Source organism: Equus caballus, chromosome 12 (assembly GCF_041296265.1).
Source record: "Equus caballus isolate H_3958 breed thoroughbred chromosome 12, TB-T2T, whole genome shotgun sequence".
Lineage (NCBI taxonomy): Eukaryota > Metazoa > Chordata > Mammalia > Perissodactyla > Equidae > Equus > Equus caballus.
In genome coordinates, this window is record NC_091695.1 from 38,866,126 (window position 1) to 38,980,999 (window position 114,874).

Here is a 114,874-nt window from a genome sequence, read left to right on the forward strand (position 1 = left end):
TGGCCTTGCATCGCCTCCCAGCAGGGGTGGGGAGGGCTCCGGAGTAGACCCTCGGCCCCCTCTGGTTTTGCCTGTGACCTCAGTGTAGCTGGCAGGGACAGCCAGCTGAGCCAGGTAGGGTGTGTGTGATCCCCTGTGGGCGCAGAGACTCTGGAGAAGGTCCTAGAAGGGCAGAAGAAGCCCTGATGAGCCAGGAGGCCGGGACCCACCCCTGGCTCCCTGAATGGCCTTGGGTGAGCCCTTTGCCCTCTCAGCCCTCTGGGCCGCTCACTGTCTCCCCATTTGTACAGTGAAGAGACTGAGCTGCAGGGCTCCAAGGATGCTGTCATCGCTCAACCCCTGTGAGAACCTTGGCCTTGCCCTCTTGGACCCATTAGAGCCCTCTGAGGCTAGAAGACCTTGGGGGAACATACTTTCCATCCCTCTTACCTCTGCCTGTGTTCCACCTCCTACCTGGGCTGGGCCTGGCACCCGACTCCTAGGATGGTGTGGTACAGGCCCCCACCCCTGCCAGCTGGAAGTCCAGGGCCCATCACCAGGGACAACCAGGGTCCCAGGGAGGAGAAGAATGATGGGAAGGACTGATGGACCACGTGGATGCTGCAGCCCTGAGGGCACCAGGTGAATCTCGGCCCAGGTCGATGGGCACCTGGATCTTCTCTGTGACTTCTCCCCCCACTCCTGCCTTATCCTGAACTATTCCCCTTGGGGCGAGCAGCTGGGGACACCCACACCTGCTCCCTAACTGCCCCCCTGCTTTTGCCCAACACGCAGAATAATGTGTTTCTGATCCCCACTCCCTGCCAAAGTTGTGACACCCTGAAGAGCAATGTCCTGAGCGATCCCAAGACCTGAAGCTTCCATTCACAGGTGAGGAGGCCGAGACCAGAGGGGACAGGACTGGCCTGAGATCACTGGGTGACAGTGGCTGGATCGGGCCATGCACGCGAGATCCCTGCTCCTCACCCAGCCCTCTGCCTGCCCATCTCCACCCCCTGCAAGGGAAGGGCTGTTACCCAGACCAGGGCGTTCCCCCGTCCATCATGCCAAATGTCAGACTGCTCTCAGGAGACCCAACAGCTGGCCCGAGCGGGCAGAGACGGTGAAGGGGTTAGTCCCTGTGGAGGAGATAGGAGCTCACTCACCAGCGGTCACTACCGCGATAAAACGGTATCAGCATGGTGGGTGGTGTGGACGTGTGCAGGGCGCCCGGCCCAGAGGAGGGGTCGGCAGAACAGCCTGGGCCATATGTGGACCCGGAGCCCCAGAGGCGGTCAGTGGCCTGGCAAGTTCCCTGGGCATCAAGCGGGACACAAGACTCTTGGCCCACTGGGAGGAGGGAGGAGGAGTTTGGTGAGAAAGGGCAGGTAGAGGTGGCAGCCACCTAGGCTGGGTTTGGACTGCCCTTGGGGGTGACCTCCACGCCGCATGTGACAGCACCTTGAGCTAGACTCCTCAGCTGTTTCAGCTGCACCATCCCCAGAGAGGTGTGCCTCTCTGGACAGGATGCAGCCTCTCAAAGACCCCTGGTCTGACGCCTGAGACGGCCTACAGCCATCTGTGAAGAAACTGAGGCCTGGAGGTGGAAGGTGGGCTCCAGGTCCAGAACGCCTGTGTATTTACGGTTCCAGCCAGACTGGCTCGTGCATCAGCAGAACAGCGGCCACCTCGCATGCCAGGATTGACAGCTCATGTCTCTGCTGTCCTCTGCTATCCTGAGTACGTTACTTTGAGTTTTGAAGGCATCGAGGTCTTTCTTCCAAATCATCCGGGTCAAGAGCAAGTATCCAGAAGAATGAGTGACATGTACCCGGAGCTTGGAAAGGGCCATGGAGCCCGAGGCAGCCATGTGCTCCAGGACACATGACGGGGAGGATGTGTGGGAAAACCCAGTAAAAGATCTGAGACTTGTCCTGTCACAAGGGAGTCTGTCTGTCACATTACAGCAGGGGCTGGTTCCTGGGAATCTTTTTGCACCATCTGCCTCGGGCCAGCCCAGCTGGTTGATAGAAGGAATGAATAAACCAGTCATGGCTTCTCAGAAATTCTGTTTTCCCTCTGAACCCAAGACCGTGCAGACCGCAAAGCAGGACACAGGGTTTCTTAGAGGTTCCCCCAAGGCCCCTCCCTCCTTTTTTCAAGCCCAGTCCGTGCTTCCTAAGTCTTTGTTCTGTGACTGCATAAGAAACCTTCAGAGAAGGGGGAACTCAGCTCAGGGGCGCGTTGGTGACCTGTCCCCAGAGGCACCAGCATGAGGGACAGAGTGCGACAGGGGCAAAGATGACCCGCCAAGGAAGGACTCCAGAAGGAAAGGTCGGGGGGAGGGGGAGGCTGCTTGAAGCCAAGGGGCGTCCCCAAGGGTCGAAGCAAGTTACGAGGCAACCAGTTTGCAGACGGGAGGGCGCACTCCCCACGGCCACCACCAGGGGCAGCACGGAGCACGACCAGCCCCACAATAGTGCGGGTACTCCCGGCGCCCCTGGGTGGCGCTGCAGGCTCAGCGCTCCTGCTGGGTCGGGACGCGCTGCCCCGGAGTCCAGGGTGCTAACATCTCCCGATAAGGGCATCAGAGCCAAATGCGCTGACCGTCCGCCCAGGCAGGGGTTAGAGGGAATGCCATCCCAGAGTCCACATGGCACCAGGAGTCAGCAGGGTTTCCACAGCGGCAACAGGAAGCGGGACTCCCCGCAGAGGGAACAGCTGTGCAGGGACCCTGGATGTGGGACTTGCTCTGGGCATAAGGAGTTTGATTTCAAGGCAGAAAGTACCTTTCAAGGAGGAAACGGGCTGAGAGACAGCCAAGGGTTTGTGCCAGGTGAGAGCAGGTGGTGGCCCCAGGGAGTTGGACTGTGCATAAATTGTTTTTTTCATTTGATTGGCTATTTTATTTTATTTTAATTGAGATTTCACTGGCTTTTAACACTGTGTACATTTCAAGTGTACATTATACTTCAGTTTCTGTATAGACTGCATCGTTTCCACCACCAATAGTTTAGTTTCTATCCATCACCATGCATATGCGCCCCTTTACCCATTTTGTCCTCCCCCCACCCCCTTCTCCTCTAGTAACCACTAATCTGTTCACCTTATCTGTGTGTGTGTTTATCTTCCATTTCGGAGCCCTGTTGCTGGGCCCTATGCAAAGAGCCTTCCACATAGCATCCCTTCCATCTTCCATCACCCTAGGAGGTCACACTACCAGAGAGACTGAATAACTTCCCCAAGGTCACACAGCCTTGAGTCCTGGCAGAGGCAGGACCAGCCCCCCGGGCCTGCCTGACTCCAGAGAAGAGGGGATCGAAGCCCTGTGGAGTGGATCGGGGTGGGGCTGGGGCTCCGGGGAAGGAGGGAACCAGAATTGCAGCAGGCTCTGTGGCCCGTCCACCGCCTGAAGGGAACCCAGTCCAGGACAACAGGAGCCCTGACAAAGGGTGGGGGGCAATCCTGCAGCCGGTGGGGAGACTCCAGCTTCCTCTCCAGAAAGGGCCTCAGAGAAACCCTAGCTCTGTATTTCAAGTTTTTTTTTAAGCTGCTGACACTTCTTCAGCTGAAACCTCCAGCTGAGCCTGGAGCTGCTGAAGTACGTGGCGGCTGGGAGTGGAGGGGGCCAGCCGCCCAGCTCTCCCTTCTTCCCACCTTCCAGAAGCCCCAAGAGGCAACTCCAACCTCTCCCCAGAACTGTCTGAAAACCACAAGCCCACGCTACCCACACCCAATTCCAGATGAGAAGCCCGAGGTCGGGTGAAGGACAGCGACCTGCCCAAGGACACCAGCCAGCCGCAGCGAGCCCCCGGACGCCGCTCGACTCCAGGGACAGAAAGGGGCACATCTCAGGGGTCCAGCTTATTCCCTGAAGTAACCGCAGGCAAGCACCTGGCCCCAGGTGGGCACCGGGGAGATGCGGTGTCACCTCCTGTGGGACACTGAGCACAGTCAGGCTGCAGCCCTACCAGTGAGATGCCAAGTACAGTACTGAGATGGACAGGTGGTCCACTGCCCGTGGGCCTCTGAGGCCCCTCATCACCCAGGCTGCAGGAGGAGGCCAGTGCATGGCTGGGACATACGGGCTGCCCTCTCCTGTGCTCTGGGGGTGGCTGCAGACATGGCCTTCTGCCCTGGGCCCTCACCTGCTGGACCAGCCCCTGTCCCACGGTGCAGAGGAGTAAAGTGATGTGAGCCCAGTGTGACCTGCCCAGGGTTGCGTGAGTGGGTGAAGAACAGGAAGTGGCCAGGCCCTCAAGCAGATCCGAGCCCGGGCCAGCTGCCAGCTCCCCAACCCAGAGCAGAGGGGACCCCAAAAGCCACCATCTTACCCTACTCCCCAACACCCTGAGGGCCCACAGGCCTGAACTCCTCTCCGGGAGTCTGGGGCAGACTCCGGCTCCAAAATTCATGCAAATTCAGTACTCTACTTCATAATATATCTGGGTTTGTTTCATATAAAAATAACCGTTTTCCCTAAATTTTGCTCTAGGAAAACCTGCCATGCTCACTACGTGGCTTTATGTACTATTCTCCCGCCCCCTGGTCCTGTTGGGCCGAGAGCCACGGCCTTAGGGCTGCCAAGCAGACAGGCCAGGGGGCCGAGGGGAAGACAGCAGAAACGAGGACGGGACGGTGGCAGGGCCCCCTCAGGCAGGAGGGTGGGGGTGATGTTGAGCCTGCCTGGGCCTGCGTGGTGGCTGTGGGGCCCTCGGTGCTGCCTTCACTGGTGGAGGTAGGCTTCCAACCAGACGTTGCCTGACTTCTTCAGGGTCCTGGGAGGCGAGGGTGAGGGTGAGTGTTGGGGACTCAATTTCAAGATCCCCCAAGATGATGAGGGTAGGTGGAGACATCCTCATTCCCCTGCGCGTCCCCTTCCCCGGGGCCAGGCAGCTGGGTGGGGCGGGAGGGGTGGACTGGGAGAGGAGGCCACACTCATTAACGGTAGTGGAATCTAGACCTCGGGGGAAGGCGGGGGGCGGGCACAGCTAAGGCTCAGTCCAGGCAGGAGCCAGGGTGGGCCTGTCCCTCCTTCACTCAGCTCTCTCTCTCTCTCTGTTGCCTCCTGCGGGGCCCTGCGACCCAGAGATTTGTAAGGCATGGACCCGGCCCACCAGGAGCCTGATGTCAGGCAGAGGAGCCAGAAATAGCAATAACTTGCTAGGAAAGCCTGTGCCAGGCATTCTAATGGGCTGTGATGAGTGACAAGGGCTCAGAGGATCGGGCAGGGAAGGGTCATGCAGGAGTTCCAATGCCAGTACAGAAGGAAGGGCATTCAAGTAAAGGGAACAGCTTGTACCAAGGCACAGAGGTGGATGAGCTCTGGCTGGGAATCTGACCTCTGCTGCCCACTGCCAAGGTGACCGCCAGGGCCAAGCCCCCTCACCCCTCCACTGTGACAGCTGCGGGCCCCTCTGCTCTGCTCCTTCTGCTTCCAATCTTGCCCCACCAGTGAATTCCCACAGTCAGAGCATTTTTCTAGACTCTAAGTCCTGTGTGTCCCTCCTCTGCTCAGCGGCTCTCCCACATACGAGCACACTCCTGCCTCAGGGCCTTTGCACTGCCATTCCTCTCTGCCCAAACATTTTTCCCCCAGATGTCTCCATAGGCAGCCCTCTCCCCTCCTCCTGGTCTCTGCTCACGTCATCTTCTCAATGCCACCCACTCAGCCACCCTATTAAGAATTACAACCCCAGTCTGGGGCTCCCCAGCTCCTCTCCTGCCCCCACCCTTAGGCACTGTGGTTTTATTTTGTTTTCTTCCAAAGCCCTTCTCCTGTCTCACATTTTATGTAAATTACTTGTTATTTTAACCAGGACATCAGCCCAGTTTTGCCCACTGGTGTATTCACAACATCTAGGCCAGGCCCTGGGCCCAGGAATTGCTCCCTAAACGCTGGCTGCCTGAGTGAATGTGGGGAAGGGAAGGAGAGTACAGTCTGAGGACAGAGAGCTGACAGGAAAGGCCTCGAATGCCAGCTCTTAGAGGGGACCCGTGTGGGCTCAGAGAGCTGCGCTGAGGAGGGGGCTGATGGGCACAGGGTGGGCAGGGCCCCGAGGGCGCTGCCATGAGTGGGGGGCTTACCTAATGATGTCTACTAAGGCGGTGGGAACGGACTTCACCTCGTACCTGAGGCCGTGCTTGGCGCATAGCGCCTTGACCAGTGGGGCCACCTTGTGGTAGTTGTATCTCGGCATCGTGGGGAAGAGGCTGAGGGGAGAGCATGGGCTGGCACGTGGGGTGGGCGGGCGCCAGTGGGAGTCCCGCCCACCCATCACTGCCCAGGTCCCGCTCACCACCTCTTCCAGGCCCCCAGGGCATCCAGGGCTCACGTCTTGGCCTCCCTGGGCGAAGGACTGGACAGAGAAGCTCCTGGCCAGCCCCTGGGCTCAGGCCTCAGTACCCCCCACCCCCCTCGGGCCCCCAGGCCCACACTCACTGGTGCTCGATCTGGAAGTTGAGGTGCCCGGTGCACCAGTCGAGGAAGAGCGAGGACTCCACGTTGCAGGTGGCTAGCAGCTGCGAGGAGCAGGCGGGGCAGAGGTGAGGGAGGCTGGCACTGAGCCCTGACCCCGTGGCATCCCCTGAGCCTGGCAGCCCCATTGGGGTCCCCGTCCTCCCAGAGGGGACCCGCCCCCCACCCCAGCATGTACCCTACCCAACCCCACACCTGCAAGGTGATCCAGTCTCGGTGCTTGTCATGGCCAATCTCCCTGGGGATGTGGTTTACCTGCGTGACCCACACGAACCACTGGCTCTCCAGGACCCTGTGGAGGAGGCTCAGGCACTGCCCCATGGCCAGCTCACCGCTCAGGCCAGACCTGGGCCTCAGCTTTCTCATCTGGACAATGGGATTGCAGTAACCCCTCCCCTGCTGGTGGGTGGAACGGTGTCCACTGCCAGCCTGAGTCCAGGGCAGCCCTGCTCATGAGGGTGGGCATCCATGGGTCACTTGCCAGCCAGGCTGCTTCCCCCAGACCCGCCTCCCCTGGCATCCCACCACTCCCGTACTGGGCTCCTCGACAACCCAGGGAGGGGAGGCGGTACTGCTGTCCCCATTCTGCAGATGAGGAAACGGAGGCCCCAAGGATGGACGGCTGTGGTCAGGGCCCCCTGCTGCCTAGGTGTGACCTCCTCACTCCCTGCCATTCTCAATCTGGCCTCACCTGACAACCACATAGAGGATCACAGCCCCAGAAACGCCATAGAAGGGGATGTAGGACAAAAAGAAGCGGAAGTAGAAGCTGATGGCCCAGAGCAAGTCCTGCAGAGGAGGGTAGAGGAAGGCGGAGGTCTCGAGGCAGCTGGAGGGGGAGCCGGGGTCATCCACCCCTTCTGCTCCATGTGCCTCGGGGTCTGGACAGGTCACTGCCCCTCCCTGGGCCTCGGTTTTCTCAAGGTAATGGGACAGGGTCCTTGCCTGCCTGCTTCACAGGGCTGAGCTTGGAGGTGAAGGGGCTGTGGATGTGGGAACCCCTGCCTGGGAGACACGTGCCCAGCAGACTCGGCAGGGTGGATCTTCCCCCAGGGAGGGCACCCCACTGTGAGAGACCCACACCGTGCCCTGCACACACACTTGCTCTCGCCCTGTGCACGCATGCACACACACACACATGTACCACGCTTTTGCATGCACACATACGCACCTGTTTGCATTTGTGGATGGGGCTGCCCTGTCCCACGCCACCTCCCGCCACCACCGCCATATGCCCAGGGGACTTGAGCAGGGCCCCCACTCACCGCCCAGTGCCGGTGTGTCAGTATGTACACCAGACTTTCCACCTTAAAGTTCACCAGGGTGATGAAAATGGGGCTGACTGCAAGGAGGGGCATGAGAGGGCTCAGGAGAAGGGCTAGGGTGCCGAGCAGGTGGGGCAGGGGGCGCGAGGGGAGCCGGGCTCTGTTCCTCTGTGGACGCCAATGGGACTTGGTGCCGGTCCTATCCAGCTGGGATGACCCTGCATTATCCACATGCTTTCCTGGGCGCTGGGCCTCCCCAGGTCGACCCTCGCTTCTGGTGTCCCTTCTGCAGGTGGGGGCTGGCCCTACTCATCCCCACCCTTAAATCTTCACCCTCTTTGCTCCAACAATGGCCCAAACCCTCTTGGGTTTTGAACTGCCCTGCTGGGAGGGCAGAAGGGAATTCTGACGGGGGTCTAGGAAGCTCCGGGTAGAGCTGGGACAGCCCCTGGCCAGAAGGACCCCAGGCAGAGGGAGCAGCTGGGCAAAGGCCCGGTGGTGGGAGAGAGACGAGGGTGCAGGCTGCGGTGCCCAGAGCAGAGGCTGTGAGAGCTTGGGGGTGCCCTGCGCGGGGAGGATTAACAAGGCTGCCCCTTCCACAGGAGGGGGCTGGAAGCTGTCCGGTGACAGCGGGTGTGGTGTGGCCAGTGCAGGCTCAGGTGTGGCCCCCCAGCCACACCCCCACCCCAGGAGGCCAACTGGACACTCACTCAGGAAGAAGTACAGGTGCTGGTAGTTATAGGGGAGGAATTTGTGCTTCTTCTTGCCGTACTGTGGAGACAGGGGGCGGCTGGGGAGAGAAGCTTCCTGGGCCCTCCTCCCCGAAGGCAGGGTCAGGGGGCCAAGGGGCAAAGGCAAGGGGGCCCATCATCCCTAGCAGGCTGGGAGGTGGGGAGGGGGTCCCCCGGGGCAGGGGCTCAGCCTGAAGCTAGAGAGGGGGGCTTGGTCAGGGGCTGGGGTTGGGCCACGGTGGGGGCCTTAGTGGCTGCCTGTCCCCCCTCAGCTGCCAGCCCAACCTGAGTGTGTCCATGTCCACCCCACACACCTCGGTGGACGACTCCCCTAGGACGAAGATGGGAGCCAGGGTCACATCTGGGTCTTTGTGGAGGACGTTGGTCTTGGCGTGGTGCTGGTCATGGCGGAAGTTCCACCACTGGGTAGAGAAGCCCTGTAGGGAACGAGGGGGGCTCTCAGGGGTGGGACCAGGCTGTGTCCACAACTCCATGCCTGCACACGTGGGTGGGCCCAGTGCAGCACCCCAACTCAGCCCCTGGCTGCCCACCACCCACCGCGACCCTCACCTTCAGATGCCCCATCACAAACTGCTGGGTCAAGTGGTCCCACCGGGACTTCCTAAAGACCGAGGTGTGGCCCAGGTCATGCTGCAGACACCAGCACTGCATCTGGCGAGACAGGCAAGAGTCAGGAGCCTTGGCACCTTGGCTCCAGCCATGGGGGAGGCTGATGGCCACCTGGGGTCCCAGCCCTGCAGCCCCAGTGAGCCCTTCCAGCTTGCGGGGCACACCTACAGCTAATTTCCCTTTTTAGACCCTTGTGGGCCAGCTTCTTCTTTTTACAGACAAGGACAACCGAGTTTTGGGAGGTCTAGGGGCTTGCAAGTCTGCCATGGAGGTTTGGGGTAATAGTCTACTGGCTCCCTGCACAGTGCTCGCTCAGGGTTTCTTAAATAAAGAGGCTCCTCGGCTCATTTAAAATGCAGCTTAACCCCCCCCCCCCCCACCACCCCCCCCACACCCCCGCCACCCAGATCCATGCCTGATGGGGCTTCTGGCTGCTCATCCATTCATTTGTTCCTTCAGCAAACATGTCCAGAGTGTTTGCGTGTGCCGGGCCCCGTGTCTGATGGACAGTTTAGGTGGCTGTGCTGGGGTTACCTGGGAGGACGCCAGGAAGAAGGTGGTGAGGATGCTGGACAGCCAGCCAGGGCCCAAGAGGCAGACAGTGAGCCAGGAGAGCAGCTCCATGGCCAGGATGAAGCCTATCATGAAACCGAAGTAGGCTGGCTTGGTCTCAAACAGCTTCATGTCCTTGGCCGCCTGGCGCAGGGCTCGGAAGTCCTCGATGAGCTCGGTCTGCCATGGTGGAGGGTGGGGTCAGCCGTGGAGGTGAGGCCCCAGTGGTCCCCAGAAGCCCCCCACAGCTCTCTGTGCCTCGGCCGCTTCTCCCAGTGCCAGACACAAGGAGTGTGACCAAGAGAAATGGAGGGCCGAGAGTCCCCAGCTTGGGGTGTGAGCTGGGGGGCTCGCTGTGGTGAAGGCTCCCCCCCACAAAAGGCGTGGGGTACGTCAGAAGCAGAGAAACCTGGAGCAGCAAAACTCCTAGAGCTCAGCTCATCAAAATCCTCATTGTAGATGGGGATGCCACGCCCAGAACAGGGAAGGGGTTTGCCTGGGGACCCACAGCAAGTGGCTGGCCCAGCCGGATCTGGGACCCCGGGCTCCCACAGGCATCCCTATGGCTACAACTACCTGTCCAGGAAGGGATGGTAAACCCAGCCTGGGCCCCGTGTCCCCTTGGGCTAAGGCAGATGGAGCTGCTACTGGCAATGCCCCCATTCCCTCCAGCACCCCCCCCCCCCCCCCACTGGGGGCTTAGCCTCCACTGGGGCCCTGCTCACATTCTTGGATCCATCACTGCTGGGCTCCTCTGGGGCCAGCTCTCCAATCAGCAGGGGCTGCAGGAACTTGCGTACAAAATTGAGGTCCTGGTGGAAGGCGTGGAAGACATCCTGAAGGAGAGCAGACAGTCAGGTGGACAGACAGACAGCCGGAGTAACACCCAGAGGCAGCAGGCAGAGACAAGGTGGAAGGACCGTTGATGGAAGGGCAGAGCAGACAGACAGACAGACGGACGGAGAATCAGCTGGTTGTTCCATGGGCACAGACATAGGACGGCCCGGGTCAGCCTTGCCCATGAGCTGGGCTTGCATCCCAGGTCTCTCTTCCGTGAAGTCTGTGCCTTCCCAGGATACAGCTATCACCCAGCCCCGCCTTGGTCCCTGGAAACCTTGGAGTGGCTCCTGCCCTGCCCCTCAGCCCAGCCATGAGCTCTGTGGAGCAGCTGTTTCAGGGGCCGGAGCTGGAGGGGCCTTGGGAGCCAGGCTGCTGGGGATGGAATGTGAGCCGCCACTTAGGAGCTGAGCCTCAGAGCCACAGACAAGATCGCACCCCCTCTCCATTCTGTATTTTCTCCTCAGTAAACCAGGAGCCACAAATGCCCATCTCCTGGGGCTGCTGAGAGGACGGAGTCAGTGCAGGTGGAGCACTTAGAAGGGGCCTGGCATCCATCAAGAACTCCACGGCCGAGCTCTGCTCTGAGCCCCCACCGGCCTGATGCGTCCCCCTCCTGAGTCCGCTCAGATTGAGTGCCTGTGGGGGGGTGCGCGGTAGAGAGTGGAACGCACCCTGCCAGTCAAGTCCTGGCCAGCCTGAGGAGGAGGAACAGGAGGGGCAGGCAGCCTTCCACCCCAGAGCCACAGTGGGAATGGGGGCAGCAGAATGTTCCACCCCAGCAAGGGAGTGGAGCAGGGCTGCTGGGGGCTCAGGTGGTCTGAGTCTGCTCCTTAAGCAAGTTGCTGAGGAGACAGCGGTGGGTGGTGAGATGGGGTGGTGGGGAGAGGTGCTTCAGTGGACCCCCCAGGAGTCCTTCCCTCCCTCCTTCACCCCGGGGGGGAAGATGAAGCAGGGTCTCACGCCCAGCCCCGGACACTCCCCCCATCCTCTCGCTGGCACTCCTCACGGGAGGCCAATGGGGAAGCATTCTCTGTAGTGTTCCCCTTTTATAGATGAGGAAACTGAGGCACACGGCTCTGAACATGGCACATCTAACTCCTGTCTGCACAGCGGAGCCCAGCGCACAGACAGACGCCCCCAGGAGGCTGCCCCTGTCCCCCAGCACCCCTGGTGTCCCTGCTGACGAGCTGGCACACACGTTAGGGCCTCGTCCACCCAGCACCCTTGGCCTCACAGGTGTCAGAGACCCAGCGGTGGCCCCAAGGCAGCCAGGCCCTCTGGCACTTGGTCCTCTCTCTACCACTGAACTCTGGCTCTTCCCGACTGTTTCATCAGAAACCCATGGCAGCTTGGGACCCTCGGGAAGAAAGAACGAAGGCTGCCAACAAACTCGGACCGCCAGCATCCCCACCTCTGCACACCGTGGTCCTGCCCAGTGCCAGACAGCCCAGGGAGGGAGCCAGGCACTGCAGCTCCCCTGGGAAGGGGCTTGCAGGAAACGCCTACAGAGCCCAGAGAGGTCACACTAAACAGGGAGTGGCCGCTAGGCAGTGGGGCTTTCAAAGCAGCTGGAGCGGTGGGCGGAGGCAGCATGGGCTCCGGAGCCATGTGTCTGGCTCAAGGCCAGCCTGCCTCCGTGCCCCACCCTCACTCGTGCCCCATCCTCACTCGAGAGCCTAGGATCTGTTCCCCGCCCCAGCCCCCACCTGGACACAAACCCCACCCCCAAGCCCAAGGACTCAGGCCCGGCCCTTCGAGGGCTCCCAGAAGCTCCTTCACACCACCCCTATGCAGCTTCAGTCTCCTCATCCCGTGAAATGAGCTAAGAGGAAACTCCTGCAACCTCTGGACCTCACTGCCTGTCCCCTCCCCACTGCTCTGCTCCAGCCACACCGAGAGCCTTGCTGTTCCTTGCACGCACGGAATACCGGAGTCCGGCCCCACTGAGGCTTTGTTCTAGCTGGTCCCTCTGCCAAGGAACTCCTTGCAATGTTTTGTTCACAGCTCTATCTGCAGCGGTTAGAAGAGAGTTTGGTGCATAGAAGATGCTCATTGAATATCGCCTGCGGGGTTTAATGACTCACTAACTGAAGAATGAACCAATGAATGGAATCAACCGCCAAGTCTCGGTGTAGCATGTGGTTAAGAGCATGGGCTGTGGATTCAGATCCCAGACCTACCACTTAATGTCCAGTCTCCCTGCCTCTCTGAGCCTCAGCTTTCTGATCTGTAAAGTGGGAATAACCATGATAGGACCTGCCTCCTAGGAGTAGCTTGAGGATTAAAAGAGAATCTATGAATCAAGTGCCGAATTCAGAGCCCGGCATGGAGTGCGAGCTTGGCACCAGCTCCTGGTAGACTGCTGCCCACCCAAGGCTAGTTCCACTTGTCTCAGGCCGCCTGTGACTCTTAGACAAACCTGGCCCAGGGCCCAGAGCTCTCTCCCCAGAGTACTCGACTTTGTATCCCGGGATGGCCACAGGCTGACTTCATGGCACAGGAACTCTGGGAATTTCCTGGCAGGAAGGTTTCTGTTGCCTGGACGTGAGAACAGCTGATGGGCGGTCAGGGCTGGTGAGGGGTGCCTGTGGGAACACAGCCCTGGCAAGAGGGCTGGCCCTGCCCCACCTGTGCTCCAGGGCCTGGGATGGGGTACCTGCGCTCTGGGCCTGACCACATGGGCCAGTGGGCTGGTCTCATCCCTGGTCTGCCCTGTAGACAAAGACTGAGGTCCCCCAGCCCCAGCCACCTCATCTCCCCTTTGGCCTGAACGGACCAGGTATTTCTGGCAATACCAGTCCAGAGTTTGGGGCCTTGAGGAAGCTGAGAGATGGCATATAGCGACTCCTTCCTGTTACAGACATCGATAGAACCAGACGACGTCACCCAGCAAACGGGTGGCTAGGCCATGGCTGTTCCACCACACTCTACAGTTTGTGGGGCACATTCACACTTATCAGCCAACAACATATACTGACCAGGAACCACTACATGGCAGCTCTGGGGCCACGAAGCTGAGAAGGCATGGTCCTGCCGTCCGCTGGCTCACTGTCTGGCCCAGCTGCCCCTACTCTACAGATGAGGAAACTGAGGCTGAGAGGAGTGACATGCCTGGTTCAAGGTCACTCAGAGCCTCCAGTGGCAGAGCCAGGACCCAGCCCCAGGGGACAAACAGATTGTTTTTTTGGAAATGGGAAACGGACCTTACTGGTGATGAATCAATGAGAAAACTGTCAGATGGAGGTCTCAGGGTCAAGAGCTAACTGTAATGATGGGGTCCCACAGGGGATGGCCCCCGGCACAGGCCCAGGCACCAGGCAGGAAAAAGCGATTAATAAATGCTCTCTGTCATCCTTCCTCTCATCTGCCTCCATCCCGACCTACAGGTCAAAGGTTGAAAAAGCCCAAAGCAGATACCCATGAGATCCTGGAAGGGTGGCCAGGGCTCAGCCAGGCTAAGGGGGGAGGGGCCGTGGCACCTCACCGCCCCATACCCTGGCAGAATGACATACACGTACAACCACACACACAAATGCACGCAGTGTTCACACACAGACAGGTCACATACTCATTGGCCCACGGTCAGCTTCTACTCCGTGGCCACCACCCGGCCCCTCAGCACTGACAGACAAGGCTTCTGTCAGTTTCTAGAATTTCAGGAGGCTTCTGATGCTAACCCCTCAGCTTCCTGGGGTGGAAGCAGGGAAGAGAGACTTTTCTCCCTAAAAGAGTCCTGTGCAGATTAGCTAACCCAGGGGAGAGAGCAGAGGGCAGAGAGCAGGTGGCCCTGGCAACAGGGACACTGCCCTCCTGGGACAGGACACCATCTCTTCTGCTGCCTTAAGTTCTGCCAGATAGGGATGCATCCCCTGCAATCTTGAAGACATTCTGGTACCCAGGGGGGGCAACCTAGAATTCTGGATGGTCAAGGACAGAGCATGGAGATGCTATACCAGCAATTCCTATTCTCCTGATGGGGGACTGTGGGACAGAGGCTGGTGACGAGTGTCATCCCCACAGGCTGCTTGGCCACTGGTCTCCAGCCAGATGGTCCTACTGGATCAGGCCACATCCATCCTTGGCCAAGACTTGCCTAGACGTGAGCTGGGAAGGGGAAGTCGGGGTCCCCAGGGCCCAACCTGTTGCTGGGGGTGACTGTGCTTCCCGAGGGGGCCCACCCAGCATTGGCTAGCAAAGTTCTCCGGTGTGCAGCTGCCAGGCCAGGAGAGGTGAGTCACTGCTCCGCGGGGCCACTTACAGCAGCTCCTGGGAAAGCCACAGACCTCTGGGCCCTGCCCAAGCTTTGCTGCCCAGCTCCCAGCCTCTGATGGCACATCTCCGCATCCCTCAGGCACCTCACCCTACCTCTGGCACCCCGGCATGAGGGACCTGGTCTGGGGACTCAACTGAGAGGAAGAAACTCAGAGCAGCAGGGAGGGGACACACCCGCCTCTGAGAGACCCTCCCTCCCGCACAGACCTGCTCCAGCCCAGCCCGGGTCCAGGGCCTGGGGTGCGGTGCCCCATGCAGGGACGTGGCTTCCTTACTCCACATCAGGCCCTGGCTAGTCCATCCCAACTCTGAGTCCCTGGCCTGAAGATCAAAGGTCAGCAAGAGTAGAAAGGATGCGAAGACCCCGCAGGTGGAGCAGGGCAGTGTGCCCACGACCAGGCCCCAGCGAGCACCAGGCTCTGCTCCGCCCGCCGTGGGCTTCCTTACGGTGGCATCCTCGGCGCCGTGGTGGCCAATGAGGCGGCTGCCCCCCGGGTGCCGCTGCGCCCAGCGGCTGATGTCGTAGACGCGACGCTCGATGACCAGCCACTTGTCGCCGGGCAGGTTGTGCGAACGGATCTGCTCCCAGCGGAGGGTGGGCAGCGGCGCCCCCAGCTGCGCGGGCCCCTCATGCGGCCCTGGCCCCCCATCAGCCTCCCCGACGCCACCCATGGCTGCGTGCAGCAGTTTTCGGGAACCCGAGACTTCTCGGAGGGCCGAGCGAGAAGCCGAGGGGCGCGAAGTCGCCTTCCCGGGAGCTGTCGCTGCCGCCACCGAGCCTCCGCAGCCCCGCCCCGCAGCTGCGGCCGCCGTAAGACCGTGCACCTGCCCGACTCCCGGCGCAGGGAACTTTTCCTTTGCTTATAACCGCGCGGACAGCACCGCCTTGCCCCGGCCCCCGCCGCGCGGCCCCGCGGCCGCTCCAATCCCCGCGCAGTGCCTCGGCCCCAATTGGCTGCGCCGCGCTCCGGAGGCGGTGTCGAGCGACCCGCCCTTTCGGCGGCAAGATCCATTCTTGGCCTCCGGGCTCGCGTGGGAGCCGTATGCGGGATGGTTACACAGCTGGTGACCGCAGTGCCCTCGGGAGCACAGGTCTGCGGCTCGTGCCAGGAACAAGAGTCTGCGAGGAATGGGCTTCCAGGCGCGCTCCTGGCGCCTGAAATTCCGAGCGCACAGAGCTGGCAGGCTATCTTGGGATAGTTGTAAACAGCTTGCAAACAGTGGGCCCCCAGCGTCTGTGCAGCAGGGCCGCCACTGGGGCTGAGGGACTGACCGAGTCCCACCCGACTCCTGGAGGGCCACGCAGGCCAGCTGGGCAGGGTTGAGGATGCCGAGGGGTGGCCACTGGGGCGGAAGGGCAGCAGGGGCGCCCCAGTCAGTAGCAGGGCGCTGTCATTCACCAGGTGCTCAGCTGGGTGGCTTATGTGTTGCAGCCCCCTCTCACATATTTTCCTTAAATAAATTCAAGCCCTTTTGAGAGCATAGCTTGCCCCCCAAATTACTTTGTATTTTTTTGGCCATAAAGATACCTGTCCTTAGAAGTTGTCAGAATCACCGAGGGCTTCGGAAGGCAGGCTGCTGGGCCCACCCCTAGAGTGGGATTCCGCAGCCCTGGCGTGGGGGCCGAGACTTGCATTTCCACCGAGTTGCCAGAGGATGCTGATGCGGGGATGCTGATGTGCAGGTTCCAGGAAGACACTTTGAGCACCCTAAGTATATTTCTCTGAGTTAACATTTTATCTTGCTTTTAACAATTTGTAGGAAATCACTGTAGCTGCTATCTGTGGGACAGGCGGGCCAGGGCCTGAAGAAGGGCTGAGGGGGCCTCTGGGTTCTCATTGGTACTAGGAGCACCTGCATTCCGTTGCCAGGACAACAGATAAGGCCCTGCCATTACCTCTCCCTGGGCTGCCTGAGCCCTCTCGGCTGAGGTGTCCTCACCACTCCCCTCGCCAAGGGTGTGTGTCTGGGTGGAGAGGGCTCCAGGTGTCTGACTGGTAGCTAAGGCCGGAGGTGACTGCAGATATCCCTGCCCCCACCATGTTCACACCTTGGCACAAGGATGGAGGCAGCAGCCTCTTGGAGGAAATGAACCTCCTGCACCCCAATCCAGGTCCCCCACGGGAATTGGCCCTCACTCTGTCTTCAGGAGCCCTCAGTGGTCAGATGCTCACTCCTGGCCCCTTCCCTGGCCCCTGGCCTCATCTCAGCTCATGTATGAGGCAGTGGGCGCTTGGGGTGGGTTAGAACACCCGCTTGCCCCAGCTGCTCCTAGAGAGATGAGGAAGATGAAGGCTTGCACAGAGTCCCCCAGGAGGTAAAGCAAGGACGGGGCTGGGGGCCATGCCACCCCTCCAGCCACTTCATCCCAGCAAGGAGAGAGGGGGTCAAGCCCTCCTGTCACCTGGAGCTGTGTTCTTATAAAGCCTGAACTGTACCTCTTCCCCCGCCGCCCAAACAACAGCTTCTAACGTGATTTCTCTGCAGGTCTTGGGGTCTTACATAGGTCACTTTACCCCTCCACGGTTCAACTCAGTGGATCTCACAACTTTCCTGGAGTCAGGAGGCCTGGGGGGATTTGGGATTACATTGTTCCAAACCCCCGTCAGGGAGGCTTCCCACACCACTTGAAGAGGGACAGACACCACTTTGCATTCCTGAGCTGCCATCGGGCCACAGGTTTAGGCAGAGGGAGAGAGGAACTGGCCAGAAAGGCAAGAGAGGGTCTGGACAGCTGGAGCATTTTTTGGGGAAGGGCGGTGCTCCAGGTTTGAGGGGACCTCTTCAAACCACTTGAATACAGCCCCTGTCCCACCGTCTGCTGGGGTTCTGCCTGCCACAAGCTGCCACACAGGCCTTCCGTTGGACACACTGAAGTCTCCACCCTCCTAGGGAGCGGCCAGCCACTGTCCTGGAGCCAAGGGGTGCTTGTGTAGGCCAGCAGGCCCCGGGCAAGCCGCACAGGTGCAGCAGTGACTCAGCCAGGCAAATTTACGAAAGAGCTCTTTCCTTGCAGAAAGAGCAGTCATAAAGTGCAAGCATTTGTTCTAGGCAGCAAACACAAACAGGACTCAAGTGAGAGCTGTATGAGCTGGCTTTGAGTGAAAGGTGAAACCTTGGTTACTAGGCCCTGGACACTGTGCTTCTGTGAAAGATGGGATCTGGGGACGTGGGGGCCACAGAATGATTCAAGAGCTGTGGCCCTAGCAGCCATGACTCTCCCTGAAGACATCACTGCGATGGCACCGTGGAGCTCCCTAGAACGCCCCTTAGTAAAAAGAGGATGCGTACAGATGGCCAACAAGCACATGAAAAGATGCTCAACATCCTTAACCATCAGAGAAATGCAAATCAAAACTACAATGAGGGGCCAGCCAGGTGGCGCAGTGGTTAAGTTCGCAGGTTCTGCTTCTCAGCGGCCCAGGGTTTGCCGGTTCGGATCCCGGGTGTGGACATGGCACTGCTTGGCAAAAGCCATGCTGTGGTAGTCGTCCTATGTATAAAGTAGACGAAGATGGGCATGGATGTTAGCTCAGGGCCAGCCTTCCTCAGCAAAAAAAAAAAAAAAAGAAAGAAAGAAAAGAGGAGGATTAGCAGTAGTTAGCTCAGGGCTAATCTTCCTCGGGAAAAAAAAAAAACCTACAATGAGATATACCCTCACAGCCATTAGGATGGCTATTAGCAAAAACACCAACATAACAAGTGTTGGCAAGGCTGTGGAGAAATTGGAACGCTTGTGCCCTGTTGGTGGGACCGTAAAATGGGGCAACTGCTGTGGCGGACAGTATGCAGGAGCCTCAAAAAGTTAAAAATGGAAATATCACATGATCCAGCAGCTCACTTCTGGGTATATAGCCAAAGGGATTGAAAGAGCTATCTGCACCCCCATGTTCACAGCAGCATTACTCACAATAGCCAAAAGGTAGGAGCAACCCAAATGTCCATCAACGGATGAATGGATAAAGAAAATGTGGTCCATCCCTACAATGGCATATTATTCAGCCTTAAAAAGGTAGGAAATGCTGTCATATGCTACAACATGGATGAACCTCCAGGACATTATCCTAAGTGAAATAAGCTAGTCACAGAAGGACCAGCATTGTATGATTCCACCTATATCAAGTAGCCAAAGCCATCAGATTCCCATAAAAAGGATGTTAGAATGGCAGTTGCCAGGCGTGGGGGGAGGGAGTTGTGCATGGCTACAGAGTTTCAGATTAGCAAGATGGTTCATTTCACAACAATGTGAATACACTTGACGCTCCTGAATGGTGCATCTAAGAAAGGTTAAGGTGGTAAGTTTTATGTATTTTTTTACCATGATTTTTAAAAAATGAAAAAAAAGAGCAGGTGGACATTGCAAAGGTCGTTTCAACCAATCTTCCCAACTCACGGATGAGAAAACTGAGGCCCAGAGAGAAGCGACTTGCCCAAATACACAGCCCAGGCAGAATCCAGTCGGGCCAGGCTTGGCAGATTGCAAATGTGGCCCAGCAGAGCGCTGGGGAAGGCCAACGTGGGGCTGGGGTTGGGCTCAGTGGCCGTGGTCGGTGCTAGCTTTAAAGAGGTGGCCACATGTGCCACAGGCACTTCGAGAGGTCCAAGTGGGTTCTCTAGAAAATTCACTTAAGAGGAACAACAACTGTGTGGCTGATGTCAGCTAACCCCTCCCCCCGCAACTCCAAGAGCCGAAGCCCTCAGCAGCCCCTCTTCCCGCCAGAGAGCCCTCCTGCCCCCAAGCATGCAGAGCAGGGGGCTGGGCAGCTATAATGAAGTAAGTGAGGGAAACAGACCCAGATGCTCATCCAGCTTAGCAACTGCCTGACCCCGTCTCTGCTGCTCTGGAAGACAAAGAGGAGCCCTATTCAATGCCAGGTGCGTGGTAGGTGTCTTGTAGGAGTCTGCATGTTGGCTAATCCTGTGGGCTCTGGAGCTGGGCCCATTCCTTCCTATCCTGAGGCCACCATTTCCTCTGTGTGATCTCTCCGTAGTAACTCAGGTGATTCATCTGCAAAATGGGGAAAACATTACCTCCTAGGGTTGCTGCAAGGATTGAGTAAATGAGGTCATGGAAAAGGCGTGGAATCAGGCTGAGGTATAGTAAGTACTCTGATACTGTTGGGAGATACCGGGGCAAGAGTGTGTGTGTGTCCCTCTGCCCCTTGCACACACCCCCGGGTTTCTCAGATGTTTGCTCACGATAGCCACACCTGGGCCGGACAATGGCAAGTATTACCATCGCAGGGGCAGGCAGCGCGAGTCTGGTTGTGGAACCCTCTGGGAAGGCTCTGCAGTGTTGCCTGATGTCTCCTTGCCCTGGCCCAAGGGCACAGAAGCTGGGGGCAGGGAGGGACAGCTCCAGGGCCCAGACCTTTATTCTCCTTTGTTCCCCAGCTGACCTGGGACTGACCGAGAGGAGGACAGAAAGAGACTGGGATGTAACAGGGGATCTTGGGGTCACCGTGTGCAATATGGCAGCACACGCCCCTCCCTGACACCCTCCGTCCTCCTCTTGGCTTGACTTCCTCCAGCTGACACCTGTGCATTGTTTCTATAGCCAGTCTCCCTCCTGAGATTCTCAGCGCAAGTGCAGGTTCCCTCAGCACCAGGGACAGTGTCTAAGCATGTAGAAGGGGGCCTGCACTTGTTGAGTGAATGAATGGATGTCTGTGACAGGAAGCCTAACCAGTGAACATTGGAGGGGCCTGGGGAGAGAGGCGGGTGGGGGGGTGGGATTCAAATCACAGATGGAGTGGGCCATGGGGGATCTGGGAGGCAGGAGACCAAGATGGAAGGGCTGCTGGCTGTAGAGGGTAACAGGGTGAGGGCACTGACACAGAGTCCTAGCCAACCCACAGCTGGCTTGACCTACCAGCTGAGTGGCCCTGAGGCTTCAGGCTAATAGGGAAATCCCCTCGAAGTATCACCAGCCCAGTAGACACTGAGCCAGAAGCTGCTATGCCCCTCCCGCCCCCCCGGAAGGACACCCACTGGTCAGGCCTACATCCCTACAGTGAGGAGGGAATTATGCACCACAAGACACCTCCCCAGATTTACCCTGGGTCCTCAGGGACCCACCTGCTTCCTCCGTGACTACCGTCCCTCGCTAAGAACCCATCTAAGACCAGGGCTGGGAAAAAACAGAGCTACACAGACCCTGGCTGTGCTGCCGGTAGACATCACCTGCCACCGTCTTGCACATACCAGGCAGCCCCGACACTTTGACTCTGAGCTCCAGGCTTCTGTTAGACTGAGGCAGGGACACTGGAGGGGCCCGAGGCCCCCCCTGCAAGGCAGTGGCAGAGCCAGCCTCAGCATTGGGAGAGAAAGCCAGGCTCAGCCCTCAACAACCCAGCCCCGTGGAACACTGGGGAGTACTCGGGGGGTGCTCCTTACAGCAACCCCTTCAGGATCTGGGTTTAATCCCAAGCACGAGGGTGGGCAAAGAAAGGATTTGGTTTCATTCCTTCAGATGCCCAAGCTTTGGCCAAGCCCCAGGGCACAGGAGTGAAGGCGCGTGGCTGCCCAGCCTCTCCCAACAAAGCCTTCCTTTATTAAATAGAGATCGCATTACATTCCATTCAAAGGAGGAAATCAGGACGTGGTGAGGGATGTGTCCAGGTTGGACTCCGGTCCTGGGGGGGCTGTGAGGGGTGAGGAGGGGCCCAGGTCCTGCCCGCCCCACCCCAGTCCTGCACTCAGGGCTCGGTGACCTTAGCGACCTCAGCCCCATCGTCTGAATGACCTGAAAACAGGCATGGGCATCCTGAGGCCCTGTCTGTGTCTGGCTTTGTGAGAAAAGTGTCCCAATCCTTCCAGCGGTGAGGGGAGTGGGGGGCAGGGCCTCCTGGAGCACAGAGCTCAGAGCGGGGAGAGGAGGTCAAGAGGGAGGGCAGCAGGAGGGGCGCTGTTCCCAAGCAGATCCAGCGGGGAGTGGAAGACAGCCCTGGAGGCCCGGCCAGCCCCCACTAGCCCGCTTGCCCTGTGGGCACCTGGGACCCAAGGCCCACTGGGGCAGTCCCATGGGAAGCCCACCTGGGAACAGGGTGAAGGACGGCCACAAGGGGGTGCTGGGGGCCGAGGGCTTAGGAACTAAGGTGGTGGATACCCTGCAGATCCAGTCACCCAGGACGGTCCCTTTCTGAGGACGAGGCAGCAACAAGGCACCTGCAGGCAACAGCTCCAGGCACTGGGGCAGGGTGCTGGCTGTCCCAGTTTCCCCTCCCAAGGGCCGAGCCCCTGAGGACGCTCCAAGCTCCTTGGTCTTTGGTGTTTTCTTGAAAGTTTCCTGGTGGCTGTAGTACCACTGGGGCAGAGGAGGGTCACCTCATGAGATCCTGTCTGTCCTGGGATGGACATTTGGTGCTGGCTCAGTGCTGCCTCCATGGCCTGGCCATTTGTCCCTCTGTTCAGCTTCTGGCTCAGTTCTGGCTCCAGGACCCTGTCTTGCTGTCTGTCTGTCTGTCCGTCCGCCCTGGGCAGGTGGTGTATCCGGCTCAGAGCCCCCTCCAGATCGGGGCCATGGCCTAGGCCTCCTGGGGGAAGAAGCCGAGCTTGGCCAATGACATCTCCTTCCGCAGCCTCATGATCTCCCAGAACATCGGCTCCGCTGCAGACAGAGAGAGGGTGGACAGCTCAGTGACAGCTCAGGCTCACCTGGGGCAGATGGCCTGGCCCCCTTTCCTGGCTTTGGGCTCCCAGTCCCCCAGGATGGATGACCTGTCAGTAGCTGGCTCTCTCTGAGGCTCTTCTCTGAGGCCTTGCAAACTGTCGAGTGCTGAACACCTTTGAAAGATGTGCACTGCACTGGAGGTGACAGCTGCCCCCAGAGCGAGACACAGACAGCCATGTGCACACTGCCACTTGTCTGACAGGCTACAAATGCTTTCCAACCCCATCTCGCTGGGGTCTCACAGCGACCCTGAGCAGTGGGCGGGGCCACAGCATCAGCCCATGTACCTGGTCGGGGGAGGCAGCCCCTCAGGGCCCACCCTCTGGCCTTCCAGGGGGAAATGACCCTCAAGCCGGGGAGAAGAGGCTCAGACTCCAAACTGGTTTGGAAGAACACTCATTGGGGAACAAAGGGAGCCAGAAGCTAGGTTGCATAATGGGGGTAAAAGGACCAGTGTGCAGTGGGCCGGTGTAGTGGGAGGCAGTGAGCCTGTCAAGTGACTGTGAGGCCACACCGGGAGGGGAGGAGATTCACAGAGCAGACCCCATCGTGCAGGGCCTCGAATGCCAGGCCAGTAACAGCAACGCTGCCCCTACAGGCCCCCGGGGAGGGAGGGGGGGAGGGCGGGTGGCTGGAGAAGTTTCTGGGTGGGAGAAAGCGGCAGACCCAGGGACGCAGCAGGCGGCAGCCTAGATTCCCTGGGGAGGCGAGCCCCGGAGGCTCTTTCTGCGGCTCATCTCTCCAGCGAACGCAGCCCCAGGAGGCTCACAGCCCCTTGCTACCCTGCCACCTCCCCGCTGGCACAATCCGCTCCCGGATGGGGGCAGCAAAGCGCGCGGAGGGCCCGGCAGCCGCTGGCCCGCCCCCGCCCGGGCGCCCCCCCCCACCCCCCCGCGCGCCACCCACCCCCACCCCCGCCGGCCACCAGGGGGCGCTCACCGTCCTGCCGCACCAGGCCCTGCTGGATGTAGCGGATGTAGGTGAAGAAGTTGCACACCGCCGTGATCTGCGGGCACGAGGGGGAGCGTGCGATCAGAGACCGGAGCGGGAAGCCCCGCGTCCCATCCGGGCCAGATAACGCTCCCTGAGTCCAAAGGGGCTGGGCTCTAAAGTGATAATTAACGACAGCCGTAGGCGACTCCTAATAAAAAAAGTGTCCGCTGACATTGAATAGAGTACCATTTCCAGCGAGGCAGGCGTGCTCAGCATTCTCATTTTACGCGTGGCGAAAACGGAGGCTCCAAGAAGGAAGCCCCCTGACAACTGGGGAGGTCACGGAACTAGTAAGTGGCCTAGCTGGAAGATGAAACCAGGCAGTTGGCCCTGGAATCCACATTCACCCCAAGGGGCCTGCTGCTCTGGACACTGGAGGCACGATGGCCAGGCCTTAGCCGGTTGCTGTCTGTAATGCCAGGAAAGGCGAGGGGATCAGAACCTGCCCACCTGGCTGCCCTAGGTCCCCGTGGCTGAAGGCCACAACCTGGCCTGAGGTCTGCACCATGCCAGGCCCTGTGCTGGGCCCTGGGGTCCCCGAGCTGGCTCACAACTGGGTCCTGCTATGAAGACTCTCATACTATGAAGAGGGCGCTGCTTATGCCCGCCCAGGTCCCTTCCCCAGGCTGGGGTCCCATCTCCCTGTGGCTGGCAGCTGTGCCCACAACAGCCCCCAGTGAATGTCCAGTGCTCTCGGAGGAGGGGTGGGGTGGGTGTCCAGTGTGTGGGGGCCCCCAGGCTGGGGAGTGGAGGAAGCTGCAGGGAGGGGGTGATGCTCCTGCTGGGCCTTCAGACTTCCATACAGGAGCCCTTGCCAGGAGGACAAAGTGGGTGCAGGCGGGGGGTGGTGAGAGAGAATGGCCAGGTCAGAGACTAACCGGGTGTGGCTGGAGGGCTACCTGGGAGGCCTGAGGAGGGGCTGTGGCTGGCAGGACAGAGGCTGGGGCAGGAGAAGCTCGAGCGTCAGGTCGTGGTGTTGCCCAGTGACCAGTGGGCCCCATGGGGGGCTGGTGAGCAGGGAGTGGCAGGGAACAGCGGGGCTCCCTCCCCAGGGCTGAGCTTTGGGGACAGAACTCTCTTCCCTCTATGGACGCCACCTCCCTTGGCCTCTTCAGGGTGGGGACCACATCCTAAAATTTAACATGCTTCTCATCTCATCTCCCATCCTGGCTCCACCCCACACAGCGGACACGCAGGCCTGGAAGATTCAAGGTCCTAGATGTAATTTTGCTACACACGGGAATGTCTGGCATGGAGCTTTCTGTTGAGCCCTGGTTGGGATCGGAAAGAGCAGAGGGGACCTGTGGCCGCTGAACAAGGCTCTGGAGTGAAAAGAGACTGGATTCAGAGTGGGGAGACCCCAGCTCTAGGCTGAGCGGCCCAGGCACACCCTTTCCTTTCTAAGGCTCAGACTCCCTTTGGAGCCCAGCTCGATGCTGGGGGCAGCACAGGACGACACTCTCGGATGCCCTGCGGAAGCTGTCAGGGCCAGACCAGCTGCCCTCGCCATTCAGCCTGCTGCCCGACGACGGGACCGCCGTCCACTTCAGTTCCCGTGAGGAGCCTCCAGTGGGTCAAGGGGAGGAGGAAGGGCCCGTCCACACCAAGCCTTAGGGTTTTCCAAACACGTCCTCTTTTGTTCCTTAAAATCCTCTTCTCAGTCTATGAGGCGACAGAGGAACGGGGCCCACTCCACCCTTAACCCCCAGCTCAGTGAGATCCCCTGATGCAGCCGGGGTCACCCAGCAGGTGAGGGCAGAAGCTGGGATTCTTTTGAGGGTGTCACGCATTCATTGTGTGACAGACGTGCCTCGGAACCTTCTCAAAAGCCTGGGGCCAGAGCCTGAGCTGGGAGTCAGGACCCTAGAACTTTTGTTTTTTTTGAGGAAGATTAGCCCTGAGCTAACTACTGCCAGTCCGCCTCTTTTTGCTGAGGAAGACTGGCCCTGAGCTAACATCCATGCCCATCTTCCTCCACTTTATATGTGGGACGCCTACCACAGCATGGCTTGCCAAGTGGTGCCATGTCTGCACCCGGGATCTGAACCAGCGAACCCCGGGCCGCCGAGAAGTGGAACGTGCGAACTTAACCGCTGCACCACCCGACGAGCCCCAGGACTCTGGAACTTTAACCTGAACTCTGGTGTGGCTTCCTTGATTAGGACAGAGGTGATGGGTGTCACTCTCATGATTATGTTTTGGCAAGCAAGAAAACAGTTACCTAAGTCCTGCAACCACAAGCAACTGAATTCTGCTGACAGCCACGTGAGCTCAGAAGAGGACCCCATCTCTAAAAAAGACGCAGCTGGCTGACACCTTGTCTGCAGCTCAGGAGACCCCGAGCAGAGGACCCAGCTAAGCTGCGCCCAGACTCCTGGCCCAGGGAAACTGTGAGCAAGTAAATGGGTGTTGTTTTAAGCCACTAGGTTAGTGGTAATTTGTTAAGCAGCAAGAGCAAACTAATACACCTGGCTTGGCTGTGTGGCCCGAGTCAGTCTCTGCATCTCTCTGAGCCCGAGCCCTGCTCAGTAGACCGAGGTTGTGCTCTGAGGCCTGGGGCCCAGAGTCCCAGCCCAGGGAGCCCCTAAGGAGCCAAGTGACCTCCCACTGGATGACTCACCCTGGCCCGGGAGGACGGTGAGATGTAGTAGTGGCCCTCAGAGTCCCCGAGCCGGATTCGGTGGCGACAGGCGCGGGCCAGCCCGCTCAGGGCACAGGTGCTAGGAGAAAGCAGAGGGGGCCATGGGGGGCCGGCTGGGGCCCGCCCACCCAGCTCATGCAGGGAAGATGCAATAGCCAGGAGGATGCACAGAGGGAGGGGAGGCCAACAGACACGGGGGCGGGGCCTGGCATCCTCTCCCCCACCGCCCCAGCTTCCCAAGGAGCCTGGGGCCAGGCCACCGAGCAGGCAGCCCCAGAAGTCCCTGGGACAGACCCTGAAACCAAGCTGGAGCCCACCCCTAGACCCTTCACCAGGTGTGCCAAAGCTCTACCTGCTGCAGCCCCTAAAAATGCCCCCCAACTTTACTGGGGGCCTCAGACCCAGTCATCCCTCCCCTCAACTAAGCGAGAGTCCACTCTCTCCTCCACTGGGTCACCAAGTCCCCAGGCTAGGTCATGCCAGCAGGGCCTGGATCCCCTCAGCTCCCTCCCACCAGCCCTCCGCCTTGTCTCTTCCCTTCTTCTTATAGCCAGGGGCTCCTCCAAAATCCCACATCTACCCCACCAGCTTTCCCCACTGCTCTCCTATGCCCAGGAAAGAGGTATGGAGAATCCTGAGTCAAGGCGGGTTCAATAGGTTCCTTGGCTGCAGGACTTATCAGAGCCTTTGCTGCCTCCAGGTTCACTGGGACTCTCATCGGACCTTTTTTCAGCAAACATCTATTGATGATTTGTGAAATGCTAGCCTAGCAGGTTAAAGCTCAAACTTCATTTGAGGCACTCTCTTCTGACCCCAAACACCCTCTGTGGCCTCAGCCCCCTCCCCCTACCCACCCCACTGCTCTGCCCACCAATCCAGTGGCATTTCCATTCATACCCCTGCTTCTCATTCCTTCACTCATTCTGTTCCTTCTGCCTGGAAGGCCCTTCCCTACTTGGCTAACTGCTATTCATCCTTCAAAAACTGGCTCAAATGCCCTCCTCGTGACAAAGCTTCCGCCACGGGGCCTCCCTTGCTGGCCAGACCCAGGGCCGCAGAGGGGAAGTGCTCCCCACTCTCTGCCTCTTGCTCCACACTGACTGTTTTCTTCCACTGCTAGCCCTGCACAATGCCAGCTGAGAAGCAGGAAGGACAAGATGCCAGAGCTGGTGGCTTATTTATTAGCAGAAGGCAGAGCCAGCAACTAACATCACTTACGTGTCAATCGGGGCCCGGAACCCACTGTGGGAGAGACGGGGAGCGGGGAGGGATATGGGTCAGGCCAGCCAGGAGGAGGGAGGCCTCAGCTCCCGGACTCCCTGGAGAGCCTGGGAATTTCCGCCAAAGATGCCTCCCTGCCCTTCATGGGGGCAGCCAGTGTCCTTCTCTTGCCACAGCCACTGCCCACCCTCGAGGACCACCCTAGGACCCTGAGGCTCGGTCTTCCCTGGCCACCCCCTCGGCAGAGCCCAAGGCCAGGTGGGGCTTTCCCAAGTGGGCAGGCAGGGATGAAGGGCGCCAAGCTTACTTGGTGCTGCCACACTCGACCGCGGCCACCTTCATGGCGGGCAGTGTCTGCGAAGCCACGGGCTCGATGGTGAGCGTGTTGTCCTCCACGGCGGCCCGGACCAGCACCGAGAGCTGTGGCAGACCAGGGCGGCAGTGGGGGCGTGGTGAGGGGCTGGCCTCTGGGGGAGGGGCTGGGCCCCTGGCTGGCCACCCTCTGCCTTCCCTCACCTCCTGCATGGTGAAGTCCAGACAGGGACCCACATCCTCCCGGTACACCCTTTCCAGGAAGGGGCAGGTCTTGTCGAGGGTGGGCGATTCCCTCCAGGCCTGGAACTCTGCAAACAGGACTGTGTCCACCTGCGGGGGAGGGCGAGCCAGGTGGGGCGGTCAGGAGGCGCGCTGGGGGCCAGCACTGCGGAGGCGGGCGGAACGGGCGGAGCCGAAGGAGGTGGGGAGCCAGGGAGGGTGCAGGGCAGGCCCCAGCATGCCAGCAGGTCTGTCCCCAGTGGCCGTGCAGGGGAGCTGAGTCGCTCTGCACCAAAGAACTCAGAACTCATTTCTAGGGGTGTTTTCAGTTTGCTGGCACTATAAGATTACAGTCTTGGGTCCAGGGTCTTGTCCTGAAGACCCTCACCACCTTCTTGAGGAGGAAAAGAGTGACCCCACAGGTACCCACAGGTAGCCCCAAGTACATGCAGCACACGCAGGAGGGAACACACACAGGCTGCCCCCTCCGGAGAGGCCCCTCGAAGGCCGTCCTGGGGCGCATGCAGAGTGAGTGAGGCTGGGACGGGGCCAAGGGGGTGGCCCCTCTCTGGGGCCGTTACCTGCCGGGAAAAGGAGAGACAGGTAGCGGAGGTGGGGGCCACGGGCAGCTCCCCGGGCAGGAGCTGCCAGGCTGGCTCGTAGGTGAGGTGAACCACCTTGCTGGGGACCACACAGAGGAGCAGGGAGAGGAGGGGGGGCAGCCCGGGCTGGGCAGGAGGGCCGGGGCGGGGGCAGACAGACAGACAGACAGGTGCAGAGAGACAGACAGGAGGAAGGAGATGTTAGTGTCCAGTCGGAAGCTCAGAACTCAGAAGGCGGTCAAGAGGCCAGGCCTGCGGCTCCTCCCCAGAAGTTCTGGAGACATCGGGCAGGATGGGGCTGGGGGCTGCCTTGGCGTCCAAGACCCCAGGAAGCTGAATCCCACTACAGCCATCGTGGGCGTTCGCTGGGTGCATCCCTAAGCTGAGCTCCTGACATCTGTGACTCAGTTCCTCCCATTGTCCCAGGAGGGAGTGAGGACACAGAGGCACTGACAGGGGAGCTCACTTGCCCAAGGACCTGCAGCCAAGGACATCACGGCCCATTGTCCAGCCCAGACCAAGTACCCCTGTACCCAGCTGATGGGAGAGGGAGGCAGCCCCCCCAAAGGCCCTGTTCATCTTGGTACCACAACCAAAGGGCACTGAGGACTCTCAGTCTAGGGTGTCACAAGGTGGTCCTGGCCTCAGGCCTGAGGGTGCACAGGGCCCAGGTGGTCTCTCCCCAGAGGCCCAGTAGTGTGGCCTCTTCAGGTGGAAGACTGCCCAAGGGCAGGCCCTCAGGCCCAAGGCCAGCCTCAGGTGCAGAGGATAGCCCTTACTGCTTGGAGGGGCGTGGAGGGGGTTATCAGGCCTCCCAGATTGTACACAGCAGAGGCTGAAGGCCAAACCAACCTCATGTCACAGGGAACCTACCCACTGCTCACAGCCAGAGGACACAGAGGCCCAGAGAGGGCAGGACAGTCTCCAGGTCACACAGCCAGGGGCTAAGCCAGATCCCCACTGGGCCCCACTGCCTGGCTGACAGTGGGCACCGTCTCCTGCTCCTGTGTCCACCGCCCGCCGGCCGCCCCTCACCTCTTTGCCCTCTTTGTCTGGAGGGAGGGTGTGTCCCGCAGTGGGGCACACGGTGGGGCAGAGGGTGCTGCTGGTGCTCTTGTGACGCAAGTGGCCCTTGCGGGGCCCGGCCTTGGTGGGGCTCAGGAGCTGTGGGTGGAGCTCCCGGTTGGGAGAGGCTGGTGTGGACGTGATGACTAGTGTCTTCAAGGCTGTCACCTCTGCCTGCAGCATGTCGATCTGGCGGGATGAGATGGGCGTCAACCTTAGCCCGGGGTTGACACCACCCTAGCCTGGGACAGTGCGCCCCCCAGCAGCCACTAGCACCTAACCCCACCTGTTACCCTTGGAAGAGCCTCTGTGGGGACTGAGACGCCCATTTTACAGAGAAGGAAACTGAGGCTCAGAGCGGTGACATGGCCTGCCTGAGGTCACGCTGTAAGCCAGGACTCTGTTAGATGCTTGTGTCTGGGAGCTGGCTTGGGCCTCCCACTGAGGGGCCCCCAGGAGCTGGGCAAACGAGCCCCAAGAGGGGAACCCATTTGCCCAGGCTGCCATGGCCTGACTGAGGTCTCTGCTTTGTAAGGGGGACATGGGAGGAGGGAAAAGAAGTGACAATTACCACAGGATCCTCCCAGCCCCTGAAAGGCCCAGAAAGGTCTCTGTGGTGCCGTGGACACACTGCCGGAGCCCCAGGGAGCCGGGCTCACACCCCAGTGGGCCGCGTTTCAGCTGTGTCATCTCGGACACCTCTGCGCCACCTTCTAGGCCTCAGTTCACCCATCCCTGCCGGCCCCACCAGGCCCTGCGAGGGTCTGACTGGGTAGCGAAGGCCGGTCCTCGAGGGTCTGGGCGGCGGGACCCTCACCTTGCCCCGTGCCTCCTTCAGCTGCTTTTCTGATGCCGCCTGCTTCATGTTGGCTTCTCGCACCATCTTGTGGGCCTCCTGGGAAGACAGCAGGGTCCGCATGCGGGGTGAGGAGCTGATGGATGGCCAGCAGACCCACTCCCCAGCCTGCCCCACATGCCCTGGTACCTCGAACAGGCTGGCCGTCAGCTCCTCCAGCTCCTGTTCCAGCTGCTCCCGCACCTTGGACAGCCGCTCGCATTCCTTGTCCTTCAGCTTCAGCTCCTGGGGGGCACAAGGTGGATGGCTGTCAACCCCACGGGGGCCCCCAGGCCTGGCCAGTCCTGGTGGGACCAGACCCATGGACCAGGCTCCATTCCTCAGGTCCTCTTCCGGGGGCCTCTGGACCCCGAGCTTGCTTCCTCTGCTGCCCCATGCTGTATGATGCGTTTTCTATTTAGCTCACAGCACGAGGCTGAAACCCCGACTATCAGTCCACAGGGGTTGGAACAGATTTTCAGAGATGTCAAGACTTCTAAAGTCATTTACAAGTCACAGGAACCAGTCTTTGTACTTGCCGCGTGCCCAGCACGGGCCTGACATGCAGTTGGCCTCGAGAGGTGCATGCTATCTCCGGGCCATGGGCGAGAAGCCACAGCTCTCCCAGGTGGGCCCCTGGTCCCCGAAGCCCCCTCCCCGCCCTCAGATCCCCACCTTCTGGGCTTTGTGCAGCTCCTCCTTCAGGAACTCCGAGCCCTTCTCGCGGATCTCCATGGAAGAGCTCCGCAGGCGCAACACGTCCAGCTGGGCGGCTGCAGGGTCCTCCTCCCCCTGGGCCTCCTCCCCTACAGAGGCCTCGGCCAGGCCTCCTGGGGGCTCCCTGAGGCTTTTGCAGGGGCCCACACTCTTCCAGGAGACCGGGGCAGCTTCCAGGGGCGGCGGGTGGCCCTCATCCAGGTGAGGCTGGCTGCGAGGCAAACAGCAGATATGGGGGGTGGTCCTGGACCTGAGCCCAGGGACCGACCCCAGGGAATGCACCTGCCACTCTGGGCCTCAGTCTCCTCATCTGTAAAATAGGGACACTAGCAGTAAGGCTATCACTGGGTTGTCACAAGGGCAGGATGACCAAGCATGAGGTCTCTTGGAGGCAAGGACAGGACTCATTCATCTTTGTCCGCCACCCCTTCCAGCCCAGGGCCTAGGCCTGTGCTTGGCACACAGTAGGTGGTCAGCACACAGTGGGAGTCAGTGTCTGTCCAACAGATGTCTGTAAATGCATCAGTGTTGAGAATCTAAGTTTCTACTTCTATAACGTGGGGACAATCCCAGTGGCTGCCCCCTCAAGGGTCACTGAATGGATCAGAGTTGCGCATAAAACCTTGGCACACAGGAGGCCCTTAAGTGGAAACTGCTTTGGTCGCTATTGTTAATGCAAATTTACACCCTTTAGAGCAGACCAGAGAGGAAGGACCCAGGCAGGGCTGAGGCAGGAAGATTCCGCAAAGAGCTCAGGCAAGGCAGTGCCACTTCCTGCCCCCTGGACCTTGTGGGGAGCAGTCCAGCTCTCTGCTGATCTGCCTTGTGAGCTCAGGCAAACACTCCCTCTCTGGGCCTCAGGACCCTTCTCTCCCTGAAGTTGAAGACCCTAGAGGCAGTTGGGGGGGGGGGCGGGCACCAGCCTCTGCCCTCACCCCCCGCCCCCATCTACACCCACCCCTTCGCAGCAGACCCTGAGGAGGGAGGGAGAAGGCTCGGCCAGCGGTGGTTTGTGCCAAGACAGCACCTCTGGACTCGCTCACTCAGCAAAATCCGGTGGCTCCTGAGCCAGCAGCTTCTGAGCTGCAGTGGCTGGCCTGAGGGTGGGGGGCTGGGCTGGGCCACTGATAACAGTGGGGAAGTGGAGGGGAGGGGGCTCAGAGGGGCCCACATGGGAGGGAGGAAAGACAAGGCCCAGGAGGGTCGTGGGATTCAGGATTCCCGCAGGAAAAGGGCGAGGCAAGGCTGGGAACCAGCCCCTTCTCCCTGTCCTCTGGACCCTGGGATGCTCTCCAAGTAGTCCCTGAGCCTCAGTTTCCCCCAGGCAACACAAAGGGACTGGACACCCAGGGACCCTAGCAATGAGCCCATTCCGAAACCTTCACACGGCCCCGTCCAGCCACTCAGCCCAGCCCGCCCTCTGCTTTGGAACTGGCCCAGAAAGTGGCCTTGAGACTCCTCAGGCTGGGTCCCGCCTGGCAGGGATATGGGGCTTTGAGGAATAAAGTGGCAACACACATCCTTCACTCTATCAACTGTGTTCATGCCACACGGGGATCTTTCCCAACACCCTTGTTTGGGGACCGGGGGCGGGTCTTGTTGGCAAGGGGAGTCCCTGACACTTGAGGGACTGTGGCCGTCGTCTGGCAGCCCTGAGCTGGGGTCTGCACCCAGGGAACTCGCACAGTGCCAGACACTGTACAGGCTGCTCTGCCCGTGTTATTTATTTATTTTTTTTGAGGAAGATTAGCCTTGAGCTAACATCTGCTGCCAATCCTCCTCTTTTTCCTGAGGAAGATCGGCCCTGAGCTAACATCCACAACAGTGGGATGCCTGCCACAGCACGGCTTGATAAGCAGTGTACCGGTTTGCACCTGGGATCTGAACTGGTGAACCCCGGGCCCCCAAGTGGAATGTGCGAACTTAACTGCTGCGCCATCAGGCCAGCCCCTGCCCGTGTTCTCATTTAAAACTCTGAACAGCACTCATGGTGTTGTCCCCATTCTACAAATGGGGGACAGAGTCTTAGAGGGTTGACGGAACTTGCCCAGGGTCTCACAGCTGGTGGGAGGCAGTGGTGGGATGGGCGGTCTTCAGCCCAAGCCCAAAACTCCCCAGTGGGTGAAGGTGTGAGTGGTGGCGCTGGTGCATCTGCCTGGGGATCCAGGGCTGTGAGGCCTGGGGTGCTGCAGGAAGCTCCTCCTTGGCTGTAACAAGGAAATCTGATCCAATACTGGCCCAAACTGGCTGCCCAGCCTCTGCTCAGGCCCAGAAACCGCCTCCCAGGAGGGAGAGCCAGGCCCGGGGAGCTGCGGCTGACAGCGGGGGCCAGAGTCGGGCAAGCCCGGGGTCCACGCCAGGCTCTGGCCTGGGGTCCACGCGAGCCCCTGGGACTGTCGGGGAGATTCTCTGAACCTGCTTCCCCACCCGTGCGATGGGGGTAACGACCTGCAGGAGGTGCGCTGAGACTCAAATGAAGAGGTCACCACAGACAGCACCCAGCAAAGAGCGTGCAGTCTGCGGCCACGCCTGGCAGACACCCCTGCCGCGCCTGCCCAGGCTCTGGGTCCCACAGCTGAAACCACAGGCCCCAGGGAGATGTCCCCGCTGGCAGTTTGGAGACCTGGGGCCCAGCCCCACTTCCTCGGGCGAGAGAGGATGGCCATGGTCACTCAGTCTTGGCGGGGGCAGCAGACCCCACCTTGGGGGCTGCTCACTTCAATAGAATGAGCAAGAACTGGAGGCCAAGGGTGGGAGAGGACCCACAGGGACAGCATAGGGCACAGGGCAGGGGCCCAGGGTTCACACACTCAGCCTGGGTGCGTTTCCCTCTGCCAGGACCACCCCGCCGTCGCCCACGCCCCCTGCGTAGGAGAAAAAGGCCATCAGCCCCTCCAGCAAGGGCCGAGCTTCATCCACCGGTGTGGTCTGGGCCTCTGGCCATAGGGAAAGACTCTCACTCTCCAGCTGGTCCAAGGGCACGGGCTGGGGGTGTGGCTGGACAGTCCCCCATCATTTTCCCAACAGGCTCTCACTTCAGCCCACTACTGGGTTGTGGGGATGGGTCTGTATTTTGCAACCAGAGAAAAGAGTGGCTCTTGGAGGCCTGGGACAGAGTCTTGGTGATGTTCCCCACTCCTCCCGGTTGGAAAAGCCCACTGGGAAAATCCTAAGGGCAGAAAGCATGGGAAAAGCAGGACCCCCACCTCCCGTAGTCCCTAACTGCCCAACACCTAGGCCAGGGGTGTAGGAGCAGGAGAAAAGAAGGGCCCGCCCTGTAATGGGGGGACGTCCAGCCTGCAGACACTCGCCTCCAGCGAGTCAGAAATTTCAGAGGAAGGCAGGATCCCAGACCCCGGGGTCCAGTCCAAGCCATAATCCCCTATTATCCGCACACTTCAGAACCCCCAGGCCAGAGGCCCGAGAACCTGGGGATGAACGCCTGGGGCGATGGGGGACTCACTCCTTGGATGAACACAGCTTACCACTTAAGTGCTTCTGTGCTAGGCACTCCCCCCGTCCCAAGTCCAGGTCCATGGCCTCTGCTCAAACCTTCCCAGTCCCTATTCCCTGCAGAAACAGAGTCCAGCATCCAGGATACACTGCAGGGGCCACTGGGAAGGGGTCTGCTCAGGGGCAGGAGATGGGAGGAGTCAAGGTCAGGGGGAGACGGGGCAGCCAGCACCCCCCATCCTGAAGCCGGCTCCTCCGCCTAGAGCTCGGCAGGCGGTTCACACAGGAAAGGCCCCGCTGGGTCACTTCCCCAGGAAACACACGAGGGTGGGGGGAACGAGGCAATCCCCACCCCCCTAGGCCGGCCCTCGGAGGCTAGCAGGGCTTTTGTCCCCATCCACAAAAAAGGGCAAAATGAGAATGAGCACTGTTGGATCCTATGAAACCCAGTCACCCAGCAACCCCCACTGAGCCAGTGTCCAGAGGTCACTTCTGGGGCCAGAAGGGCCCAACGAGGGTCCTGTGTGCTCCTTCCCAGCCCTGGCCTGACCAGCCTGCCAGGAGGTCTTTCTGCCCCTCCGTCTCTCCCCCTTGGTCACCTCTTTAGTTAAAGACCCCCATGCTAATGGGCATAACGGGTTCATGAAAAAGCAGAGCCAGAGCCAGCGAGGGAAGCTCTGAAGGGGGAAGGGGAGGGCCAGGAGGGCACCCTGGGACCCCTCACCCTCTCCCTGGGCCAATAGGCTCAGCTCCAAGGAGGCTGCAGCTGGTCTGGTCTGCAGGAATCCCAACCCAAGGTCCAGTTCTGAGACAGCGCCAAGCACAGGGTCCGATTCAGGACGACGCTCCCCCATGCATGGGCAGTCCATCAGCCCTGAGGGCACTGAGGCTGACAGCCAAGTGACTTATGTCCAGCAGCCAAGGAGGTCCCAGGAAAGGTTTCACATCTTGGCTCCCTGACCGGTCTGCAAGCCCAGCCAGGCTCAGCCTACAGAAAGGGGCCACGTCTTCAGCTCCAAACACACAAGTATGTCGGATGCCTGAGCTCCCACCCCCAGCCATGTCAGCCCACCACTCCACGTGTCCACAGATGTCATCCTGCGTGAACCCCTGGATGCCACTGCAGGGAGATGTTCTCCCCAGCCCCGTTTGAACGATGAGGCACCTGAGGTTCAGAGAGGGATGGCGACCTGGCCGGAACACACAGTGACAGGGTGGGAAGTGAACCCAGAGGCCAGGCACCAGAGCGCCCAGTGACCCGTCACCCAGAAAAGTCCTGACGGGAGGAAAGAGGATGAATGGTGGTTTCGGAGAAGTGAGGCAGGATGCAGACGGGGTTTGAGGAAGTTTGCGACAGCGTCCGCTCCAGTGGCGGTGGTGGCAGAGGGGTTCCACCCAAGACTGCTGTCTAAGCGAGGCAGGCCTGGGGATGGGAGGGGACATGCAGAGGGGACACACAGAGCTAAGTGACCTGACTAGAGGATCGCTGGAGATCAGGGGCTGAATAGGGGGACAGAAATAAAAATTACAGTAAATTAACTAAAATAATTAAAAACCAAGGAAAAGGTGAGTGAAGACAATTGTACCGGGGATGGACATGAGAACTGGGAGGGGGTCTTTCAGGAAGGGGAAGGGGGGTGGCTGAGGCGTTTGGGAAGTGGCACGTCCTGTAGGCGGCTGAGGGGAGGCACCGGGCCAGAGGGAACAGCCACAGCGTGAGCCTGGATGAGGGGATGAACGACAGAGGACGGAGAGCCAGAGAGCCAGCCCGGACATCTGAGGAGGAGCCATCCCAGGCGTTGCAGGGAGGGCTCCAGAAGAGGAGGTGTCATATACGTCATCCATGGGAACAGAAGAATGCCAGGGAGGCAGGCGGTGCGGGACCCTGGGGGTGGGAGAGGGAGGGCCTGGACCACTCCAGGAAGGGGGAGGCAGGTGTGGGGGGGGGGGGCAGCGGAGCAGTGCCTTGTGGGAGGACTTGGAGCAAGAGCAGGCGAAGGTCAGGAACAGCCTCGGGACGGTAAGCAGGGATGTCAGAACACCTGAAGCAGGTGGGTCGGCCAAGCCTCTCCCCACCACAGCCCCAGGCCTGCCAGCCCGGCCCAGCCCAGCCCTGAGGACGGAATCCAGCCTAAGTCTCCACTGGGAGCGTGAGGGAGCTCACTCTGTGCTCCTGTGGAGCAGGACACACAGCAGGTGCCTCATAGCCGCCTCTTTAGTCCTAGCAGAATCTTGACCCCACGACCTCAAACACCCAACACATAGATAGTGAGCACCTATCACATGCCAGGGACCCCGCCAGCCCTGATCCATCGGATCCGCAGGGTCGCACAGATTCTGGCGTCTGGCACCACTGAGCCCCCTTCTCATCACATTCTAATTCATTTTGATCCCCCTCCCGGACCTGTTTTGGGCACAAGCATTTGTTGGGCACAAATCCTGTGCAGACACGGGGACGGTCTAGGACAAACAAGACTCTAAGGAGAGTCTGAGCCCTGCGCACAGGTGTGCTGATTAAGGAACAGCAGGAAAGACATCCCCACCTGCTGAGGGGGAAGGGTAGGTAGGTAGATCAAGGAGGGCTTACAGGAGGAGGGGACAGTGAGGGTTGCCCAACTCCTTCCCAAGGAGGAGGCCCACCTGCCTAGAGCCCCCAGGCCATACTTCAGACGACATCTCAGAGCCTGTAGTCCTCTGTGACTTAGGCCTTGCAGATCCAAGCCCCGTAGGGGAGCCGAAGCCCAGAGCAGTTAAGTGACTTGCTCAAGATCACACAGCCCACCTGCAGCCCTGGAGCTCCCCAGCATCCTGCCTGTCACAAAGACATTCTCCCATCCCTGGGAGGTTGGAGTGGCCTCACCTCAGTCCATCAGAGCCTGGCCCTCCCTAGAGATAAGCAGGATTAGCACCATCTGTCAGAGGGGTAAACTGAGGCTGAGGGGCTGCACGCACATCATGTGGCCACCCAGCGGCAGGAGACTAGTCCAGAACCCAAACTCTGGCCTCTACCAACCAAGTCTCAAGCGCCCAGCTCTGTGTTAGCTGCAGAAGTACCCAAGATGTCGTCCTTGCCCCATCACCTCGGAGCTGGCTTGACACCCATGACTACGGACATGGGAAACTGCGAGGGATGGGGAGGGGAGCAGCCGGTTTGGAGGAAGCTGCCTCTGGGTTGAGAGTTCAGGGCCCACTCAAGGAGTCCCAAGGAAGAGGGTCCACCCAAGCTCATGCAGGGTTCTGCCCCTGCCATCCACCCGGGGGGAGCAGCCCTGGGTCGAGGGCCAAGGGGTGAACTGGCACCAGGACCTGGCCATGAACAGCGCCGTCGCCCAAGAGAGAGATCTCAGTTCATCTTAGAGCTGAGGTCACCAGGCCCCAGAGACATCAGTGCTTTGGCCAGGGTCAGCGAGTCCTAATCCCAGATTCCTCCTGGTCTAGGAAGAAGGGTCCCGAGTATCCACCCGCCCAGGGTTATCATGAGCTACTGGGGCCACAAGCACAAGCAGCTCAGTCAGTGACCTGGGCAAGTGTGACCCCCAGCAGGGTCCCTCCCCGCTGCTGCTGGGATCTGGGTGAGCTCCTCGGACACCAGGCCCCCAGTGGGTGCGGGCAGCTTGGCCCCTGGTCCTTCAATCCCTGCTGCCGATGTTCAAGTGAGGGGTCCCTACAGAGGCAGTGCTCAAGGGAACCCCAAAACTCTGCCTCTGACTGCCCTGGCGCCCAACTCCTCATTCTGCCCTCAGGCTGTCCATCCTCAGTTAGGAGGCTCTGCCCCTGGCTAGGCCCTGGGGGATCCAAAGGTACATAAAAGAAGTGAGCCAGACTGAGCATCACGTGGGGGTCAGCCTGGTTCATCCAGAAGGGTTCTGGGAATATGGCAGGGAGGCTGGACTGGGGATCTTCTCCAGGACCTTGAGTCTTGTTGACTCTGTCCTTAAAGAGAGCATCCACCTACTGGTGGATGTCTGTCTGGCCCTGGCCTGGATGTCTCCAGGGAAGGGGCCTGGATCACTCGCCACCCCATAATCTGCTCATTTTACCTAGAGGCCCAGAGAAGTGAGGCCGTACTCTCAAGATCACACAGCAACTTGGTGGCTGTGTTTTGCCTGGGTGCATCCATCACCAAGGGGGCACAAGCTTCCTCCAGACCAGGCTGCTACTCAAACACAGCTACCCCCCCACCCCCACCCCACCCCCGCCGCCCCCAGCAGGCCTGCCCTAACCCCTCCAGGGACCACCAACACACCTCAACCGCTTTCTCCCTAAACTCAGTCGCCTTCCCCAGGGGCTCCATTCCAAAGCATATACACGTTGCTTCAGCTCTCTCTCTAAGTGTCGGGTCTCTCCACACCTCACCCCTCCCAGGAGTCCATTCTCTCAGCAGCCCCTGCTGGGGACGAGTTTCCCCATTCCTCCCCTAGCATCTCAGCTCAAGCCTTGCTAGGTGCCCTGGCGTCAAGCGGATTCAGCCCGTATCAGAAAACTCTGCAGCCCTTCCCTCCCTCCCCAGCTGGGGCTGGGAGGGGGCCTTGTCCTGGGACCACCCATCTGGCCCAGTTCTGCACAGGAATGCAACCCATCCCCACTCTGGCCGCATCTCCCCAGGTCTTTCCAGGCCATGGCGACGAGGAAGTGTCTGCTCAGCTCCATGAGAAGAACACGACCTTTCTACACAGACAGGGCACACCAGGTCAGCCAGGGACCGGGACCTCCCCTGAAAGCCAATAAACAGATGTGGGTCCTGGGGCCAGAGTCCTGCCTGCACGGGGGTCCCATCCCACACTCCGAGCCCGGTGGGCTCCAGGAGCCCCAGAGAGGTCCATCAGTTTGCTAGCTTCCTTGGCAGAGACTCAGCCCCTCTTTCTCAATTGCACTGCTTTCCAAGGTTCGCCCAGCCTGGGGGGCCCTCCTCTAGGTGCGGACCCCAGACTTACTCGGGCTAGTCCACCACCGCCGCCCCCCGCCCCATCTCACTTGCACTCCAGATGAGCTAGGGGGAGTTGGCGCTGTCCCTTCGGGACGCTCTGCCGCCCACCCCTGGAGACACCCCCTGACCCCTCCCCGCGGAGTGTCCTTCCATCTCCGGTGGCGAGGGGGCTCGCCTGTCCTCGTGCTAGCGCGCGCTCCGCAGCCGCGGGCCGGGCTGGGGACGGAGATCGCCTCCCGGGGCGGGGCGCGCGCCCTGCAGGGACCCGCCAGCCTCCAGCCCCGGGGGTAGCGGCGGCCCGGGCAGGCGCCGAGCCGCGAGCGCGCGCACCTACCCGCTCCACATCCCGGCGCCGGGGGCGCCCGGGCGTCGCTCCGCCGCGCCGCCGCCGCGATGTCCCCGCGTGGCCCCCGTGCCCGCCGCCGACTCCGCCCCGGGCCAGCCGGCCTGCCCGCAGCCTGTCTGTCCTGCCCGCAGCCCGTCTGTGCGGCTCCCGCTGGCGCCCCGGCCCGCAGCCCCGCGGCGACCCTGCCCTGAGCGGGTCACGTGCCCGAGGGGGTGGCCCGAGGACACGTGCCCGGCCCCGCCCCCCCGGCGGCCGGCGCTGCGAGCTCGCGCGCGCTCCCGGGGACTCGGGCCGCTCGGGCCGGGACGGTGCGACGGCCGGAGCGGGGAGGAGCAGCCTCCGCAGCATCCCGCGGCCGGCGTCACCCGCCGCCCCACCAGCGCAGCGCCCGCCCCGGGCCGCCCCGCTCAGGAACCTGCAGCCGCTCCCGGGCTTTCGGCTCCCTGATTCTTAACGGGTTGTCCCTTAAGGCCCGAAGACACCCTCCCACCCCCTCTCCCAGCTCCCCGGCCATCACTCCTTCTCTGGGCGGCCTACTCTGTGCCTTTCCCTGCACAGCATCCTGCCTGCTGGGAAGGGGGACAGACCCCAAAACAAGTGTTCTTTGTCCTACTCTCTGAGTGCTTATCTCGAGGGAGGACCCACATCTCCAGCCCCAGCCTCTCCCCACAGGGGCCTCCCTCTTGCTCTGACCCCCTCCCCCCACCCCCATCCCTCCCTTGCCCACCGTCTGCTCTCTGGGGAAATGCACCCCCCTACACACACCTGTCTGTCCCACAGCCTCTACAAAACCTTTCCCTGAATCCCAGACCAGTGGCCATCCGGTCCCTCAGTCCCTCTGTCCCCTATCCTGAGCCCTGACTATCGGCCTCAACTTCAGCCTGGATCTGGATCCAGTGAGAACATAACCCCTCTTCTCTCCTGCCAGGGACCATGGCTCCCACCCTGCGTGTCTCAAGGAAGCCCGGGAGGCTGGGAGGAGGTACCTCCCTTCCAGATGCTACCAGAACTCCTGGCACTACTCTTCCAGGCCCACACAGCAGGGTCCCCACGCTTGAGTTTGTCAGGTCTTCATTTGGGGACACGTATTTCATTCTTTCATTCATTCCTTCAACCACCCCTCCTGAGTACACACTATGGGCCATTCAAGGGCTGGGGACTCAAAGGGAAACTGCACAGACCCAGGCTCTGTCCTCCTGGGGCTCCAGCATGGTGGGGAGTTGGGGATGGGGGACATATTCCTAAGGACCTCCACTTCCATGACTACTGCTTGCCCTGGGCTCACCTTGCTAAGTCAATGGTGTCTTTGTTAAAAATAGAAAATAGTACTCCTTTCCTAGGTGGGCACAGCCTACGCCAAGGCACAGGACTTGGTGAGTGGAGGGCAGGCTGGATTTTATCCCTTGCTCACTTGCTTTCTTGGCTGGCACCTTGTGCAGTGAACAACTTGGGCAGCCCTCCATGACATCCCTTCTGACTTTCCAGAGTCATTCCACGCAGATCTCCCATGCCCTTCACTCTGCAGGGCAGTTGTTTCCACGACTGTGGTTTCCCAAGGGCAGGGACCAGCTCCTTCTTGCTGCTGTTTCTCCACCCACCCCAGCCCAGCCCAGGGTCTGGCCCAAAGCAGATGTCATCGTGTGTTTGTTGACGTGAATCGTTCACCAAACAAATGTTGAGCAACTGCTGTCTTCTTGGCCCTTGCCCTATTCACTATTTAGGAGACGGGGGAGATGACGCCGAAGGTGCTCGGGACAGGGCCCTTACCCTCCAAGACTTCACAAGCCTGGGCCGGAGATAAGGACTGGCCCATGTTGTGGTAACCCAGACTGGTGGGAGATAAGGGGTGGAGGGGGTGGCAGCCCAGGGCTGTGGCCCCAGAAGAAGAGTCCTCGGTATGGGAGGGCTGGTGGCTGTGGAGGCCTGTGAGCGAGGCCTCGAAGGACAAATGCGGGTTCCCACTTGGGAGCACTGACACCCCAGTAACTCACCAAAACTATCCTGTCTCTGTGCATCCGGTTCCCTTGGACTCCCAGACCTCACCAGCTCCTCCCCCAGCCTGGAGAGCGCTGTTCCTCCGCTGAAAAGGATGGGCTCAGAGAAGTTAAGGAAGCTGCCCGATGTCACACAGCGAGGGGTGGTGGGGCTGAGATCCCTTCCACCAGTTTTATGAAAAGAGAGCCCAGAAACCAGAGGGCTCCCTGGAAGCTGCAGCCACGTACATTCAGACAATAAGGGGCACCTACTAGGTGCCTGGCTGGCAGGCGAGGAGGGAGACATCAAACGTGTGTACTCTGCCCCCAAGCCACTGCCGTCCCCAAAGCTACCTGGTACTCCCCTTGCCAGCCCCATCCCCGCCTGGCAGCCTTGCCCACAGACCCTTGGCAGGAGGTAGATGAGGAACAGGAGTCTGCCAGTTGGCATCACCCAGACCCCCATTCTGGACTTAGGTCTGTTCTGAGCTCACTGTGTGACCCAGGATGAGTGTCTTGCCCTCTCTGAGCCTGACTGACTCTACATCCGTACAACCACCAAGTTGGACAATCAGGGCCACCCCTGTGGCACTGACCTTGTAGGAGGTTCCAGAAATTCCTCAGCATTCCATGTCAGGCCCCTGTCAGGAGTCTGGCTTCTCACCTACTCCCCCAACGCCCCGGCAGGGTGGCAAGATTGCCCCCTCCCCTCCACGTCCCGGGGCACCAGCTCACCTCTCTGTGTCCCAGGGCTCCTCTCTCAAGTTCCCCTCAAGTGTAAGGCCCAGACCTGTTGGGGCATCACAGACAGTCCCCGAGCTCATCGCCAGGAACACAGGGCATGTCGCTCGGGCAGGGCACCAGCTGGGCTTCTCAGGGGCGTCCATGCCTGGAGGGCCAGACCGAGGGTCCCTCCGGAGACTGCCAGGCGGGCAGGTGGCAGGAACCTTCTCCCCACCTGGCCGAGCCTCACACTAACCTTTGCTATCTCTGTGGAGCAGCGGCTGGCCGGGGAGGGAGGCGCCTCCCAGAAAGGCCTCTATCTCCTTAAACCCCATAATTATTAACTCCTGTGGCTCATCGGGCAGCAGCAGACGCTGGGGCCCTCCTTCCTGGGCTCCGGGCCACGGAAGGTGAGACTCCTCGAGGGGAGGTGGGGGCCTTCCACTCAGCCCGCAGACGGGGCCGCCTGTCCCCTCCCCGCCCAGCTTGGCGAGTCAGAAAGAGCCTGTGCGGCCCTGGTCTTCCACTAGCTGGCTGTGGGGCCTGGATAAGGACCCTCATCTCTCCCCCAGTCCCTGGCCTCAAAATCCCTTCAAAACTTTTTTTTTTTGGTGAGGAAGATTGGCCCTGAGTTAATATTTGTGCCAATCTTGCCCTATTTTGTATGTAGGGTGCAGCCACAGCATGGCTTGATGAGTGATATGTAGGTCCATGCCTGGGATCTGAACCTGTGAACCCCAGGCCACCGAAGCAGTGTGTGTGAACTTAACCACTACACCACTGGGCTGGCCCACCACCCTTAAAACTTTTTAACCACCAACAAAAAGGGACCACTTAGTGTGGCAGTTAGAAAAACAGGCCTGGAGTCAGACAGGCTAGATTCAACCCCACTTCCAGACCATAAACCTTTGGCCATGTTAGCCCCTTTGTGCCTCAGTTTCCCCAAGTATAGAATGGACTCTCACCCTCTAAGGCACACCAGGCCAGCTGCTATTGCTCAGACATGCCCTATATCCTCCTTTCCACACACCATCCCTTCTCTCTGCAGCCTCCACCCCATCCCAACCCAGCCAATAAATTTCTCTTTACTCATATGCCTCCTCCAGGAAGCCTTCCTCTGTGAATTGCTTTCTTCCTCTGCAGGCATTGGGCTGCAGCCTTCAGACACATGGTCTGCCTTGTGTCATGATGAATGCCCTGTGGCACCGTTGGACTCTGCTACAAGGACTGAGGGACAGAGGCTGGCCCACGCTTATCACTGAATCATTGATGCCCCCTCCCTGGCACATGGTAGCCTCAATCCATCCATGGGATGGTTTGAATATTCCACTCTGTCTCATTTGCCCTGACTTCTTTTTTTTCTTTTTTTGAGGAAGATTAGCCCTGAGCTAACTACTGCCAATCCTCCTTTTTTTTTTTTTTTTTTTTTTGCTGAGGAAGACTGGCCCTGAGCTAACATCCGTGCCCACCTTCCTCTACTTTATACGTGGGACACCTACCACAGCATGGCTTTTGCCAAGCAGAGCCATGTCTGCACCCAGGATCCAAACCGGCGAACCCTGGGCTGCTGAGAAGCAGAACGTGCGAACTTAACTGCTGTGCCACCAGGCCGGCCCCACATTTGCCCTGACTTCTAATCCTAGTTCTGCCATTCCCTGGCTGTGTGACCTTAGGCAAGTCACTTAACCTCTCTGGGACTCGGTTCCCCCATCTATAAAATGGGAACAATTCTCCCCTGTGAAGTTATGAACACCAAGGAGGAAACATTCGTGAAGTGTCTGCCGCAGCGGAGGATGAAAGACAGTTTCCTGTTCCCTTCTCCCTTGCCTTCCCTCTTCTTTCCTGTCGGCCTCTGAGTTCCCGCTGGGGAGAAGCTGCCAGTTCCTGACTAGCAGTCACGCCCCGGATAACAATATCTCCCGGCTCGGGCTTGGGCTGCAGGCTCTCTCAGCCTAATGCAAACCAGATGCTGGCCTCCCCTTCCTGGCAGCGAATTTTCCATGGCCTGCTCCCAACCCCTTCCTGTTTTTGCTCCTCACTGGTCCCCCTGCTAAATTCTCCTGTGCCGCCACCTTCCTCTGCAGGGCAACCTCTGGGCCCACCTGGAAACAATTAATGGAAAACAGGATGTGTGAAAGGAGGGTCTCCCCATCACCCCCACGTGGCGGGAGGGCAAGGCGCTCAGCCTGGCTGGTGACAAAGTGTGTGGAAATGGTCCCTCCCTGCCAAGCCTCCACCAGGCCCCTGGCGGGGGGGGGGGGGGGGGGGGGGGGCAGTCAGAGTCACTCTGAGGGCTGTATAGAAAGATTGGCTACTTTCTGGACATTTAGGCACAGGTGGGACTGCAGGGGAGCTGCGAGGACCTTGTGCTTGGCGGTCACTTAGAAAAATCAGAGCCAGAAGAGGTCCAGCACCGTCCTGTTGTGGATGAGGAAACCGAGGCCGGGACACTCATCCAGGGTCACTGGTGAGTCAGAGCCAAGGGGCAGCTGGGTCTAGGACTGCTTGCCAGTAAGACCTGCTGCCCCAAGTCACCCCCCCAGGGCTTGCTATCTCAGAGTCATCCTGCCCACCCTTCCCCCATCACCACCACACTGAGCCCGGTCACAGGGGAGGCTCACAAGGCGGCCGGGGCGCTGCCCAGCCGCCTCCCGACTGGCAGGCGTGCGCACCTGGCCCAGCAGACCTGGATCTTCCCCACCAGGGCTGGGGACTCCCAGAGGGAGGCTCAGGGCAAGCCCTCTGGGGGGTGTGTGTGTTGGGGAGCTCTTCCCTTATCCTCTCAGCCAAGCGAATCTCCTTGGGGCAGCCAGGGCTGGTGGGGGTGGAGAGGCCATGAGGACTCCACCATTTCCATGGAAACAACAGCCCCAGGGCTCCCAGAAAGCGGCTGGGCTGCCCCTCCCTCCGCCAGCTGTGCACAGTGTTTGGACAACTGGATGAGATGTTTTGCAGCCAGAGTCCTCCCTAGATGCCGAAGCTCAGATTTCCAGAGGGAGGGAGGACAGGATGCTGGAGAGGAGTGGAAGAGGCTCCAGAGGTCAGACGTGGGCCTGGAGGCCCCCCACCCAGCCCTGACCAAGACTACTGTCCACCCAGCCCCAGCGCGGTGGGAGCCGAGTCAGGCCTAGGCCACAGGGAAGGACTGGGTGGAGGGCGGAGGCTGCAGAATGGTGTCAGAGATTTGGTGGGGCGAACTGGTGAAGTCAGGCCCTGGGGACAGTCTGGGCTTGGGGAAGGGCCAGCATGTTGAGAGCGCTGAGATTCTAAGATAGAGATCAGCTCATCTACCCCCACTCCCATTTTACAGATAGGACAATTGGGGTCCAGAGGGGGCAGGCGCTCGCCCCAGGTGGGTGTAGAGCTGGACAGGTGATTGCAGCATGCCAGGCGTAGAGCTGGGCTGGAACCCAGGCTCCTGAGCCTAAGCTTGCTCCTCTCACTGTCCAAGCTGCCCCCACCCTCCCTCCCAGCCCCCGAGACACACACGTACCCCAGCCAGTGAATCGAATCCTCGTCCTTGCTCTTCCCCCAAAGACACAAGCAAAATAACCTACTCAAGCGTAGTACTCTGGGGTCACAAAGAAAATACACAGACACTGAGTTCCCCACTAGCCTCCAAGGCAGTCGCATTAACCCCCTTGTGGACAAGGGGTGGAGGGCCACGGAGCCAGGAGTCCTGCGCCATCGCCTACTCTGGGGCTGGGGCTCCCCCGGATTCCCCACCGCCGTGGCCCAGGCCTCCCGGAGCCCCTGAGTGAGACTGAGAAGACACACAAGTTCCAACCCAACCATTCGCAAGGTAGTTTGAGCCTCAGCTGATTCGTGTTAAAATGGGCAGGATTAACCTTGCTGTACTTGACTCATCATACTGTGGGTGCTGATGGCGAGGGGCAGAGGGTGCCAGTGGACCCCTTTTGGGCCTTAAATATTTCCCAGCAATGAAACCATTGGAAGCTCACGTGAAGGAAGGAAGGAGGGAATTCCCTTGGGCCCAGGTGGGTATGGGAGTCCCACCACGGTGCCTGGGGGGATTTCTCCAAGTAGAACCTGTTTGCCTGCTACTCCCAGCTCCTGAGCAGGAAAGTGCAGCCAACCTAATGGAATTCAAGAGCCAGCCCCACCTCCAAGGACAGATATGACTGGAGGGACAACTTGTGACTCCCTTCCAAAATGGCAGAATCGGGGTGGGGCGGAGAATTTGCTAGCATCTTTACATTCGACATCAGACTTAGCTCGCCCTCCAAATCACCCGATGGCTTCCTTCATTGCCTTCTGCCCCCATTTTAAAGATGAAAGAACTGACACTCGGAAACGTTCAAGGATTTGCGACAGCGAGCAAGTGAGGGAAGTGGGATTTTAATACAGGTTTATAGGACTCCAAAACCTTGGTCTTATCCCTCCACCATTCGTCCTCTCAGGAGAAGGGTAAGGTGAGGGTTTTTGGAGAAAGGAGGCTTGAAGGATAAGCAGGATTTAAATACACAGAAATGCAGGACAGGCATTCTTTGCAAAGGGACCATCAGGAACAGAGGCTGGGGGGTGGGGCACACCGAGAGAAGCACACCCTTCACTCTGGCTGGAACGGTAAAAGGACTAGATGGGCAGGCTCGGGAGGAATCATGAGAGCCTTGGAGGGCAAGTTAAAGAGTTTGGACTTTATTCTCGAGACTCCAAGGAGACAGTTAAACATTTTTGAGCAGAGAGTGACACGATCAGAGCCCTGCTCAGGGAAGATTCGACGGGCAGCAGTGTAGCATAGAAAATAAAAGTGAATACTTACCAAATATCTAGAGAGTGAAAGACTTTCTAAACTTAGAAGCGTTTGAAGGGACCTCAAAAGAAAAAAAAATCAATAGATCTGTTTACATTAAAATTTAAAACTTCTCTGTGTTCCTCCCTTCACCAAAAAATAACCCAAATTAAAAGGCAAATAGCCTGGGGAAAATATTCCCAGCAAATGGCAAAGTGTTAACATCTTTAGTATGTAAAGAATTCACAAAAATCAATAAGAACATGTTCATTCATTCAACAGATCTTTTTTTTTTTGCTGAGGAAGATTCACCCTGACCTAACATCTGTGCCCATCTTCCTCTATTTTGTACATGGGTCGCTGCCACAGCATGGCCACCGGTGAGTGGTGTAGGTCTGCGCCTGGGAACCGAACCTGGGCCACCCAAGCGAGGTGTGCCAAACTTAACCACTAGGCCATGGGGCCGGCCCCACATTCAAAAAATCTTTAATGAGCACCTGTGCCAGGTGTTGAGGAGATACTAGTGGACAAGACAAAGTTTCTGCCCGAATGAAGTATACAGTTTGGGGTAGGGAGGATTCAGACATTTAATTACAATCCCATGTGACAGGTACAAGAATGGGAAGTATATCGATGAACTCCCAACCTAGACTTGGAGTCTAGGAAATGTTCCCAAGGGAAGAATTTGGGAGTGGGAAAGGGACGAAGGAAAGAGATGAGTCTGGCAAGGGAGTCAGGGCCAGATCACGTGGGGCCGTGTATGCTAGGTAAGGAGTTCAAACTTTATGCTTAAGGACAAAAGGGAGACATTGAAGGTTTTAAGCAGGAGCGTGATGTGATCAGATCTGCAGGTCAAAGAGATGTCTCCTGTGGATGTGTGTGGAAGGGATTGGAGAATTTCCACGTCTAGTGGAACTTGGAGCAGCGAGGAACATTCCTGCCACTAAACTGTGCACTTAAAAATGGTTAAAATGATTTTAAAAGCACGCAAACCTGACACACCTAAGTATAAGGACATGGAAAGGCTGAGACTGAAAAAGTTATACCAAGAAAATATATCAAGAAAATACAGAACAAAAGAATGGTGATATACCAGGGGCCAGCCCGGTGGTGCAGAAGTTAAATTTGCACATTCTGCTTTGGTGGCCCGGGGTTCGCCAGTTGGGATCCCCGGTGTGGACCTACACACTGCTTGTCAAGCCATGCTGTGGCAGGCGTCCCACATATACAGTAGAGGAAGATGGGCATGGATGTTAGCTCAGGGCCAGTCTTCCTCAGCAAAAAGAGGAGGATTGGTGGCAGATGTTAGCTCAGGGCTAATCTTCCTCAAAAAAAAAAAAAAAGGATGCTGATATACCTCTATTAATAAGTGACCTTTAAGACAAAAAGCATTATTGAGGGTATAGATGGCCACTATGCAGTTATAGTAAAATGATGGCAATGTTAAGTAAAAGAAAAATCAAACTCACCAGAAAGATATAACAATTCTAAATTAATATGTGCCTAATAACATAGCCTAAAACTAATTAAAGCAAAAATCATTAGCGTTTCAGGGGGAAATTAGACAAGTCTGTCACATTGTATGAGATATCAACAAATCTCTCTCAACTCTGAGTAGATCAGGAAGCAAAATATTGGGAACTGGCAGCAACGGAGACCCCTGGCGTTAGTAGTAAAGGCTAAAATATGGAGCTTTAGATCAAAGCTAATCAAGAAATAATTAGATGCCCACATTGCCTCCCCTACTTCATGCCATTGAACAGCTTTCTCTTTCTTTCTTTTTTCTTTTTTTGAGGAAGATTGGCCCTGAGCTAACATCTGCTGCCAATCCTCCTCTTTTTGCTGAGGAAGACTGGCCCTGAGCTAACATCTGTGCCTGTCTTCCTCCACTTTATACGTGGGATGCCTACCACAGCGTGGCCACTGGGCCAGCCCAACTTTCTCTTTCTGGATCTAGCATAAGACTGGAAATTTATTCTCTGGAGGTGGTAAAACAGAGAGTCTTTGGGCCAGTAGTGGACTGGGGATTGAGCAATTGCATACAACTCTCTTCCCTTGCTTGGCAGCCAGAATAGTGGCAGCCAGATCTTTACCCTCCAGACAGCAGGTTGGAAGAGCCTTCCCCAGGGACCTGGTGAGTCCAAGAAAAGAGAACTAAAGACCCTAAGATTACTGTTACCCACGAAATGCCAGTCAGAACATCATACTGTGAAGCTCAAGGTTGACACGCTTAGAGCTTCCCATCAAATTTTGAGCTCCCATTCTTTGTTTTTTGTTTTTTTTTTGGCAAGGAAGATTGGCCCTAAGCTAACATCTGTTGCCAATCTTCCACTTTTTGCTTGAGGAAGATTGTCGCTGAGCTAACATCTGTGCCAGTCCTCCTCTATTTTGTATGTGGGACACCGCCACAGCATGGCTTGATGAGTGGTATGTAGCTCTGCCCGTGGGATCCAAACCAGTGAACCCTGGGCTGCCAAAGCAGTGTGTGCAAACCTAACCACTACACTGCTGGGCCGGCCCCTTGAGCTCCCATTCTTGATAATGAGCAGACAACCAAGGATGACTAGGCAACTAAGGAGAACCTCTGACATGAAAGAAATCAAATCTAGCAAACAGAAAAAAAGCAACTTAGAAGAAACAAAAACTCTATAGGGAGAAGGAAAAAAACCCCTATCATTAATATCCCTCAGAAAGAGAAAAAGAAGGTATTGCATTCATGAAAGAAGAACATGATTTCATAAAAGTAAACATTCATAGAACCAAAAGAACTCTTGGAAATTAATATTTTTTAAAAAAATGATGGCAGAAATGAAAAACTCTGAAGAAGGGTTAGAAGACAAAGTGGAGGGAATATCCCACAAAATAAATAAAAATAAAGAAATAAAAAACAGAGAAAGCATTAGAAAGTTTAAGGACAAACTTAGGATGCTCAATAACTGAATAACAAGGATTCCAGAGAAACAGAAGAAAATAGAGAGACTGAAGCATCAGATAAAGAATTCAAGCTCATTTTGCAAAACTGAAGGATATGATTTTTCAAATAGAAAAGGCCCAGCTTGTGTCTAGTTGAGTCAATGAAAATACTGAGATACATCGGTGTATGTTTCCAGGAAACTGAAGACAAAGAGAAGATCTTACAAGTTTCCAAAAACACAAAAATAGTCACAACAAAGAATCTGGAATCAGAATGAATTTGGATGCCAGAAACAAGAAGACAATGGAGAAATGCCTTTAATATTCAGAAGGAAAGTAATTTCCAACCTAGAATTCCATGCCAACTAAACTATCATCCGAGTATATATGCAAGGTCTCAAAAATTTAACTCTCACAGGGGTTGGCCCTGTGGCCGAGTGGTTAAGTTCGCGCGCTCCGCTGCAGGCGGCCCAGTGTTTCGTTGGTTCGAATCCTGGGCGCGGACATGGCACTGCTCGTCAGACCACGCTGAGGCAGCGTCCCACATGCCACAACTAGAAGAACCCACAACGAAGAATATACAACTATGTACCGGGGGGCTTGGGGGAGAAAAAGGAAATAATAAAAATCTTAAAAAAAAAATTTAACTCTCACATACACTTTTTTCAGGAACTGCTAAAGGATGCACTCCAAGAAAATGAGGGGGGAAACCAAGAAAGAAAACCTATAGGTCAAGAGACTGAAAAGCTAACACAGGACAAAAGGGAAGGGAATGTTTAGGATGATAGTGAGAGTAGATTCTGGGATCCTGTGTAGGCAAAGATGGCACTCAGTCCAAATTGGAAGAGAGAAGATCAAGAGGTTGGCACACTGAGGCCCGTCATCACCATTCTTCTCCCATTGTACCATCACTTTGAACTCATGAACCGTTACAGCGTATGTTCCACCAAAATAGAAGAGTAAACCATAAAAAAGAAAGACAGGGGATACAGGAAATGAAGGACTCCAACCCAGGAGACTAGGAAAGATTATTCTAAGGACAACAGCAAAGTCCCAGGACAATGGCTGTATAGCAGCGTGGAGAGGAACCGGCTTGGGTAGAAGAGAATGATGGCCACCAGGAATAATGTCTCCAAGAAAAATCATTGAAACGGATAGATTAACAAATGTGATTGAACATATTAGAAGGTGTGAGAAGAATTAGCAATAGGTACAAAGAAACTTGAACAATTGGAAAAGAAAATCACGACAGTTACTAACTTCAGGGAAAACCAAAACTAACATAATCAGAGTTTCTGAAGTGCTCAGCTATGAATAATATTTGAGTAGGCATAAAAATGTAAGTGTCGAATATTCACTTAACCACTTAACCACTATTGTTTTAACCCACAGTGGTATCAAAGAATTAAATTCTCACCTCCCAAATAAGAAGTCAGTAGATTGCCGGGGGGCCGGCCGAGTGGTTAAGTTCGCGCGCTCCGCTTCGGCAGCCCAGGGTTTCACCGGTTCGAATCCTGGGCGCGGACATGGCACTGCTCGTCAGACCACGCTGAGGCAGCGTCCCACATGCCACAACTAGAAGAACCCACAACTAAAGATACACAACTATGTACCCGGGGGCTTTGGGGAGAAAAAGATATTAGCTCAGGGCCAATCTTCCTCAGCAAAAACAAACAAACAAACATTATTTACTATAGCAATAAGTGATAAGCACTTACAATAAATCTAATAAATCTAATAAAATATGTGCAAGACATTATAGAGAAAATTTTAACTCGATACAAATTATAAAATTATGATCATTACAGTATGAATTATCATATATAATCTAAATTATTTTAATTATAAAAATATCAAAACTAGATGCAAATTATAAAACTGGATATTTCAAAAGATGTCAATTTCCTCCAATTTGATCTCTGGATTCAATGCAATTGCAATCAAAATTCCAACAGGGATTTTCTTAATTTTAGAATTTATATAGAAGAGGAATGGTCAAGACTATCTAAGACATCGCTGGAGGAGAAGAATGAGGCGGAGTTGCTTACTCTTTAACTATCAGGACTTAATAAAACTCTAGTAATAAAGACAGTATGATATTAGCTCAGGAATAGACAAATAGGCTGATTAAGTCAAATAAAGAAACCAGAGAAAGACCCACACATATCTGGAGCTTTGACAAGTAGATATGGCTTTGCTGGTCAGTGGGGGAAAGGAAGAGACCATTAAATACATAATGAGGGAATAATTGCTCATCCCTATACGGATAAAATAATTGGAAGCCTATCTCACACTTTGCAGAAAAATTAATTCCAGATAAATTAACAATTTAAATGTGGAAGGCAAAGTCTTAGAAGAAATTATAGGAGAATATCTTTTTTATTTCAGAGAAGGGAAGGATTTTTTAAAAAATAAGACACAAAAAGTCCTAACCATAAAAGAAAAGATGGATAAATTCAACTACATTACAATTGAGAACTTCTTTTCACCATCAGACACCGTAAAGTAAGCAGAAAGATAAGTCATAACCAACAGAGTTTTAGTATCTAGATTAGAAAAGGAACTGCTATCAGTCAATAAAAGAGATATAAAATAATTCACTAGAAAAATGGGCAAAAGACACGAACGTGCATTTCATAGAAGAGGCATTACAAATTGCCAATAAGAGTTTGGAAAGATACTCAAGCCTAACTACATTGGTAATCAGGGAAATTCAAATAAAGCCACAGACAGATACCCCCTTACACTCACTAGGATTGGCAAAAATTTAAAAATCTGACAATACCAAGTGACGTCCCAAATGTGGATCAACAGGAACTATAGTGTGGGTAGGAGTGTAAATTGGTACCACCATTTTGGTAAACAATTTAGCATTACCTTGTAGAATGGAGTGTTTGCATGTTCCATGATCAGGCAATTCCACTCCCAGGGACATATGCTGGAGAAACTCTAGCACATTTGCACATAGGAAACACGAACAAGATTGTTCATAATAGCAATCCAAACGCCAACGAACGGAGACCAGATAAATGCATTATGTGATTGCTTTAGTTTCCTACGCAACTGTAACAAATTACCATAAACAAAGAGGCTTCAAACAACAGAAATTTATTCTCTCATCATTCTGGAGGCCAGAAATCCAAAATGGGTGTCACTGGACTAAAATCAAAATGTCAGCAGGTCCGTGCTCCCCCTGGATGCTCTAGAGGAGCCCTGTTCCTTGCCTCTTCCGGCTTCCGGTGGCTGCCAGCACGCCTTGGCTTGTGACCCACCACATTGCCTTCTCCTCTTCTGTCCGTGTCACATCTCCCTCTGCCTCTCGAAATGCAAGGTGACTGCATTTAGAGTCCACTCTGAAAATCCAGGATAATCTCCACACCTCGAGATCCTTAACTTAATCACGTCTGCAAAGACCCTGTTTCTATATAAGTTTACATTTACAGGTTTCAAAGATTAGGATATGATGTCTTGGTGGGAGAAGGGGGTGGGGCCTTTTCAGCCTTCCAGAGTCTTCCCTCCGACCCCAGAAGATTCTCCTCCTTCACACACACACAATACATTCATCCCACCCCAACATCTCCAAAAGTCTTAACCCTTATAAGATCAATTCAAGTCCAAAATCTCATCTAAATATAATGAGCTCAAATCCCCAAATCTCATCATGTAAACCAAGTATAGGTATGATCCATTCTGGAGAAAAATTCCTCTCCATCTCTGGAACTGTGAAACTAGGAATAAGTCATCTGTCCCCAAAATACAATGGTGGGACAGGCATAGTATGATAGTTCTAGACATTCCAAAAGGGAGAAAATTGAAGGCAGAAAGTGGTCACTGGCCCTAAGCAATTTCAAGATCCAACAGAGCAAATGCCATTGTTTTCAAGGCTTAAAAATAATCCTCTGTCATCCACAGTTCTAGCCTCTGCATGCTGCAGCTCTGACTTTTAGGGCAAGGCTCTGCCCTCTGGGCCTAAGCCTCCTCCCTTTGAGTCATTCTTCCTTTTTCTTAAAGATAAACATAAATTTGTTGGAAGCTGAGTAGTGTTTTTTTTTTTTTGAGGAAGATTAGCCCTGAGCTAACATTTGCCAATCCTCCTCTTTTTGCTGAGGAAGACTGGCCCTGAGCTAACATCCATGCCTATCTTCCTCTACTTTATATGTGGGACGCCTACCCAGCATGGCGTGCTAAGTGGTGCCATGTCCACACCCAGGATTTGAACCGGCGAACCCTGGGCCACCAAGAAGTAGAACGTGGGCACTTAACCACTGCACCACCAGGCCGGCCCTGGAAGCTGAGTAGTTTTATAAGCCTATTTCCTTCCTGTAGAACTTTGGGAGACCAACAGCCTTCCTTCATTTCATTCTGTGTCTATTCCTTTCAGTCAAAGCTAGTAGTATTTCTTCCCATATAACATTCTTGAAAACCTAGTGGGTCTCTTGTGTATGTCACAGGGATTCACATCACGAAACTAGAGAGTCCTCCACACATCGTGCTGGGATAATTCCATCTTTATTCCTGGCTTCTGCCGCGATGGTTGAGTAGATCCATGAGTCACACTCTTAAGATCCTCAACACAGCAACAGGCCATCCGACCACATCCATGGGCTCCTCTCCAGAGTACAATTTTCTAAGAGTGAATCACCATGTTAGCATCTTTTGCAATCTGAAAAGGTTGCAACTTTCTCAAATCATCAAGTGCTGGTTCCTTTTTGCATAACAGTTCTTTTCTCAGTATATCTTTCTCCGCTCACGTTTGACTATCATCAGCAAGAAGAAACCAGGCCACATCTTCAACACTTTGCATGGAAATGGGCTCAGCTGAAATACAAGTTCATCACTTACAAAGTCTGCTTTCCACTCCCTGTAGGACACAACTTAGCTAGACTTTCTGCCACTGTATAACAGAGCTCTTCTCTCCTAGAATTTCCAGTAACATTTTCCTCATTTTGTTCTGAGCCCTGATTGGCAGAGTCTGAAACATCTGTATTTCTACCAACAATCTGTTCAAGGCAATCTAGGCTATCTTTTTTTTTTTTTTTTTTGAGGAAGATTAGCCCTGAGCTAACTGCCACCAATCCCCCTCTTTTTGCTGAGGAAGACTGGCCCTGAGCTGACATCGTGCCCATCTTCCTCTACTTTATATGTGGGATGCCTACCACAGCATGGCTTGCCAAGCAGTGCCATGCCTGCACCTGGGATCCGAACTGGTGAACCCCGGGCTGCTGAGAAGTGGAATGTGCGCACTTAACCGCTGTGCCCCCGGGCCGGCCCCTAGGCTATCTTTCCTGTCATGCTTCTCAAAATTCTTCCAGCCTCTACCCATTATCTAGTTCCAAAGCCATCTCCAGATTTTTGGCATTTGTTGCAGCAGTGCCCCACTCTTGGTTCCAAAATCGATGTTAGTTTTCTGTGGTGACTGTAACAAATTACCACAAATGAGGCGGCTTCAAGCAACAGAAATTTCTCATCATTCTGGAGGACAAAAGTCCACAGTTAGCATCAATGGGCCAAAATCAAGATGTTGGTAGGTCCATGCTCCCTCTGCAGGCTCTACGGGGAAATGCATGTCTTGCTTCTTCCAGCTTCTGGAGGCTGCTGGCGTCCCTGGGCTTCCTTCCAATCTCGGCCCCCATTGTCACATCGCCTGTGCCTCTTCTGCTCCTATCAAATCTCCCTCTCCTCCTCGTCTTATAAGGACACATGTGATTGCACTTAGGGCCCACCCTGACAATCCAGGATCATCTCCACATCTCAAGATCCTTAATCACATCAGCAGAGACCCTGTTACCATGCAAGGTCACATTTCCAGTTTCAGGCATTAGGATGTGATCTCTTTGGGGGGGGGGGGGCACTTTTCATCCTATCACAGTTTCATTCTTATGATAGAATATTATACATCAGTAAAAATGAATAAACATTTCTATGTCTTTTATTTCTCTCCTTTCTAGAATGTAAACTCCATAAGGGCAGGGCCTTGTGTTACTCGCCGCTGTATACTCAGCGCCTGGAAGAAGGACCATCAGGTAAATGGTACCCAATAAATATTTGCTGAACGAACCAGTAAAATGGATATTTATGAAGAGCAATACAGGCAAAAAGAAAATTTTATGGCATAACATTAAGTAAAAAAAAATGGAATGCAAAATTTTATTTACTGAATAATTATTTTTAAAAAATATTCTATGCTGAAAAAAACACTGGGGGGGGGGGCTAGCCTGGTGGTGCAGTGGTTAAGTTTGCACGTTCTGCTTTGGTGGCCCAGGGTTTGCCAGTTCGGATCCTGGGTGCGGACATACGCACTGCTTGGCAAGCCATGCTGTGGTAGGCGTCTCACATATAAAGTAGAGGAACATGGGCATGGATGTTGGCTCAGGGCCAGGCTTCCTCAGAAAATAAAAATAATTAAAAAAATTAAAAAAAATTAAATTAAGAAAGACTGGGATGTCAGGGAAAAATGGGGTAGGCAATTCCAAGAGTTCATGCCTTCACCAAAGCAGCTGATAGGGGCCAGCCCTGTGGCTGAGTGGTTAAGTTTGCATGCTCTGCTTTGGTGGCCCAGGGTTTCACTAGTTTGGATCCTGGGCACAGACATTGAACCACTCATCAGGCCATGCTGGGGCAGCATCCCACATAGCACAACCAGAAGGACCCACAACTAGAATATACAACTATGTACTGGCGAGCTTTGGGGAGAAGAAGAAGAAGAAAAAAAAGATTGGCAACAGATGGTAGCTCAGGTGCCAATCTTAAAAAGGAAAAACCAGCTGATGAACTGGCAAAACCGTCAGAATTAGCTGTGTCAGAACTCTGGAAAATAATCAAAGTTTATACAACCAGCTGAACACTTACTCAAGCTATAAACAGCTGACTCTCAGTAAGAAAACTTCATGATATTTTAACTTATGCTGGTGCATTCCTGCTGCCCGGCTCTGTGGCAGCCTTGAAGACAACAGCCTGCGTCCCTGGCATAGGTCATAGTATTGGAGGAAGCAGGGCAGAGCTTCTACTGAAAGAACTCTAGTTGTTTGTTTTGACCTGTCTGGTGGCTCCCTGAAGGTCTGGCTCAAAGGGCTTGCCTTTATTTGGCCTAATGAAGAACTCTCCCAGGGTTGAGGTGGCTACCTGGGGGACATTTGTTGAAAACATATAAAGGCAACTGTATTAGTTGCTGCCATCCGGGGTGTGGGATAACATTTGGGGAAAACAATAAACAAACCAAAAAGTTTAGGAGGAAAGGCTGGAGAATGAGATGCTTTAGGAAATAAAGGCTTTGAAAAGCTCCTACGTATTTCTCTGAATAGAAGTCCACACACATGCCCAGGGCTGGGTGCATGCTCAGGGAAAACCGGAGAAGACCCTAAGCTCTCACCTCTGGCTGGTCTTCATGCTCTGTGCAAGCAGGAAATGAAGGCTAAGGAAGAACTGTAAACTGCCTGGTTGAGTGTTGAAGATAATGTCCCGATACACACACAGAGCTCATCTGCCGAAACCAGGAGATTTTTGTTGTTGTTATCCCAGGCATTTGAGGAAACCTCTGTGAAATCACTAGCTGACCACACACAACACAACATAACTAGTGACCACACACAATGAAAAATACAGACTTTACAAAATTACTTAAGAAAAGTCACTAAACTAGCAAAAAACAATTACTAATACAAGCAGCAACAACAAACCCTAGGGTGGTAGAAATCTGATTTCTAGAGTTGCTGCATTAAAATATTCAAAATGCCCAGTTTAGAACAAAAATTATGATGCATGCAAAGAAACAAGAAAGCATGGCCTATACATGGGGAAAAAACTTGAGGAAGTACAGATATTGGATTTAGTAGACAAAGACTTTAAATCAAGTATTTAAAATATATTCAAAAACCTAAAGGAAAACATGTGCAAAGAACTAAAAGAAACCATGAGAACTATATCTCACCAAGTAGAGAATATCAATAAAGAGACAGAAATCATAAAAAGGAAACAAACAGAAATTCTGGAGTTGATGAGTACTAACTGAAATGAAAAATTCACTATAGATGTTTGACAGCAGATTTGAACAGGCAGAAGAAAGAATCGTCATACTTGAAGATAAGCAATTGAGATTACCCAGTCGAAGGAGCAGAAAGAAAAAAAGAATAAAGAAAAATGAACAGAAAAATAAAGAAAAAATAAGAGACCTGTGAGACACCATCAAGTGGATCAACATATACATGAATGGAAGTCCCAGAGGGAGAGAAATGGGTAGAAAAAATATTTGAAGAAGTAAAGATCTAAAACTTCCACATTTGATGGAAGACATAATCCACACATTCAAGAAGCTTAATTAATCCCAAGTAGGATAAACTGAAAGAGACCTACATCAAGACACAATCAAACTGTCAAAGGCCAAAACAAAACGAGAATCTTTACAGCTTCAAGAGAAAAGTGATTCATCTTGTACAAGGGAACCTCAATAAGATTAATAGTTGATTTGTCATCAGAAACTACGGAGGCCAGAAAGTAGGGGGATGATATATCCAAAGTTCCAAAAGGAAAAAAAAGGTCAACCAAGGTCAATCAGGAATTTTATGTCTGGTAAAACTATCCTTCAGGAATTAAGGAGAAATCAAGACATTCTCAGATTAACAAAAACAAAGTTTGTCACAGGTAGAACTTCCCAAAAAGAAATGCTAAAATGAGTCCTTCAGGTTGATATGAAAGGATGCTAGACAGTAAGTCAGATCCTCATGAAGAAATAAAGAACACTGGTAAAGGTAAGCATACAGGTACAAATAAAAGTCAGTATTGATGTACTTTTAGTTTGTAACTCCTCTTTTTTTCTAAATGATTTAAAAGACAACTACAATTTATAAATCTATGTTGATGGGAACACAATGTAGAAAGATGTAATTTGTGACAAAAACAACATAAAGAACAGGGGATGAGGCTATAGAGAACAAAGTTTTTGTATACTATTGAAATTAAGTTGGTATTAATTTGATGTAGATTGTGATAAATTAAGATGTTAATTGTAATCCCCAGGACAACCACTAAGAAAATAACTAAAATACATCTAGTAAAAAAAAAAAACAAACAAACAGAAGGGAATCAAAACGGTACAGTAGAAAACAACACAAAAGAATGTATTAATGGAAGAATTGAGGAACAGCAACAACAACAAAAGATATAAGACATAGAAAACAAATAGCAAAATAGCGGAAGTAAATCCTTACTGGTAATTACATTAAATGTAAATGGATTAAATTCTACAACTAAAAGACAGAGATTAACACACATGATCCAACGATATGCCATCTACAAGAGTCTTTCTTTAGGTCAAAAGACTCAAATAGGTTGTAAGTGAAAGGATGGAAAAGATATTCCATGAAAACCAACAAAAAGAGAGCTGAAGTGGCTGTAATAATACAAAAAAATCGACTTTAAGGCAAAAATAATTATAAGAGACAAAGAGAGACATCACACAGTAATAAAAGGCTCAATCCGTCAAGAAGATGTAACAATTATAAATATATGTTCACTTAACAATAGAGCCCCAAAATATCTGAAGCAAAAGCTGACAGACCTGAAGGGATAAATAGACACTTCAACAATAATAAAGACTCCAAAACTCCACTTTCAATAATGGATAGAATTGCTACACAAAAGATAAACAAGAAGACTCGAGCAACATTATAAACCAATTAGACCTAACTCCACCCAACAACAGCAGAACATACATTCTTCTCAAGTGCACAGGGAGCATTCCTCAGGATAGACCATATGTTATACCACAAAACAAGTCTTAATACTTTAAAAAATATTGAATTCATATGATGTATCTTCTCTGATCACAATGGAATGAAACTAGAAATTAATAAAAGAAGGAAAACTGAAAAATTTACGTATTTGTGAAAAGTGAACAACACACTCTTAAATGCCCAACAGATCCAAGAAGAAATCGCAAGAGAAATTAGATGAGGTGAATGAAAATGAAACTCAGCACACCAAAATTTATGGGATTCAGTAAAAGCAGTGCTCAGAGGAAAATTTATAGCAGATTTACACCATTCATCAGCCATGCTGTGCCAGTAACCCATATACAAACTAGAGGAAGACGGGCACGGATGTTGGCTCAGGGACAATCTTCCTCAAGCAAAAAGAGGAAGACTGGCAACAGATGTTAGCTTAGGGTGAATTTTCCTCAGCAAACAAAAAAGAAAGAAAAATCTCAAATCAATAACTTAAACTTCCACTTTTTTTTATGATGAGCCAAAGACAATTTATTGAATCATGTAACTGAGTGTCTAGAAGTAGGACTTGCTTCTGACATGATTGGTTCAGGACTCGAGCACTGTCCTCAAGATCCAGGGTCTCTCTTGTCTTCTTTCTGGCTTGACCGTATTCTCAGACCAGCACTCCCTGTTCATAGCAAGATAGTTACAGCATCTCCAACCTCATACCTCTCACTCAAGTCCAGCCTTAAACTTCCAACTTAAGGAACTAGAAAAAGAAGAACAAATTAAACCCAAACCAAGAAGAAGGAAGGAAATAATAATGAGAGTGGAAATAAAGGTAATATAGAATAGAAAAATAGCAAAGAGAATAAATGAAAATAAAAGTTGTTTCTTTGAAAAGATCAGAAAAATTGATAAACCTTTAGTTAGACTGATCAAGAAAAAAAGAAGACTCAAATTAGTAAAATTAGGATGAAAGTAATGCCATTACTATCAACTTTATAGATATAAAAAGGATTATGAGAATTCTATAAATGATTGAATATCAACAAATCTGACAACCTAGATGAAAAACACAAATTCCTAGAAAATACAAGCTAAAACTAACTGAAGGAGAAATAGAAAACCTGAATAGACACATAAATGAGAGATTGAATCAGTAACCAAAAAATTTCCAATAAATAATAGGCTAGGGCTAGGTTGCTTAACTGGCAAATTCTCTCAAATATTTAGAGAAGAATTAATGTCAATTCTACTCAAACTCTTCCATGATTCCAGCATTGCCTTGATACCAAAGCCAGCAAAGACATAAAGAAAGAAATCTACAGACAAATATCCCTTATAAATGTAGGTGCGAAAATCCTCAACGAACTACTAGAAAGTTGAACAGCAACATATGAAAAGGATCATACATCATGGCCAAGTGGGATTTATCCCAGGAATGCAAGGGAGGTTCAACATATGAAAATTAATCAACGTAATATACTGTGTTAAGGAGTGAAGGAAAACAGCCACATGATCATCTCAGTTGATAGAGAAAAAACTGTTTATGAAACCCAACCCTCACGGATGAACCTTGAGGATATTATGTTAAGTGAAATAAGCCAGTCACAAAAGAAGACAAATACTGTACGATTCCACTTATACGAGATACTTAGGGTAGTCAAAATCATAGAGGTGGAAAGTAGAACGGTGGTTGTCAGGGCCTGGGAGGAGGGGGGAATGGGGAGTTAGTGTTTAATGGGTATAGAGTTTCAGTTTTACAAGACGAAAAGAGCTGTGGAGATGGGTGGTGATGATCATTGTACAACATTATTTAATACCGCTGAACTGCTTACGTAGAAATGGTTATGATGGGGGCTGGCTCCGTGGCCGAGTGGTTAAGTTTGTGCACTCTGCTGCGGTGGCCCAGGGTTCGGACCCTGGACGTGGACATGGCACCGCTTGTCAGGCCACGTTGAGGCGGCGTCCCACAACAACCTACAACTAGAAGGACCTGCAACTAAGACATACAACCATGTACAGGGTGGGGTTTGGGGAGATAGAGCAGAAAAAAAAAAAAAGAGAGAGATTGGCAACAGTTGGCGGCTCAGGTGCCAATCCTTAAAAAAAAAAAAAGGAAGATTGGCAACAGCTGTTAGCCCACGTGCCAATCTTAAAAAAAAAAAACGAGAGAGATTGGCAACAGTTGTTAGCTCAGGTGCAATCCTTAAAAAAAAAAAAAAGGGAAGATTGGCAACAATTGTTAGCCCACGTGCCAATCTTTAAAAAAAAAAAGAAATGGTTATGATGGTAAATTTTATGTCATGTGTATCTTACTACAATAAAAAAGTTGTTTAAAAAACCCAACATCCTTTCATGATAAAAAAAATTCATAAAACTAGGACTAGAAGGGAACTTCTCAGCTTAATAAAAGACATCTATGAAAACTGACAGTTAAAATCCTATTTAATGGTGAAAGACTGACAGCTTTCCTTATAAGATCAGGAACAAGAGAGAGATGTCTGCCCTGGCCACTCCTATTCAATGTTTTCCTGGAAGTTTTAGCCAGGGGAATAAACAGAAATAAAAGACATCCAAATTGGAAAGGAAGAAGTCAAACTATCTGGATTCACAGATGGCATGATCTTATACCTAGAAAACCCTAAAGAATCTACAGAGAAACTATTACAGCTAATAAACAAAGTTAGCAAAGTTGTGGAATAAAAGATTAACATGCAAAAATCAGTGGTGTTTCTATAACTAGCAATCAACGATATGAAAATTAAAAAATACAAAATTTCTATTTTTTTTTTTTTTTGGAGGAAGATTAGCCCTCAGCTAACTACTGCCAGTCCTCCTCTTTTTGCTGAGGAAGCCTGGCTCTGAGCTAACATCCGTGCCCATCTTCCTCTAGTTTATACGTGGGACGCCTACCACAGCATGGCTGCCAAGCAGTGCCATGTCCGCACCCGGGATCCGAACCAGCGAACCCCGGGCCGCCGAGAAGCGGAACGTGCGAACTTAACCGCTGCGCCACCGGGCTGGCCCCCAAAATTTCTATTTATGATAATATCAAAAAGAAATAATATTTAGGAATAAATTTAACAAAGGAATGCAAGACTTAGACACTGAAAACTACAAAAGATTGTTGAAAGAAATTAAAGAAGACCTAAACAAATGGAAAGACGTTCCATGTTCATGGATTGGAAGACTTAGGATCATAAAGACAGCAAAGTGATCTACAGAGTCAGTGCGATTTCCATCAAAATTCCAACTGCCTTTTTTTTTTTGCAGAAATGGGCAAGTTAAGCCAAAATTCATATGGAATTTCTAGGGATCCTGAATAGCCAAAACCTCCTTAAAAGGGAAGAACAAAGTTGAACTCAGACGTCTCAATTTCATTACTTCTATAAAACTACACAACGAAAACAGTGTGGTACTGATGTAAGGACAGACCTAAGATGAATGGAATAGAATTGAGAGTCCACAAATAAACCCATACATCTATTGTCAACCGGCTTTCAACAAGAACGCCAGTGCCACTCAATGAGGAAAGAATCTTTTCAACAAATGGTGCTTGGACAACCAGATATCTGCATACAAGAGAATGAAGTTGGCACTTTACCTCACACCATATACAAAAATTAACTCAAAATAGGCAAAGACCTAAATGTAAGAGCTAAAGCTCTGGAAATCTTCGAAGAAAACGTTCGGGTAAATCTTCAAGACCTTGCATTTGGAAATGGTTTCTTAGCTATGACACCAAAACACAAACAACAAAAGAAAAAATCAATAAACTGGACCTCATCACAAATAAAAACTGTTGTACATCAAATGACATTCTCAAGAAGATGAAAAGACAACCTACAGAATGGGAGATAATATTGAAAATCATATCATATATCTTATAAGGATCTAGTTTCCAGAATATATAAAGAACTCTTACAGCTCCACAATAAGAATATAAACAATCCAATTGAAAAATGGGCAAAGGACTTGGATAGACATTTCTCCAGTGAAGATACACAAATGGCCAATAGGCACATGAGACGATGTTCGACATCATCTGTCACTAGGCAAATGCAAATCAAAACCACAATGAGATACCACTGCACACCCACTAGAATGGCTTATTAAAAATTAAAAAAGGAAAATAACAAGTGTTGGTGAGGATGTGGAGAAATTGGAACCCTCATACGGTAGTTGTAGGAGTGTAAAATGGTACAGCCACTCTGGAAAACAGATTGGCAGTCCCTCAAAAAATTAACTACAGGGGCCAGCCCGGTGGCGTAGTGATTAAGTTCAGAGTGCTCTGCTTCAGTGGCTCGGATTAGCAGGTTCGGATCCCCGGTGCAGACATACACCTCTCGTCAGCCATGCTATGGTGGCCACCCACATATAAAGTGCAGGAAGATTGGCACAGATGTTAGCTCAGGACTAATCTTCCTCAAGCAAAAAAAGAGGAAGATTGGTAATAGATGTTAGCTCAGGGCTGATTTTCCACAGGAAAAAAGAAATTAACTATAGAATTACTATATGATCCAACAATTCCGCTCCTAGGTATATTCCTAAAAGAAGTGAGGACAGAAGTTGAAACAAAAACTTGTACATAAATGTGCATAATAGCTTCCAAAATGGAAACCACCCAAATGTCCATTGACTGATGAATGAATAAACAAATTGTCGTACATCCATACAATCGCATATTATTCAACCCTCCAAAAAGTGAAGCACTGATCCATGCTACAACATGGATGGACCTTGAAAACATTACACCAAATGAAAGAAGCCAGACACAAAAGGACAAGCTATGCGAGGAACAGGCAAATCTATTGAGATAGAAAGCAGATTAACGGTCGTCAGAGATTGGGGAGAGAGGCGAATGGGGAGTGGACAGCGTGAGGACTGTTTCCTTCTGGGGTGATGAAAATGTTCTGGACCCGGACAGTGGTGATGATGGTTGAATGAACTAAAAGCTGCTCAGTGGTACATTTAAAACAGTTAAAATGGTGATTTTATAGTATGTGAATATTACCTCAATATTAAAAAAAAAAAACTGGAAGGAAATACTTCCAAATGATAACCTTTGGTGATTTTTGTCTTTTTTACTGCTCTGTATTTTCCTAACTGTTTACCATAAACATGTAGTACAATAAAACACTTGAATCTCTCTTGTCATCATCTGAAGCAAGCCTCTCTAACTTAGGGCACCTCTGACAGATGTCCTCACTCCAACCATTTTGCAGAGTCATATTGCAAGGACTTTGGACCAGGCAGAGGGCTTTTTCTTTTGAGGAAGATTAGCCCTGAGCCAATCCTCCTCTTTTTTTTTTTTTTTTTTTTTTTGCTGAGGAAGACTGGCCCTGAGCTAACATCCATGCCCATCTTCCTCTCCTTTATATGTGGGACGCCTACCACAGCATGGCTTGACAAGTGGTGCATAGGTCTGCATCTGAATTGGTGAACCCCGGGCTGCTGAAGGAGAACGTGGGAGCTTAAACACTGCACCACCAGGCCGGCCCCCAGGCTTGGGTTTGAGTGGAGGTTTGGGTAAGTCTTCACTCTGGGTCTTCTTTCCTCCCTTCCCTTCCTTCCTTCCATTGGCCCTGAGCTAACATCTCTTGCCAATCTTCCTCTTTTTGCTTGAGGAAGATTGTCCCTCAGCTAACATCCGTGCCAATCTCCCTCCATTTTACATGGGACGCTGCCACAGCGTGGCTTGACGAGCAGTACTAGGTCTGCGCCGGGGATCTGAACCTTCAAACCCCAGGCAGCCAGAGCGGAGCACACGAACTTAATGACTAAGCTGCCAGGCTGGCCCCTCTCTCTGGACGTCCACCCATGACAGGCGGCTAACACCTCCTATTCCCCGGTTCTGATGATGAGATGAGATCATTTCTAAAAAGCTTTTAGCGGGTGGCCTGGCACCCAGTAAATGCTAAGGCACTGGGGAAACCATTGTTCCTTCTCTTCTTTCCCTCCCACGATGTCTAACACAGCGCTAAGCATAGGTGGCATTTAGCGTGCGCTTGGGAACCGAACAGCAGGACCATCCTGGCACAGTGAAGTGACACGCAGCTCTGACCTCCACAGTGACCTTCTTATACCTCCCAGCCCCGACTCTAATTCTTGGTCACTTGAGGCAAGTCAACTTCCTTCTCTACAGCTTGGTTGCTCTGTGTGCAAAATGGGCGGCTGGATGGGAAGCCATTCATTCTCTCATAGCCTGGGAAACTGCTAACATGCCCATTCGACAGACGAGGAAGCCCGAGGCTAATGAATTATAGTGAATGTGTGACAGCATCCAGGTCTTCTCACCCCCAGTGCTGTTCTCTAGGAGGAGCCTGCCTGGGGTGTTCCCCCTCCAGGCCTGCCCATGAGTCCCAGTTCTGAGCTGGTTGGGGAGGGGGGTGCAGACGGGGTCTGTGCCTCACCTGGCTGGCCTCAGCGGGGCAGAGTCCATGAGTTCCCAGTGTTCTCCCCAAGGCTGTGATGGATGCTGTCGCCTTGCGCCTCTAGTTGGGCCGGCTCCGGCCTATTCCATGCTACTTCACTGTCATTGGCACGACTGGGCTTGGTGAAGCTGGACCCAGGCGTGTCCCAGCCTCTCCCCGCCTCTCCTGGTCCCTGTTGTCTTTCTGCAGGGGCCAGAGCTTATGTGTTCATCTCTGAATGTTGAGTCTACCCAGCCCTCGGGGACCAGGGCTGCCTGGCCCCAGGCGAAAGGTGCTGTTGTGTCTTGCTTCCAGGCTCCGGACTTGCAGTAGATCTCTCTCTTGTCCCGCTGTGCCAAGCGGCCTTGTCCTTCTTGGCTTCTGTCCTGTTCGTTCTGGGATTGGCCCAAGAGAGGGGTGTGGGCTGGCGGGTGCCCTACACAGAGCCTGGAGGCAGCATCCAGGCCCGGCTGGCCCACCCCAGGGCCCCCTGCCCACTGCCCTCAGCCCAGCTGGGTCCTCTTCCTTCTGCCCAGCTGAGGCAGGGCCTGGAAGGGCACAGTGGCAGGCCCTCTGTGATGCTCCGGTTGCCATGGTGACCCTAGATGAGAAGGCCATGGCATTCTGCCTCTGGAACCTCCACCCATCGTCCCAGCTCTACTCTGCCTGCCCCCAGAGATGGCTCTCTGCTGGGGGGCTCAGGAGCACAGGCTCTGCTGCCGTCAAAGGTTCTCCTGTGCATCCCCCATCCCTTGGACCTCCTTTCAACCCCAGCTGAGACCACCACCCTAATGGGTTAAGGCTCCGCCCCTCTGAAACTGACCTCCACTGGAGAGGTGATGGTGGGCAGTGGAAAAGGCACAGGATTCAAAATCAGAAGACCCAGGTTCCTGTCCCAACCTGGCCCTTTATAGCTGTGTGACCTTGGACAGGGCTGGCCTCGCACTTCAGCATCCTCCTTTGTAAAATGTGGGTAATAATGCCTTGCTGAACTGTCCCTCAGTCACACCTCTGTGACTTTTCATGGGCTGTTCCCCTAATATGTAATGCTCTTCTATCCTGCTCAGCTCAAACTCCTACCCATACCTCAAGACCCAGCTCAAATGCTCCCTTCTCTGTAAAAGTTTCCTTGACTTCTGTGCACTTGGCACAGATAACAGGCCTTGACGTTCTGTGTTAGAGTTATTCGTTTCCTTGGTTTTTATCTGACTGTGAATTCTTGGAGGCAGGAATAGGATTAGGTTCAGTGTGGGTATTGGAAATGGTTTGTTGAATGACTCCTTTGTGAAATGGAAAGCAGAAGAGGCCAACCCTGACTGGGTTGGGCCCCGTCCTTGCAGGGGTCAATCCTGGGGCCTTTTGTCCAAGCATGGCATGGCTCCATCAGAGCTTGCTGTGGCCTTTCCGTGTGCCTGAGCTGTGCCTGGCTGGCTGGGGACATTTTCACAGCAGAGACCCAGTGAAAGAGACCCTGACTGGCGCCCAGGGTGTGCCTGTCCTAGTGCTGAGGTGGAGCCAGGAGCTCATGGATGTCCGTGGGCATATCCTGGGGCCTCTGGAAGGGGCAGGGGGGTGGCGGCAGCATTGTCAGCTAGTCCTGGTGGGATTTGGGGGATACTGCCAAGGAACGTGCAGTTCAGGGGAAAAGGAGGGAGGACTCCAGTGTTCCCAACTCCCTCTCATGGCTCTATAGCTGCGGGTCAGGGTCAAGGAGGTGAAGGCGGCATCCAGCGCCAGATCCAGGGTCCACGCGGACTCTGATCAGCGGACCAGGCTTCCGGGGCCAGAGCCAGCTGGTCAAGGGCGCCCTCCAGTGGCCACCACAGGAGAGGCAGGAATCTGACCCCACAAAAAGGCAGGTATTTCATTTATTCCTTCAACTAAAACAAGAGTGAGCATTCGCATACCAGGCGTGGTGCCCGCACTTGTTTCAATTTTAATTAAAAAATATATCTGTTAATCATCTGCTAAATGGAAAGCGCTCTCTCGAGTGTTGATTCGCTTTGGTGGGGGAAGAGGGAGTAAATACGAAGTAGGGAAACACTCCCTTACAGCACAGATTCTCAACCACACCGTCCATTACACTCGCGCGGGGAACTTAAAAAAATTTCAACGACTGTGCCCCGTCCTGACGAACTGAATCTGGAGGGGCGGGGCAGAGGCACACAGGGCTTTGCGGAAGTTCCCCAGGCAGAGTTAACAGGAGGCTGGGCATGAGAATCACTGGTTTGGAGAGTTGACTAAAACGTTTCCCGTCCATTATTGTCACCAGCTGCAGAGGTAGGTGTTATTGTCCCATTTCACAGACGAGGAGTCTGAGACTCAACTGAACACCCCTCCCCTCCCCACCCAGCTTGGGAGGCAGGGATGCAGCAAATACTCCACTGTCCCTGATCTCTGTTCTAGGAACCCTGCTAAGCCTTTTTTTTTTTTTTTTACTTGAGGAAGATTAGCCCTGAGCTAAAATCTGTGCCAATCTTCTTCTACCTTGTATGTGGGATGCTTCCACAGCATGGCTGATGAGTGGAGTAGGTCCGCACTTGGGATCTGAACCTGCCAACCCAGGGCTGCCGAAGTGGAGGGTGGGGAACTTCAACGCTTGGCCACAGGGCTGGTCCCATTGTCCCTGATCTCTGAAGAGACTCCTTAAAATGATGTGCACAAAAATAGCCCGCAGTCTCAGCTTTTTTAACACTTAGGAGTATGTCAGAGAGGGAGAAGGGAGCGAGGGGATGGAATTATTTTAAGGCTCGAGGTCCCGTTGTAAATCAGCCGTTCTGAAAGTGTGGTCTGAAGATCGCTGGCTCCTGATGCCCACAGTGCTTGTTAACAACGCAGCATCCTCCGGGTGGCAGAATGAGACTCTGGAGAAAGATCCTGAGACGCTGTGCGTTTAACGAACATTCCAGGCCATTCTTACGGCCTCTGAAGACCAAGAGCCACTGCTGCCTCGAGGTTTCACTTAATACAAGAGGAGCACGTCCCGGACCCCCATCACTTCCAGCGGCTTAGGAGGGCTCTGCCTCTGGATTGTCGCATTAAAATGTATGGAACCAGCTGCTGAGATAGTAAGCAGCTCCCTTGGGGACCTGGCTACATGCTCCCGGTTCACACGGGCCGGCCGGGAGCTAGCCGCAGAAACACCAGAGCTGCTGCGTCATCCCGCGCCGGGCCCGGCCCGCACACAGCAGCCCCCTGCCCCCATTCTCCTCCCTCGGCTCGGAAGCTGCCTACTCGCTGGGTCTCTCCAGCCAATCACAGCCCGAATAACCTATGACGTCACCAGCAGCCAATCCGAGCCCCTCATCTGTACATGCAGAATTCGCTCGCTCTTACCCAGCTGATCGAATTCTAAAGCAACGCCATCTTTTTCCGGTTGGGATACTAAGGCCTGGAGAGGAGCAGAGGCCCACCCAGGGTCACTACACCCAAGTGGCAGAGCCAGGACCTCTAGACTGGGGTCCAGTGGGGTCCACTACCCACAGTGCTGCCAGAGCCCCATAGGCCCTGAGCAGATACCCCCGGTCTGGGTAGCTCCCGACACAGGAGATGAGGTCCAGGGCCGCGGCCCCGCCTCCAAGAGCTCTCCCTGCAAGACCACAGAAACAGGTCTCCTAATGTCTGGATTTCAGGGCCCAGAGAAAAATGGCAGGATTGGCAGGGCCCATGATGGAGGGGGTTGCCCCAAATTCCAGCCCTGGTCTCAGCCCCACGCCCTCCCAGGAAGGAATTACAGGGGCCCTGTGCTGGCTGCTGCTTAAGGGCAGATTAAGAGGAGGGGCCAAGACAAGGGTTCCTTTGTGGAGGCCCTGGCTTAGGGGGTCAAGTGACCGCTTAACACAGACGTGGGCATCGCCAACCCCTAAGTGTGGGCAGGGGCCCTGGCCACAGGACCCCAGAGAGTCCCATCAGTCCAGTAGCCAGACCTTTTGTGGGATCGCCTGACAATCCTGGAGCTCCACTTGTGAGTAGGGGTTGCCGCAGGCGGGCTGGGCTGGGGCTTTGAGGGCCTTTGGGGTGGATGACTGTCCCTGCATACGTGCTTGGGATGTATACACACAGGCAGCATGAGTGCAGGTGTGTGGGCAACTCTGCATCTGTGCAAAGGCCCTGAGGTGGGAATGAGCTTGGTGTGCACCGGGCGCCCAGAGACAGCCACTGTGGCTGCATCAGAGCAAGTAGGGGGAGGGTGGGTGTCAATCACTGTTTCAGTAAATTTTTATTGAGCACCTCCTATGAGAACACAATAGAAGCTTCCATTTTAAGGAGGGAATAGGCAGTAAACAAGCAGGCAGCCTGCAAAATGTGATTTCAAATATAACATGATAAATGCTACGTAGAAAAATCTAGCAAGGTGAGGAGGCAGAGAGTGCCAGTGGCAATGGGATGCTATTTCCAGGTAGGTGGTGGGGGATATCCTTTCTGAGCTGACCTGAAGTGGGAATGAGCCATACAATTAGATCAGGGAGAGCATCTCCCTGGGAAAGAGGATCAGCAGGTGGAAAGGTCCTGGGGCCACTATTCAGAAAGTATTATTTGACCATCTCCACCAGCCAGGCTCTGTTCTGGGCACTGGGCACAGGGTGGTGGACAAGACTGAGCAGGCTCCTTACCAATTCCTGCTCCAGGTTGGTTGAGGGAGCTTGGGGAGTGGATGAACAAGATGAGTTTAGAACACTGCCTGCCTCAGAGGACTGAGCCCAGTGTGTGGACATTGCTGCTGTCATTGCCGTTGTCACACAATTTAAGGGCACAGAACTATTTGTGTCTTCCCTGCCAAGGCTATGAGCAGCCTCTGGGTTCCCTTCCCTGGCTTCCCACCTCCCACAGGCAGTCAGTGCTGGAATGGCCTTAGAGGCCACCTCATCCCCTGCCCTGCCATCACCCCCTCCCCCCGCCCCAGTGTCCAGACGGGAGAGCTGAGGCCCAGAGCAGGGACTAGCTCTGACCAAGGCCCCTGCTCCCTCCCGGTCCCCCATCAGTGTCCCTCTCTGCCTGTCCCCCAGGACCCAAGCCCACGTGCTGCAGCCTGGTGCCTGGCCATGACCGTCACCTACTCAAGCCAAGTGGCTAACGCCCGCTTGGGCTCCTTCTCCCGCCTACTGCTGTGCTGGCGGGGCAGCATCTATAAGCTGCTGTATGGCGAGTTCCTCATCTTCCTGCTCAGCTATTACACCATTCGCTTCATTTATAGGTACAGGCGGATGGGCTTGGGCCGGGGCCCGGGAGGGGTGCAGCTGGGGATTGGAACTCCTAGGGGGCCTCTGGGCCATTCAGAGCCGTCTAAGGCTGAGCTGAGCTCCTGGCCAAGCCCGGGGGTCCGGTGGGGAGAGAGAAGGAGACAGACTGGGAGGGCATCTCAGACACCCTTTCCTCCAACCCCGGGAGGGGCCCTGGAACCCAGACCTTCCCTGCTCCCACTCAGCCAGCCTGTTTTCCTGAATCCCACACAAGCTCACAGGCCTAGACTGTATTTTTTTCCCCAATAAAAATGTTTATTTAAACAATAAAATATAAGACATATAATCACAGAATATAAGATAGCATTTTATTTATTTTTTATTTTTTGAGGAAGATTAGCCCTGAGCTAACAATTGCTGCCAATCCTCCTCTTTTTACTGAGGAAGACTGGCACTGAGCTCATATCCATGCCCATCTTCCTCTGCTTTATATGTGGGACACCTACCACAGCATGGCTTGCCAAGTGGTGCTGTTTGCACCCGGATTGGAACCAGTGAACCCCGGGCCACCAAAGCGGAATGTGCGCACTTAACCACTGTGCCACCGGGCCAGCCCTAAGATAGCATTTTAAATGGAAAAAGCATTAATGACAGCAACAGATTGAAAAATATCAAATACATAAAATTCTTGAGTTCATAATAATAATACTAATCACAGAATACATTGGTTTCCTTTGGCTGTTCCTAGGGCACCAATATACTTTTTTAAAAAAAAATTACTTATTTTTTCGAGCAGTTTTAGGTTCATTGCAAAATTGAGCAGAAGGTACAGAGAGTTCCCATATACTCTGCCACCTCCAACACACACACACACAGAGCCTCCCCCGCTATCAACATCCTGAAGCAGATGGTACATTTATTATAATAGATGAACCCACATGGACACACCATTATCACCCAAAGTCCGCAATTTACATTAGGGTTCACCCTTGGTGGTGTACGTTCTCTGGGTTTGGGCATATGTACAATGATATGTACCCATCACTATAATATCACACAGAGTATGTTCAGTGCCCTAAAAACCCTCTGTGCTCTGCCTCCTCAGCACTCCCTCCCATACATCTTTGAAAGACCAAACACCCTTTGTTTCCATCAGTTTTTAAGCAGCCGTCCTTTGGATTCTTTAAAAGGGTCAGCGGTGCCTAAAACTGACCCTTCAGCAGGATTTTCCTTCCTATACCTCACAGAAAACCTCCCAGGAGGCCTCCTCCAGCCATGGGGCACAGGCTCCATTGGGGTTTGGTGTGCCAGAGAAAAAGTGGGACCAGGCTCAAGCCAGAGGAGGGGCGCTGGGCCAGCGAAAGGGACAGGGAGGATGTGGGGCAGCACAGAGACAGCCACACTCCTACCCTGGGCCTGGCTGGACCCAGGACCCGTCTCAGCCATCTCCTCCCAGACATCTCTCCACACACCCTACCCCGCTCAGGATGGCCCTCACAGACGACCAGCAGGTGATGTTCGAGAAGCTGACTCTGTATTGTGACAGCTACATCCAGCTCATCCCCATTTCCTTCGTGCTGGGTGAGGTCCCCCTTGCGGGTGTCGGGGTGCGGCGGCTGCTCCAGACGGGCAGGCCACGGGGAGCTGGGATGGGTTGGGGGGAAGGCAGGCCAGTGGCACGTCAGTGCCTCTCGTAGTTCAGGGAAATGAGACTCCAGCCAGAGCGACTGAAGTTAGACATTAGGAAGGACTCCTGCAGTGAGCACTCAAGATCTCACTTTCTGAGGGCAGCGCTAACATTCTGGTCCTTGGAGCCTCTGCGCAGGAGGGAGGGGTCCTGGTGGATTTCTGGGATGGGCAGGGGGGCCCGGGAGAGAGAACTCGGCGCTCTTGAGCCTTCATGCGGGGCTCTGGTGGTCTCCCCCTCCCGAGCGCCCTGCAGGAGGGTTGGGGCTGGGCCCGCTCCCGTTAGAAAGATGGAGAAACCGAGGCGTGGCCCTCGCTCGGCTCTGGCCGCAGCCTGGGCCCTCGCCCCGCGCCCCCCGCCCCTCCTGCCCAGGCTTCTACGTGACGCTGGTCGTGACCCGCTGGTGGAACCAGTACGAGAACCTGCCGTGGCCCGACCGCCTCATGAACCTGGTGTCGGGCTTCGTGGAGGGCAAGGACGAGCAGGGCCGGCTGCTGCGGCGCACGCTCATGCGCTACGCCAACCTGGGCAACGTGCTCATCCTGCGCAGCGTCAGCGCCGCCGTCTACAAGCGCTTTCCCAGCTCGCAGCACCTGGTGAAAGCAGGTGGGCGGGCCCAGCGGCCCGGGGCGGGGCCGTGGGCGGAGCCGGACACCGACAAGGGCGGGGCCGGAGCTGGAGATGGGTGGAGCCAGCGGCCCCTGGACTGAGGGTTGGGTGGGAGCGGGTGCGGGAGCGGGAGCGGGGCGGGGTCGAGACCTGGTTGGGGGTCGAGCTGGGGGGGGCAGAGTCAGGTGCCTGAAGGTAGGGTGAGGCCCGGAACTGGCCCTCGGAGGGTAGGGGTTTGAGATATCGCTAAGGACCCTTTAGGGATGAGGGTGGAGCCGGGCGCAGGGACGGTGGTGGGGCCTAGGGAACTGGTGAGGAGCTAGGGTCTACCTCCTTCTGCTTTTCCCCCTCCTGTTTTCCGATTTCCAGTCTGTACATCTGTAGCCTCCCTCTCTGGCTTTCCCTGACCTGGTCCTGGTTAACAAGACAGACCCCTCTCACGTGCTCAGCACATAGTAGGCACTCTAATTATTTGCTGAAAGAAAGAGGATGGCAAAGGAGCCCCGAGTTTCCTCTGGGCACAGTAGGGATTTGGGCCTGAATCCTGGGCCGTGGCAGGGCCTGGCCTGGCCGCCCCGACAGCCACTCCTTCTGCAGGTTTCCGCATCCACTGCCTTCTTCTCTCTACCCCGCAGGCTTTATGACCCCCGCGGAGCACAAGCACTTAGAAAAATTCAGCTTGCCACACAACACGTTCTGGGTGCCCTGGGTGTGGTTTTCCAACCTGTCAGTGAAGGCCTGGATTGGAGGTCGAATCCGGGACCCTATCCTGCTCCAGAGCTTGCTGAAAGTGAGCCCACTACACAGATGGGGCTGTTGCCGAGTGGGGCGGGTTGTGCCCCAGGTGGAGCAAGATTTCCTACAAAAAGAAGGCTTGAGCTCCTGAGGGTCTTCTTAGAGCCTGCTTTGGGATTATAGGATCTTTTCCAACAAGATTCCACAGCCTGAGGTGGCCCTTCCCCGCATTCCCTTCCCATCCCCTCTCTAAAGAGAGCCTCTGAGATCCTGGTTCCTTTTTGATAGATCAAGAGGCTGAGGCACAGAGAGGTTAGCTGAGCAGCCCATGACCACAGAGCCAGGGCTGAACCATGAGCGCCAGATCCTGGCACCTGGGGAAGAGCTGGGGGGTGAGCCTGGGAGAAGCAGGTGGTGGCCAGAACCTCAACCTTCCCTCCCTCCCCCCAGGAGATGAACACCTTGCGTACTCAGTGTGGACACCTGTATGCCTACGACTGGATTAGTATCCCGCTGGTGTACACGCAGGTGAGGACTAGGCCAGTGAAGCAGTCCCTTTGGGAAACAGGCTAGGAGGACCCAGGAAGCAGCCTGTGATGGGAAGGGCTCACTTAGAGGCCAAGGAAGAGGTCCACCCTGGGAGACAGGCCTGGACACTGCAGGTTCTTTCTACTGCCAAGTTCGAAGGGTCCAGGCTCCTGTCTGGTCCAGCAGTGGAGGCAGTGTGATTATCCCCATTTGAAAGACGAGACCACAGAGGCTCAAGGTCACCCGAGTGTGCAAGCTGGAGCCTGTCCTCCCGGCCTAGGGAGCTTCCTGACCCCAGGTTCCCACCTAGCCCGTTTCTGCCGCCGCCTCCGTTCCCTCCCAGGTGGTGACCGTGGCGGTGTACAGCTTCTTCCTGGCTTGCCTGATTGGGCGGCAGTTTCTGAACCCAGCCAAGGCCTACCCCGGCCACGAGCTGGACCTCGTGGTACCCGTCTTTACGTTCCTGCAGTTCTTCTTCTACGCTGGCTGGCTGAAGGTGAGCATCTCTGGGACAAGGCTGTGGGCGTGGCCAGGGGAGGCGTGGCCAGCCAGGAGAGGCGGGTCTCAAAGGAGGAAAGCAGGGCGCTGGGCGCCCCCATCGCACCTCTTGGATCTGCTCCTCCCTCCTCTTTTCACATATGAAGAAACCGAGACGCAGAGGAGTGGGACCTGCTGGGGGCTTGTGTCTGACTGCAGTCTTTCACCCAAGACCCCAACTTAGCAGGCATCGGACAGACGGAGGGACAGCTCGGTCCGTCTAGACAATGTTCTCCAAATGTTCCTCCAGAACGAGGGGAGTGCATGGAGTAAGAGCGGCAGGGGCAGGCCCTGCTGGTGAGGCAGCTTCTCACCGTCCCCAGCGATTGGGCTCTGGTCCCAAATTTGTCCCGTTTGCTTAGTAAAACGAAAGCCCTGAGGTTAATTATCTACCCCCAGCGCCAGCTCTTTAGAAGACAGCGTAGCACCACTTCTTACTCAAGCTGGCTGTTGGGGGTCTCATCTGCACCCCAGGGGCTTAGCCAAGTCTTCCTTCCCACCACACCCACTACTCTTCCTAACAGGGGTTCTGAATAACACACTTTTCTCTCCACCTCTTCATGTTTCCATCTCTTTCCCACCCACTCTCCCTCTCTTCCTTTATCTTTTGGTAGTCGTGGTGGTGGGTGTCCCTCTCTCCTGTCCATGTCACACACACACACACACACACACACACAGATCCATTCCCTCCCTCCTCCCCCCAGTTATCTTTGCTTTCTACCAAGGAGACCAGATCACAACATTTTGCTGCCTGGAATTCTCCAGCGGTGCCCAGTGGCTGGCAGGGTGTCCCCTCACCCCTAGCGCAGTACGGCTCATCGCCTCTGCGGGGCTCTGTCAGGGCGTTTCAGAGGTTAGTGCCCACGGCTCTGCCTGCCTGGGCCACCTTTTATTCAGCACAGCCTCAGGGTATGCCTCTGTTGCATTAGGAAATCATGAATAAGTGAATATCTGGAGACGTGAATGAGTAAATGAGCGAATGAATAGAATTAGGCAGCTCCAGGTGAGATACAGTGAGGGGAGCTGAAGGTGGTGACTCCACAGGCTTGGGTGGCCGGAGCCCTGGCACAGTGACTTTGGAGACAGGGGTCAAGCAGAAAGGGTGTCATGGAGGAGGGGGGTGGAAATGACAGGAGCTGAGATTTAAGGGGTGGGAAGCGAGGCTGCAAGGAGGTCTAGCTGAGGATTTCCAGACCTCGCCTACCCCCAAGGTGGCAGAGCAACTCATCAACCCATTTGGAGAGGATGATGATGACTTTGAGACCAACTGGATTGTCGACAGGAGCTTGCAGGTATGGAGGGAGGGATGGGGCCTGTCCCAAGGACCCTCCCCAAATTGGACCCAGGGAGGGGGACCCCACAGTTCTATAGGGTGGCCTCACGGTGAATTGCCCCCCACCCCCACCAACCATTCACTCACAGGATTCTCACCCCAACTTATGAGGCTGCAGGTAGGCGTCAGTCTCTCCATTTCACAAGTAGGGAAACGGAGGCCCAGAGAGAGGGAAGTGACCTCTCCAAGTCATCTGGCAAGTTCAGGGTCCTGCCTGGGCTGACCTTTCTGTTGGACTTCTCCCTCCGTCCCTGGTGACTAGGTGTCCCTGTTGGCTGTGGACGAGATGCACCAGGACCTGCCCCCGATGGAGCGGGACATGTACTGGAACGAGCCAGAACCCCATCCCCCCTACACGGCCGCTTCTGCCCAGTCTCGTCGACCCTCCTTTTTTGGCTCCACCTTCAACATGAGGTGGGCAGTGGCAGGAACCACTCAGTGGGTAGCAATCCCCTTGTACAAGGGCCTGCCTGAGAACTTAGGAGGGCACTGGTTAATACATGTCGGGTGCCTACTGAGCGCCGGGCACTATACTCTTGATATCTATTAGCCATTTTTTTCCTCCCAGTAACCTTGGTTTATCTTCCATTTACAGATGATTAAATCCAGGTTCAGAGAGATTAAGTAAACTGCCTAGCCCAAGGTCACATAGCTAGTAAGCAACACACGTGGCCCAGGTGTGTCTGGTTCCACCTCCACACCCTTACCCCTTACCTCGACCTGCTTAAGGACTCCTGAAGGTGGAAGGGCTCGAGGGCCCTCCAGTCTAAGACCCTCATGTCCAGAGTTGGAAACTGAGGCACAGAGAGAGAAGGGAGTAATTCAAGGGCAGTCAGTGATCAGTGACGCTGGTGGGATGTCAGGGCCTGATTCCCGATTCTGGTCCAGACTAGGTTTTCTGATAAGCCAGGGTGTTTGGATGGGGAGTGGAAGTGAAGTTCCCTGGGATGCGGGAGGGGCAGCAAGCATGTCCCAGCAGGAGGCTGCTCATCACTGCTGCTTTCTGGGTAGACTTTTTGCTACAGAGTAAAGGCCTCACGTCACCCACAGCAGCCAAACTTTCCTCCCCATGGGTCCCGTCTCCCTGCTTCGGTCAGAATCCCTTTTGAGCTGAAGGGCTGCCTCAGGGAGCCCTCTCTCCCTGGGAGGACAGAGAGGACCCTGGAGACTGATCCATGTCAGGGTGCACACCATCAAGCTTTTCTTCCATAGTATTCAGCTCTCTCTTCTTGCCCTTTTAAGAACCAAATATCCTATTAAGCTGAAATTAGAATTAGTTAGAGTTCCCTAGTCGGTGTGAGGACGGTTTGGAAAAGTGATCAAATGAAGAATGGAGGCTTGCTTAGGTGAGAAACATTTCTGGAGGTTGCCTTTGAGTTCTACGTAGTCTGTACTCCAGCAGCTGAAGGTTGGGGCAGGGAAGGGTGAGTGACGGAGAGCAGTAACGCACAGACCTTGCCTCCAGGGAACACACAATTTAGTAAGGGAGCTCAAACCCAAGGCCCAAACTCTGAATACACAATATAACGTACTGGATGCGTGGGAAAGGGGCAGAACGTGGAAGAGAGATCACCTTTGGCCCCCCCCCAGAAGGCAGCCTCCAGCTGGGCCTGGGCCTTGAAGCATGGGGAGAATTTGGACACTGGCAAGGACAGGCCACTCCTGTGGGTAGGTGGGCTTTCTCTTGCAGAGGAAAGGCTGTGGGTTCCCAGGAAGCCAGGCTTCTCTCCCTGTGGAGGCTGCTCCCTAGTTGGAACCACAAATCCCTGGCTTGCCCAGAGTCACTCCTGGGCCTCATCTCACCCTCCATACCTGGGGACCAGTAGTTGAGATTACCTGGAGTAAGGGGTGTTAAAGGGAAGATGTGCGGGATGAAGAGGAAGCCCTTAAATGCCAGGTTGGGAGTTTGGATGTTAACCTGGGCAAGAGGGAGCCACAGAACAGTGAGGAGAGCTGGGGCAGGAGGGACTAATCGGGAGGTACAGGATGGATCAGGAGAGAGGAGAGTCTGGGCCCTGTGAGCAAAACTGTGTGCCCTTGGCCTTGGGCCAGAGGGAGGGAGAGGAGCGGGGGGAAGGGAGAAATAAGGTCAGGCTGCTGTCCCCGCCACTCAACGCTTAGTCTCCTGCTTCTTTCCAGTCTGCATAAGGAAGAGATGGAGTTCCAGCCAAATGAGGAGGAGGAGGAAGAGGGCGCTCACCCTGGCATCCTTGGCCGCTTCCTAGGGCTCCAGTCCCATGACCACCATCCCCCCAGGACCAACTCAAAGACCAAACTACTGTGGCCCAAGAAAGAAGTCCTTCTCCATGAGGGCCAGCTCAAGAACCTCGGGGGGGCCAGACAGAACTCTAGGGACCAGGAAGACAGCAAGGCCTGGAAGATTAGGGGGGAGGACGCCTTCAAGTCCGCTGCACTGTATGGGAGGTCGGGCTACCACAGCGCCCCCCAGACACCGCTCAGCCACACGCCTATGATCTTCCCACCCGGACAGTCAGCGCCCTCCAGTCTTTGCAGAGTCTCAGGCATAGACGGCAGTGTCAAAGATCAAAGCCTACAGCTTGTGATGCCTGGGACCAAGAGGAGTTTTGAAGTGCTCCCAGAGAGTCCTGGGGCCTCAATGGAGCACCCAGAATTGTGTCATTTGAAGAGGAAAACTGTCGAATTTAATCTGACGGATATGTCAGAGGCCCCCGAATGTCATCTCAGAGAACCACATTTGGAACAGTCGACAAGCAACATACACACCATACTCAGAGATCATGGCGATCCCTATTGGGCATTGGAAAACAGGTCTGTCCTCTACCCAAACCCAGGGCACGGCCTCCCCTCCCTTGTTAACCCTCACCAGCCTCCCTTGCTCTGAGCCTACTCTTCTTGCATCATTTCCTACGGTTCCATCACTGCCAGAGCATGTGTGCCCAGCACTGGCTTGGGGCACATACCTGGCCACCTCAGTAGGGGCCTTGGGGACGTGTTGGGGACTTTTGCTCATTAAACCCGACAGCCTGACATCACCAAGACTTCCCTGGAACCCAGGTGAAGGAAGATGAGGGGGCACTGACAGGAGTGATGCTGGAGAAAGGGCTACTAGCACAGGTTTGGGTGGGCAGATGTTATCATTGGACCCAGCTCACTCTGAGCAGGGGTGGCAGACACAGAACTGTGGGGCAGAACTGGGGGCTCTAGGCTGTAGCCCCAGATCTCAACTCTCTGCCCAGGCTTAGCTGGGAGATGGCCTATGAGCACTCCCCCACAAGCACCCACAGGGGTCCTGAAGCACTCCTGGAAAGGGTGGCACCCCCCCCGCCCCGGGAACTGGCAGATGGGGAGGCTCCAGGTCCCTTGGGGGTAACTTACTACCTTGGGGACCTCACGAAAAGGCTTCTGAACCTAAATGTGCTTTATGCTTCCTTGAGGTCAGTCCAAAGCTGTCACAAAACTGCCCGATGTTTCCCTTTATTTGATTTCCTGGATACTCACCCAGTTAGACCCACCCTACCCCACCCCCACTCATGATGTAGGGGGGAAGTGTAACTTCCCATTTCTAGATTCGCAGTTGCTTCTGTGGTCAGAATACACAGCTCTGTGATTGAAAACTTAAAAGGGCCATAATCTTGTCTTGCTTGTAGGGCTAGACCAACTTTTACCGATCACCTTGTTTAGGAAAGGACATTAATGTAGTTGTTAGCAAGGACACAGGTGGCTGCAGCCTCCTGAAGCTACCCTTGGGTCTTAAGATTTAAGACGTCTCCACCCTTGCCCTTCTACTGCAGCTGTTAGTATTGAAATAAGGTTTTTCCATACTCATGTTGTGAACTTTCTCAAATTCTCACCAGGGATGAAGCACATTCCTAAGCCTGCTTCCCACGGGAGATGGATGCTTCACCGGCCTGGTCCTACCTGCGTGTACACCAGCGGGACACTGATCCAGTCATAGCCACATAGCTGTCCACACTGAAGAATATATTCCCATGACAGCCTGAATTAAATGGGTTAGCTTAATGGACAAGAAAAATCAGTAGTTTCAGGACTACTTCAGCCTTTAAATGCCTTTTGTACCTAACATAGCTAGAACAAGCTACTGGAAATATTAATTCAAAGCATCGAATTCAGAATCAGGAGTCCTCAAGCCCTCTCTGAATTCAGCACACCCAAGCCTTGGTATCTTTCCGAAACTAAGGAGTTTAATAAATACAAATCCTCCTAGGTGTCTCATTTTGATTAGTGTGATGATCACAGATCTAGCAAAGATGGCTTAGACACGTTTCTAGCCCATGCCAAGAACTCAAAGACAACAGCTGGGTACCAAATTACTTTATTTGAAGGAATGGTACAAATCCAAGAACTTAAGTAGATGTTTTGGTACAACTTATAGAAAAGGTAAAGGTAACCCCAACATGCATGCACTGCCTCGGTGGATCAGGGAAGTCACCCGGTGGCTGAGGGAAGCTGGCCTGAGACTTAGCTCTCGTCACACTCTCCCAGGGTGTGCTTGTCAAAGAGATACTCTGCCATGCCAGATTCGGGGGCCCCCATCCTGCGCAGGTTGGTTACGTGGTCACCCAATTCTTTGATGGCTTTCACCTGCTCATTCAGGTAATGAGTCTCGAGGAAGTCACACAACTAGAGAACAGAATGGGGAAGCAAGTTAATGGGGAAGCTTTCTCAGCCCAAGGCTGGGAAACCATCTCCTCCAGTTACTCCCAAGTTGCCAATACTCACGTGGGGGTCATTTTTGTCAGTGGCCAGTTTGTGCAGTTCCAATAGTGACTCATTCACATTTTTTTCCAAGTGTAATGCACACTCCATTGCCTTCAGCCCATTCTCCCAGTCATCCTGGTCTGGTTTCTGAACGAGAGATGGTTAGGTCAATGCATCTGCAGTCTCTACCTATTAAATCATGACAAGTCAGCAAGCACCTACCACGTAACCACTGTGCTTCAGCCAAAGGAACCACCACATTTCCCTGGGTGACAATTCCCAATGTAACCTCCTTGCCTGTTACTGTGTGCCTACTGTAGCTTAGACAGCAGGCCTAAAAAAGCACAAAAGACGGAAGCCAAATATATCCTCATTGCTTAAGGGCAACTGTCAGTCTCTGGGTGATCTCTGACACCCGAGGACTGCTAGAGAGATGATGAAGCATGATGTCCCTAGGATCTTTTGCTCACCTTGATGTCCTGAAGGAAGATCCGGCCGCCTCGTTGGTTCTGCAGCTTCATCAGTTTCTCAGCATGTTCCCTCTCCTCATGAGATTGGTGAAGAAAATATTTGGCAAAGTTCTTCAAAGCCACATCATCGCGATCAAAATAGAAAGACTGAAAGGGGAACACGAATGTGTTCTGTTAGGGCTGTCCCAAGGAAGGCAGTCTGCTGGCCTAGCCCTCCTTTCTCAAAGCCCGGGGGGGGGTGGGGGGGGGTCTGTGCCTAAGGAGATCGGGGGCAGCCTGGGGTCCTGGACTGAACACCACAGTAACTAGTTTCCACTCTGAAGTACAAAAATGAAACTTGGTCCTTGGAATTCAAAGTTTGCTCTAAGGAACCTTTAGGATATCACAATTGCCTCCAGCATGCAATGTCTTAAGGATCTGCATTAGCGCAAAGTAAACCTCTGACAGCCCGTGTCAAATGTGATTGAAGAGAAGGTGTTGAAATATTCACCCTGCACTGTTAGTGCCGCCTCCTTGATCAATCCGTGTTCAAACACGAGCTTGCCAGCTCACGGCAGATGCATGGCTTTCTAAAATTAACCCACTAGGCAAGGCGACAGCTGTGGGCAATGCTAACGTACGGAAACATATTGCCAGTAGAAAGCAAAAATGATTCCGTTTCAGACACTTGCTGTGTTTTCAGGTGTTCCTGAAATGGAAAGGCAGTTCCCAGAAATCCAGGCCTGTTTTCAAATCCATCCGGAACACGTCTATTCCTGGATAATCTGCACAATCATAAGGCAGTTCTAACTAAAACTCCCACCTAATCGCCTAAAACTAGGATTTTGGGAAAACGAAAATTCCACTGCGTACTGCATGGAAAAATTCCTTGCCCGCTAACTGCTGGGGGACTTTATCCAAGGACTAAGGGTTCGGATAGAGGGCCAGGACTCTCAGACACAAAAAGGATGAAGAAATAAGCACCCAGGCCCACAGACGCGGGACTGACACAACTCTGCCGACAGAAGAGGAGATGTGTAGATAGGCTGCAATTCCAGCGGGACTTCGAGATAAGCAGAGGGGTGGGGGCAGCTGCTCGGGAGTGGCCGCCCACGGCAGATAAGCCGCCTAGCGCTAGCCCCCAAGGTTGCTGCTCGACGCCATTACCCAGCAGGCTCCGCCATTCCCGGGCGATGGAAGCTGGCCCTCTTATCCCCAACTACCCAAGCAAACCGAGAGCCTCAGGGACACGTGATCGGACGCAGAGGAAGGGATGGACACACCAAAGTCCACCTTGCCAACTGCAGGATGACAGAGGGGGCAACCCCGGGATCTCCAGAAGGCCGCTCTCTTTACATATAGAGGGGTGCGCAGAGGCGGCCCTCTGCCCCATCCGCACCCCCCCCCCCCCAGGGGACGATCGGAAAGCGCGGAATGCCCAGAATTTCTGCGCAAGGTAAGTCCCGGGGACCTCGGCCGGCCTCCATCTTCCCGAAGCGAGCGCGGAGGCGGGAGAGCCAGTCCGGAGGCCACGCCCCCGCCCGCCCCCGCCGCCCGGAGGCCACGCCCCCGCCCGCCCCGCCGCCCGGTGGCCACGCCCCCGCCCGCCCCGCCCGCCGGAGGCCGCGCTCGCCCTCACCATGGACAGGTACACATAGGAGGCGTGGAGCTCCAGGTTGATCTGACGGTTGATGGCGGCCTCCGAGTCCTGGTGGTAGTTCTGGCGCACCTGCGAGGGGAACGCGGTCGTCATGGCGGACGGCTGAGGAGAGGAGAGGGCGGCGGCGGCGGGGCGGCGCTGGAGCGGCGGCGGGAGCCTTGCGGCGGGCCGAGGGCGCTGTGAGGAGGTGGAGGAGGGCTGACTCTGGGTGGCCGGCCGGGGCGGGGAGCGAGCGCCGGGTTCCGTTCAAGCACTGTTGAAGCAGGAAACCTCGGCAACTCCGACGAAGACTGTGGCGCAGGCCGCCGCCCGCCGGGCTTTTATAGCGGGAGCCGGCGTCAGGCCCGCCCCGGCCAATCACGCCGCCCGCCCGCGCGCCAGGCCCCGCCCCTTCCGGGGGCGCGCGGCCCCGCCCCGCCGGGCGCTGGGGGAGGGGCGGGCGGGGCGGTCTTGGGGCTGCGGAGCGGTCCCCGAGCAGGGGGCCCGGGGAAGGATCTGTGAGCTGTGGCCCGTTGGGTGGGGCTGGAGGGAAGGGCTGGGGAGGGGCGGGAGGCCCAGCTCGGAGCCCTGACCCTAGGGGCGTCCTGGGTCGTGGAACCGACGGGAAACCGCCTCTGGGCACGGGGGGCGCAAACGGGCACCCCGAGACTCTTGGCCAAGGGCACGTTCAAAATCAGAGCAGTCACCACACCCCCAGGTGACTGCCTCGTGATGCAGATGGGGAACTGGGAAGGTGGAGACGTGGGTCCTACGAGGCCGAGTGGGTCGGGGTTCACTTTCTCTTCCTCCAAGTCTACGAGGAGCAAGTGGGGGCGGGGTGGAGCCCACTGCCCTCGATCGGCCCCCGCCCTCCCGACCCCGGGCCCCCGGGCCGCCTTTTGCAGAAAGCAAAGATGGCTCCGTGTGCAGTTTATACAACAAAGGCTGGGCGGGCCTTGTTTCCCTAGAGACTCGGGAGGCTCGGAGGCCGCCTGCCCCGAGGGGGTCCTGGGGGTGAGCCGCGGGATCCTGAGAAAATCGCCGGTGGCGCTTAAAACTCAGACAGAGATGGGCGTTAGAGAAGAAAGGAGAAGCCCCTTGGATCTGGAGATCAAGATGTCAGTGAGGCCATTTTGAAACAGCCTCTTTTATTCGCCCCAGTCACAGGAGCCTCCAGCCGAGGAGCCCCTCCGGGGAGCCACCCCCCAGGGCTGCCCTTGGACCGAAGCCGCTGGGGCTGAACACGCGTTCGGGCGCCAGGGACCCTGAAGGGGCAGGGCCACTGCGTGTGGCTCGCAGCTGTGTCCCAGGCACGGAGGGTGTGAATTCGTGGGTGGCAGAACTGGAGCCAGGCCCGAGCACCTGCCGTCCAGTCTGCTGGCTTCGAGGTCCCCTGTCCTTAGCCAGGTCCATCAACATGTGGGTGGGGGACCTACCCAAGGCCCTTTTCAAAATGTTCACAAACGTGCCCCCTGGAAGCTGGACTTCCAAACCTTCAAGGAGGAAGGAGCTTTGCTACAATATTAAAACAAGTGGCTGATGGAATTATGGCGATTTCTCTTTCTTGGGTCTTTACGGGATTCATTTCAAAATGAACATAGGATACTTTCAGGACATTAATTTTTTTTTTTAATTTAAAAAATTTAATGGGCTAGAGCTATCATAAAGGAAGCAGAAGGATGCCGGGAGAGTCCAGACAAGGGGGGGCCTTACCCAGTCTGGGATAGGAGGTCAGGGAAGCCCTCCATATGAAAGGGACACTTAAGTTTGGCAAAGTTAAAAGGAAGGTGAGTGGAGGAAGGAGATGGGAGAGGGAATTCCAAGCCTGGAGAACAGCATTTGCAAAGGTGTGGAAAAGCACAGCCTGTCCAAAGTACCTTAAGAAAGTGTGTTGGCCCAGAACATAGAGTCCACGTTGGAAAATGCCAGAAGGGTTGTATAGGGCAAGGTCAGGAAGGTTGTGTGCCGTAAAAGGGGATTAAATTTTATCCTGGATGATATGGAGACACGAAGGGATTTCTAGCCAGGGAGATACCACGTTAGTTTTATTTTTCGAAACCTTATGCTGAATCAACAGAAAAACTATTAAGGATAAGAGTACAGCAAAGTCGCAAAGCTTTTCTATATAACAGCCACTTCCAGTTAGAAAATGTAATGAAAGAAAAGAAATTTCTTTTGGTTTACATTGGCAGCAAAAGTTTGCGGCACCGAGGAATAAAGCTAACAAGAAATGTATGAAGAAAACTCTAAATGTTTACTGCGGGACAGAAAAGAAAACTTGTATAAGTGAAGAGGTACCATGTTTCTGGGTAGCCAACTTTAGTTTTGTAAAGATGTTAATTCTTCCCAAATAAACCTATACGTTCAATGGAATTTCTGTAAAATGCAGTGGTCTTTTGGAACTTGGCGTAATGATTCTAAAGTCCATTTGGAAGAGTGTATAGAATATCTGGTAAGTATTTGGGGGAAAAAGGTTACGAGGGTACATTTGCCCTCTCTGATATTAAAAAAAAAAAGTGCTATAAAATACCATAAGCGGTTGGTACTGGCACAGGAATTAATGGTTGGAACAATGTAACTAAACAGTCCTACCCACCTATGTATGGGAATTTGGTAGGCGCTAAAGTGATATTTGAAATTAGGAGAGAAAAAATGGGTTCAGCAGATGCTGCTGAAACAGTTGATAGTCATGTGGAAGACAGTGATTCACTCTGTATTTTCAAAATACTTTCCAGATAGAGGCTTAAAGATCTTAAAAAAAAAAAACCTATGAAGTTACTAGAAGAATATATAGAAGATTATCATTTAGAATTTTGGAGTAGGAAGTGTTTTTCTGAGGCTGTTGAAAGCCATAAAAGGAGAGTTGGAAGATTTGACTACAGTTGGCCCTCTAGGTCCGCGTCTGCTGACGCAACCAACTGCGGATCAAAAAGCCTACGATGGCTGTGTCTGTCCTGAACGTGGACAGACTTTTTTCCTTGTCATTATTCCCTAAACGTTACAATATAACAACTATTTACGTAGCATTCACATTGGATTAGGTATTATAAGTGATCTAGAGATGGTTTAAAGGATACGGGAGGATGTTTGTAGGTTACATGCAAATACCACTGTATATAAGGGACTTGAGCATCTGTAGATTTTGGTGTCCGCAAGGGTCCTGGCTATGAGAGATGACTGTCCTTAAAGATGAAAAGCTGGGAGTCTGAGGGGTTTGGTGACTTGGAGGGTGGGAGCTAGAGGGGGACCCCGGCCTCCACAGAGAGGATGGGGGGGGAAGAAGGATCATCTGTAGAACCCCCAAAGAAAAAAGCCACAGTCTTCAGAAAATAAAGAATCTGCCAAAGAGGAGAAAGTCAATGACACTCCAGTTCCTGAAAGAGCTCCAAAACTTCGCAAGATGGCAGAAAAGAATCTGACTAGAGTGCCTTAGTTATCAGCTACATGTGATCACCGGACGGAGATGAATTTAGACCAGAAGTGGCCTATTTACAAGCGGGAATGACGAGGAAAATAGAGAATCCAAAATTTCTGAGACTTGGAGTGTTGAAGTTAGAACTCTGTCTTTTTCAACCAGTAAAAAATAAAGTCGGGAAATACTTTGAGTAACAAAGGCTGATTAAGACGAATCCTCAGGACAATGACCAGATCAAGGGCATGGCTGTTGCATAGTTGGTTAAAATGTGTGAATGGATAAGGCAGTTCCTAGTAAGCCCTTTCAGTTGGACAAAGCTCTCAGGGAAAAGAACAAAGGGCGTGGTCCCACACGAGCTTGATAAGCTCAAAACACATATAGTTCAGGCTTTGAGAGAGGCATATCTAGAAAAAAAATTGTGGGTAGCGTTGTTGGAATATGGAACTGACTGGAATCAAGTAGGTAAAAAGCCAACAAAATTGTCCTTTTCTTGGCAAAAATGAGTGATTTAATTTTTTAAAATTAAGGTATGATTGACGTACAATAAAACGCACAGACTATTAGGTGTTTAATGAGTTCTGACACTGGAATACAGCTGAAATAAGATACAGAACATTTCCTTTATGCTAGAAAGTTCCTTTGTATCCCATTCTGGTAGATTTTCCCCATACCCCTCAAGACGACCACTCTTCTGATATTTTTCAACGTTGAGTAATTAACTTCGCGTGTTCTAGAATTTCATATAAATAAAATCATACAACAAAACCCCAGAAAAGCTGTAAGACAAAAGATGCTATGAACAAAGTTAAAATATGAATGACAAGCTGAGTTGATACTTGTAGCTCGTTAAGAAGTGAAGATTAGTAACCATCCTATATGACATATATTTGTACGTATAATTATATGTTATCCAGACATAAATCACTTTTTGATAGTCTTCCCTGCTACTGTATACTGTAAGCTCCTGGAGGGCAGGCCTTGTTTCTATCTTCTTCCTCCTGCACTTCCGGCATTTTGCAGGATGCTTGTTACTTGGTGCTCTGTATTTGTTGAGCGAAGAGATGGATGCATGACTGAAGGTGGAGGGTGAATTAGTCGGGCAAGATGACCAGGTACCAATTGGGAGGCAAGTAGTTCTCAGAAAGCAGATTTGAGAGAGAAAGAGAAGACAGAACAGACAGGATGAGGGGGCTGGTTGAAGAACGTCGGAGGTGGAGGTGGGGGGTGGGAGGTGGGCAAAGGAGCCCCCCAGCTTTCTGGCCTGGGTGGCTGGGTTGCTGCTGCCGCTCCCTGAGAATGGGAGCACAGGAGGAAACACAGTCTGTCGGGGAGGCGGTTGGGGAAGGCCAGCTTGCTTTTGCACTTGGACTTTGCCTCCGGGACATGCAGGAGGATAGAGCCAGCAGGAAGTTGGACCCACCTGAAGAAGCTTGGTCTGTTGCAGAAAGTAGGTTTCATGAATCAATATTGACTCCGAGCTTGGGTAAGCACACAGGCAGCTGCAGTGACCAACCTGGCAAATCTGAGGGACAGCTTGGGCCGTAGAAGGTGTCTGGGGAAGACTGGCTGGGAAGAATGAAAGAGAAGTCTTGTGCTTGGGGGTGTGTGTGTGTGTTTGCTTGGGTCCGTTCCCCACCTGGGAAGCCTGGGTGTCAGAACTGCCATCTCCAAGCCTCTAGATTCTTCCGAAGCTATTGCCTGATCTTTGGACCTTTGTTGACCATGATTCGGGCCCCCCTGCCCTCCAGCTCCTCCTCGTGACTTTGAGGAGGCAGGGAGTTTGGCTGGCCTCCCAGGACAGCCACCTCAGCAGGCGGCGGGAGGAGCTGCAGGGAAGAGAAGAGCCAGGCGGGATGTTTCTGACTGGCTCATCCTGGAGCCGGAGGGGCCAGAGGTGGGGTTGGCGGGAGAGCTGCTGCCCCACCGTGACTCAGCATTCTGCTGGCCTGGAGGGGTTGGGCTGGGGCTCCAAAAGTGCTGTGTCACCCAGGGGAGGGGAAGGCTGGAAGGCTTGGAGGGCTGTGGTTTCACTATAGGGTGAGGAAGGAAGAGTGCTCCGCGTTTCCTAATGTGGCTGGCGGCCCAGGCTGGACCAGGAACAAAGGGGTATATGTCACCCAGCCAGGCCAGACTGTGCTTTTGTTAGAAAATGGGGTGCCGCTCTTCCCCCTCTCTTCCTCAGTGCTTTCCCACCTCTTAGTGAATTCTCAACAGATGTCAGGTCTCTCTTTCTCTCCTGGGGATTGTAACGGTAGGGTTACAATTTAGGATTCCACAGCTGGGAAATCACAGACACTCGGAATGTTAAGGCTGGGAAAGGACCTTAGAATTTCCAAATCACCGTGTTTTACAGATAAAGAGGTGAGAGGCCCATAGAAGGCAGGACTTCCCTAAGGCCATAAGTCACAAACTGAAGATGGGGGTCGGCCCCGTGGCCTAGTGGTTAAGTTCAGCGTGCTCCACTTCAGCGGCCTGAGGTTTGGCTCCGGGCGCGGACCTACACCACTCGGTGGCAGCCATGTTGTGGCAGTAGCCTACATACAAAATAGAAGAAGACTGGCGCAGATGTTAGATTGGCGAATCTTCCTCAAGGAAAAAAACAAAACAAAAAACCTGAAAATGTAGGACAGGGCACATGGGAGTATATGCTGTGGTTGTTAAAAACGATAAATTCATTGCTAGAATGTGTATATGAAATGATGTTATCTGAAAAAAAGCAGAGCCCCAAATTGTTCACGCAAAGCTCATTACAGTGCAGAAAAATCCCAGGGCTGGAAATGAGATGAGGATTGGGAGAGAATGGGTCTGGTGATGTTTTAACTGAACAGTTGATGTTTTGAAAGTCTGGGGTTCCCCCAGAAGTTCAATAAAGCAAAGTGTGCAGGAAATTAGAGTTCAGAAATTTAGGAACTGGAAAAACCAATGCTGGATTGGATTCGGGTATTTCTGGATGGAGCAACCATGATTCAGAGAGCTCATCTTGAAGGCGTTTCTTGAAAACCCACGCGGCAATGTGGACTCAAAGTCTGGGGACTCAGGATCCCTCTTTTCCAGGACGTTAAGGTCAAAAGCCAGGACCTTGGATGTTAGAGGATAAGAGAATGGGAATCTCACTGCTTTCAGGCAACTCAGACCTTACTGCTGTGAAGGATGACACGAGTGGAGCCATATTCAAATAGAACCAGCGGCCATTCGGAGGAATTGCGTTGCACATCTTGCATTCATTATCTTCCAAACTGGACCATATTCCAAGAAGTCAGTAAGGACAAGAATGCCCTGTCTAGGGGCTGGCCCAGTGGCACAGCGGTTAAGTTCGCACGTTAACGCTTCTCGGCAGCCTGGGATTTACCAGTTCGGATCCCGGGTGCGGACATGGCACCGCTTGACAAAAAGCCATGCTGTGGTAGGCGTCCCATATATAAAGCAGAGGAAGATGGGCATGGATGTTAGCTCAGGGCCAATCTTCCTCAGCAAAAAAAAAAGAGGAGGATTGGCAATAGTTAGCTCCGGGCTAATCTTCCTCAAAAAAAAAAAAAGAATGTTCTGGCCATAAGGACTGATGGACCTGAACTTTGCTGGTGACCAAATTGCTAACCAACTAATGAAGTACAAGTCTAGCCTTTTGCCTGATGATGGAACCTCAGGCCAATCTGTGAAGCGCAAACCTAGCTTGACCTCACCCAGCACGAATGAACTCTTCTTTAATACAACTCACCTTATCCTCCCTTTGCCCCATAAAAACCCTAAGCCCTTCTCCTGTAATCGGGACACTATTTAGGTTTCCACCTGAATCTGTGCTCCCCAGATTGCAATTCTTTGATCCCAAATAAATGCTTTGCCTCTTAAACTGGTTCCTGTTTTGCAGGTTGGCCCTGCCTCTGAGGGAGTTCCTGCCGGGAGAGCCTGCACACCACACCTCTGCCAGAGTCCTCGTCCCAGGGGCCCGGGCTGTTGTTTGCTTGTCAGCCTTCCCACTGGACTTTGAGCTCTATCTTGTGCTGTGTCGCTGGCTCCCAGCACGGCCTGGGGGCCATTCCAGTCCTAGCAGTTCGCAGGCCTGGAGCTCTCCTCTGGGGTCATCGTGCCCAGTGGGACATCTGGTCTCTCCCTTCAGACTGTAGGCCCCTGGAGGCCCAGCATCTTGCCTTTGATGGTCTCCTGCTGTGTCCTTCCAAATGACCCGCTGGTTATCTGCCCACATTCTAGATGCTTTGAAGAGGCCACCTGGCCTTACTGAACTTTGATTCCTGTATTTATTTACAGTATCTGGAGCCAGCCCTCCCCCAGGCTACCCGGGGTGCCCCCTCACTTTCCATGCCCTCATCGCCACAGCTCGTGCTGCACCCCATGACCTGGTACCCAGCCACGTGGCATGCCCACATCACCCACTCCCACCTCAGCCATGCCGACCTTGGCCAAATCTGGAGAGGCCGGGCTCAGCAAAGGTGGCGCGTGGGGAGCAACAGCCAGCAGCTCTCGCTGTGGCAGGGGCCGGCAGCCAGGGGCTGGGGGTGCCTCCTCGTGGAAATGGAGACTGTGTCTGCCTAGGCCTTCCTGGGTGTGGACCCTCAGTTTGCCTACACCTGGGGGAGGCTTGTAAGCACGGTCCCTTGTCTGCTGTTGGCTGCTGAGAAGTTGAGGGAGAAGCTTGATCTTCAGGCTGGGGAAGGGGATCCCAGCCTCTCTTGTAGGGCATGGGGAGGTGGAGGACAAGACGAGAAAGCCCGTTAGGAATCTGAGAGGTCGGCAGCCCGGGAGGTGGGAATGAAGGGCAGCCTAGGGCTGACCAAGCTGGAAGGCAGCAGAATGAGGCAGCTGGAGTGAGCAGCCAAGGGACCTTCTTGTCCCCAGTGAAGGTCATAAGGACGCAGTGCGGGTGAGCAAGTTTGTCTGGCTCGGCCAGAGTCCTCCGAGATCCACACCTGCTTCCCATCATTCACTCCCCTCCTGGATACTAGTTCCAGATTTGCCTCTGGGGAACCACCTCCTCCCCTATGTGCTATGATTAGAATGGCCTGCATCCCCAGATTCAGGGGTAACCCATGTTTTCTGTCACTTGCAACAAAGTTTTCATCCAACTTATCTTTTAAATCATCTAAATGGCAACTAATTCCTTCATGGGTCACAGAATTTTGAAGCCAAGAAGATGCCTTTGAGACTATCTAATCTAATACTCTCATTCAGTCACTCAGCTAACATTTTAAAATGCCAGCTTTGTGCCAGGCTCTGAGCCCGATGAAGAGACTGAGGCCCAGAGTGGGGAGGGGACTGACTCAGGGTTAGGCAGAAAGTGGCCCAGCCCAGGTCCAGACCCTCGGCCTTCTGACCCCCAAGCCAGCGCCCTTTCTTTATGTTCCTTCGCTTCATGGGATTAAATTCCAATGACACCATTTACCTGTGGTTATGTGAGCATGAATAAGTATAATGGGGAGCAGGGGGTGATATATGCTAAGCAGTTGTCATTAGATTCCTAGGCAAGGCAGAGGGGGTGTAGGTCGCAGAGAAAGGGAGAGAGGAGGAGAAAGGAGAGGTAAGAAAAAAGTGTCAATGATAAAAACAGCATTTGTGAAAAATTTAGCACACACGCATACAACTTGCCTTGCATATGTAGAGAAGGACTGGAAGGGATGATTAAACAATTAAGTTATTCCTTCGACACCGGGCCGGGCCGGAGATTCCGTGATGAGTAAGACTCTGTGTCTGCCCTCAGGCGCTCCCAGCCACGTCTGATACGCATTCCCTGAGAATGTCTTTAATAACCACCGTGCCTGCCTTACCCACTTGCTGCAGAGGCTGCACTGGGTGCAGACGTCACCCCCTCAGTGGGGCCGCGGGGCCAGCAAGCAGCAATCAGCAACTGTGAGTGGGGCCTGATGATGCTCTGCCAGTAACTGATCAGGAGAAATCTCAGATGTCCTGGGTTTCTAACCAGGCGCCAGAGGGAAACGGGAGCTGGAATCAAACCACTTCGGGAAACTGTCAAGGGGCCGTCAAAGTTGCTCGGTGCCCCACAGGTCCTGTGTGGATCCCAGCTCTCTCCCTTTGCTTACGTCTTTCCTGCCCATAGCTGTCCCCTTCTACCTATCAAAGACCTACCCTTCCTGCAAGCTCCAGGCCAAATCCTTCCTCTGCCGAGGAGCCTTCCAGGATTCAGAGCTAATTTCTTTCTTCCTCCAACATTGGTCCCTTCGGTCTGTTTTAAGTGACAGTAGGTGCTAGTGCCCTTGGCGTCGTTCCTCTTGCCACGGGGAGACGGAGGGCTCAATGGACGCAGGAACCTTGTTTTCATCTCTGCTCCTGGCACACAGGCCTGTGCCCTGGCACACAGTAGGACCTCCAAGAAAACTCGGGTTGGATATATCGGGTTGGATGTAACTGAGTAGTTGCGAAAAGGAGGAATCCTTGCCCCAGAGGGTCCTTCATTCCTTGAGATATGGTTCTCTGCATTTACCTATGGGTATGGGAGGGCCCCTCCTGTGGTTTCTTCTTAGGGTCCCCAAATAGGAACCTCAAAAGTCAGAATTGGGGGGCCCTGTGGCTGAGCAGTTTAGTTTGCATGCTCCACTTGGGTGGCCCAGGGTTCGCCGATTTGGATCCTGGGTGTGGACCTATGCGCTGCTCATCAAGCCATGCTGTGGCAGCATCCCACGTTGAGAACTAGGATATACAACTATGTACTGGGGCTTTGGGGAAAAAAACCCCCAAAAACAAAAAGAAGAAGATTAGCAATAGATGTTAGTTCAGGGCCAATCTTCCTCAGCAAAAAAAACCCCTGTGTTGGAATTGGTCTCTGGAGTTTGCCTTAAGCCCAACCAGCTTAGTCAGGCTTTAGCCAAAAACTGCTATATTCCAGGGTAACGGGTCCTCAGGCCCAAGTTCCATCCAGCTGGGCAGGTTACACTCAGTCCCTTTTCTTAAAAAAAAATCCAATAATAGTAAAAATTAAGGCTTGGGGCTGGCCCCCTGGCCAGGTGGTTAAGTTCGCGTTCTCCACTTAGGCGGCCCAAGGTTTCGCCAATTTGGATCCTGGGCGTGGACACGGCACCGCTCATCAGGCCGTGCTGAGGCGGCATCCTGCATGCCACAACTAGAAGGACCCACAACTAAAAAAAAAAGTACACAACTATGTACCGGGGGGCTTTGGGGAGAAAAAGGAAAAATAAAATCTTTTTTAAAAAAATTAAGGCTTAAGAATAAAAGTGAATACTTCCTGTGATGCCGAACACACCATATGACAGATGAGGAAGCCGAGGCATAGGACTCCAAAGTAAACTTGCCCAAGGATACCCACAGTCCGATGCAGAGCCCACCCTCCTAACAGCTCCTGCTCCCCGCCCCCTGTCCCGTCACTCATCGCTCTCCTTCAGCTTGGCCTTGGCTCATCACTCCGCTGTTTGCCCAGGACCCAACGTGGGGTGGCCTGCACAGGGGTTTAGTAAATGCTTACGGAATGGGTGAATGGAGTCTGGGAATTCTGTCTGTTTACCAGGTTATCCCTAGGAGGGCATGGAGGCATCAGAGGGAACAAGAAAACTGCCAGATGCAGCAGCACAAATACTCCCGCCCCAAGGCCAGCTTCCTGGGCTCCTGTTACTCTGCCACATCTACGGAGGGGGATGTTTCTGAAAAGTTCCCGGATTTCAAATTGGCTCTTGACACTGTTAGGGTAAGATCGGAGGGCATGAGAGCAGTTGCCTCTTGATCAACCCTTGTGCAAGTCCTCCGCTGAAAAATCACACTGGAGAGCAGTGGTTTCTGAGGTGGCACCCGAGGCGGCTGCATGAGAGAGCTGGGAGGTATGCATCAGTCAGGAGGATTTTGGTTTCAAGCAGCAAAAGCCAACCCACAGTGGCTTAGCAACTAAGAGGACTTATTGGCTCTTGTAGCTGAGAAATCAATAGGAGATGGGCTTCAGGCACGGTTCCATCAAGGCTGTGGTCCCATTTCTCTGTGATTCTTTCTTGGATCTGCTTCCATCCATGGAGCTTCATCTTCAGGCTATCTTCCAGCAGCATCTAGGGTTTGCAGTTTGCAGTTTGCATCTGTGCCTTCTTCTGGGGTAATGCTAGACCCCCTGACTTGCTGGTATCTGATTTTACCAAATAATACAATTATCTTGGTGGCAGGACCTCGCCAGCCCTGTGCCCTCAGAGTTCACTAACATACATGGGTCTGTTTGACCTATGAGGGGCCCAGTGCTCAGCTTTTGGAGGCCCCCCTGCATGTCACAGCAAATACCTTTAAAACGTGCCTACATCCCGCATTCAACGTAATCAAAAAATAATTTAGCGCAATCACAGTTGAGCAGGTGACAGTGTTACAGTTTGTAAACATTTACTTTAATTGATTTTTGCTGTTTTCTTTTTGAATTTAGGAGCCAATACACTTTCTCGGGCCCTTGCAAAGCTCATGGGCACTAGGCCTGGACCTGTTGTACATAATGCAGAACTAGCCTCATTGAGGCCAGTGAGGGTGATTTGTGGCGATTTGTGTGTAGGTGTGTGCCTAAAAGAACACTAGGCCTGGAGTCAGACCCGCAGAAGCACGTCCCAGCTCTGCTGCTGATTAGCTGAGTGACCTTGGGCAAGTCGCCAACCTCTCTGGGCCTCCGTGTGGTCAGCCGTCAATTGGCGATAAGGATGCTTGCGTCTCTTCCCTTAGGAGCATGCCTTCCAGCTGGAAGAGCAGAGAGGATTAACTGAGCCCTGCTGTACACCCAAGTAAACCCAATTCCTTTGGGATCCATGTAACAGACACTAGTTGACGCCCACCCTTGGCCAAACTCCTGCCGGGTGCTGAAGATGAGGAGCTTGCTGAGCCAGCACTTCTGAGCTCACAGTGGTCTGGGAAGATGGACTTGGAACCAGCAGACACGTGAGGTAAGAGCAGAGGGATTCAGAACAGGCTGGGAGCCGGGGAGCCATGGGAGAGGCAACCAGTGGAAGGGCTGCTTGCCCACGAAGGTCAGTTCCTTTGTAAACCAAGTCCATTCAGCAGTGACTGGGGAGAGGCCTGGGGGACGCAGAAGTCAAAGGGCCCGGCTGCAGGCGCCTCCCTTAGCCCCAGTGTGGTGACTCTCTTCTTTCTTGGATCTACCCACGGCTGCTTTCACTGAGCATCCGCATCGGGCTGCCGAGGGCTCCAGGCCTGGCTTGGGGCGGGACAGGGTGGGACCAAGCCTGTGCTCAGCCGGCCAGGCCTCTTCTCCTGGGCTGGTTAGTGTGGGCAGGGGTACGGTAACTGCCCATGGCTAAGGATCAGCCTCTCTAGCACAAGAATTAATTAATTAATTTATTTATTTATTGAGGAACATTAGCCCTGAGTTAACATCTGCTGCCAACCCTCCTCTTTTTGCTGAGGAAGACTGGCCCTGAGCTAACATCCATGCCCATCTTCCTCTACTTTATATGTGGGACACCTGTCACAGCGTGGCTTCATAAGTGGTGCTAGGTCCACGCCTGGGATCCGAACCTGCGAACCCCGGGCCACCAAAGTGGAGAGAGCGAATTTAACCACTATGCCACAGGGCCAGTCCCTTATTTATTTTTTTATCACGGTAAAAAATACATAACAAGAATTTACTCTCTTAATTTTTTTTTAGTCTTCATTTTTTTTTTTTTTTTTAAATTCTGCTTCCAGCTATTGGGAACAGAGAAATGAATTTGTTTTCCTTGCCAAAGCCTCAGTGCATGGCCGTATATCCTAGTCGTAAGTCCTCCTAGTTCTTCTACGAGAGCCACCACCACAGCATGGCTACTGACAGATAGGTGGTGTGGTTCCGTGACCTGGAAGTGAACCTGGGCCGCTGAAGCGGACAGCACAGAGCTTTAATCATGAGGTCATCAGGGCTGGCTCTTACCCTCTTAATTTTTAAGTGTACATTACAGCATTAACTCTATGCATGTTGTATGACAGATCTCAAGAACTTTTTCATCTGGTGTGACTGAAACTTTGTACCCATTGAACAAATCCCTCTTTCCCCCTCTCTGCAGCCCCTGGTAACCACCATTCTCCTTTCTGATTCCATGAATTTGATCGCTTTAGATACCTCATATGAGTGGAACCAAGCACTGTTTGTCTTTTCATGATTGGCTCATTTCACTTAGCATAATGTCCTTCAGACATGTCATCCATGTTGCAGCATTTGGGAGGATTTCCTCCTTTTTAAAGGCTGAATATTATTCCATTGTATGCACAGACCGCATTTTCTTTATCTATTCCTCTCTAGATGGACACTTAGGTTACTTCCACCTTTTGGCTATTGTGAATAATGCGTGGAGTGCAGATATTTCTTTGAGATCCTGCTTTCAATCCTTTTTAGTATACACCCAGAAGTGGGATTGCTGGATCCTAGGGTAATTTTATTTTTAAGTTTCTGAGGAGACTTCCTCATTCTTTTTATGGCTGCAAAGTATTCCATTGTGTGGCCGTACTATTGTTTATTCTGCTGGGCCTTATTGGTGGGCATTCAGCCTTTTTCTAGGTTGGCTGTTACAAATAGAGCTGCAATAAATAGCCTGGTCCCTGGGTCTTTTTTTTTTCTTTTTGAGGAAGATTAGTCCTGAGCTAACTACTGCCAATCCTCTTCTTTTTGCTGAGGAAGACTGGCCCTGAGCTAACATCCATGTCTATCTTCCTCTACTTTATACATGGGACACCTACCACAGCATGGCTTTTGCCAAGCAGTGCCACGTCCGCACCCGGGATCCTAACCGTCGCACCCCAGGCCGCCAAGAAGCGGAACGTGCGCACTTTAACCTCTGCGCCACAGGGCTGGCCCCTCCCTGGGTTTTTTCACAAGGTTTGCAGTGTCTCTCTAGGACAGATTCCTAGAAGTGGGATTGCAGGGTCAAAGGGCAAATTCACACAGAGTTTTGTTAGGTTTTGCCAAATTCCCTTCCATAGGAACCGTCCTGTTTCACATTCCCACCAGCAGAGTGTAAGAATGTCTGTTTTCTCAGAGCCTGGACAAGAGAGTACTTTGTTAAGTGTGGATTTTGGCCAATCTTCTCAGCAAGAAATAGTTCTTTGGGTCAATTTGCGTTTCTTTAACTATAAGCAATGTTGAACATCTTTTCTTTTTTCTTTTTAAAGATTGGCACCTGAGCTAACATCTGTTGGCAATCTTTTTTTTCTTCTTCTTCTCTGCAAAGTTCCCCAGTACATAGTTGTATATTTTTAGTTGTGGGACCTTCTAGTTGTGGCATGTGGGATGCCCCCTCAGCATGGCCTGATGAGTGGTGCCAGGTCTGCGCCCAGGGTCCGAACTGGTGAAACCCTGGGCCACTGAAGCAGAGCGTGTGAACTTAACCACTCGGCCACGGGGCCGGCCACTTCTTTTGTTTTGAAACATTTGCCTTTCTTTTTCTGTAAACTGTTCCTACATTTAGTGCATTCTTCTGGTAGGTTCTTGGCCTTTTAACTTACATTAGAATCTCTTTATAGTCTAAGAATATTAACCCTATGTGATGTAAGATTGTGAATCTTTTTTGACCAGCCTGTCATTGTCTTTTTCATTTTACTTATTTATATTTTTAAATTAAATTTTATTATTTTGCCATACAAAACTTCAGTCCCTTGAAACTTATTAACTTTCTGGATGTTGAGGTAGAATTAGAAAAGCTTTCCCCACTCCAAAATTGTAGAAGGATTTGGGGGCCGGCCTGGTGGCGCAGCAGTTAAGTTCGCACGTTCCGCTTCTCGGCGGCCCAGGGTTCGCCGGTTCGGATCCCAGGTGCAGACATGGCACTGCTTGGCAAAAGCCATGCTGTGGCAGGCGTCCCACATATAAAGTAGAGGAAGATGGGCCCAGATGTTAGCTCATGGCCAGGCTTCCTCGGCAAAAAAAAAAGAGGAAGACTGGCAGTAGTTGGCTCAGGGCTAATCTTCTTCTTCAAAAAAGAAGAATTTGCCTGTTTCCTTTTAGTACTTGGATGGTTTCATTTTTAAACTTAAATCTCCAATCTCTTTGGAATGTATCCTAGTGTATGAGCAAAACGCCTCCAATTGCCTCTAATACCACAGGGCTCTCCCGTTATCCTAACACCAACTATCAAATCATACATTCTTTCTCCATGATTTGCGATGCTGCCTTTATCATCACACAAGCTTTCTTTAGGCAATGGGGGCTAATTCTGGATTTTGTACTCTGTCCTCCAGAGAAATCACTTCATTTCAGTCACCACTGCTCAGGACCCTCCTCGCCAAGGTTATCCTTGGGGAAAAGCTCCTACTTGACAACAAAGCCCTTTGCTCCAGGCTCAGAGGTCAAGCTTTGGAGGCAAATGCTCTTGAGAACGAGATCTATGGGAGCCAAATTCATACTAACCCACACTCTGCAGGAAAAAAGGGGTTTCTAGAGCGTCACCTTCACGAGACAGGGCTCTCTGGCAGCTGGGCACCCCTATTCTGTCCCTGAGGAAGGATGGGTGGGAGCAAACATTCTATGCTCACAACCCGTGCTAGGGCTGAGGAAGAATCGCATGCTTGGCTAATGGTGGCCCTTGAAGGGCCATTTCTTCATGCAAAAGACAGAAAACCATTTATCACCCACCCACTCATCTTATCAATATTTACTTAACTTCTGCTTCATAGCGAATACCATACTCTATGCTGTTGAGGAAAAGAGTCGATACGGTGTTCTTACTTCTTTTGGCGGAGATGAGAGCAGAAGCTCTGAGAGCGAAAAGCATCATAAAAAGAGGCATGGGTCTTGTTTTCTGAGCAGTGGTCAACGCATCTGCTTTAGTAAATCAGTGTCTCTTGTCGAAACTCTACTGGTTGCAAGTTCGAGGAGGAGGTGAGGACGGAAGTAGAGGAATGGCTGGGACACACCTTTAATGATACATCAAGGTATCATTTTTTAAACAGACAAGCAAAGCAACAAAAAATACTTTCTGAAAGACGGGCTTGAAATTCAGAGGGGGAGAGATCATTTTCAGTTTGGGAGCTCTAGGGGGAATTTGTGGAATTGATTTTGCCATGAAGTGGAAGTTATGTAAATGTTGATAAGATGAGTGGATGGGTGGGGGGATGGGTAATAAGTCAATTCAATTTGCAAATCAATCTGTAAATTGATTTCTGGGGATTTGGTTTTCAATGAATTGGTCTGCCTCCAGCGTGGGCTGTGGGTGTGGAGGGAGTCCTTTGGGAGGGTCGCAGCTCCCACTTCGCTCCGGCACCTAAAAGGCCCTGAAGGTCCAGAGCAGGGTGGGGCCACAGGAAGTGGAGGCCCATCTTATCCCCTTTCTGGGCACCTGCATGATGTCATACTTGCTCCAGTCACTTCACGGTATCACTGTGAGGATCCACGGGTGTGTAGACTCTGTGTAATTTGACTTATAGTCAAGTGCCCCCCAATATTATGATGATTCATACACCCTAGATTTTGCAACCACTGCCCCCACCCCCAAACCGCCAACCATAGCTTAGCATCTCTGATCCCTGTACCACCCTTAGCACTCCAAGATGACCTTGAAGCCCCAGTTTCGTAGAATCAGACATTGTTTAGAGTTAAAGTGACCCTAGGAATCATGGTGCCCAGGATTCTCAATGTTGGAGATGTTTTGGTTCAGGTAAAGAACAGTGGCAGGGATGGACCCTGCTGCCTACACCCGCCTCTTGTTGAGATTTACTTTCATGGGAAACCAGAGGTCCTAAGGGAGCATGTCCTACCCCTCAGGTCTGTGCAAAGGGAGGATTTGGCCAGGTTGTCTGCTTCTAGTCCATCCTGTCCCGCGTGCAGGCCTCGTCCAGATCCAGGACCAGGCTGGTGACCCTCGCCGGCTCTCCTGGACTGCCCCCTTGGACCAGGAGAATCAGGAGCTCAGCATGGGTTGGGTGGGGGTCTTGCCACCCGAGGTAGCCCAGTCCTCTGGTGGGCTGCAGCAGAACTGGGCTGTTCCTTCTTAGAGTGAAGTGACCCTGCCCATCCCCCGAACCCAGGAGAGTCACACCCACGCCATCTGAGTGCCCCCCGTCGTGTCGCCCGCCGAATGCCACTCTGTCCATCCTCTTCAGGCTGAGCCTCAGCTTCCTTTGCCTTTGTCCCACGTGGCATGCCTTCCAGCCTCCTCTCGCATCCTGGTCCCTCACCAGCCTTCCTCTCCTGCGTGCCAGAGTGGCGCTGGTGCAGAGGACAGAGGGACAAGCATCTCTCTGATGTGGGGCTGGGCCTCTCTTCGTGTTGCCTGTGGCGGCTGGTGGAGAACGGCTTTTGAAGGACCCTCTTTAGCATCAAAAACCTCCACAAAATGATGAAACCAGAGTAGACATCACCCTGAGACTTGAGAGGGGTCTGAATGATGCTCCCTCCCCGTCCACGTAATTATTATGACTATTTTCATAGACAAAACCAAGCCTGTGAGATCGAATCTCACAGTCTTGGTGTTTGGAGTTAACTCAGGCATGTAAGCTGGAGGAACGAGAGGGTGCCACTGGGGCTTGAAGTTCCTAAGCTCATCTGACCTACCATTGAGATCATTGGGCATTTTTCAATAAACTGTTGTGAGCCAAGCCAGTGACCAGGCAGCTCAGAGGCCAGTGGAAGAAGGAAGCTGGCTTTGGGGCTGAGCTGAGCCACTGGGTAAGGATGCTACTGGGGGAGGCTCTTGGCTCGGGTCCTGCTGGGAGGTTAATCAACATCCCTGTCTCATACCACATCTCCTGAGAGAAGAGATCAAGGCCCCCGATCCCTTGGCTCTAAGAGGTGTTTTGGACCTACCTTGCTGAAAGAACTGTTTTGATTTGTAAGTTTTCAATATGTTTCTGTGTCCAGAGAGAAGTAAGTTGAAGCCTTTGCACCCAGACAGGACGTTTCATCATGCCCATCCCCGCCACGTGGCAGTCAGCAGTCGGTACAGAGAGTGACCAGCACATCTGGCTCCATGAGGCACTAAGAAGAGAACACAAGGCTGCTCTCTGTCCTTCTGAAAGCTTTGGGTGACTCTTGAAAACCTCACTTATGGTGTAGAAGAGGAGATGCTACCCCGGCACAGAACTCTGCTCTGTCAAAATGACACTCAAAGTAAATGTGTATAAACTATGCAGATATATACGATTTCCTGCTTCTGTTGTCATCCCTACAAGAAACCAGAGGAAGGGGAAGACAGTCCCACAGGATTCCCCAGAGATCTCTCTGGTGCTCCTGGTTCGGCATGTTTAACACGCTACAGGACTTGTGTATTTGCTCTTCCCTCTGCCTGGATGTTCTCCCCTCAAATCTTTGCTGGAATGGCCTCTTCTCAGCACAGACAGCTCAGCTCAAGTGCCAGCCTTCCCTGACCCCTTCCCAAAGTGGCCCATCCCCCTAAGACTCAGTTTCTCTCTAAGCCATTACTTTTTTTTTTGATAGTACACTTACACTTCGCTTAAGAGGGACATGTTCTAAGAAACGGGTTGTTGGGCAATTTCGTCATTGTGAGAACATCCTAGAGTGTACTTACACAAACCTAGATGGCCTAGTCCGCTACACACCTAGGCTGGACGGTACTAATCTTATGGACCACCATTGTGTGTGTGGTCCGTCATTGACCGAAAAGTCGTTATGCGCCGCATGACTGTATTTAATACTATTTCTGTTCGATAGACTTACTTCTCTTTCTTTCTTTTTCTTATACTGACCAGAATGTGAACTCTCTGAGAGCGGGGCTTCACCATGGTGATGATGCCATGTCCCAGTGTCTCGAACAGGGCCTGGCCCGTGGTGGATATTCAGTCAGTATCTGTCGAGTTGGTGGGTGATACTTGGATCAGATGGAGAGAGGAGGAAGATGGCTTAGAGAGAGAGGCGGATGTGCAAGGGGGAGATGGCCTTTCCTTCCCGTCAGCCCTTCCTCTTCATATGCCTCTTGAGGGGCTGCTCACATGAGGAAAGAGCCATCCCACCATCTCTGTCCCTTTAAGCGCCTTCACCAACAAGGAGGCCGACACGCCCCCTTAGGCTGGGATTAGACAGACGGACCATCCCCCAACAGAGGAGTTTCTGGCAGCAGGATTCACACCTGCCACGGTTCTTCACCTGAATCCAAACACCACCAGCCCCATGAGCCAATCCATTGGGAATTCTTCTGAGTGGAGCTAGAACCCAGAAGCCCCATGCTGGAAAAAGGGGAGTGGGCCCCTTTGACTTGCTGAAGTTGAAAAGTAAGCAACACAGATCGGAACAGGTTGAAGGAGCCAGGTTTCCTGCTGTCTGGTCTGCCCACAACGCCAAGTTCTAGCATCCAAGGTCCTCTTAACTCTGCCTTATGCTGGCCCTAGTTGGGTAGGGTTCCTCTGAGGCAGAATCTGAGATAGAGTTTTTTTGTGGGCAAATGATATACTGAGGGACAACTCTCAGGATGAAAACAGGATAGGGCAGGTGAAGAAACCCGACAGAGCTGTTTTCAGCTCAAGTCTGACCTCAGCCTGATCTCATGGGAGCTCTGGAGTGTGAATAGCATCACAGAGCTGTTCCACCTTGACACAAGGGGATGGGCGTTTGTAAGCCCGTGTCACACAGTCATTGGCTGCAGGTCACTCCCTGGGGGGTGTAATGACCAGGTGACTCATGTCAGCCAAAGGCAATGCTCCAGAGAAGTGTATAGCTGTGGGCTGGAAGCAATGAACATTTACAGCTGCTGGGGAACGGTGCGCCTGCTGGTGACGGGGATCTGGGTGGGACATCTGTAGTGTCTCCTACGGCCCCAGCATGAACCACACCCCTCCCCCAAGGTGCCTTTGCCTCCGCCATCTCCCCTGCCTCCAAGGCCCCCTTCCTACTCCTCTGAAAGTCCGCCTCAAATGCCTACTTGCACCCTTTGAGTCCTACAGTGTTTACTCACCCCAGTCATGGCTTCCTTAGTCCACCCTTGCATCGCATCTGCTGTGTGGGTCTTGTCTCCACATGCCCACGGCAGGGCGCCCCTCTTTTCCTCTGTGTCTCTAACAGGCTCGCACAGAGCTGGGCATCTAGGAAGTGACACAACAGAACTCAGAGGTCCCTAAGCTCAGGAAGCCACAGCCCAGGGTCTGCCAAGGTCTTCAGGCTATAGGCAGACCTGGGATTAGAACCCATGATGCCACTCAACTCTCCCACGTTGCCAAGTCTGGATGAGGGCCTGTATTTTCTAACTCACTCACCTGGGCTCAGTGTTCTGTGTTTCTGCGTGTTAGCCTTGTCAGAATTGTAAACTTTGCTCTCCCTGGCCGAAAGCTCTAACTTTGTGTGTGCTCTTACTGAAGTTGACCCACTGCTCGGAAAATGCTGGAACCAAAGCCTCCAGGGAAATTAGGATACACACATATTGCAGTAGGCTCAGAGGTCAAGTGCGTGGGGTTTCCAGAGGAAATGAAAGCTTGATGTAAGCACCAGCCAGGACACGCAGACCAGCTGGCCAGAGCCCTCCCCCACAGCCAGCTTTGCCCTGCAACCCAGAACAAGCTTATTTTCCCTGAGCCAAAGCTCACAAGCACCCCAGCAGACAACAGAAGTTGGCCACGTGTCAGTGCCACTGCCTCAGCGTGTCCCCTGAGGGTCTGGGAGGCGTTGGAAAGACCCTGAGGCCTGGTCACGGACATTGCACTTAGAAAGCATATAGGGTCAGTCCCGCTCTCTCTCTCAAGTGAGCAGTTGTCCTAGGACCCAGCCCTAGGACACCCCGGAATGAACAGAAGGACAGACAAAAAGCACAAAAGATGTTCCCTGAACAATTTGGAGGCCAGTGTCGTATCTGTCTCAAACAGTGCAAAGAAAGGACATGTCCGTTGATGATAATTTGAGCAAAAGCCAAGGCAGCAGCTGGGCTGTGCCTCCGAACCAATCTGGAGGAAGAAAAGAGCGCAAAGAAAGAAGTTATTCAGGGCCACAAATGCCTTCTCTCTCCTGCTCAATGCCCCCTCACTCTCTGAAATTCTTCTTCCCACCCATGAGCGCCGGCCTCTTCTGCCCCATGATTCGTACGTGGCTGGAATGGAAGAACTGGCTGCCCGACTCTGCCTGGCCAGCTGGCTGCCAATTGTAGGTCGTGGATGGAGCACAGGGGGATCCAGGCTCAGAGTGATGTTGCCCAGACACCATCTGTCAGCACTTTGGTGTCTTCCATTTGCTACCACTCAGGGGACCAAAGGTTTTTCTCTCCTTCAAACCATACAATTGGACTCAGAACCTTTCTTTTCAAGAGAGCTTATCAGGGGTGGATAGGAAGAGTGCCTGATGAAATGTGGGGGCCACCAGCTTCCCCAGGGAGAGTGACTTCTAGGCCAAGACCTTGTAAAGTCTGTTCGTGTTTATCTGAGTTGGAATGTTGGTTGGGATGAAAAAAAGGAAAGCAGTTTTCAGCATGTGCACATTCCTGGGCAATAAAAAGGAAGCAGAGATTGATACAAGCAACAACTTGAAGAATCGCAGAGGCATCACGCCGAGTGAAGGAAACCAGTCTCAAAACGTCCTATACTGTAAGATTTCATTCAGACGATATTTTTGAGGATAAAACTCCAGGGAAGGAGAAGAGAGTCATGGTTGTCAGGGGTTATGAGTGGAGAAAGAGAAAGGGACAGCAGGGGGGAGTTTTGGGGGGATAATGGAACTGTTGTGTATTCTGATTATGGTGACAGTTACATGCATCTATACATGCGCTAAGATTCAAAGAATTGTACACCAAAAAGGTCAATTTTACCGTAGTGATAATTTTTCAAATAAAAACTTAAGAAGTTCACGGTGATAATAATGGCTGGCGTTTGCTTCCCATGTACCGGATTCTGTGCTAAGTGCGGCACACCCGTTATCTCATTTATGTCTCTCAATAAGGCCATTTGGCACTCACCTTATGCAGCTTGCTCAAGGTCATATAGTAAGTGGCAGAGCTGAAACTTGACCCTGTGTCTGTCTGAGTCCAGAGCCTGAGATATAATCACTGTGCACTGGTGTCTCCTTTGGGGACAGGAGTGAGAAATGATGACACAGTGGTTAAGACCCTGGCTTGGAGAGAACACCAGCGAGAGAGTGTCAGGTTCTAACAGAAGGAGATTGTCAGGGGTGGGGGAGGGTTAGCCAGGGTTGTATATGGGGCCATGGGGTTGAATTTACTGCCATCTGCTTAAGATGGCTTTTTAAGACCCAAACCCATTTCTCGAGCTCTCCCCCAGGGTCGGGGGCGGGTAGCTAAGTGGAACTGTCGTCCAATGGAAGCCACACCCACCCTGAAGGAAAAACATGGTTGGATCCGTTAAAACCTTCTGCTCAGGGCCAGGCGTGGGGAAATGGGGCCTGAGAGATAAGGGGGCGGTTTTCATTTTCTTCTTATTCATGTGTCCCATAAATTGACTTCTTTTTCTATTTTGTTAAAGAATGTTTAACTTGTTGGACCACACGGGTGGGTGAGGGCCAACGGATGGGCTCCCGGCAAGTTACTGAAGTGGCTCCACAGAAGCCAGTGGCCCTATAGAGTCCTGTAGGTCGAGTGGGAGTTACTCAGTTGGGTATGGAATGTTCAAGAAGAGGAAATGCCAGAGGCAAAGGCCCGAGGTTGAAGAGGAGCCACACACATTTAGCAAACTGAAGATTTCGCTATATTTCGGGATAGCTGAGCATCCAGCTCAAGGAAAAGAGCATGAGAGCTGAGCCTGGAGAGGGACCAGGGGCTTGAGCATGTGGGGACTCCTATGCTGCCCAGAGGACTTTGAACTTTATCCTAAGGGTGGTGGACAGGCAGGGTGGCGGTGACGTTTAGGAAGATCCCTCCAGACTGGCCAGCATCAGTCTGTTATCTCCAGGTTATATCCAGGTGTGAGTTGAGGGGGCCTGAGCCTGGCAAGGCAGGAAGGCCATGTGGACAGTTTCAAAAGGTATTTAGAGGGTAGGATCGATGGGTGGGAGATGGTTCAGATGTGGGGGCAGGAAGAGAGGACTCACAGAGCTCTGACTCGGTAAGGATGCTTTTCTTGAGAAGGGAACACAAAAAGAAGAGGTGGGTTGTGACCAGGAGTTCACTTTTGGAAACATTCTATTTTAGGTGCCTGTGGGTCGTCAACGTGGATGGCAGGGGGTTAATTTCGCCGCTCTGGACGGAGAAAGCTGACCTGGAGATGCAGGCTTCGGGGTCATCAGCATATAAATGGTTCTAAGAAGGCTTGAGAGTGGACAAGCTTACTGGGAAGAACCGGGAAGACTGCAGAGGGAACTGGGAAGAGAGCCAAGAAGAAGGTCATGGCAGAACCTCAGGACTCCCCACATTTAAACCCAGTCATTCACATACCACTCTCACCACATTTGCCGTATCAGCACACTACCTCTATTATTTTCGATTTAATCTTTTTCTTTAAGTTGTCTCATTGGCAACTTAATGCATTTATGTGAAAGGAAAACTTACATAACAGACGGAAAATCAGCCTCATTGCTGTTACTGAACCAGATTCGTTTTGTCCCCTGCTCGCTGTGCTAATCACCAAGATGACAAGTCTGCAGCAGAGAAAGGGTTTTCTCTCAAGGCAGCCAAATGAGGAGATGGGAGAATAAGTCTCAAATCCACCTCCCTGAAAATGGGATTAGGGATATTTATGGGATAGAGAGGCAGGGTGGTCTAAAGGGTGGGAATAGATGATTGGAGGCAAGGAGAAGTGAGGTAATTGATGATCTACACAAGCGTAGTCAAACCATGCAGCTTCATAGGATGCATGTTTACAAAATGGCGGCATTAGCATGACTGAGGGTGGAGTATTTGGCTCCCTGACGTCAACGGGTCACCTATTGGGCATTTGCACATACCCAGTTGATGGGTTTGTGGTCTCAACCAGCCTGACCTGGACATGAGTCGACTCTCAGTTCCCAAAAAACAACGTAAGCAACTGTTACCATGGTGACCCAAGCATCAGAGATGTTATCTATAAGGAACCTAGTGGGAGTCTGATAATATATCGCTTATCTACATGACATTTAAGAATAATCATTAATGGCCATCTGGCCACCAGTTCCATTGCCATGAATAGACGTTGATAAAAATAAACACAGTGAAAATAAACCAATACTACACATGTCTTGCGAGATGCTGTTGCCTCCTTTCCTTGCTCGGAAAGGAGGTCCACAAATGTTACACCTGCGTTCAAGATGTACTTGCACCCAGCTAGGACTTGCTCCTGGAAGAAATCAGGATTGGGAAAGAACTGAAAAGAGAATAGCTTTCTTGTTGACACTTCAGTTCAGCTCAGATCTCACCTACAACCAGCTCACTTGGTACCAATGGCAGCCACGCCCTTTGTTTAAAGCAAGAGTTCTAACTTTTGTCTGTAAAGGGCCAAATAGTAAATATTTTAGACTTCAAGGGCCACTTACGTCCCTGTTGCATATTCCTCTCCTCTTCTCCTCCTTCTCTTGCAATCCTTGCAAACCATTTTTTGTTCTGGGTTGTATAAAAACAGGCCTAACAGGCCGGCCCCGTGGCCGAGTGGTTAACTTCACGCGTTCCGCTTCAGTGGCCCAGGGTTCGGATTCTGGGTGCGGACATGGCACCACTCATTAGGCCATGTTGAGGCGGCGTCCCACATGCCACAACTAGAAGGACCCACAACTAAAATATACAACTATGTACAGGGGGGATTTGGGGAGAAAAAACAAAGGGGGGAGGGGGAAAGAAGATTAGCAATAGTTGTTAGAAAATAAATAAATAAATAATAAGAAAAAAATACAAACAGGCCTAGAGTTGTAGTACTACCCACAGGCTGTAGTTGGCCAACCCCTGATTTAAAGGACGGATAGAAGAGCAGAGCCCAAAACAGACTGGTGTTTATGATGTCTCAAGGGTTCCTAGGCACTCCACTCCTGACCACAAATAGTCACCCTCATCCCAGCCCTGAATGGCCCTTTGTTGTCTCTGTTTTTAGGGCCCTCCTAAAGGGAAACTCCTGATCCCCCAGAAGTCTTGTAGGAGATTTGGCCATACCTTCTTTGCTCATAGTTTCACAGGATTAGAGGCTCAGAACCCATTGTTCAGGAACTCCCTCTTGGGCTAGGTCAGCATTTCAGTACCAACGCCTCCCTCTGGACTCCCCAAGTTCCTCTTCTGATGTCACCCCTTGCTCAATTCCTTCCCTTCAGGGCCTCTCTGTGGCTCTGCCTGAGGCCTCACTGTTCCTTCTCCCATCACTGAAGATTAGCCACACTGAGATCACCATATGATCTCCAGATCACTATGGCTGCCATCAACTCTTCCCTCCCTCCTGTCACAAGCTGGAGGTCAATGAACCCTCCCCCACCTTGGATGTGAGTAGGTCTTCCATCTGAGGTAGAAGTGATGTTTCAGGTCTTCCAGGGCAAGGCCATAGGAAGCCTTTCAGGTTCTTATAGAACCTGTCTTCTGGACACTCATTTAGGGTGAAGCCAGCTGCCTTGAAAGAAGTTTGACAATCCCAAGACCACCATGCTGTGAGGAAGCCCAAGCTGGTCCAGCGGCAAGAACCTATGGAAAGAGATGCTCAGCATCCAGCTGTTCCAGCTATCCCAGCCCAGGGACCAGACATTTAAGTAAAGAGACCTTCAGATGGCTCAGGCCCCACTGCAACCTCATGAGACCCCAAGTAAGACCTGCCCGTTGAGCCCAGTTGACTCGTAGACCATGAGAGATAATAATAAATTATCTCTTTAAGCCACTGCATTTTGGGGTGGTTTGTTACACAGCAATAGACAACTGGAACACCACCTGAAAGTGATGTCTCATCAGGAAGTTTTCTGTCACACTCAGGTGTAGGGTTTAACCTCTTTTTTCTCCAGCCCTAGCCAGAAGATCTTTCCTCAGCTTTGCAGGTCAATCTTTGGTCCCCTTGCCAGAAGAGCGTATGAATTTTGCACCGAAATCTAGTTGCTCAAAACCAGGAGTCCTTAAGCTGGTCACTTGTGGCAGGTGCTTCTGGTTGGCTACCCCAAAGTCATTCCCAAACCCTTTCTTCCTGTCCTCCTCTCACTGTAAAGCCTGGGATGGCCAGAGACACACTCTCTGGCTTTGCTGGGGAGGACTTTATAAGCCCTCTTTGGCCAACGATGTGAGGAGAAGTCAGCTGTTGGGTTCCTGAACACAGTCTTTGCTTGCTGATAAGGGAGAAGCTGGGAGAAGAAGCTCTGCCTGATATCACCTCCTGCTTCCTGCTTCTGAATGTGGTATGAGGATGTGATGTATGGGGCTGCTGCCACCATCTGAAACCATGAGGGGAAAGCTAAGGGGATCAGAAAGGCCACAACTCAGAGCCGTATCATCTTCTCATATGAGAAAAAGAAACAACTATTTCTTGAAGACTTTGTTGGTCAGGTTTTCTATTCTTTGCGGCCGCGTCTATTCCTAACTGTGACATCAATCGTGTCCACTCTAGAGACAGAACGTTTGCATTTGTCCCTGTCAAGGGAGTCTCCTTTTGGAGTCCTCCATGTCGAGCCAAGTTTTTGTCTCCTGGAGCTGGAGATTCAGGTGGAGGGAGGAGGAATGTCCCTCTGCCTGGGGCTTGAGCTGGGGATTGGGGGTAGTAGGTTTCTGGCAGTGAAGTCTTGGGGTATGGCTGATTTGTGCTCTCCCCACTATGGAGCCCAAGGGCCTTCCCTAGCTTCAGCCCTGGGTGTTGGTCGCATGAGGAGTCAAAGATGCCACCTCTGAACTGACCACCAGGGAGCTCCCCTGACACTGATGGTGGGCAAAGGCAGGAGATGGCAACAACCACGGACGATGAATCGAATCAGGAGTCTGGGCTCCAGTCCCAGGTCTGCCACTAACTGCCTGTGTGTCCCTGCGTCTCAACCAGCTTCCTCAGGGCAAGTGCTCTGAGCCCTCTGTGTTCACAGGGAACCAGCTGTCCCCAGGGCCCTGGTCTCTGAGCCTCTTCTCAGAAACACAAATAATCATGTGGGGAGGGCCCACATCCAGCAGTCAGCAAGTGCCATTCTGGGAACTTCCAGCTTAATATGGAAATTGGGAATGGAAACCTGAGACCCTGGATGGCTGAGAGCAGCTCCAAGTCACGTGGCTTTCTGAGCACCAGGTGCAATGGGGGCCCGGAGGCGGGGTGGGAGGTAAAGATGAGTCAGAGGAAGACCCTGCCTTGAGCAATGCACAGTGAGGAAAGGAGCCAAGTTCCTAAGCCCGCAGATCTGCTGCCAGCCTCCTCCGGCTTGCTTCCTGCTGCTGGGGCACTGAGCTGGGGGCCTGGCTACACGGTGGAGGTGGGAGGGGTGTCTCAGAAAGCTTCGAGTCCTGGCCTCTCAAAAGGCATTGTTCAAGCCTTTCTCTCTGGCTCCCTGGGAGGCTGAGCTGCTGGGAAGTTCCCACCAGCCACCGTGCTTTCCTGGAAACTTCTGGAGAGCCATCCAAGAAAGGATCTGCCCACAGGCCCCTGGAGACACAACTCCTCTCTCCTCCCTGCACCCAGGGAAGATTCTCTGCCCGTTCCCCTGAGTGAAGGCCTGCTTTGATAACAAGCAGGAGTATGATTGCGGTTTAGGGAATGCTTTGAGAGTGCCAGGCCATTTTTACACACTATTTCTCATTTAGTTCTTTCAACAAGTCTAAGAAGTATTCTGTTGGTTTTATAGATGAGGAAACCGGAGCAAGGAGGCTGAGTAACTTCCAAGGGGTCAGCCCTGCCAAGAAGTGACTCAGCCACAATTCCCACTTGTCCCCTACCTCAGGCCGAATGCCCCATCCCCTGGAGGGTAAAGTCCACGGTCTGCAGCACGGCACACAGGGCCGTGTGGGGCTGGTCCCCACAAGTACTCCTCTCCTTCTAATGCTTTGGCCACACCGCATCCTCTACACCACCCTTTGCCTGGAAAGTTCTTGTCCTCCCCCGACTCCTCCCTATTCTTCTTGGCTAATTCCTATCACGGCCTTAAGGCTAGTTCCTTCTCGTGGGCTTGCATCTTAGGTAAGGGCTAAGTTCCAAAGTCAGGGGGTAAGGTGAAAATCTCACGTGGGAGGACATCATACCGTTTCTCCAGGAGTCCAACTCAGCCAGTGCTCCCTCCAGCAGTGCAACCGACAGCCCTTTCGTCTGTCGAGCATCAGGTGAGGGGGTGACCTGCATTTGGGGGCCATGTCATGTATTAGAATTATCCTCCACACGGCGATATGCTCTCCCTGAGTAAATGGCCAGTTCACACCTCCCATCTCACCTCCACTCTGGCACCAATCTTTGAGCGGGATGGTGGCCTGGTTTGGGAGGCTGGGGCCAAGGAAGCTTCCTGGAGGTGATGACGGTGGTGTCATGTCATATGTGCTTCAACTCGTTTGACTTCAATGATGTGAGTTCGGCAAAAAGACACTAAGAACATAAAGCCACGCATGCAGACGATAATGCCAAATTTAAGAAAATGCTTAAATTCCCTTGAAGAGAAGACAAGGTTAGGGAGAGCTACTCAAGGGGCTTCAGCTGAGTCTGCAATATACTGTTACTTAAAAAAATAAGAAGCAAATACGGTACAATGTTGAAATCGGACAAAGCTGGGTGGCGAGTATACAGGTCTCTATTACATTATTGTTTGCATTTTCCTTGAAATAATAAGCTTGAAATATTTCACAACTAAAACTAGATTGCCATGGATGTCCTTCTGTGGGGCATTGTGTTTGGGTGAATAATGGACCCCCAAAGATGTGAATGGACCCCCAGGACCTGTGAATATGTTACTTTACACAGCAAAAGAGAACTTGCGGATACGATTAAGTTAAGAATTTTGAGATGGAGGGGTTATCTGGGCAGGCCCGATGTACTCACAAAGGTCAGACAGGCAGGAACCTCAGAGTCAGGAGATAGGAAGACGGAAGCAGAAGTTGGGGTGGTGTGGTCACGAGTTAAGGGATGTGGGCAGCCCTTAGAAATTGGGAAAGTCAAGGCCGTGATTCTCTCCTGGAGACTCCAGAAGGATCGTGGCAACTGTTGACACCTTTCTAGCTCCTGTGGGACTCATTTCAGACCTCTCACCTCGAGAACTGTAAGATAATAAACCTGTGTTATTTTAAGCCACTAAGTTTGCGGCAATCTGTTGCAGCAGCCATAGGAAATGAATATAGGCATGGTCAGCAGCTACGCCAACAGGTGGAGAGGCAATTTCTCAAAGCGGGAATAAGAGGCCCAGGGAGGGCCCCCCTCCGACCCAGGATGGCACGGCTGGCATTCCTGAGTCCTGAATCTCCAGTCCTATGCTTTCACTAGAGTCCAGCCAGCTCTCTCTAACTTCAGCAGGAGAACAAGGATGCCGCAGCCTCATAGAACCAAGAGCTCTGACCTGTGGAGTCAACGTCAACATTTGATCATGGCCTCAAATACCCAGTTCTTCCTGGGTTCCAGGTGCCAAGAGACAAGATACTCCTGGTCCGGGGTTTAACTGCCTAGGCCTTCTCTTCTGGGTCTTACAGATGCAAAGACTGATTTTCCAGCAGGTGGACACCCGAGTGCATCTGATCCCTCACCTCGTCCCCTCTACTTCCTTGTTCTACTGCTGCCCTGGAGGTGGCTGGGCAGATAACGGTGCCTTCTCGCCTCCAAGCCAAGTCCACAACTCCATGAGCACCCAGGCTGCAATGGGGCTGAGTTCCGGGGCACATGAGATGGAGTCCTTTTGGAGATGCCCTGCCCCACTCACCTTAGGAGATTACAGTCTAGTGGGGGCAACTGCGACATGTACCTGGACAGCCATAGAACAAGGCAACATGTGACTGTAGCAGAGTGAGGGATCCAAGATTCCACACTTACTGATTCACTTACTTGTTAAGTCTCCAAAATCATTTCCCAACTGCCCACCCAGACTCGAAACACTGAAAATGTTGGTCCCTTGTCTCAAAGGAGCAAAGAATCTTAGAGAGACAGAAGCACGGGCAAATAAAAGATTTATTAGCAATACCAGGCACAATTGGTAAGGCTGTGACTGTCCTTTCATTGTGGGGACAGCCACAAGGATGCAGCGAAGGGAGAGCAGGGAAGGCTATTCATGGGAGGTGGGACTCAAGTTGGGTCCTGGAAGACCCTCAGAGCTGGTACTGGAAAAGGCATGGAAGCATTCCCAGCGGTCGGGGGTGCAGTCAGAGATTTGAGGGGGAAAGGACAGAATGAACAAAAGGACGAAGACGCTGACAGCAAAAGGTGTCACAATTATGAGCAGGTCAGGAGCGGCTGGAGTTGGCTGTTGGGGGAGGTCAGGTTTTGTGTTGGGAGATAATCTACGTACATTATGTTAAACCCGTGTCAAACCCACGTGTGCCTTTGACGGCATATCCGTGGTGCTGCAGTACCGGCTCACCCTTCACTGGGGACTCTGTCAGGGCAGTGGGACGCAGGGACTCAGCTATTCCAGAGCAGCTGGCAAGAGCAGGTGCCCTGAGCAAACAAGATAAGGACAACGCATCTGACAGGCTGGAACAGTCTTATAATTATAATTATAATAAACGAGTGCTCAAAGACATAGTTGCGGAGGGCTGATCAGAGGTCGAACAGCATGAGTTGAAGCGATCAGGGTTACCTGAAAGAGCTGACTAGAGGAGATTGTTCCCAGGAAATGAAAGAGTCACCACCAAGGATTCACGCCCAGTCACCTTCCCTGGAGAAGAGAAATCGATCAGAGCTTCAGGAAGAAGCAACCAGGAGTATTTCGTTGCTTACATTGAAATCTGACCGAAGGACAATTTAGAGCCACTGTCGCACAGCCAGAGGGGGCTGCCCTCCTCCCTTGGTTCTCCAGAGGATGGTCGGGAGTAAGACAGTGAAGCAGAGTGGCTGAGCCTACGTGGAGGATTGGGGGGCTCAGGAGCCTGTGTGGAGGAGGTGGGAGGTGGGGACAAGAAGGACAAGGAGAAGAGTGACATTGCATGGAACCAGCTCCAGT

The 114,874-nt window shown here is 53.3% G+C and overlaps 4 protein-coding genes and 4 long non-coding RNA genes across 27 annotated transcripts; 5 read left to right on the forward strand and 3 right to left on the reverse strand.

The window, feature by feature from the left end:
* Window positions 1–2,858: 2,858 nt before the first annotated feature.
* On the reverse strand, window positions 2,859–15,700 carry FADS3 (fatty acid desaturase 3). Its single transcript, XM_001916120.5, has 12 exons — window positions 15,195–15,700; window positions 10,361–10,471; window positions 9,618–9,815; window positions 9,024–9,125; window positions 8,768–8,890; window positions 8,433–8,493; window positions 7,723–7,799; window positions 7,149–7,246; window positions 6,653–6,749; window positions 6,422–6,501; window positions 6,067–6,192; window positions 2,859–4,757 (listed from the first exon to the last, which is right to left on the reverse strand). The coding sequence occupies exons 1-12, from the start codon at window positions 15,417–15,419 to the stop codon at window positions 4,706–4,708; spliced, it is 1,350 nt and encodes a 449-aa protein (XP_001916155.1). The 5' UTR covers window positions 15,420–15,700; the 3' UTR covers window positions 2,859–4,705.
* Window positions 15,701–21,280: 5,580 nt separating this feature from the next.
* On the reverse strand, window positions 21,281–66,829 carry RAB3IL1 (RAB3A interacting protein like 1). Of its 14 annotated transcripts, XM_023654189.2 has the most exons (12): window positions 66,236–66,785; window positions 42,462–42,615; window positions 30,986–31,238; window positions 30,461–30,556; window positions 30,293–30,370; window positions 29,446–29,664; window positions 27,791–27,919; window positions 27,582–27,694; window positions 27,272–27,295; window positions 26,033–26,132; window positions 23,359–23,425; window positions 21,281–22,356 (listed from the first exon to the last, which is right to left on the reverse strand). In XM_023654189.2, the coding sequence occupies exons 2-12, from the start codon at window positions 42,611–42,613 to the stop codon at window positions 22,274–22,276; spliced, it is 1,314 nt and encodes a 437-aa protein (XP_023509957.2). In that variant the 5' UTR covers window positions 42,614–42,615; window positions 66,236–66,785; the 3' UTR covers window positions 21,281–22,273. The 14 variants fall into 14 exon arrangements, with proteins under 14 accessions (XP_023509957.2, XP_070086099.1, XP_023509961.1 ...); XM_070229998.1 differs by lacking the exons at window positions 27,272–27,295; window positions 42,462–42,615 and adding an exon at window positions 47,233–47,284 and having other exon boundaries at window positions 66,236–66,820; XM_023654193.2 differs by lacking the exon at window positions 42,462–42,615 and having other exon boundaries at window positions 66,236–66,815.
* Window positions 66,830–69,550: 2,721 nt separating this feature from the next.
* Window positions 69,551–81,050, forward strand: BEST1 (bestrophin 1). 7 transcript variants are annotated; one of them, XM_014729609.3, is made up of 11 exons: window positions 69,551–70,199; window positions 71,242–71,429; window positions 72,902–72,996; window positions 73,475–73,708; window positions 74,347–74,501; window positions 74,897–74,974; window positions 75,318–75,470; window positions 76,723–76,803; window positions 77,107–77,258; window positions 78,984–79,634; window positions 80,681–81,050. In XM_014729609.3, the coding sequence occupies exons 2-11, from the start codon at window positions 71,278–71,280 to the stop codon at window positions 80,697–80,699; spliced, it is 1,770 nt and encodes a 589-aa protein (XP_014585095.1). In that variant the 5' UTR covers window positions 69,551–70,199; window positions 71,242–71,277; the 3' UTR covers window positions 80,700–81,050. The 7 variants fall into 7 exon arrangements, with proteins under 7 accessions (XP_014585095.1, XP_023509964.1, XP_070086104.1 ...); XM_070230003.1 differs by having other exon boundaries at window positions 69,583–70,199; window positions 73,435–73,708; XM_001502370.5 differs by having other exon boundaries at window positions 69,584–69,844.
* Window positions 81,051–81,143: 93 nt separating this feature from the next.
* On the reverse strand, window positions 81,144–83,761 carry FTH1 (ferritin heavy chain 1). Its single transcript, NM_001252054.1, has 4 exons — window positions 83,634–83,761; window positions 82,016–82,162; window positions 81,567–81,692; window positions 81,144–81,467 (listed from the first exon to the last, which is right to left on the reverse strand). Exons 1-4 carry the CDS (start codon window positions 83,745–83,747, stop codon window positions 81,306–81,308), a joined length of 549 nt encoding a protein of 182 aa, NP_001238983.1. The 5' UTR covers window positions 83,748–83,761; the 3' UTR covers window positions 81,144–81,305.
* On the forward strand, window positions 83,271–92,440 carry LOC138916716 (uncharacterized). Its single transcript, XR_011424053.1, has 2 exons — window positions 83,271–83,450; window positions 90,914–92,440. It is a non-coding gene; the product is annotated as an uncharacterized lncRNA (long non-coding RNA).
* Window positions 84,146–85,178, forward strand: LOC111775951 (uncharacterized). Its single transcript, XR_002811914.2, has 2 exons — window positions 84,146–84,351; window positions 84,795–85,178. It is a non-coding gene; the product is annotated as an uncharacterized lncRNA (long non-coding RNA).
* A 3,000-nt stretch (window positions 92,441–95,440) lies between the features above and the next one.
* LOC138916717 (uncharacterized) lies at window positions 95,441–108,048 on the forward strand. Its single transcript, XR_011424054.1, has 2 exons — window positions 95,441–95,927; window positions 107,040–108,048. It is a non-coding gene; the product is annotated as an uncharacterized lncRNA (long non-coding RNA).
* On the forward strand, window positions 95,930–105,752 carry LOC138916718 (uncharacterized). The gene is made up of 2 exons (XR_011424055.1): window positions 95,930–96,011; window positions 101,825–105,752. It is a non-coding gene; the product is annotated as an uncharacterized lncRNA (long non-coding RNA).
* Window positions 108,049–114,874: the final 6,826 nt, after the last annotated feature.

Bases quoted from the DNA above. Each gene is read 5' to 3' on its own strand.
- FADS3 (XM_001916120.5), bottom strand. From the start codon at position 15,419: ATGGGTGGCGTCGGGGAGGCTGATGGGGGGCCAGGGCCGCATGAGGGG. The intron at 8,494-8,767 runs GTGTGTGGGGTG...CTGTCTCCACAG, and splicing joins TAGGGGAGTCGTCCACCGAG to TACGGCAAGAAGAAGCACAA. The intron at 4,758-6,066 runs GTAAGCCCCCCA...CTCGCCTCCCAG, and splicing joins GCCTTAGTAGACATCATTAG to GACCCTGAAGAAGTCAGGCA.
- RAB3IL1 (XM_070229991.1), bottom strand. From the start codon at position 66,264: ATGGACTCTGCCCCGCTGAGGCCAGCCAG. The intron at 30,371-30,460 runs GTACCAGGGCAT...CTGTCTTCCCAG, and splicing joins TGACGGCCAGCCTGTTCGAG to GAGGCCCACAAGATGGTGCG. The intron at 26,133-27,581 runs GTAAGCTTGGCG...GCTTTCTCCTAG, and splicing joins GTCGAGTGTGGCAGCACCAA to CACCTGTGCCCTGAGCGGGC.
- BEST1 (XM_001502370.5), top strand. From the start codon at position 69,785: ATGAGGTCCAGGGCCGCGGCCCCGCCTCCAAGAGCTCTCCCTGCAAGA. The intron at 69,845-71,241 runs GTCTCCTAATGT...CCTGTCCCCCAG, and splicing joins CTGCAAGACCACAGAAACAG to GACCCAAGCCCACGTGCTGC. The intron at 77,259-78,983 runs GTGGGCAGTGGC...GCTTCTTTCCAG, and splicing joins GGCTCCACCTTCAACATGAG to TCTGCATAAGGAAGAGATGG.
- FTH1 (NM_001252054.1), bottom strand. From the start codon at position 83,747: ATGACGACCGCGTTCCCCTCGCAGGTGCGCCAGAACTACCACCAGGAC. The intron at 81,693-82,015 runs GTGAGCAAAAGA...TCTCTCGTTCAG, and splicing joins TCTTCCTTCAGGACATCAAG to AAACCAGACCAGGATGACTG. The intron at 81,468-81,566 runs GTGAGTATTGGC...TCTGTTCTCTAG, and splicing joins CTGACAAAAATGACCCCCAC to TTGTGTGACTTCCTCGAGAC.